At 41.7% G+C, this 104,884-nt stretch overlaps 2 protein-coding genes and 1 long non-coding RNA gene across 11 annotated transcripts; 1 reads left to right on the top strand and 2 right to left on the bottom strand.

Moving 5' to 3' along the window:
• Window positions 1-41,015: 41,015 nt before the first annotated feature.
• Window positions 41,016-43,871, bottom strand: LOC116440669. Its single transcript, XR_004238726.1, has 3 exons — window positions 43,782-43,871; window positions 43,611-43,673; window positions 41,016-41,630 (listed from the first exon to the last, which is right to left on the bottom strand). It is a non-coding gene; the product is annotated as an uncharacterized LOC116440669 (long non-coding RNA).
• Window positions 43,817-88,831, top strand: ECHDC1 (ethylmalonyl-CoA decarboxylase 1). 7 transcript variants are annotated; one of them, XM_032101620.1, is made up of 6 exons: window positions 43,817-43,895; window positions 52,550-52,771; window positions 57,586-57,728; window positions 62,509-62,561; window positions 64,508-64,588; window positions 84,647-88,831. In XM_032101620.1, exons 2-6 carry the CDS (start codon window positions 52,552-52,554, stop codon window positions 85,050-85,052), a joined length of 903 nt encoding a protein of 300 aa, XP_031957511.1. In that variant the 5' UTR covers window positions 43,817-43,895; window positions 52,550-52,551; the 3' UTR covers window positions 85,053-88,831. The 7 variants fall into 7 exon arrangements, with proteins under 7 accessions (XP_031957511.1, XP_031957512.1, XP_031957514.1 ...); XM_032101621.1 differs by lacking the exon at window positions 43,817-43,895 and adding an exon at window positions 44,542-44,690; XM_032101623.1 differs by lacking the exon at window positions 43,817-43,895 and adding an exon at window positions 44,998-45,097.
• Window positions 88,832-89,922: 1,091 nt separating this feature from the next.
• RNF146 (ring finger protein 146) lies at window positions 89,923-101,205 on the bottom strand. 3 transcript variants are annotated; one of them, XM_032101628.1, is made up of 3 exons: window positions 101,110-101,205; window positions 95,219-95,375; window positions 89,923-91,701 (listed from the first exon to the last, which is right to left on the bottom strand). In XM_032101628.1, exon 3 carries the CDS (start codon window positions 91,698-91,700, stop codon window positions 90,642-90,644), a length of 1,059 nt encoding a protein of 352 aa, XP_031957519.1. In that variant the 5' UTR covers window position 91,701; window positions 95,219-95,375; window positions 101,110-101,205; the 3' UTR covers window positions 89,923-90,641. The 3 variants fall into 3 exon arrangements, with proteins under 3 accessions (XP_031957519.1, XP_031957520.1, XP_031957521.1); XM_032101629.1 differs by lacking the exon at window positions 101,110-101,205 and adding an exon at window positions 100,489-100,866; XM_032101630.1 differs by lacking the exon at window positions 95,219-95,375 and having other exon boundaries at window positions 101,110-101,140.
• Between the last annotated feature and the right edge of the window lie 3,679 nt (window positions 101,206-104,884).

Here is a 104,884-nt window from a genome sequence, read left to right as displayed (position 1 = left end):
GCAGCCCTCCAGACCTGCAAAACACATGATGTTTCTACAGATCAGATGTGAGGAAACAGAGAAAGATGCCTTTTGTCATCTTTCTGCAACAGGAACTGCATCAGCCACTTTGGGGCTGAATAATTTTGTGGGTCTTTTTTCCTACTGTAGTGTGGAAAAAGCTTTTTCCTTTTCTGCGCAGGAGTCTGTATTCCTTTTAACCACCTCTTGGATGGATTCTGCAATTTTAATTCATTTTACAGCAAAATTTCACAGCAGTTGGGACAGAAAGTGAAGAATTCCTCATTTACTATTGGAAGTTGGCCAAAAGCTGAACTAGATGTACAGAGGGCCAAGACAAATTTAAAACTGTTTAAAAATCTCCTGCCAAAGTGATCTGCAGTCAGCCCACCAAGGTTTTTAGAAGTGAACTGTCACCTTAAGCTTGGCTCCAACTTCTTTCTCCTGTAGTGAGTGGAAAGTGGATGATGAAAGTAATTTGCAACATTCAGAAATGAAGATAGCAGTGGTCTGGTGATTTAAGTAGCATTACGCTGCTTGCACAGCCTCCTATGAGTTATGAGTTAGATCCTCTGTTTTTCCTAGAATGCCATTTAGTGCCAGCCTGCATGTATTTTGGTGTAGACTGCTGTCTCATAGGATGTATACATTTAGATATGTCTAGGAGAACCAGGCTCATGTAATGCTGGAATCATCATCTCTGTCATCATGCATGAAACATTAGAGAAAATCAAAGCTCACTAACTGAGAGTGCCTGCTTTCCTTTTATGTCTCTATACACACAGATATGTACACATCACATGGATATATGCACTGATCAATTTTTTTTTTTATGCTTCCTTTTTGTTTTTGCTCTGTATGGAAACAAGATCAGGCCTATACATGGTTACAGTCAGTCTTATCTAAAATGGAACAAGCAGGGTTGTTATGCTGGGCTTGGGATCCCAACCAAAATCCGAATGAAAGGAGGTGTTGAGACATTTTAGGGTAGGAACTTGAACCAAGTAATTTATCATTCCTTTCAGCTAAAGCAGTCCTAATCCTTTCTCATGCTATTTTGGTCAAACATTGTAGGTTTGCATCTGTCTTTACAGGATCAGTGTGAGTATATTCAAATTTTTCCCTACCTACATTGTCCTGTGATTTGGAGAGAGGCTGTAGAAAAAAGGACTTTGATTAACAGTGAAGATTCCCCCCAGTTCAGGAAGACTGGATTCAGTTCATTCACTTGACACACAGGGGTCAAATATAAACTGTGTCTGACAGGAATATGTTGAAAGTCAGAGAGGAACTGAGTCTTTAAATTCAGACTTTTGGTTTAGTTTAGTTGCTATTTGGACCTCTCTAAAATCCAAAATCAAATCTCAGATTAATCTGCCAGTCCCAATGCCTCCCCCAGAGTATGACATTGAAATGCCTGAAAAGAGGAACTTCAAATTTTACATGCATGTATAAGTATTATCAGTGTACAGAGACTGTAATGATTCTCACAGCACTTCATGCAACTCAAAATTTCCTGCTAATATTTCACACTGGTGATCATTAGCCTGTAAGACCAACTGTGTAAAAGCTATGAACCCACAGGGGAAACTACAACAAAAACACAAAAAACAAAACCCACAGAAAAAAGTCCAAGCTCCAGCCACATGTGGGAGACCTCTACTAAAACAAGGAATCAGATACCAGCTTTGCTGCATAGGCTTCAACGCTGATGACTTATTGCCCTAGATGGATATAAAAAAGGAGTGGTCTCTTCTTCCCGTACAGATGAACTTCTCTGTGTTCATAGCTGGATTCCCAGGTTTGCACTGACTTTCCTGTAAGAGCAACAAGTGTCAGAGTTGAATTGAAATAAGCTCTTGTGCCATAAGTGGATACTGATGTCATTAGCTATCATCTTTGCTCCAGAACTGCTTGCTGCTGCTACTAACCAAGAAAGGTAGGAGGAAGAAAGGACTTCTTGGCACCCACAGCAAGTTTAGGGTCGTTGAAGGGGGAAGTTCACAACGTTTCTTGTCCTAAACACTGTGAAAAGCCCAACAGCCACACTTCTCTTTCTGAAATCCTTTGTGTACACACCCACTCACTGCTGACTAAAACTGTTTTTTATGACAATGATATTACCCACCACTGACTTTCCATATTACAGGAAAGGCCAGCTGCCGCAGGCCTGGAGTAAGGAAATGCCACTCTTGATTTTCTTATTTCTTTGGCAGAGACACAGACAATTTGGTTTTCATTACACACACAGCTTTTATTTTTGAGTTGGATCTAGAGGAGGGGCTATTCACCATCTCCATCACTTCAGACAGGCTTTGATGTGCAGCATTCTTCAATGCTATCACATTAGTACTGATCACTACACTTTGTTGGGAGGTAGAATAAGCAGTTGTGATCCAGCTCAGTAATAAATCTGGGGGCTGGGAAGACCACTCTTCTCTCCACAAGCAGCTTACGGCGTGAGAGCATGCTAGGTAGGAGGTGTTTAAGCATTGCACTGGTACTTGTTTACCTTCTAGTGTTTTCTGCAGTCCTGTGGAGCAAGCATTAACAATCCCGGTTTTGAAGTGCAGGAAAATGAAGCAGAAAAAGAAATAGCAGGGAACTCTTGACTTTCTGGGGGTAAGTGGGAGGAAGGAAGTGAAGCACAAGATTGGAGCAGACACAGCTGTAGCAATGTAAGATGTGCCATGCTCTTTTCTACTGCCCTTTGAAGAAGGAAAGGGTGAAACTTGCACTAACCTTACAAGCCAAACAATCAGACTGATGTCAACCCACCACAGTGCTCCAGTCCAAAGATGTTACTGTGCCATTAATGTGCCCTTGTTGTGGTGTAGAAGACTTTCTGTCGCCATTGCCCAAGCAAAGTTGGTCAAAACTGATAATGCATCAGTCTGGCCTGACACAGCATATGCGGTGTTCCTGGGTGCCCACTGCAACAGGTTGGTTTGTAACAGCCAAGTGAGGTCAGAAACCAGTCCCCAGTGATCTGTACCAGGCTACCGAAGGGCCAGTGGCAGGTCTTTGGCTCAGGTGCTGAGAAGACGAGACCTGAGCTTTGCATCCTGCTTCTCCATGTGGGACCTCAGATTCTTAGGCCTCTCTCTTCTCCCTCCCCAACATGAAATGTTAGGACTACATTGTATTAACCACAGATGTCATTGAAGACTGAGGAGGTACCTTTTGTTCTGCCTAGGCTCATTTCACAGGGAGTAACTTATTGGTTGGGAACAGTCGGTATTTGCTTTCATAGGTTAGCGAGGAAAGAATTTTTTTGAGATTTGGTCATTATCTCAAGTACTTTGATAACTCTGTCAAGCTTATTCTACATTTCAAACTGTGTAGCAATTGGGCAAATAGTTCTATAAATCTGTATTTTCAATCTTAAGAGGTTTTTTTCAAAATGGATGTATTCCCTCCTGAGGTACATCCTTGTACATATATGTCTGGTCTAACCACTGCATGTTACAGTAAGTTTTCTGGCTTAATCCAGAGAACAGAAACAGTACCAAGATGGATCATGGGACTGTGACTCTGGGGACCTGTGGTCAGTTTCTTGATCTACCAGGACCTGCCTTAGCTGATCTTCCTCAAACCACTGGGTGAGATTCTCAAATAGGGACCTAGTCCTTGCTTATTTCTGCTGGAGTGAGTGAGGCGCTTGCATGGTTCTGCAGCCCTCAGCTTGTGTTCTTCTTGTGCAAAATAATGGTTATAAGAATGCCTTCTTTGGCTGACTGTTCTTTTTAGGTTATGTTAGTCACTCTGCAGACACAGCAGAGAGACAACAGCAACTTCTTTTCGTCCCAGAAGGAATAGTAACAAACCCAAAATCCACTGAGATCATTAGAAGCCTTTTCTCTCTTGGATCATGCCCTGTGTGTTTAAGATCAATTTTTTAGCTAGCATCACTAAATTTGTGAGAGTTGAGCCATGAAAGAAGGACCTGAACAAATGCAAAGAGAATTCTTTTCTTTGATTAACAAATATCACCCAATTACATTTTGGCAAAATTTCCTGAGTGTTAGTCCTAGTTCTGGGAAAAAGGAGAGTGTCCCAAAGGCCGGCTGTAACAGCACATGAAAAGAACTGCACTTGCACTGTCATGAAAGGAACTTACTATCAAGCTAGTGCATAGTTATTAAAATATTGCTGAATTTACCATATAAGGCCTATTGGATTCCAAGCTGGACCAGTCTGTGACTGTCAGTATGATTTAACAGATTCCATGCATCAGGTTCCAAATCTGCAATACTTTATTCTCCTGCCCCTGATTAAGGTCTTGGATCCATACAACTCTCACATTTAATTGCACTGTTCTTGGTTAAGAACACATCTTTAATCAAGTGCTGGGCAGCCCCTGTTAGCACAATCAGATGTTCTAATGAAAGAAAGGAATTGTAGGTGTTGCCAGCAGAGCTCACACAGAGAACAGTTAGAAAGGCAGGCAAGCAGAGGGCTGGAAAATTTTCTGTCTCTTCTCTTTAATCAACCCCCCCTCTCCTGCTGACATTTTCTGACTCAGTAGAAGCTGCCAAATTGCAGATGGTTGTGGGGCCTGCATGAATCAGAATAAAACAAGGAAGCTAGTATTTGTAGAAGAGATTGGAACAGTAACAAATAAGACTGACCTGATTATTCGAGCATGGTCGGACATAGTGCCAAACTGCATCTTCTGATATTTGTTGTGTGATTTATATATCAGTACATACTGCAGGACACAGTCAAAAAGTGCTGCATCCCTTTTGTGTCTCCTCTGTTGTGAATCTAGTAGTTTTTTGTGCTCTGAACCTCCTGACTTCTGAATTTTTCTGTACTGGTTATATCAAACACTATTTAGAGTGGGCAGCAATACCAGATCAGATAATGTTTGCTTCTATAGCCATAAGTATAGATATTTTGTTGCTAATGTTTTTAATTGCTAGGCAACCAATATTGCATTTTGATAAAGTTGTGCTATTGCACACTGAGACTTGTCATTTCAGCACTGTATCAGTGTATGGAAGTAAGAGAATCACACATTGTTGACAATAGTTGGTTCTTATATTCACTCTGAGGTCACTTTTGCTACTCTGTCTGATGCTTTGCCAGTGAAGGCCCGTGTTGGAGAAAAAGAACAGGTTCGATTACTGAAGTTTAAAGAATACAGGCAAAAGAGAAGAAAGCTGAGCTGCAGGCAAAAGTCATCAAGCACTGCTTCTGCCCTCCTGACACTCTGGCATCTGACTAAACTCCTCTAGGAGTAGGGCTGCAGCTGCAGTACAAGCCCAGCTAGACCTTGGCAGCACTCAGCAGCTTCATGTACTTTGTGGGAGGGAGGGGAAAAAACCAAAGGAAAACAACACAACTAAGTAACAAAAATAACCCCTGGAAGTAGGAACATGAGATAATTCATTCTGGAGATAACATTTCCCTGATTCTCAGTCACACGAGTATGTATCTGTGCACATTGATGGGTTGTCTCTTTCACGTGCTCTGTTTGGAGTGCAGTGACACTGTTCCCACTTTGTAGCTGGAGAGCAGAGGCACAGAGAGACCGACGTTTTAAAGGCATTGAACTGTGTAATTCCAGAGAATTTGTGTGGGATTCTGGTCTCCAAACCAAGTTTCAGCATCTGAAACTATGCCCAGCTATTGTCTTTCATCCCTCCCTGGCCAAACTCAGATTACATGGTAGAGAAGGAAATTGAACCTACACCTCTCACACCCTCCATTATAGCTACATCCCCAAGACTGGGGTTTGAGCCCTGCATACTTGTTCTGTTACAACTCTGGACAGGACTCTGCTTTAAGCTGTAAATACATTTAACTTGCCTTTCTGCATTAAGGGGATTCTGCTTTAATGGCAAAATAGGTTAGCCGTGTATGTGGTGAAAATATACATTTTTTTAACCTGCTTTTCTTTCATTTGGGAAAAAAAAACAGGTTAAAAACTTCCTTTCAGGAAGCTGCCTTCATTGTCTTCCTGATTGACTTCTGTCTGCATAATTTTATATGTTTTTAGTCTTGTTTCTTTTTATTCAAAATTTTTTATTCCCAAACATTTTATATCCCAGACTTTTCAAGTATCCATTAAGGGGAATTTTGCTTTGCCTCTAACTATGCTTTGGATTTGTCTCCAATTCTGTTCTCTCAAAATCTGATTAAAAATGTGTTTTGCATAAGAAATTCTCCCTGAATTATCAAAATGACACAGAGCATATTTCATACTGTTCTCCATCACCTTCTTTTTGTAATCTGACATAAATCAGCTGTTGTCATCACTGCTGCAGATTGGGCAGAGGGTTTTTTTGTGGTACCCTATGCCAACACCAAGTTAATTCCTAACATGGATTACAGATGCCCTGGGGCACATCCACACAACCAAGTGGAACTGGGGCACTCGCTGACCTGAGAGATGGTAAGACATCCAATGTCACTTTGCAGTTGTCTTTGCGTCACTTTGACACAGCTTAGTCATGGAATTAACACCTGGGTCTCAGTGAGCCCTGCAGGTTAACGCGGTCCCTCTGAAAGATGATTTTCAAGAAGCTCCAGACATTCATTTGTAGGCAGTGAAATTACCATGTTTGCTTGTTACTTATGTGGTTAGAAAACACACATGCAAAAGAATAAACTTTCCTTTTAGAAACTTGTTATTTTGTTTTGCATAGCAGTGGCCAGCACATGCTAATATGAGACCAAACCACAGACTAAATGACATGTTTCTTTCTGCAGACAAATTTAACTTGCATTGAAGTCTATGGGAGTTTTGCCAATGACTAGTGGAAATACTAGCAGTTCCTTAGGGTCAAACAAAGAGCACAACACTATCAGGAAAAAAATAGCGGAAAGCTGCACTTGAAACATATATGTAAAAGTCCTGCTTGTAAGAACTTCACTGGCTGGACTTGCAGAGCTGCTCAGGAGCAGTCTCCAAACTGTGAGGAAATTAGTATGATACAGTTCCATCAAGGTTTCCAGCTTTTCTAGTAAAATATGACCCTCTCTCCCTTTAAAGACAATGATAATTAAAGAATGCAAATGCAGTACATGGAATCTGATTGCTTAGACCTTTATCCTGTTTAGTGCTCCTGCTCCCTGGATTTATTTAAGAAGTGTTTAAGTGGATAAAATTGTTTCGGGAAGTGAACTGTTCTCTTAGATTACCAGAGTGTATTTCATATTCTGCCAAGGTAGGGTTCCAAAAAAGATGCCCTCTAAAATAGGGTAGATGAAATAAAGTAGGAGTATAATCATATGCTGGGTAATTGTTAAAAAACATCAAAATATTAAGAGACATGCATTTTAATGTGAGAAATAAATGTAGTTGAGTACTTTTTGGAGGCATCAGGGGAGATTTGGACTGCATTGTGTCAGACACATATAAACATACATTAATCAGAACTTGTGGTCATGAAAAGTATGCAGCATTAAAGCAATGAGATAGAGCCTATCCATAAGAATGGGTGAGAAAGGGTTTATCCCTGTGCTGAAAGTTTCTATTGCAGTCCGAGTCAGATAGAGACTATCATTGGGATTGTTATAATCAAAATAAGTGTAACTACTGAAGATTCAAATGCTCTAGTGCAATTTATCACACCAAGAGGCATCCTACACCTTACATTTCTTGTGACTGTGCAAATATTAAGAAACTTTTTACTGCTACCTGTGAGCTCATAGGTTCACCAAGTTCAAGGTCAGCAATGACTCATTTCTGCATGCCTAGGTCATAGCAGAGGTACTAAGTATGGTCTGGTATTGGAAGTATCAGGTCTGACCACCTCCTAACATTGCATGTTTACATATTTACCCTGGTGATTCTATTTCCACAGCAGCGCTCATTCTGTCTCTGTGGGTCTCAGTATGGCCTGTGAAACTGGATAGCTTTGTCAGAAATGGAGGAGGAAGATGTGACCAACTGAGCATGAGAATCAAGTACACCTGATGCTATGTAAAATGTTACATCTGCAAAGCTTTGGGCAAGCAGTGATTTGGTAATGTGAATTCACATTTTGTGTCAGAATAACCACTGGGCAATCCACACACAAGTGTAACTTGGTACCTCATGCTTGCTTGGACTACTTGAGTAATACAAAGCCATTACAAAAGGGAAAAAACCCCAACTTTTGGCAAAATGTACATCCCCATAATGCACAGTTTCCGTGGAAATCAGATTTCAGACATTAGCAACTTCCCAGGACACAGTCAGAGTCCATAATCTCAACAGCCAAGAGGCACAGACAAGAGCAAGCCAAACTCACCTTTCTCAAAGGCAAAGCTATTTTGGGATCCACCCTGACTGGGTCAGGCTGATGGGTATTTCCAGATCCTGGTTTCTGATGTCTGTAACTCACTAAGTGCAGTGTGTTTTCTCCCACCAAAGAATAACTGTGTCCAAGAGATAAATGGGGCTACCTTATATTTTGCTATTGACTGCTACCTCTTTCTCTCACTGAATCTCAGTCTATCTCTTGTCATGTTTCTCTGGCAGTTTTTTAAAAAAAAGCAAGCAAGCACAAGCAAGTTTCTTAAAATTTTTGCTTTTGTGAGACAAAAGGAACTTGATACTATTAGTTGCTGTAGGCAACCTCCATATAGATGTGAATGCTCTCCTGGAGCTCCAAAGGTGTTCTGCCTCCTGGCTTTTCACCTTTCAAGAAGTTATCCTCACTGGCTGTCAGAAAGCATTAAGTGCTCTGGAGAAACCAGGGATGTAAATGCACTATGAAAAATAGATGCATCAAATTATAATAATTACCATTGTACTTACCATATTGCAGCACAAAATTGAATATTTTTGGTTTGGTTTGGTTTTTTGTAAAGCTTTCGTTATGTTTTTTATATCTATTAGGAAACAGAGATAAAGCATCTTTTCTCAGTGTTTCTCATTCCTGAAGAGGAAAAATGGCTGAAAGTTGAAAATATGTGCTTCTCCCAGGTCCAGTTCTCATTAAGTACACGGTATTTGGATTTTATTTCTTCATGTTCTGAGTATCTGAAGTCTGCTGATTGATTTGTGAAGGTTTTCCTCAAGCTCACATGGACATGAGATCTCTGCCACACTACTGAATTGCTGGTTAATTCCCATGTGTCACACATGACCTGGGTGTCTCTAGTAATTCTCTATGTACCAGTTGCTAGTATCCTATAGACACAAAGTAATGCAAAACAGCTCAGACCATGGAGAAAACAAAAAATGAAATCCAAGGCCTACAGCCAGACCTAACAATACAGGGCTTAGGGATTTTGGGTTGTTCTCCCCTCTCTACCATTCATCTGCTCTGCAACTTTGGACAAGTCACTTTGTCATCTTTCTTTCTTTCTTCACTTTTATTCTCTCTCTCATTTACTTAGGTTAAAAGAACTTGAAGGATCATATGTACTTGGGATCTTTACACTTTCTCCATACAAAGAATTCATAAGCTTGTTGGGGTTTGCATCCAGCTAGGATATGAACCTTTTTGTTCCTACCGCCTTAGAGAGCACTCTTGTGAAGGACACTTACAGGTAAGTGGTGCAAGTTCAGTGAAGGGATTAAATATTAACTGAAGCAAGAGCAGTCAATGGTGCAGTGCCTGAGGGCAGAAAACAATAGCCATTAGCCTCAAATATTTCTAAGTGAATCTGACTCCTAACAAAACCACTACTGTGACTCACAGCTGTTATGCCATGTAAATACTTTTCTCAGAGACAATAAAATATAATTGGAGTCAGCTTGTTGTTATTGATTAGAACATAATGCGTTAGAGAGCATCCCTTTGCTTGCACTCTATTTATAGGCCCTGCATCATGGAACAGTCGTTACAGCTTTTCCATCCTCACTGCATAATCGTGAACAAAGCATTAAACATGCATTCCAGTTAGCCCCCTGACTTGAGCCTGTCAAAAGTGACAGGGGGTAAAGTCAGCCAGACAATATAATATTTAGCATTCCTGTAAGAATCTACACAGATAGAGTGAAATCCGGGGGGAAATGGGTGTGATTTAGCAAAGGAGGTTAGCTTTCTCTCTATGGGGTGTGCTACACGTTGAAGACGTGGTATGTATGTTTACACTGCCAAAAACTTTACAGGGCAGATGGCACTATGTCAGTATTTTATCCCTGCAAAAGTGGCTCTGTGCCCAGCTCTGCAGCTTTTCTTCCACTCCCTCCAGGAATCTGCAGTCCCAGGAGAGCCTTTCTTAAGGAGGCTTGCAGTGGAAAACAAGGCTTGTGCTCTGCCAGACCCAATTCACTTTAAATTGTAGCCAACTGAATGAGGTGCAAGCTAACAGGCACATAAGCAGGAAAGTACCTTTAGGCTAACGCAATGCAGCTGCACGCACAGCTAGAGAGAAACTACTGTGCTAGCAAAATACTCTTCCTACCCCTTGCTTTGAGTGCCATGGAGGGTTCAACTTTGAGACTGCTGCCTTCAGAGCTGTTTCTGCGTGGTGGTAATAGTGCAGGACCACAGGAAGCCTCTGATTTAAAGTCTGCTTTCTGCAGGGGTGCAGAAAGTGGCCATCTGAAGAATGAGGTTTATACAGGCCAAGACTGATACTGTGGCAGCATGATGCATTCCCTGGAAAAATAGCAATTGTAGTACTCTTGAACAAGTCCCTTTGGTCTAAAGTTTGGCGTAACTTCCCACAGCCCCAAGGGTGAGGTTACTGTCATACAAAGCCCTCCTTCCTGACAGGAAGCAGGTAGTTAACAACCAAGGTCCCACCTGGGCAAAGCACATGAGCATATGATTAACTGCGTGAAGTTAAATTCCTGCCCAACTAGTTCACTGAACTGGAGCCAAAGGATGGAAAAGGTGATAGCAAAGGCAACGTTCCACAGAAAATGCGGAAAACAAAAAAAAGAAGCAAGTTACTGGAAACACGACAATCCTTAGGAATTCCTATACTCCAATAGAGTCCTTCTTTTGTCCCTGGTTGCAGCCTAGCACATCCATAGTGTGTTGGAGCAATTCACCCTGGAGGGGTCTCTATTTCAGTGGAAATTATTTTAGGAGTGTCACTTATTCTGATTGCTAGTAGTGATTGCTGGTAGTAATTGTGTAGTTTTCTGGCAGAGAAAGTGAGTAGTACTTAAAAGTGGGTAGCAAACAGCAGTGGAAGACCTACAATAAATGGTGCTGTTTACTAGCTATGAACAAATACAGTTTGCTCCAGACTGTGCATCCTTCAGCTAGAGCAGACCCCAGACCTCTGGGCACCACAAAGCAATGAGGACCTGCTATGAATAGACACTGAAGGCTGTTTTGAGAGTCTTCTGAAGGTACTAAATGTTTTTTTCAAGACTAGATCTTTCATTTGTCCTTCACGGTATGACACAACAGGAAATTCTATTGCTATGATATATTAACTTGGATATTTTAGTCCTGGCTGTCATTTTGAGCAAAACAGACAGTAAAAGCACCAATCAAGTTGAAACAAAATTTATGTCTACTTCAAGGTGTTTCACATTTGCTGCTGTGGGTAAAAGGTGCCAAAGGCAGATGCATTTCTCAGTGACATGTTTGTCTGCCTGAGTCCCCTGCAGCCTCAATGGTGTCTGGGAGCAGACCATGGAGCAGTGCAGCAGTGCTCCTGCCTCTTCCCTGCAAAACTTTCATCCCACACTTTCAGTGGCAGTGGTCCCCCATGAGCTTCTAGTTGTTGTCTCAAGTATCTCCAGAGTGTAAGTAAGCAAATTAAATATCTAGAGGAAAGAATGCATATTGTTCCCAATGTACAGGGTAAAGTGCAGGAGGGGGTGAAGGAATGGGCAAAGAATGATGGATTATCTCATATCAGATTCCTGTGGGCCTCAGGAGAATATGTGGATCCCACTCCTCACCACTACATGTGGTCCTTGAAGTTAAGTTGAGCAGCCAGAAGACCCATCTGAAAGATTAGCATAATCTGTGTCTGCAGGGAATGGTTTGATGCTAGAAGTATCTTGTGAAAATGTAGGCACTGTCCTTTGGACCATGTGGTGTGCGATATGAGTTTGATCTTAAACACTATATTGTATCCATAGGGGGTCTATAGCAGCACAAGGTCGTGATGGATAGCATACCCAAATTGCTGTACAGCAAGGGCAGGATCTGTGCAAACCCACAAGCTTTGACAGGGCCACTGGCCAAAGGATATACATTATCTCCAAGGCATGATGAGAGATGCCATTGAGTTTTTATGGGCCAGGGCTGGGTTGTCTTCATGGCTGTTACCTCAGACCAACCAAAGCTGTCAAACCCAGTAGAATCTGCTGCCCCAGTGCTTGACAGAGGACATTGTCCAACAAAAGCTGAATTGTTCATAAGATGCTCCCCAAGAACCTCCTTGTTGTGCCTGAATTCATGTGGAAAGGGAGAACAAAAATCCCTGAGGGATTTCTGTCCTGCTGCTGCTTCCCTGGCACAAGACAGGCTGATGGGCATCAGAGCACGCAGGCATTGAACGAAAGAGGAGATCACCACAAAAGGAAGCCAAAAGATCAGGCGCTGCTCCAGGCATGGCTGCTGATATATAAAATATAATCCAGCTGGCATGCAAAACCTGGTAGCTGCCAAACCTATCCCATGAAGAGCTCAGGGTGGTCTCCAGGGCTGGACCATTGAAAGGAAAAAAATGCACTAAAGGCAGCAAGATGGGGGAATGTTGCCAAGTCAGGACAAAAGTCACGTGTGTGCCAGTTTCCATGCTTGTGAAGACAGCTCTGCTGTGCCTGCGAGAAAGGACCTACCCATGGGCATGGGCACACATACACAGGCACATGCTCAGCTCAGGCACACGCATCCCAAGGTGCCTCGGACTCACATTGCCCTGCGATACCACCAGTATCAGATGGTGCTGCTGACTCAGAGTGCAGCCTGTGCTGCTGCCAAAGGGGACTTTACTCCCAGCCGTGCATTCCTAGGGCTAGTGCTTGTGTTCCCTCCTGGCAAGCAGGATCCAGGAAAAGGTGCAGCTGAAAACTGACCCAGAGGAAAAAAAATGACTCATGTTCAGCCTGACTCAGTTTGCCATGGTCTCTACTTCTGCTGGTGACAGTGCAAGGGACGCTTTGGACAAGTGCAGCAGGGCCAGTCTTGTCCCTTTTGGTGACAGTGTGAAATCAGATCTGTGCACATGAAATCCCAGACTGGTTCATACAGGTCAGACTTAGACCAGCATTCAAAGGTTTGTTTCAAGGAGACTGTTTTTCTGGACTGTTCTTTTAGACTGAAATAGAAAGAAGCATTAGTCTTGTGGCCTGCCACGCCAGCGAGCTCTTTGCCCAGTTTCTGTGCCTCCCAGGAAGACCCATGATCCTTTCTCTTTTGTTTTTGCTATCAATATACATTTGTCTTTAGCTCATATGCTCATCCAAAGCTTGTGACTCAGCAGACTTCAGCACCACAGCATGCTGTGCAGCCTTCACTGGTTGCTCCTCTTGTTTTCATGAGGTTTTGCTAATGGCAGCTGGTGTCTGCTCCCATTGAGTCAGGAGAAGTGCCCACCACATCTCTGTTTTGCAGTCGTGTCTCTCAAGCAGTCTTGTAGAGACAGTCAAAACTGTCAGGACTTGTGCACTCTTGAAGATAGATCTTCCAGAGGCTGATTTCCTGATGTTTAACCCCTGCATCAGAACCTTGTGGTGGGAGGGGGAGCAGACCTCTCTCCCTCTCATCTAAAAGGCCGCAATTCATTCCGACACAACAAGCACGTTCATGATCTACACGAGGCTCAGTCCTGCAAGTCTGCTCTGGGAATCCCTGTGGTTAATACTTGTATTTGTATTTGTGTATTTTTCTGCTCTTCAAGTTTTTATATTCTGGTTTTCTTTTTCATTTGTACATGCCTGGTCAAATAATTTTCTCTTTATGCTATGCTTTCTTTCTTTCCATTCTGCTTTTGTCTACCAGGGATGTGTCATTTCATGTTGCTCCCCTCACTATTTACATGTGCAGCCCTGCATACCCCTCTCCCTGCATGCCCATTCATTTGCTACTGCCTTGGGCCTGACCGGTTGCCCAGTCTCTTGGAGCTGTTTTGAACTGGAGCAAAACTGTGTGCACACTTGGAATGTCAGTACGTGCACAGACTTGAGATTGCCAGTCATGGTCAGTCAGAGGCCAGAGAACTTCCCAGAAATTCAAACCAGCTAGAGCCAATAGTTTTTGATAATAAACTATGTCAATAAAGAAAATAATATCGGAAATTTAGAAGCATGTATGTTTACTCTTCCAATATTTTCAATTTTTCCTACTCTCTTCTAGAAAGACATAAATGTATGAATTAATGATCAGCTCTGGCCCTCCAAATACTAGAAATTAACTTCATGGAGTGCATTATCTGAGCAGAGCACTCTGACAGTGTGTGTACACGTGGCTACTCATGTGACAGCCATGTGACAGTGTGGTTTCACCAAAGGTGATAGATACAAGCCTTGCATTTTATCAGATCAGATTTCCCCTAAAAAATGGTTGAGTTCTTGAACACAGAAATATCCTAAATGCAGACATTTGCATTTTCAGGATTTTTCAGTCTTCATGCATCCAAAAATAATAATTAAAAAAGTAATCCCCAAATCACTGAACCAAAAATACTGCTACAAAAAATGCATTTTTATTTTCTGTGTTTTCCAGTGCCTGCCCAGTGTTCCCCTCTCCTACACTATCAAGCCTCACGCCAACGTGCTAGACTATCTTTCTTGTAAAAAAGTGATATGGGAATGAAGGTGGTGAGTGGCACTGGAAATACATACTATGCCTGATTGGAATCCTTGTGTGTGACAGAATAATGAAAGCATACATCTGTCCTCAGTGTTCTGATAACTCATCAGTTATTTGCATTGCACTCCAAAATTCTGTGGTAGCAGGCAGGGCTCTGTGGTTACCCCTAGCAGTAGTAGCAGGAGTGGTTTTAGCCATGCAAGAGCGACTGCTTTGGTGGCTGAATGCAACACCGTGCCCACTGCCATTGGGCCAAAACCTCAAAAGTTCAAAGGTATTTTGTGGGTCATGTTACTTTGGCCACTTCTCCCCATATAATATCGAAATCTTGTGTGTTTTTTGGAAGAGGCAGCTTCCCTTGATCCATCAGGATTATTTCCATTACAAACAAACCTCTCATGGTAGATCTGGAGCCTGTGCTGCCTTGTGCCTGTTGGCTCTGACAGCAAATTCCCCATGTCAGGGTGGGGGTGGAAAGTGAGTGTCAACACTCCAGCACAGCGACAGCCCCCCTGGAAGCCACTCAGATCTCACAGATCTCACATCCTGTGCCACATTGGTGCCAGCCCCATCAAAGCCTGAGCTAATGCAGGGGGAGAGTGATGGAGCACTGCTGGGTGGTGACCCCAGCTCTGGCAGCAACCAAAGAAGGGACAAGAGAGGGCTGAAGGTGGTGGATGGAGGCAATGGGGAGTGAGAGGGGGAGCTCCACAAGGAAAGGACCCAGGAAGATAAAAGGCCATAGAGTGGGATGTTGGAGGGCAGCTGAGCAGAGGGATGGAGAGCTGGGGGACACGGTAAGGAAGAGGGTAGGAAGGGGAAAAGATGGTTACATGGGAAACCATGGAAAGGGGGACAGAAGAGGGGAAATAAAGAAAGGGGACTATTTCAGACACCCAGAAGGGAAATCAGGTGCTGGGAAAGGTAAGGAATTGTCCGAGGTGACAGAGGTACCTGGGGAGAAGACCAGCACGAGGGACAGCATGAGGACTGGCAGGAAAGTTGTGGGCAAAAGAGAAAAGGTAATGGGGAGAAGGTGGAGGGAGGCTGGACTTTGCGCAAGAACAATCAGAAGAAGAAAAAGGGAAAGGATACATGCAGGACATTAGAGTAATAGGATAAATAAAGAAGGAAAGTGAAGAAGCAAGGAACTGCCCAGGACTTCTAGAAACTTCGGTTTATGTAGAGCTGTTCCAGCCCAGCTTTTGAGGGTGACTCTCAGGACAGACTCAGGAACCTGTGTTAAACAAACTCTGATTTTTGGAAACTTCCTTCCAATAGTAATGAAGCAGAATGCTTGAAAACTGGCACATTTCCTATTTCACAGAGATGGAAGGAAAGAAAAAGAATAGTCTTGTCCATAAAGGCAGTAATTACAACCACATGCTCTTAAAGCAGAACTATTTTTAAAAGATCATTCTAATATTTTTTGTTTATTAACTGTCTCTGGGGAGGATAAGTGTAGTAAGTGTAATATGGAATTAAGCAAGCTGCGTTTGTAGTACTGCCTGCTGATGGATGGAGTAGTGCTTGGATGCTGTACATACATGCCTGTGCTGTGCATCACTGGGTAGCAGGTAGGGAGCCAAGATGCAGTTTCTCCAGTGGATTTAGCCAGCCTGGTATTGCAGTGCTGCTGGATGGGCTGCACTCCCAGAGTGAGAGCTAAGGGGAGGAGGAGACTCTCCTGGAACGGGAGCAATGTCTCCCCACCCTGCCTGGGTGACCAGAGGCCCCTGCCAGGCACGGGCCAGCTGGAAAGGAGCTGGTTTCCAGCCACTTCCAACTGGCTTGGCTTCTCCTGCCTCACAGGCTGAACCAAGGCAAGGGAATTCAGCCCCTAAAGCATCCAATTCTGCGTCCACCAATACTGCCAAATTCACGGAGCAGAGGCTTTATTGCATGCAAGCAGTGCTGTGACAGCAAGGCTGAGACCGGGGCGGGGGGAAGTTTTTCCATCAGCTGTGTCGCTGTCATGTGTTACCTGACAGTGTGATGCTGCTTTTAATCTTTCATATGCTCCTTAAACTGAGTGTTTGAATTCTATCTATTCAGTTCACAGCTTGCCCCATTCCTCACACAGGGAAGGAAAGGCTGCACACAAAAAGAGATGCACGTGGCAATGCTGGTGGGTTTTTTTGGCTCATTCCTGCAGCTGCTGTCCCTGCAGGCTCTCAGCTGAAGCCCAGAGGGGAGAAGGAGGGTGGCAGGAGGGTGCAGCCATGGTTGCAGCGCAGAGGCAAGTCAGCCTGATGGACTGTAGGAGCTCTGCCACTGGCATCAGTCCGTGCCACGTGTGCTTCCACCCCATACCCTGCAACCCGCCCTCTCCGTGCCCCCACCTCAGCGCTGGGGTGTACCAAGGACAGACAGTGAGTGCGGCTGATCACAGGCTGGACAAACCCTTCCCTGTCTGGTCCTGCCGCCTGCGTGGAAAGCCACGCGCCAGCTGTGCCAGTGCCTTTCTGCAACTGCCCATGGGGATGTACATCCCTAACAAAAGCTGCTGTGTTTTAGCACCCCAGAGCAGAGGCTGCTGCTGAACGAGTTCAGCAGATGGCACAGGCTGACACCAGGCGCTGGAGCTCTCCTCCTAAGGAATTTCTCTGTGCTCAAGTGTGTTTAAAGCTTTAAAAATCATTAGCAAACACAGCGGCTAAGTACACTCTCCCTGCATTTTAAATATCTTGTTTACTGCATGCGGCATTGAAAAGCCACATTTTGATGTCATGTTCAAAGAGATGTGTATGTCGGTGCGCAGCGAGGGTGCGGCCGCCCTGCAGACATCCTAGAGGGCTGGTGAAAACCTGCCTGTGGTGCTGCATGAGGAGGCATTTGCCCACAGCAGCGACTCCTTTAAAGACAGCAGGAAAGTAAAATTCTGTAAAAATCAGATGACCCAAGCAGCAAGCTCCTTTGGATATCCAGTGGGAAGAAATGGCATTTGTTCCATGAAAATGTCATGAAAATCACTGAACAATGTTTAAACAGAGCATGGATCTAATGAGCTCTATGGAACAAGAGAAAAATTAGTATGAATACCAAGAATAAAAATTCTCAGCATATTTAGCTCTTGAAAATCTCTGCTTACAGATGTGAAAACAGCTTTGTTCATAACTTTCAAGGTTATAATGTCATAAAACAAACTTCCTGAGATATTAATCTGGTTTTATAGGTCTTTCCTTACTGATATAAGTGTTCTTGGAAAATGGTCTGGGCTCTGGCATCTCATTAGAAATGGAGATATAGTGACTGAAACAGACTGTAAACAACCCTGTGTACGACCAGGCTGTGTCTTTGCCACGGCCCAAGTTGTGATACTCTGTTCATGCACGTGCTTGTTAGGACCCTGTTTTTCAGAGATGCTGATAACAAGCAATTCCTGCTCATGTCAGGAATGTTTCTGGATGCAGAAAGATTTTAAGAATTAAAAATCAGGTTAAATGCAGTTTTCTGTTTTGCTGTTTCCATTTCAGTATCTCAAGAACACCACGTTGGTGTAATGTGGACCAGCATGAACCTGCTCCCTGCTTCCCTGCTCTGTGCTAACATGTTGCTACTCGTTACTATAGTTATATTGATTATTTTTAATAGACTAGGGAATTGCTGTGGAAACTGCCAGTCCATTTCTTCTCCTTCTGCATCCCGGTATCTCCAATTAGCTCATAAATGTAGTCTGAACTAGGTGTCTCTCATGGCAGCATCTGGGGTCAGCTGTGTGCATCATTCTTGAGGGGTTCACAGAAGGAAAAGCAAGCTAAGGAAAGTGAGAAAAAAAGGTCTTCTACCAGTGGGAAATGCCTGGTGCTCTGAACACAAAGTAAGTTGGAAAGCACTGGGCTAGCTCTGCTTCTCTTCAGCAAGGAGTGCCTGTGATTTTACATGCTTCAGCTTTGCCAGAGTGTGCTATAGAGCTGTCATTGTTTCTCTTATTAGCTTGATAGCTTGTATGAGCTATATGGCCATATATAGCTGACATGGACCTTAGCTGTACTTTCTGTGGACTTTTGCTTGTTGGTTAATGCATGACTACCTGCCAAGCCAGGAACTCCCTGGAAAGTACAGGCATAAGCAAATGACAACAGAACTATTTGCACATGGAACAGCCTGGGAAATTCCCAGATACTCCGAGGTTTAATAAAAGTAAAATACTATTTGTATGGCACAAGGCCTGAAGCAGAGGACAGCTTCACTCTTCAGGCTAGTTTAATACCAGGAAAAGCTATCTGCATTCCGCAATAGATCATAAAATGATAGGAAACAGAGATGGAAGCAGCTTCAGGAAGAATCTCAAATATCAAGGCAAGATCAGCCAGACTTGAACTGCCTCAGAGAGCTCCCTTCCCGTGCTTCCTTATCACTGATATTGGGAGACTTTTCTCCAAAAGCTAAACAGGACATCTGACATCATATTTGTTTTAAAACACTCCCTTCTTGTCTTACCTATTATTTCCCTGGAGAATTGTTTTTTCCTTTCTCCCCACAGCTTTTGCTTTCATGTCTCCCTGGCCTTTGCACCAAAGATCCCACTCCAGGGCAGTCCTGTCCATATTGGTTATGCAGAAAATGATGGTCAGAAGGGTCCCTGCTGTAGAAAGGTCCTGCACGAACTTCAGACAAGACCTTTGTTCAGACTTATTTACTGCATTTACGCCATCAATGCTGTCAGAGCCAGAAGGACATAAAAAACTGCCTGCTCAGGATATTCTCTGTGCAAGCACACACACCCCCACACACTGCAGAGCCTCTACCAAGACAACCCATATTTTTGCTGGCTTTTGGATTCTTTGCATAAAAATTGCAAACTTTCAAGGTCAGGGAAATGGGGAGAGAGCATACAGGACCGGGTAAAGTGGTGGCTTGTTCTCTTGGATTATCATAGAAGGGTGATCTGCAGTATTTTCACTGTGGTAAGTGTATCAGAACATTCAAAACACATGGGAATAGCTAAAAAATTAATTCGATCTCAGCCAGACCAGCTTGCAACACAAATATTTTTTCCTACTGTCAAAATGTGATTGGATGCTTTATTTTATTTGTGAGAAAGGACTGAGTGGGCATCTTGAATGGATTAATTTCCCTTCTTACATAAACTTAAAAAATTGCCCACAGAGATAATCTATATGAAAATTTTCATGTGGTAACAACTTTTTCCCTTAAATTTTATCTTTTTTTTTTTTTAATTCTAAAAATCCATCTTTACAATAAATTAGAGCTGTGGGGTTGTGTAATTTTGGTTTTCCTTCTAATTACAAAAGCAGTGTCCCAGGGTTGGCAAAGACTTTTATGCACTCACCTCCATGAACTAGTACAGCGCCTGCTTTGACCAGTGCCATTGTATTCAATGTCCTGATCTTCTTTATTTATTTCTTATAGAGGGCACAACAGCTAAATAAAATTTCAGATGTTGCATTGTCAGTGAAAGCCTTTCCATCTCTCTCTGCCCTGCACTGCTTTTCTTCATCACCCATTCTCACCCCCACACTGGCATTGCCAGGCAGGGATGTGGGAAAGGGTGCAGCCCACCAGTGGAGAGAGGCAAGAAGAGAAGGAAGGAGCTGGTGTGTTTTCATGGATAAGGCTGCAAAAAACGTGTAAGACTAGGAAAGTCTGGGATTCTAGTACTGGGTCAAAAGCTTTCCAGCTTCCTGAAACCAATCTGACAGTAATAAACTCTCCATTTCACATTTATTCAAAGGACATTGACAGGTTCAGCTTTTATCAGTGTTTTAACTTCACAACACATCAGGTACTTCCTGTTCTCCCTCATATGAAGCTCATGTGAAAGCTTCAGGCTGCCAGAAACCACTGCAATGGGCTTGGGCTAATTTGGCAGGAAGGTGATTGTTTGATCTCATTTGTCCCCTTTGGACAGGTTGTCCTCAGGTCTGGTACTAACTATCATGAAACCACAGTCTTGAGAGAAGGCACATGCTGTGACTGGAGAGTTAGAGCACAAGATCAGTGAAAGGGAGAATGAAGGAATAGAAAAAAAGGAGAAGAACAGAAGAGGTAAAGATGCTCAACATTCCCAGGGAATAAGTAAAGCAGTGGACCACTAAATTCTAGATAAAATTCTTTGGGGATAAGTACCCAAAACAGGCATGGGGAGGGGAAAGAATAAGGCCTGATATTTGGATGAACCCTTAAGCTGAAGAACTTCCTACACAAAGATGACTTCAAAAGAGGCAGCATATGAGGTGGGTAAACACTCCTTATCCCATTTTATGGGTGAGGAGGTGAAGATTGGCATAGGTGGGTGGTGGGGTTGTCCAGCACCTTGCAGGAAACCCTGGAAAATTCTAGGCAGCTCTCTCAAGCCCTTGCAGGTGTCCCCTTTCCAGATGGAAGATGAGGAGCCGTGGTGACCAGTTTCTGCTTCCTGCAAGAAAATGTCCAGCTTGCTGGCATGGCCAGAGGTGGCACAGCTGAGGGCAAAGGGCTGAGGAACCAAAGAATCCACATTTCCATCTCCCTCATGAGCACGACTCCTGGCAAGTCTTCCCAGCTTTCAATATATGCTAGCAAAGACAAAAACTGTGTCAAAGGGTAAACAGCTTCATGGTTAAACAAGCCATGAACTTTCCAAGATATGATAACCTCATCCAAAATGTGTTCTGACAGGTGGTCTTTTGTCTTTCTTCACATACTTCTGCTCCTGAGGACCTCCTATGGCAGAATCAGAAACAGAAGTGAAAACAAGCTCTTCAATCTCCAAGTACATCACATTGTTCCTTAAAAGAGTTTGTCCCATAGCAACACTTGGCTTAAATTCACATGAAACTACTTTTCAATTTAGCACATCTCTGCCTCAGTGTTTTCTGTCTGAGTTTTGTAGGGAGGACTCAGAAGCTGAGATCCCAGCGTGGTATGGGCTAAGGGGAAAAAGAACAGCTGAGCACACCAATACATTAAAAATAGACATGTTAGCTATGCCTGAAAGGGACAGGGCTCTGCAACCATGCTGTCTGGCTCAGCATTCCCCTCAGATCAAAAAACCAGAAGCAGAAGGGAGGAACTCACTCTTTCTACATGGTTTCACTCATATCCTGCTGGGGACAGATCCCATTTCTTTAACAATGCGGATCTGGCTAAAGAGGAGCCAGAACAGTAAATATTGATGGGTACAGAGATCATAAAGCACTGCTCATTTTTGTTTTCTTGAAGTATTATATAGAAGCAATAGTAAGTGGGTCTCTTGTCTCTTTTAAATGTCTCCAGGGAAATGTGAGGGTTCCCTGATTTTTTGTTTTAATTGGGTGAAGATGAAGAATGGAAGATGGAATTATTAGTCTGGAGCTCAGCATGCTCGAAAAAGAGCATTTCTGGGCTGGGATGTTCTTGAGAGAGTACTTATGGATACCTAGGAGATTTTCATGGCATTCATCTGGAATTTGCCTTTCCTCCCTTTATCTTATCCCCTTTGGGGAGATTTTCACAGAACTGCATGAGCAATTCTTATAGGAGAGCTAAAGTAATTTCTTCCTGCTTCTTTTATGTAACTGGCAGAACATTTAACTGTTTGATTGCTATTGATATCCTTGACTTCGGAATTAGACACCTAAGTATTTTTGGGATTTGAGCCAAACCTTTGTGAAGAGATCTCCTTTTTGCATTTATAAAGTTTGTGGTCAGTCTCTGTACAGCTAGGTGCCAAAATCTGCCTTGAATCTGAGTGTTCTCAGTCATACACCCCATATTCCTTTGCCAAGCTTGCAAGGACAAAACCTACCCCTCACTGTTAAAGCTGTAGGCTGTACATCCTGATCCTCCTCTGCTCCCATCCAGGTCATAGGGTGAGAGCCACTCCATGTCCTGGCAGCTCAGGCAGGATGTGAAATGGGGATATGTGGGGATGTTCATCAGAGGAAGAAATTTGCTCAGATGTAAGTTAGGCCAAACAGAAGCCTAAGAAATGCAATCCCCAAAGCAAACAAAATGCAGCTGGATGCAATTACTGGAGTAAGCTCTGTCCATTCTCTGGCTGCCTTGGGTTCTTGCACCACCAGTAGTCACTAATGGAGCTTTTTGACATCAGAAAAAGAAACCAGTCACTTCAGCCCTACTTTGGCTGGCTTTAAAGCATGTGCTTTCTTGCATTGTTTCTACAGAATGGATCTTGAAAGATGTTTTGGCTTTGACAGCCCTTTTTGAAAAGCTCAGCTGACCTTTCCTGAGCGCTAAGACAGAAGTGAGCTGCCTGCATCATTTCCCCCTCACTCCTTGACAGCTCCATAAAAATAATAATACTTACAACTGGCATCTGACATTTACATTGCCTGAATAAAATGACCTCAAAGGAGAGAAGCTTTCTGACATACAAAGTTTGTAAAATGACAGTGAACTTGCGTATTCTGCAAAATAAAATATAAAAATAAGTGGGACACAGTGAAGGGGGAATAGCTCAAGTGAAGTTTGACAGTTTTACTCTGTACCTGTGCTGCATCACAACCCAAATTACTCTTTTCTGCCTTGAATGTCTGGATCAGTTTCCTCACTAGCATTTCTATTATAGCCAGCAGTCAGGATAACAGGGGCAGGTTTAAACAGGCTCTGAACTTGCCCCATCTCCTGGCTGCTGGGTTTTACTATCTGCCTGTGAAATCCAGCTTCAGACCCTGGGCTTTCATTAACTTCCTACCCTGTGAAAGTCTTCTTTAAAAAAATGATATCATACTCTGGGTACTCCCATCAAACCAGAGCCAAACCCCTCTAGCACTGCCAAACTTAAAGCAGTGCTGAGACAATAATTGAAGACACAAGCAGGTATCAGAGTGCATGGTAGCCTGTGTTTCTAGAGAATGCCAGCTGCTGCACTGACAATCATGTTGCCTACATGAAGAAAGACTCTGGTCTCCTTCTGCACCTGTGATTTCCTAGTACTTACATTTCAGCCTTTTTGGGTCCATCATCTCTGTCAGCCCTTTAGTATATATAACGAAGATTTATATTCTTAAGGATTACTATTGCTATTGCAAGATATTAAGGTAATACGGAGAAAGAACCCTGACAAGATTGTTTAGTAACACACTGAGGATAATGCAGTTTATAGGCTATCTCCCTTATTTTTTTATCTTTTGCCTTTCTCCACATGTCTCTTCTCCTTGGTCGTTTAAATGGAAAACCTGTTTAGATTCAACAAATTGCATTTGTGATTTTCACATGGAACATTTTTTTATTGAATCAATATGTGCAAATAAAATCTATAAAAACCTAACTGTTGTGCAGCCTTCTGCCATGCAGAAATCCCTGACTCACTCAGTCCACAGTGCCTATCTAAGCTATTTCATCAGCCACAGGGAAAAAGACACACCAACAAAAAAAGAATGGTAGATCCATGAGCTAGTCTGTCACAGGGCACAGAGGAACTGAGGGTCTCTAAACATGTGACCACAATGTCCGATATCATGGTGTTTCCAGAGAATAATTTTGGGGCATTGTTGGAAAACACAAGCATTTATGCTGACTGAATATTGAGATTGGGATGGGCTTTTTGAATAATGGTTACTGATACTCCTGCTTACAGGGCTTATTTGTTACTTCGGTGATTCAAAGGAACAATTAGATCTTCAAATCTGCCTTCCTGTAAAACAATAGGCCATTATGCCTCATCCACTATTCCTGTCCTGAGTGCAATCATTCACTTCTGATGCAAAAGTAATGTGTTTACATCAGGCTTATGGAAGAAAGTAAAGAACACATAGATGGAGAATTTGTCTTATCATTCAGCGTGTTCTTGATTGTTGGGTTTATATAAGTGTAGGCACATACACACATGCACATAAATGAAGGCAGGTTATGGGAATATATCTGATTTCTCACATTAATTAGTTTGGCTTCATTTTCCAGCCACTGTTACTGTAGCACTATATCTACATGATTAGAGATAATTCAAACCTTATGTATTTTCTCATGAAGTGTCACCATGAAACCATGCCAACTTTTTTGTCATAATTGAACTCCTCAGGTAATTTTGTTTGCTTGCTTTTTTGTTTGTTTGTTACCTAGCATAGTACCTAGCTTGTATCTCTTCTTCCTTAGTGAGGAACTTTGCCGGTTTGTGTTGAAGCTATTTTCAGTGAATAGTTCCAGTTTACCAAGAGGTCAAGATCATTATGGTCACCAGTCTCAGCCTGTGTTGTAAAGTATTTGAACCTTGATAGTGTGCCCCAGCCAAACCATTTTTAGTTATTTTTACCAAACCCCTCAGACTTGGACCAGGCTGGAATTACCCTCACCAGCTTCACCTGGCCTTTCCACCTTCAGCTACAGCACATCAGCCCCAAGAGGGTTTTTAAGCTCCAGGCTGAAGGTTTGAGGGGGGAGAAGGGGTGGGATAGGCTTATATCTGCTCTCTGTCCTTTGCTGTCTTGTTGTTTGGATTTCCTGGACTAACTTGGCTGCTGATCACTGGATGGGTTTTGTTGCTGTCATCATCTCGATGCTGCTTGCTTGGATCAGGAGCCCCACCTGTTAGAGCCCTCAGGAGTTCATCAAGGACTGAAAGGTAAACTGTGCTGAATTGGGAAAGAAGAAGCTGAAAACCTAAATACCAAGACAGCAAGGAATAGATGGAAAAGGACTGTGCTGCACTAGATTAAAACCAATCATATTATCAGAAAAGTGTGTGTGGAGCTCATGGACAAAATAGAGAGACCAATCAAGCAATGTGTGATCTCCTGCACAGCAGTTGCAAAATGTATATGTACTGTATTATGGATAAGTTGTAAAATGTATTGGTAGAGTAGTATGTACAAGTAAGTAAAATGTATAAGTACTGTGTTATGTAGAAGTTGTAAAAAGTGTAAGTAAGAAAATTTATAAGTAGAGTGATATGTATATGTATAAGTAGTATAAGATAAGCAAGTGAAATGTGCAAGTAGGTAGAATGTATAAGTAAGCAAAGTGTATAAGTAAGGTATTATGTCAAAGTTGTGAGATGTGTGAACACAGGGGTATTTTAAACAATAAGATGCTTCTGCATAATCATATTGATTCGTAGATCAGAAGGCATGAGTTCCTGCAAGTCTGATCTTCTGTATTTCTTTCATCTTGTCTCATCAAAAGCAGTGTGGCCAGCAGGTTGAGGGAGGTGATTCTCTCCCTCTGCTCTACCCTTGTGAGACTCCACCTGGAGTTCTGGGGCCTCCAACATAAGAAGGAGGCAGACCTGTTGGAATAAGCCCAGAAGAGGGCCACAAAGATAACCAGAGGGCTGGAGCAGTTTGGGTTATTCAGCTTGGAGAAGAGAAGGCTCTGGGGCGACCTTATAGCAGCCTTTCAGTACCTAAAGGGGGCCTACAAGAGAGGTGGAGAGAGACTATTTACAAGGATTATCCCCTGGTGATAGGACAAGAGGGGATGGCTTCAAACTGAGACTAGAGTTATATTAGATATTAGGAAGAAATTCTTTACTTGGAGGGTAGTGAGGCACTGGCACAGGTTGCCCAGAGAAGTTGTGGATGCCTGATCCTTGGAGGTGTTCAATGCCAGGTTGGATGGAGCTTGGAGCAACCTTGTCTAGCAGGTGGCATCCCTGCTCATGGCAGGGGGATTGGAACTAGATGGTCTTTAAGGTCCCTTCCAAACCAAACCATTCCATCATTCTATGTGACACTGAGGGACATAGTTTTGTGGTGGACTAGGCAGTGCTGGGTTAACAGCTGGACTTGATAAACTTAAAGGCTGTTTCTGACCTAATGAGTCCATGGTTCTAAGATTTTGTACGTGCAAGCTACTTTTAGTAACTAAACACTTCAGTGGGTGAAATCAGGGCTGTCTTACAGTAAATATTTTTCATGACTTGGCACCACATGATCTTGACATCAGCCACACATACCACATTGAATACGATATCAGGGTAGATGGCCTATGGTTATTTGCATCTTCTTCTGTGTTCTGTCTAAGAACTTCTGGGCTCGAGATTTTCTCAAGTATACCAGGACTTATCAGAGATACTGACAGAAGGCCATTGGTCTTTTGTGGCTTATTTTTTTCTATGACTCCTGGAGGAAAGCCATCAAGATCCAGGCTGTAATACATATTTGGATGTTTTAAAATCCTACTTGAACCTTTTTAAGAAAAATACATTATGCAGAAAATGATTCAGAAAATAATAAAAATATGTTGATTGCAAAATTGTTGTGCTTTGTTTACAGAGCACTGGTTGCAGTATAAAAATAGTCCTTTTAATTAGTTTCCTAAATTGAATTCAGTTATAGTAACATATTCCAAAGCAGGATTACAAAATCCAAATCCATGACATCAGAAAAATGTATTTGTGGGCAAATGCTGCTTATTACTGCAACTTGTGACAAGGATTAGCTTTACAAGAAAGCTGCAGCCTAAGGAAACTGTGGGGAAAAGACCCTCTCCCATTTTTAATAGCTTTGCCATGCACATCAATGCACTTAAGTTACACTTACCCTTTAATACAGATAATGCAGTACCTAAATTCAGCACTGTAGGTGAAAACATGTAATCCTTTGGTTGCACCGCCATTAGAAGATAAGACTTGTGAAACATTGCATTCTAATTTGTTACAAGGCTTGCACTGCTGGGAAGTCATGGCTCAAATTTGCAGTTGTGGGTTCTTTGAATAAATGCTAGATAGAGGGAAATCTCAGGAATATTTCAGCAATATTCCTTAAGAAATTATTCTGGTTTTATATTTCTTAAAAGAAGAATGTGAAAATGAGATTTAACTGTAACTTCCCTTGTCTTCTTTCTTCTTGACACAATTATTTACTCACAATGTGTGAATAACAGCTAGTGACCAAACTGCTCTGCAAAGTTGATTTTTATTTGCTGCAGTACAGGTGAGTTTCTATGACTGTGTTTATTTGCTAAATTCACCCTTGTGCTGGCATTATTAGAGCTAGGTACAGAAGCCATTCTGCCTCACACTTCTTGCTGTGCTTGCTCTCAGGAATGACATGATTGTTTCTGATGGCTGGCTGGCTCCAACTTCATCCTAAAAATCCCACTAGAATTTTGATTTTTTTTTTTTCTTGGGAGACATTGACATAAATAGGAATGAAGAACTCCAGAAACTATGAAATCTTTTTATTTTCACTTAAGCAGGCTGTATGTGGGACATTTTTCCAACAGTAAATAGAGCTCTGTCAGATTGATTGGGTGTACAGTTTGTATTTAATTTCCTGTCTTCACCATCACACAGATTTATTGCAATGTCCATATGGAATAAAGAGCAGAACTGGAGATCCAGATCCCTAACGTGCCTTCTACTGGTAAGGCAACTTCTCCTGTTCAAAGGGGACTCAAGGCATCTTTAATGCCTGTGTGGAGGCAAGACACTTAACCAGAAGACTTTCTTGAATGATAAAGAGGAAGGAGATCCAGACTGGAAGATGGAGAAGCCAAATTCTGTAATGTTCCATCTGTTCTGGTTAGTGAGATACTTTCTTGGTTAGATAAGTAAAAATTTTACTTGAAAGACACCCTAACGGTAGTCTGGTTCACGCCAGAGGTTGGTTTGTCTTCTGCATATTTCAGTATGATGCATTGAAGAGAAAGTGCTCCTTGGCAAACCAGAAGACAGCTTCTGAAAAAAAAGGCTAAACCTCTGTTGAAAAGGAGAGGAAAGTCTCATCTGCTAATTTTCTAATTGCAAAAATTAGGCTAAATTGTCAGTTAGCAATTTATTTTAAGGGCTCATCAGAAAGCCTGTCTACTAGCTTGGAAAGTTATGCTCCACCAATTTGACTTTCCACAACTGCCACTGAGGGTGAAGTCTGTTTTCTGGAATGTTCCTGTAAGAAAAAATATTTCTTCCTTGAAAAATGAAGCTTCCAGGACCAGGGGAACAGCTGGAGTTCGTTGATTTTTAACTTATGACAAACACCCCTCGTTATGTTTTGCAGTATGAAGTCAGCTTTCGTTACTTCCTGAGGAGAGAAAATGTTATGTTTGCCTTCCTGATTGGGCTGCAACAGTTTATTCATTTCCTAGGAATGCTAGTTCAGTGCTTCCCTTTTTTTCAAACCACTCAGGCAGAAGTTTGGGAACATCCCAGGTTATTTTAAAGCAATTTGCACTCTGTATTTCATTATGCTGTCTCCCTGAGCTGCTCAGATATCCAAGAGCATCCAAATGACACTGTCACAGAAGCATATCTTCATTCTGGCAGCCCATAAGCACAACAGTGCTCACATACCCACACATACATTACTCGCACTTATGGCTTTGTGGGTGTAAAGCCAATGTGCTAATCTGAAGCAGGTTAGCCTCTGCTTCTTTTCTGTAAAAACCTAGCACCACATTGTGATATGGATGTACTCTGGAGCACGGTGTTAGCACAAGGCACAGCTCTGCTGGCAAAGCAAGTGCTGCTGCCTTGAAGTGAACCTGTTAAGGGTGACTGGCACTTCCATTTTCCACCAAGGTGCTTAGATGCCATTAGAGTGATGAGGAAAAAAACTTTTTAAACAAGAATTAAACCCAGTGAACCTGAAGGCACTTCAGCTAGCTGTGCTGCCATGGCACAATCTCACTGTGGTTGGTTTCAGTGATTTATTATTAAAGCCGCAGGAAGTACTGTCAGGTGTAGAGCTGGGCAGTCTGTTAAACCTATTGCTGAACAGATTAGTGGAAAGCTTAGAGAAAAAGAGTTTGCTTAAGAGCCCTTTTGAAAGGGATTGATTTGCCATGGGCCAGATTTTTTTTTTTTTTTTTTTAACCAATACAGCGCAAAACTTCAGTATGCCCCATCTAGATACAAAACTAGAGTTGCTTGACTGAGTTTGCCTCGGATTTTAGGGATTACTTTCACCCTATCCTTTCTCCTCTTTCTTTCCCTGCCTCTCCCAACAAAGGATTTGAAGAGCAATCTCAGTCTTAATTGGACTGAACAAACCAAATGTTTTAAGTAAATGCTGCCCTGTAAATAACCCAATTCTTCCCCCTTGTGGTATTTCTAGCAAGAATCACAATTTGAGTTGTTTATGGTAAACGTTTCACAAAGCTGACAGGTGCAAGTCCTTGTGCTACGTTTGTAGCTACAGGCAGGGAGAGAGAGGAGAACAGCAGAGGAATGAAGCAGAATTTGAAGATGGCTTGTGTCACTTTTGACATGAGCTCAGGGCACAGCGGTGCCGCACCTCCAGGTACGGTGGTGCCTGGTGTGTGCCAGCTGCCCTGCAGGGCACGGCCTGGTGGACAGTGTCTGGCTCTGCTGAGAGGCTATTCTGTTTCCAAGGGACTCGTGCTCTGCCAGAGACACCATTTAACTCCATGCTACCCCAGGGATCCCTGAGTCAGCTGAGGGAGCATGTCCCTGCAGAGAAGAGTCACTCCCCAGCAGTGCCTGATAAACAACCTGCTCTTCTTACCCTTGTCCCTCGACATTCATTTAAACAGAACCCACTGAGGACTTCTGGCATTTGATGTGCTGTCAATGCAATGAAGATTTTTTTCCTCACAGGAGATCATTCATTCCTGTGATTTGGGGCAGCAACGGCAGAGGATGATGCTTTCGATGTGCCATTACAGAGCAGAGAGCAAGTTTCAGAGAAACTGCAAGTGAATTTCAGGATATAATACCATTCATTCATTTTATGAAGTTATCAAAATATAACTTAGGGAAGGGTTTTGCTTGCCACTGCTTTTCCTGTAGGGACTTGGAGCAATAAATCTGTATAGCAAATAGCTCTGCTTCTCCACATTTATCCTCATTGTTTAATGCCAGATCCCTGCCTCAATATACATTTAAGCTTTTTTAGGTTTGTAATGAAAAAGAAACCAGACTTCCTGGAAAGGAGGGAATGCTCTTGGTTCATGTCACAGAAATTCCTGTTTGAAGCTCTCGTTCTTCAGCCCCAGAACATCTTTGAGCCTTGAGAACTGCTGTAAGCTTCTCTTGGAGACTTCATTGTATCAGTGTGTAGCTGTCAGAGTACCTACCAGGTGTTACAAGTGGGGCATCGAGTAGTTTAACAGCAGAAAAGTACTCCTGTCATTAAACTGTCTTTAACTAAGGCAGAGCTCGGTAGCATCTGCACATTTTTTTCTTTTACTACATACTGCAGACAAGGTAGGGGGGCACACATTTCCACTACAATTTTTCCTCCTCGGAAAATCAGAGCCTAAGTCTACTTTTGACATGAAAAATAAAAAAAAAACCAAAAAACAAACCACACTTTTCAGTCTGTTTCAAAAGCCTGGCCTGGAAAGACCCTACAAATTTGTGCTGCAGTAAACCAGCACTTTTATTTTTCATTCTGAGTCTTGAAATAGCAACAACCTCCTATTTAATTTCCCTGGTAACTGTATGGAAGAGAGTAGAGTATTCACTGGCATAGATCTGCAGAGCAATCACTGAATTTCATGATGAACAATTTCAAAATATCCTGTGTCTAGGCCCCTGCAGGATATTTTTTTTCTTAATTCTCCCAGAAAACCTGCCCATAATCAACTCTTTTTACACTACCCTATTTGTTCCCACACAGGTTCCCATGTACTTGATTACCACATTGGTCAGATCCATCAGTCTGCTGTTCTGCAGCATCACAGATACACAGTGTCCATAACCCTGAAATGCATTTTGTAGCTGCTGTGAGTTGGTGGAAGTCTCAGGTCATCAACTGAATACAGCTGAGGACACAAAGGAACTGGGAACTAGCCCCAGCATTGCATCTTAAAATGGCAGATACATGTGTTCTGCACAAAAATGTTAGAAAATTGGTTTTCTCTGGTTGAATCACTTAGACAAAATGAGGAGGTAGGTCACTAAGGGGAGAGCCGAGGCTGGGCTGAGGTAGTGCAGTTCAGGGTGGTGGAAGCAGCTGCTCAAACCATGGTCATTTTGGAGATCCTTCATAAAAGTCAACTTTGTCAGGTTTATACACCACCAGTTTCCCTGTGCTATTGATTAAAGTCGGTCACCTTGTCTACATCTTACCTTGCAAAAGCAGTTCATGGACAGCAGACAGCTGATTTCTTCCCACAACTAGACTGGGAAACAGTCTCCTGTGAGACAGCTGAAAACACACTTTCTGGAACATGTGTTGGAATATCTCCAGTAAGATGGACACATACCTGCTTTTGTCTGATGACTGTATCCAGGCCTTTTCACAATTATGGTGATATAGCTTCTGTTGCCTGTCTGTGATGGTGTGAGCGGAGGCAGGCCAGTCGTAGGGGTGATACTGGATTATTGGATTACAGAGATACAGCTGTCAAGTCCTGTTCTGGCAGCTACACATCTACATAGGCTTTGTAGGGCAGTCACAGCTTGCAGTTTGGGACAGCATTAACTGAAGTTTAGGATATAAAATCACACATCCCTTGCCCACAGTGATAAGCTTTAAAATGCTTGGTTTTATCCTTCTCTAACAGAGCATACTAAAGAAGGTACTTGGTATTGGATACTGATTTATAAACTCTGAGCTCAGGATAGAGGGAACTACCTCATCTGATCACCTGAAAAAACAGGGCATTGTATTTCACTCACTTATCCCTACACTGTGTAGTTATTTGAGAACTTGATTGGAAGATGTTTGAGTTGAATGTACGTGAAGAGATAAAAGCCCCACTGGTTCTCTCGGCATTTATTCCCATGGTTTATTCCCCACTCCACCCCTGTGCTTAAAAAACAGGTGTCTATATTCTCACCTAAAAACATGAAGGATTTCTCACACGGTATTAACTGGTTCATATTAGCTCACATCATGACTTTTTCTCTGCTGGTACAAAGGGCCATGTAGAAGCTGGTACCTCCTCCTGGTGCAGGCAGGAGGATGACGGAACTGAGCCAAGGCATAGGTGATGCACAAGCCTCAGCCTGGCTTCTGTGTGACTCCCCTGGTGCAGACAACTGCTACTGGCATGGGCTGCCTGCCTCACCTGCTCAGCATCACCTCTCTCTCGGGACCTGCCTGTCAGTGCAACTGCTCCGGCACCTCTGTTGCAGAAAGGATAGCTGCCCCTCACGGAGAGGTGAAGGTAGCAGTAAATGAGGAGCTGAGGTCTCTTCCTATCAAGAAGCTGCAACTCCAGAATTTCCACTCTGAGGCAAACCTCGGGTACAAGGCTTCATGTTATTTGCTTCTTGAAGTAAAGCCTGTCCTGGGAATACCAAGCCAAACTAAAATCTATATTGATTGATGTGTTGTCTTCCCTGAAGCTGTACCACAAACATCAACACAGTGGCAGCTATGATGTTCTATTGTTGTAAAGTATTTGAACCTTGATAGTGTGCCCCAGCCAAACCATTTTTAGTTATTTTTACCAGACCCCTCAGACTTGGACCAGGCTGGAATTACCCTCACCAGCTTCACCTGGCCTTTCCACCTTCAGCTACAGCACATCAGCCCCAAGAGGGTTTTTAAGCTCCAGGCTGAAGGTTTGAGGGGGGAGAAGGGGTGGGATAGGCTTATATTTGTTCTCTGGCCTTTGCTGTCTTGTTGTTTGGATTTCCTGGACTAACTTGGCTGCTGATCACTGGATGGGTTTTGTTGCTGTCATCATCTCGATGCTGCTTGCTTGGATCAGGAGCCCCACCTGTTAGAGCCCTCAGGAGTTCATCAAGGACTGAAAGGTAAACTGTGCTGAATTGGGAAAGAAGAAGCTGAAAACCTAAATACCAAGACAGCAAGGAATAGATGGAAAAGGACTGTGCTGCACTGGATTAAAATCAATCATATTATCAGAAAAGTGTGTGTGGAGCTCATGGACAAAATAGAGAGACCAATCAAGCAATGTGTGATCTCCTGCACAGCAGTTGCAAAATGTATATGTACTGTATTATGGATAAGTTGTAAAATGTATTGGTAGAGTAACATGTGTAAGTAAGATGTATAAGTAGTGTGGTACGTGGAAGTTGTAAGTTATAAAATGTATGAGTAAGTGAACTGTGTAAGTTGTGTATGAGTAGAGTATGTCAAAGTTGTGAGATGTGTGAGTGGAGTGTATTTTAAACAATAAGAAGCCTCTGTGTAATCATATTGATTTGCTGATCAGAAGGCATGAGTTCCTGCATCCTCTGTTCCTCTGCCCTACTGCAAAAATTTGCTTTCCCCATTCATCTGACTCTACAGGGAATTTGAATTGGCTTATTATTAGTAGAAACACTGTTTTTACACTTTGTTTTTCTGATGTATTTATTGCTCAGTTACCTTGCGACTGTATAGAACTACTACTAATGACTAATAACTTTATTTAATCTGAAAGAAATGCTGAGATGACCAGAAGCTCCTCCATTATTTCTTTGAAAGCAAAAAATTGTCCCAGACCCATGTCATGGTAGTCCTAGATAACAGCAGGAGCACCAGAGCTTGCAGCTTCTGTTTCTGGCCCTCATGAGCTGTGGGTAGTCAGGCTGGAAGCTCACACCCCGTCTGCCATGGTTGCAGTGGCTCCTGCTGGGAAAGAAATGGGGCAAATGTAGGATGAGGTACATGTGCTGGGGCAAATAAATGTGCTGGGGCAAATGTAGGATGAGCTACATGGTACACGTTCCTGCCAATCACACTGTTTCTATGACTTTCAAATTTCCGGGACTAAGAACAGCCCCTCATTGCATTTCTTGTAGAAAATCAGTGCAGCACCTGAATGTGAGGCTAAAGGATGTGCCCGAACAGTAATTCTGTGTCTACGCTCAGCACCCACCCTCAACTCAAGAGAGTCTCAAGCTAAGGTGGTCCTGCTGCTAAAGATATCATTCTTGTTTTATGCTGAGGCAAGGCTATGTAGAGTAGATACCTCAAGGTTATGAAATATGCCAACATTTCAAACTATGGTGAGGTCAAACTGGGCCAATATAATTTGTTGGCACACACATTCTCTCTCTCTCTCTCTATCTATTTATCTATCTATGTTTCTTCTCCAGCTGGGTCACCATGAAGTGTTACATGCTAGAGAAATTAATCTTGGTTTTCTCACCCAAGCCTCAGTAAATGGATTACGACCTCTGTCATACAGCTGTCACAGACAGAATGACACTTGGGCATTGATATATGACACAGACAGTGTTTACCTATCAGCACAAGTCCTGTAGCTGAGAGCACAAAAAGCATGGCTGCAGCAAGGGATCCTTCTGTTTTGTGCCAAAAGTGTTGACCAGACAATATCATCTTTGCAAATAGATGTGATTATCTCCAGTCTTGGTGAGACCAAGGGAGCAATCTATGCACAACACCTCACCCATCCTCTTCCCCTCATCTTTTTTTTTTTTTTGTTTCTCTCCTGACACTTCCCTTCTGCCTTTACTGTATAAACTTGCCATTGTTATTAATGCCTTGCTCCTCGTTCCTTCCTGCTTTGACTTAATAAGGCAAGAAGAGAGGAGCAGCCCCCATGAAAGAAATAAATATTATTACTACAAGGGGATGAAAACTACACGGTTCCTGGGTTGTAGGCTACCACATTGTGTTTCTGGGAGAGCCAGAAAAGGCAGGTAAAGTCCTTAAACTACCCATATCACATAAGCTGTAATATCCTGGAAAGTGTGCCAAGGAGTCCTGAATATCTTGGTCAGATGAACCTGTTTCAGCATAAATTTCTTTTGTGAGCTCATCCTGCTTGCAAGGTGACAGGGATGCATGCAGTCCTTTGATGCAGCACAGGCCTTATGTGTGTAAGTATGGTGTCAGAGGACAGCTATATTTATCACAAATGCTGCCTGTGTAGGAAAAAGTGGAGGCTTTCCCTGATGTGAACTGCTGTGAGCTACAAGTCTCCATGTATCAGACTGAGTGCACCTGGAAAGGGATCTCAGAGCACACAGTGCAAATAAAATGTCAAAAAGACTTTGATACACTGGAGAACAGTGAAAGCAGGAAATTTTTTTATATACCAGAAACTTAGTCAGTTTAAATTTCCAAACATGAGTCAAATAATTGTATGAGATTATCCATTTTTAATTTTAAAGTTCAGTTTACTTCTTCAGCACTCTTAAAAATGTGATCCAAATTCTTTGGATTTGAAGAATCCAAATAAAGAAGTACAACGTATGTGTGAACATCCCATTTTTTACTATGATTTTTATCCTGAAAATTATGCTGTCTGCATGTCAGTCACTTCCCTGACAGTTTCTGAAACTTTTGTTTTATGTCAGCCAAGTCTGACAGGGGTCTCCAGGTCTCAAAGGTATTCAGATTCCTGATAGTTTCAGATAAATCAGCTGAGTCGACTCAAATGAATGCCCCTTCCAGGGAAATTTAAGCAAAATAACTACTGCTCTCTCTTTCCAGAAACGGTCACCCACTGCACCAGGAGCCAGCCAGCATGTATGTTGGGGTTTGCTGCCTCTGCCTTGGGGTGCCCTATGGGGAATGTTGTGTTGTTACAAAGGAGTTAGATGAGCCACCAGGCAGGCACAAATCCAGAGGAAATTACTTCTCCTTGCTTTTCTTGCTCACAGGAAAAAATGTCTAGTTAGTCCCAGCAGCGAGTCTCCTGGGCTTGGAGGGGGTAATGAATGTTGGTCTTGCTCTAGTCCATCATCCTCTCCCTCCATACAGCTCTAAATATACACTATGATTTAGTAAATAATGGAATTTTTTGTGCTCTTTGAACTAGTATTGATTCCACTCCAAATGCAATATGAGGCATGGTAGTATGTCAGGGACCTGAAAAGTCCAAGGTTGTTATGTATTGGCAGGGCACAGTAGGAAGAGGAATAAGCTCACATGGCAGCTAATACAGAAAAAATTTTGGAGAATCACTTCTAGTGTTTTCTACTTCTTATTTTTCATGTTTGACAAAAGAAGAGTCCTGAAAAAAGTCTCTTGAAATAAATGTTCTGAGGCTATTCTATTTTCTAGTGTGGAGGAGCTTATTCACATTACCTTGTATTGACAAAGGCTTTACGAGTTACAACAGGACAGATTTTTAGTCACAGCATGGAAAAAGCCTTTATCTCTTCTGAGAAACCTTTGTGAGAAGCAGTGGCTCAGCCAGAAGTTAGTCCTGGTTCTGACTGAGTCAGGGCAGTAGCTGGAGCCAGGGGCTACTGCAGGGACCCACGAGTCAGCTGCACTGGAGTCCACCAAGAGATGAGATCAGCCAGCCACCCCTGCATTTTTGGTGGAATTTTTTTTTCCACCTTCCTCTCCAAGACCTGTACCACATGCATTTCCGTGGTATTTCAGCCTCTCTTCTACTTGGTAAGGATTTGTTGTTGTAGCTGTTTGACAAACAGCTGAGGTGCACCAAGAGAGCAATAAAGAAAGAGAGTGGAGTGGCATAAATACATGAGTGCTAATGCTACTTATGGGGTACTCTGACCTTGCTGTGATCCAGCAGGTGACAGACAGAGCGTGTCTTGTGCACTGTGTTCAGACAAATCTCTTGGTTCACGTTGCAGTTGAGACGGACGCAACACTCACGAATCACACACACCAACTCCGTTCAGAAGGCAGAAAACTTATCTTTAACACCACACAGTGTCTTTTATAGTTTCTTAGCTGTTTACACAGTTTTAAAGCACAACAAGCTTAATTCAACCAAACACCACTGGGTGAACGCACGATAATCACGCAGCATGTTTTTCTACCTCTAATTCAGCTACGCCTCTTTCCCATGGTCCTTCTCTAGCAGAAGTAACAGGCCTGAGCCATGATTTTACAAAGGCAACAGGGCCTTCATTTTATAAAGTTCTACCTGTATGCAACAGGTTCACCTTTTCTCTAGTTGCCTAATCCTTCCTTAATGACACTTGCAGCATGGTAACTGTTCTGAGACTCCCAAACAGTTGCAGACAGATTGGGTGCCAGGGCCCCAGGCAGGATTTTAACCACCTAGGGCTTGAAGTGAGGCTAATACACCATGCAACACCTTTGTGTCAAGTCTGTAGAAAGATTAATTTCTTCTATTTTTGCTTGCAGTGCTTTTTTTTGTTTGTTTTGGGTTTTGTTTGTTTGTTTGTTGGTTTGTTGCTGTTCTTTTCCAACATTTGATCATGCTGCTACCGATCTCTTCCTGCTTGGATGAGAAACAGCAAATGGAATACTACACAGCACACCATATGGCCACAAATGTCTGATGACTTTTGACGAACAATAATACCAGTACCTACTGTTAGAAAACACACTATAGAGAATGTCTGTCTAGTCATCCATCCCTCATTCTGCAAAGGGGAAGGGCAGGTAAAGGGAAAGGCAGGAGACTCCCCTTTAACACACACACACACACACACGGGCCAGCTGCCCTCTGAGCTGATTGGTGCATCCTGGCTAACAAGTGTAAAGAGAAGACCAACAGAAATCCTAAGCACCTCTGGAAATGATGACATGGTACCTCATCACCAGCTTTATAGGAATAGAAAAATAAATTTGTGTGCATTAAATAAATTATTAACTGTGATTCATTCACTTGATTCAGCAGTTAAAAGCTTGTACCCGTTGTTTTCTTGTGTATTGCTGGGAAGTACATGTTGAAGCACCAGAAAGCAGAAAGGAATTCTGCAGGAATTCTGTAGAGATTCGGGCTTTTTTAATATTCCAAATTCTATTTTATTCACATGTATCTGAGAGGTGGTAAGAGATATGATAAAACTGGCAAAGTGTTCATTTCTTTATGCTCCTCCTTGTCAGGGTAGGCTGGCCATATTTTCAGATGTGCTCCGCATCAGTCCTGAAATAAAGCTGTCTGACTGTACAACCAGATTATGCACAGCCAATGCAAGCAGGAGCAGCCCTGCTTCAGGGACACAGATCCTATAAATTTACACTTACGCTGACTCCAGACTGCCGTCCCCTGGTTACCTTTGATAGTCCAGGGATTTTGCACCCCTGTTTCTTCAGGCCAGCTGGCAACATACACCTATCTAGATCAAGTTAAATAAAATAAGATTTGACTGCACTGCTAATGAAAACATAGCGTGACCAATAAGGTAACTCAGAGACATCAATAGTCCAGTGTTATTTATGTTAGGTGTTACTTCAGGCTGGATTTATTTATTTTAAAAAACCCCAAACACTTAACTGAGGGGTTTTGTATGCTGTTTGTCCTGTTGCCTTCTGTTGACAGAGGTAAATGGGGCAGGACAGGAAGCATCAGTACATAACAAAAATCCCTAGAGGTTTATTTTGCTTCCAAACTTCTCTGCATTTGCTTTTAGCTTTGAACTAAACCACAAAAGCAGTAAATTTTGAAACTGTTAAAAAGAGAAGTGAGTTAGAACATTACATCTGTACAGGATTATGTTTTCAATGAGGAGAAGTGCAGGGCCTCATTAATGTTTAAAGGTCTTAAGAATAGTAGATTTTTTTTTTCTGTAAAAACAAAGAAATATACAAACCCAGCTTTTTGCAATAGTTAAAAAACACTAACATTTAGCTATAAATTAATTTAGTCTAAATTAACTATTTCAGAGACATTATCAGAGCCATCAAACCTTCTTTAATATTATTAAAATATCCAGATTTAATACCACGAAATCTCCAGTGACAGTCAGAAGCTTCTCTTTTTAATTACCCCTTTTACCATTACAGTATTTTCACATGCTTTATGCTTCTATTTAATGTTGGCTACTACATGATAAGCTCTAAGCTGGTCAACTTTCCCATATAAAGTCCAGTAGCTGTGGTGAACCTGGAGTCACAGGATTCAGCAGGCAGCTCTCCCCGACCCAGCTGACAACCTCATTATCCGTCTTCTGAAATATTTCAGCTGTGCAAGTGATACACTTATGTAACATGTACTTGAGAAAAATAAAACCATCTCTGCTTTTAAAAAGGAATGATCTGCACCTCCTTCCACCACTTAATTCTCACAATTTCTTCTTTCTCTATAAAGTGTGAACTAGAAAAATATCATGAGTGAAAAGTAGTGATGACCAGGAAAGATCAAATAGGAACAAAATGGCAGATGAGAGCAGGGGATAGTTCTACCTTAAAAAGGAGGTACCTGAAAATATTCCAGTTCTTCTCATTTAGCAACAATCATCACAGCACAGCATTTTCCATTTTACCTGGAACCACTCTCTTCACGTGAAAAGGGGAACTAGAACAATGTGTTAAACAAAAACAACGTCAATTTAGTGTTTCTGTGACCAGCAACCATAGGAACTGGAGCTGGGAATCTGGTGGTCAGTGTGTCACTCACCCACGTCCCAGTGCCCAAAATGGCTGCAGGACTTGTGCCCCCACCGCCTCATGGTCTCCATGTACAACAGTCACTTCTCTGGCATGGCAGATACAGGGGTTTCTTTGCAATGGCCAGACTTCAAGAGGTCACTCCTGTATCAAGGGTTTGTCTCCTGACTGGCTGTCCCCTCAAAACAGGAGGACCCAGTCATGCACCTCTCAGCTTTGCCCTGGGCCGTGTATTTCTAACCCACTTCCTCTCCCCAAATTGGCAAAGCCCTGAGTGTCATTGGGAGAGTCAGAACTAATAATACAACTGAGCCCATTTGATAACTCAGTGCTGCTAAAACAGGATGGTCTTCCTCCTCTAGTTTCTTCCATCTTCTTTCCCCTGCTTTGTGTCCCTCAGGCTCCACCAGCCACTCTGCTATAGCTGCAGAGATGTAGCTGCTGTGATGATGAAGATCTTTCAATGGATGGTGTCTGCAGCAGTGTGCTCAACCACATGTTTTGTGGAAGTGTGGCAGTGCTGCCACGAAAGACTAAAATCTTCAGCCAGATCTCTGCACAGTTTCTCATACATGGACCTCCTGCAGAGGTATCTAGGCACAGAAATGCCAGTGTAGACCATGATTTCATGTTACAGCTACTGATAATAACTGGAACTGCTCTTCCAAAATCTCTAATACACTGGGAGGCAAGAAGGAATGCGCTTTGGCAGGCAGAATGGGCCTGATTTAACCAACTGCTTATGTGTCACAGAAATCAATGGTGCTATTTAGGGGCTTAATTGCTTTGCTGAATCCAGGCCAAAGTGACAAAAAGCAAGATGGTTAAGCTGTAAGGCTTGGATATATATCTTAACTCTTGAACACTTAGATCCTTTATCAATACTATGATTCTCCTCAATAATTCCCAGTTGTTCAGAAAAGTTTCAAAGGAAACACATGCCGTACTTTTTGGCCCTGAGTTAGCAAACATTTTGGTGTACCATTATTCATGCAGATGGTGCCATTTTCTTAAGAACAGAAAGACACAAGTGAAGTGCCACAACAGGCTGTTTTTGCAGGTCAGAGCTGTATTTAATATCTACAGCATTTAAGCATTCCTACCAAGGTTATACAACTGCTAGAGACATCTGGACCTAATACTGAAATGTTCCTATTGCAATGTGTGTATGCATGAATATTCTTGTGCCAAAATATTTATGTAAAACTGTCTTTAAAAGAAAGAACAATAAGTTCAAGGAGTTATAATTTTTTTCACTTGTTTTTCTTTCAATAACAAACACACCTCAGACAAATAAAAATTAACAATTTCAATACCGATGTTGAAATAATGCTTTTACTCACAGATTAGTTAGAATCCATAAAGAATGGCTGCATTTGCCCTAATTAATGACCCATTTTCAGGAAAGGCTTTAATTAACATCTGACATTTAAGCAGCACTACAATGTGGTGCGCAATTATCACCTGGCCTACTTTGGTGTGATTCAAATGCTCTTGGAGAAAAGGATGCATTTTTTTCCTGAAAGTTTTATGGAACAGAGTAGCAAAAGAGGCCTAAGGAAGTGAAGGAAAGAAAGGCAGATCTTCAAAGAGATTTAGGGTGGAGTTTTCCAGTACAATTAGCCTGTCCCAGTGGCTGGCTGTCCCCTCAAAACAGGGGGACCCAGTCATGCACCTCTCAGCTTTGCCCCGGGCCATGTATTTCTAACCCACTTCCTCCCCTCAAATCGGCAAAGCCCTGAGAGCCATTGGGAGAGTCAGAACTAATAATACAACTGAGCCCATTTGATAACTCAGTGCTGCTAAAACAGGATAGTCTTCCTCCTTTAGTTTCCTCCATCTTCTTTCCCCTGCTTTGTGTCCCTCAGGCTCCACCAGCAGCAAGCCAAGCTGGTCCTTAGCCCTGGAATCAAAAGAGAAACTAAAAGTCTCCTGCCAGTTTGTGAGCTCCGCTGGCTCACCCTTGGTTCTCACACCCAGGAAGGAGAAGGAAGAAGTGTGGGACCACCACCTCTCAGTGGAAGTGGGCTGGTATTTTGTCTTGTGAAACCAGATCTTATCCTGTGTAGGATGGTACACCACACACAAGCATATTTTTGTACTGTATATATTTTCTATCAGAAAATTAGTATCTAATCAAATTACAGTGTTGGTGAAGTGAAAGGTGAGAGCACGTGGCAGGGGCCTGATGGCCCTTTTTGGTTGCACCGAGCCCACTCTTCCCATGGTGAGCTGCAACCAGACAGGACTTTGCAGAGCAAGAACACACTTCATCCTACCTGTTCAAGTTGCCCTATATGGCACGGAAACATGGAACAGTTTAGGTTGGAAAAGACCTTCGAGACCATAGAGTCATATGCTAACTTAAGTAGCTATTAATGTTTAAATACCTCAGTATTTGCTGAGTCACTGAGAGTGTGAGCAAGCACCAAGCTGTGGCCATGCTGAACCTCTCTCCTGCTCTCTGGCCTGATGAATATTTCATTATGCTTTATCAAGAGAAACAGCTTTTGGCACAGGGGCCAGGGCTCCTTTCCCTCAGCTTCCCAAGAATACACCACAGCCTCCTGATCAGAGCACCTCCCCCAGAGAAATGAGCTGGTTTGCTTTGGCAGAAGAGGGCATGGGTGACACTTCCCATGCTGTGCTACAGAGGCAGGTGTTTCTTTTACCTCATCTTCCAGACATACCTTGCTGGAGCTCGGATTCAGCTCTGCAGGAGGAGATTCTTAAATAACATGGACAGAGAACATAAAATCACACATGGCGATAGGATGGGTATGGAGCTACCTGGGAAGAGCTGAGCCCTTTGCAGACACATCCAGTGATCGAATATCGTGTGAGAAATAACCCCAGTCTCGCACACTGGCTTTGGTGCATGAAGTGGAGGACGAGCTGACATACAAGTACTGATAAGGCTGCAGTTCTGAGATACTCACGGTGACTGCCCTGTCTCCAGCCAGCCCCTGCCTAACAAATTCAAACCAAATGTAACGTGGCATGCGGGGCTGCATTTAGAAAGCTGCGGCAGCTCTGGGGTATTTCAGATATCTGCAGTGAGGACAGGAGAGACAGCTGGGGTGGTGGTCTTGTTAGCTAACCTGATATAAATTGTCTCTTCCCATGAATCACAGCTGTCAGGCACCCATGGGATTTGGGAGCCTCTAGGGTTAGGTTGTAAGGAGAAACTGAATACCACTGATTTTGGATCCAGAAATCTAAATTTTAGAAAGATTTCAGAAATTTAGGAATAGAATGCATGTGTCTGCATTTTTCTGTGGGTCTAGTCTTTGGAGTATATGTTACACCATCCTTTAGCCTGCCACATTTCCATACAGAGTTGATGATATTTGCCTCCTAAAAATTACAGTCAAGCGACCCTTTATGAACTGACTGTGGGGTTATGTGTTGGTTAGTATCCAATAATTCCTGAGACCTAAGCCCAGATCTGTCATCTATTTGTTCCATTGCTCTGAAAGGAATTTGTAAAAATAGCACCCAGAAGCTCTGTATCTATTGGAATTCAATATTTCAGTCTGGCAGCCTTGAATTTGAAAGTGAAGCATTGCTCTTTTAGCCAATACATTGTTGCCAGCTTCTGGGTCAGCGACAGGGAAGGGGCACATTCTCTATAATTCAGGTGGTGACCTGACTCTCCTAGGTCAGTACTGCTTCAGCAATGCAAGGAGAAAGTGTTGTTGAAATCAGTGGAATTATTTGCAAGAATAAGAATAAGCAACTTTTCAGGATTGTACATTTTTTCTCTCTTCTTTCTTTTTCTCTCTTATTGTTTAGTCAAATATGCAGGGACAAGTCACCGTCCTGCTGAAAGTTACAGCCTGTCTGGTCTTTAGTGTCTGTTTTTGATGATGATCCCACTCACCTGTTCATTTTCCTACAGTCCTCATTCTTCACTCTGAGTGCATCCTAGTCTTATCATCATGTCCTATATGGCACAAGGCAATGAAACCAAAAATGAGGCAAACTGGTTTACGGATCTGCCGGTCCGGTTTGTGCTACTTCCACCAAGCGCTGCTAGGTGGCAATATGTTACCTGGAAAACCACGAGCTTCCAGCCGCCGTCGCCCTCCTCTGCTTCTGACCGAACTGGGACGTGCCTGGGCATCGCTCCGCTCCGAAAGAGGACAAGGCCTTGCAGCAGGACCTGGTGAGAGCTGCTTCACTCGTTACTGAGGTTTTCCGGACACAAATGCAGGGCTGAATCCTACTGGAAAAATTCTTTGTGAACCCAAGAGGAAAATAAGAGGCAAGCCTGCCTGCTGCAATATTTCTGCTTACACTGGAAGTGCTGTAATAAGGAAATGTATCCTTCTATTGTATAAAGATAGCACTGCCTGGGACCTGAATATTTCATATTCTCGATTTTCTGAACAACACAAAGTTGAAAGTATCTGTTCAGCTTGCAAAAATTTCGTTTTTCCAAATATATGGTTAATTGAAATCCTCTACATATTCAATCATAATTTTTAATCAACTAAGCCAACTTTTGAACATCTGTATTGATAGGTGGGTTGAAAAACAGCTTTAATAGAGGTGGAGAAGATGTATTTCCAGATGCATTTTTCAGCCATGGTACAAATACTTAAAACAGACTCATCTTATGTATGTGTACTAACAAGGACACAGAGAGAAAGACTGGCTCATAGCATATCGCTTTGAATATGCAAAGCACTGAGCGATCTTCATTGAAACTATTTATTTCCCTTGATCTGGATGCTGGCATTTGTTTTTCCAAGGAAGGAAACCGAGGGCAGGGCTGTGTGTGACAATGCCACGTTATGCCAGCCTCAAGTTTACACAATTACAGTTTGATGCAAGGGTAGTTCGCTCAGCACTTTGGCCCAGCTGCCAGAGCTGGGTACAGGTGAGCGGCACCTGGAGCCGGGGAGGCACAACGGCCAGGAGCAGGACAGCGGGAAAGAGTTCCCACTTAGGCTGACAGGTAAAATAGATGGATGTGAAAATGGGGAGCCCAAGTCTCTACTTGTGGGGACGTGGACAGGGAGCTAACATCTCTTCTGCCTGCTGCGCAACACCAGCCAGAGCAAGTGGGGGCCCCGCCGCTGCAGGCTGGATCCCCCCGGCAGCGATTCGGATCCCGGCTGAGCGACCTGAGGCGAGACCGTGTCCTGAGACACCCGAGAAACAAGGATCTTTAATTACACTGACTTGGATAGAAACACAGGGCTTGGTTTTCAGAGATGGAGGCGATCGGTGCAGGAAACAACAATAATGACGACCTGCTTACGTAGTGTTTAGCAACCTAGGAGATAACAATCATCGTCTGCGGCAAACGACGCAAATTTAGGCAGAGCTCTCGGTGCTTGGGGTCACCCCTCTATGGATGTGGTATGGAGACCTTTTCTGCCAGCCCCAAGTCAGCTCCCAGGGCTCAATAAGCTTTAAATTCCCTTAGCTCGGCCCGGGACTGCCCCGATACCACTGAGCCCAGGGCGCGGGCAGGCGGCTGCGGGCCCGGCCCGGAGGCCGCAGCAGCGGTTCCCGGCGGGGCCCTTTCCCCGCCGCACCGCCCGCCTCCGCTGCTCCGCCGGCGCCGGGGCCCGGTCAGTGCCGGGGCCAGGTCAGCGCCCGGGCCCGGTCAGTGCCGGGGCCAGGTCAGTGCCCGGGCCAGGTCAGCGCCCGGGCCAGGTCAGCGCCCGGCCGCCCGCGGCTCTCTGGGGAAAAGGGGGCCTCTGCGGGGGAACGGGGCTGACGAGGGGTCCGGCGGCGGGGCGCCCTGGTCCCCGCCAGGCCTCGGGGTGCCCGGGGCAGAGGCGAGGTGGTTTCGTCCAGATGGTGCTGGAGAGGTCGCCGGTGCTTTTGCTTAGCCCTGACACCTCGGGTCTCGCTTTGGGAACAGCCGGTCACTGCCCACTTCTGCCCTGCTCGGCGCTGAGCCATGCCTCGACGGTTGAGCTAACATAAGTCATTTTGTTTAATTAAAAAAAAAAAAGTGTTAGAAAAGCTTCCTTAGGTCAGACCAGGTGCAACAGCGCACTGGTCGGGATTTTGGCATCGCACAAGGTCAGCAGCAAGAAGTGGATGCTGGGGATGGGGAAGTAGCTTCCACCCCTCGGTCCCTTGAGTCTTCACATTTTTCCCAGGGTGATACCGTGCAGGGAGGTTGCCACTGCTTTCCGAAATTCAGTGTGTGGAGCCAAGGAAGCAGGTGACAGGCAGTCCTGGTGTAGTGCTGCTAGTTCCCAGTCCTGCTAGTTCCCAGTGCTGTTACAGGGGGACAGGAGAATCGTGGACAATTCAGGATATGGTTTTGCTGATGTCGGCAGGAGCGTTTGTGGGTGATGGTGGTGGTGGTGGTAAGGAGAGCAATAGCAAAGAACAGTGTATTAAGTTGAATTCAGAACACTTCTTGATTACAAAACTTACCCTTTTCAAGGCAATCATTGGGAAAGCATCAGTATTTGTGGTTACAGCTAGAATTGAATTCATGCTTTTATGATTTAGGATTTGGTGACCAAAAGGCAAATGGTGGGTTGGTTGTGGTTGTTTCCGTTCCTGTGAAGTTGTGCATCTGCTCATCTTATAGGTCTCTAAAACATACCTAGTGGGCAATGTACTTAAAAGAGTTTTCTGTCACTGCTGCAAAAGGTCCTTTGATGACAGGTGTGAAGAGAACCTCTTCAGATCAAAGCATTGAAAAATAAAGGGCCTGAGTGCGTTTTGCAGAAGATAATGTATTCTTGCCCTCTGCTGTGAAACTCAAGATCTTTTACTCACCGTGGGACCAAAATCAAATGTTTCTAGGTAGTGTCATCTGTATTTATGGAAAAGCTTCCTTTGTCAGCTGTTTTGCATCCTTAAATGCCATTATTTTTCTGTGAACTTCAGTACGTTTCTTTACGATTTGTTTACTGTTCTTCAAAATAATTAAAATGTGATTAAAAGAGAATGTAATTGTTTAGGGACAGAGAGACAATTCACATCTAAACTCTAGCCTGCAGGGATCATTAAAAAATACAAAACTAAACAAAGAACAAGTAATTTGGAAAACCATAGCTTGCTATCCCCAGAATTTGGCTGCTCAGAAACAATGAAAATAACAAGAAAAAAAAGAGTGATAAAAGCAGAAATGAGGTGTAAATGGTCAGCCAGCTTAAAACTGAAACCACAGACAAGAGGGGCTTTTACTTACAGTGTTAAAAGATTTTTCTTTCTCTTCGTTTATTTCTATTTCACAGATACATTATTTGATCCATCTCAGTTAGTTAATTTGGACATGTTCTCACTTCTTGTTCTCTCTGCTTCTGGATGAATAAACATTGTTTCTAGTGCTAACATCTAGAAACTAGGAGGCCCAAATAATTTGCTCTCTCAACAGTAATACAGATACTAAAAACTTCTCTTTTATAATACCAGCTACTTTTAAAGCCTGTTTTTAAAGGAGTCAGAGGGCTTTTAAAGTAAATTCTTGCTGAACTGGAGGGACTGTTGATCCCATCTAATTTGTCTACAGTGCAAGTACCAGTGACAATATACTAACAATTTGAACAGGGCTCAGCAAGTTTGAGAGCCACGACATTTTGAGAAAGGCATAAGGGATCAGTCCCCTAGTTGGGGAGGCAGAATTTCCTCACCTTCTCAGCTTTGTTTAGTTTCTGTATTTGTAAATCATGTTTTGTCAGTAGGTTTTCTGCTGCTGATCCCTTAGCATGCTTAAGATCTGCTCACTGTTTGCTTTCAGCAGTGGGAAAGCCAGCTAGAGAGGTGATTGCCCTCAGCTTGCTTCATCTGGTAATTATGAGTGGGAGAACCTGTTGGACAAGGTGTTTAAGTTAACCTAACCCACGCATCGTGGAAGGAAAGTAGAGAGAGATAGATAAGTGGGTGAGGTAGATGGAGGGCTCTGTAACCTTCAGGTGAGGGGTGGTGACAAGCAACAGAGTAATCCTGTGTGTGAGTCCTCCCTACTACACGTTTCTTGTGTCTGAAGACAGGGTCTAGTGACTACTCTTCACTGTGAGACCAAGCTGGCCTCTTTTTGTTTTTGAATCTCTTCTCTTTGTCCAACACTAGAATTTTTTTCCCCCCCCCATAATCACCACCAGCCCACTGTCCCCAGTTACAGTCAGTTGCTGTTATTTTCATTTATTTTCAACCTACTTTTTTTTTGTTGTTTTTTATACAGATGGACTATTTTTGTGCTTTGTTTCTCCATCACTGTGCTTTTTCATCTGCTTTCATGCTATAGGGTCAGTTGTGCCAGCCCTCAGTAGCAGGGCACCACTTGCTTTCCATTCATTGGCCGCTGCAGGAACATCTGCTAGTCATGGTCACTGCTCCCTAGTACACGTGAATGCCTTCTAAAGTGACTGGTAAGACACCCACACAGGGTTGTCTTGTGAATCATATCATTATCATCAGTTCACATCTTCTAACCCTGCTTCCCTGTCTTTGCACTTCGGTGCTTGTCGCTGAAATTGCAGCTGCCAAAGGTCTTCATCAAGTCAGGTTTTCTTGTTCTTCCAAGACCAAGTGACCTTGATGCCTTTGGCAGTGTCACAAAAGTGCCTTTCTAATAGTTTTTTTAATGCCATTTAAATATTTTCTCATCCCTGAGATTTCTTTTGTGGATTTTGTCTGTTGAATGCCTTTATTTCTGTTATGCTTAATCTCAGTATACCTTCATCCAAACCCAGAAATTCAGCTGATGGGGTTTTTTTCCAGTATCTATATCTGCACATCACACCTGTCACATCCTGCCCCAGATGAAAGGGCATGCTTATTTCCCTGATGTATTGAAAACACATCTCTGCATCTTTTTTCCCCATTTTCTTTTTCCCTGACTTGTGTCAATAATTCAGACACCATTTTTGAACTGGAATTTTCCCTGTTCATGTATTTTAACTTGCTGTTTTAACTTGCTGTGTTGTACAGTGCTTCTTGTTTGAACGTACAGCTCCCAAGATTCAGTTCTCTGGTTTGTCTCAGTTCTTCTACCCGTCTAGAAAGTTGCTATCTACAGCCCTTACCCTTTGCTTTGGCAAGATATCTTTATGTTCTGTGACAATTGCAACTGGAAGCATTGCTGGAGGTTGCTGTTTGATGCATCATGTGTTACGAGAAAAATTTGGGTTGCAACAGAGTGGTGGTAAATGGCCAGGGCAAATACCCTTGTTCAAGATTCAGCAATTTCCCAATGAATCTGCTCAGTTAGGGAGTACTGATGTTGGTATTATCCCTATTATTACTATGTTTTATTAACATTGTGAGGTGTGAATTTTAACTAGGCAGTTACCAGAGGCTGTCGGAAGGCCTCTGATACATCTGCATGCATAAAAATACATATATTGTGAGTGTCTGCATGTAGATACATGTACTGGTCTTGCATAAGGTGTGTCATTAAATCCTTTGTACTGAAATGCTGGCATTAGATGTGTTCATATTAACCCAGTCGGCTACCCCACAGGCAAGGGTGTTACAAAACCACTTGAGTGCCAAATGGGATTTAAACTGTTGTTTGATATAAGAGGTGCAATAACTGTGGAATGAACAACTATTGATGTCCACACTGTTGGCTTCTCTCTTAGGTGACACCAGTGATATGTAAAGCTATAGCACTTAAAACATTTAAAAGATGCTAATTGACCACTTATTCCTGTACTGTCAGGTTTTTCTTTTTTTTCATTGTAGGAACTGTGCATAAACTATATTTGCTCAGATGTTAATGGGTATAGCATGTTGCCTTTTTAAAATTAGACTAAGACTCCATTTCTGTAAGTATGTATAAATAGATGTGATTATATTAAACTGAAAATCTGAAAATTTTAGTGTTAATAAATACCTCTTGGCTGGTCCTACAACATTGTAAGTATTACTGCAACATCTCTTTCTGACTGCTTTCATGCAAAATGCAAAAATAATCAATCTCAGTCATGCAATGGATTGTGGGTGTTCTGTACGGATTGAAATTTCGGATGTTGTTTGTCAGATGTCAGCAGAAATCCCTTTAGACTGAGAGAACTCTAGCTTAAATATGCTTTTCCTCAGTGGTTAGCTCAGTCAGACTGAGCTGTTAAAATAATCTTATTTTTATTTAAAAAAAGTACTGGGCACTGACTGGTACTGTAGGAGATGGTTATAAAGAAAATAATTCAAAGATTATACCTTGCATGAGTCATTAATCATGAGTCATGATCAGCAGGCAGTGGTGTCCAATTTGTTTTCTAATCCCTCACTTGCTGCTGTTCTTTATTACCATAGTGATAATATTAAAGAGCTGTTAATGCATATAACCACGCAGTTGAAAATGACAGACTCCTTTTTCATTGGAATAAAATTTCCATATCTTAAGTTTGTTTTGCTCAGTATATTTCTTGTTGTGAGAAATTCAGTAGTTATAAAAGTCATGAAAAAAGTTTAAGTCAGCAAGGGGTTAAGTTAGCAGAGCAGCCTTTTTTTCCCCCTCCTCTTTGCTTTCAAGCCAGTTGTCAGGGCTTCCTAGAGAATTCCAGCTTGTCTGTTTTCTTATGAGAATTGGGGACACTTTGTATTAATTAAAAATTGGGAGCTGATTGTTCAAGGTGCACTTTGCAAGGAAAGCCTGCACTGTCCATGTATTTAATGTTTGTTCTCTTCTGAGTGAAAACTAGTAGTTGGATGGAAAGTTTTATTGCATTAATATATGCTGAGGAATGACTACTGATGTTTCAGAGAAAAGGGAAGGCTGTCTCTCTTTTGAGAACCTGAATATAAAAAGAATCAATTAGTGGAGAAATGAGCTTTAGAAACCCATTTTCACTGTTTAAATAAAACTTTAAAGCTCTGAAAGGTGGTGGCTGAAGTGTTGCAGAATATTAGAATGTGCATAGATGGAGTGTTTGGGTGCAGCAGCAGTTGGGGAATGTTTTTTATGTAGTAATGAATCTTGTGTTCAATGAGATTTTAAACTTGATTAAATTTTGTAATTAGTTTTATTAGTTTTGCACTTCGGAAAAGTTCATCGTGACAGATCAAAGCCTTGTATGTCAATAGGATATTAAAAAATCATCTCTCTATGTTTTCCAGTGTAGATGACCTTATAATGCATAGATTTGTGTAGGCCTTACTAGTTTCTTTGTGTTGAGCTTGTGATGAGATCCTGTTGTATTGGTGGGTGCAATTTGGCAGGAGGGGTATGAATCTACTGGCATAGATGGCTCTTCACAGTTGCCTGGTATTGCTGCATATTCCTTCACATCCCATAGTGTGGTTGCTCTGCAAACTCCTCCTCCCTTTGAATGAAGACTATACCTGCACCAACAGAGGCATTTTCAAGTTTAGTGTAGGATGGTACAGCCAGTGACAAAATAAGTGTTCACCTGACAGGGCTGCTCACTTTTTTCATTAGGAGCTAATGGTGTGTGGTTTTTAATATGCATTTACTTGATCATGTGTATATAATAAATGTTTTCAAAAATGTTGAGTCTGTAAACTGTAAGATGCCCTGAACAGAGCATACAATATAGCTGTCACCAAATTCTGTCTCAGTGAATGTGTTTGTGTTCTGAGTTCACCTTGGAAAAACTTTCCAACAGCTGCTTGCCAATTTTGAAGGTATCTTGTTTCTGCCAAATATGATTCAGAAACAAAGAAGGTCTTTTCCCAGTTACCAAAAAAATGATCATATACCTTGTCTTCTGAATGGCCAAGCCCATTAAAAAGGAGGTTGGGGTAAAGGTAGGACTACTGTATCAAATTGCAAAATAACAAGCCTTTTTCCATGTCTTGTGGGGGTTCTTTTGATTCCCACTCTGATTGGTTTCTAAGATGACTTTATTTCCGGATCAGCTGTTTCCAGTTCAGGCTTTACCCAGTTTCTTTTAAGTCACTTGTAAACCACTTTCTCCTGCAGACCCTTTTCCAAAGTCAATAAATTAAGGCAGAGATGCAGATGAAGAGTAATATATGATAAGTACTTTCTTGTTATTTCCTGATCTACAGTCATAACACTGCAGAGTGGAAATAGCAGAGGAATAAGCCATGGGTATACTGGTACACAGAAATAATTTACAAGTATTATTACCTGTATAAAAGGCAAGTATGGTGCTTAATGCATAATACTGTTTCAGACTTCTCATTCTTTGGAGTACTACACAGATTCTGTGCCCAAAACAGATCAACTCAAAGTGCTACTGGGATGACTGGGAAAAGCAGATAGCAGAAAGCAGGGGCTAGGCAGACTAGTTTTAAGATGGAGTGTGACAACTGTGTTAATGGAATTAGGTGATGGGGAACAGACTTCAATGTAAGAATGATCTTCAGTTCCTAATTTTTATGTTTCTTAAGTATTTCTCGTGGGAAGGTCTTGCTCTAATACCTGCTTACAGAAAAGCAGGATATCTGGATACTGAAGGCTGTGGGATTTGATAGGATTTTTTCTCTGTTACAGGTGTGGTGTTTGGGGGTCTTGGTATTTTTTTAGAGGGAAGGGAAAAGGAGGGTTTGGAAGGTTAATACAGAGTAAATTGGTCTAGTGGAATACGTAAGTGTCTTCCTATAGTTCTTGAGCCTTCTGTGTTCTGCACACAAATACTTCTTTGGTAAATTTTATAAGGAAATATTTTAAAAGGTGCTCATATCTGGCTTATCTACTAAAATCACTTCATAAAACTCCTGTTAACTTTGTGGGGGTAGATTGAAACTGAGATTTTTTGCAAATATAGTTTGGAGTGATTTTTGTCAACAGTTATGATTGTATCACCTTTATATTAGTTTCTGCTGTCATACTTCCCTCTTTCTCAGAGGACTGGATTACAAAGGAAATTTCCTGATTTTTTTTCCCCTCACCCCCTGTATTTCCAGAAATGGCCCTTCCTCTGTGGAAGAACTTACTTCAGACTACAAAGAAAAGGATACTACAACAGAGATGGTTGTCACTGTATAATGGTGCTCATGGCTATGAGGAAGAATTGGTAAAGAAGAAACTTCAACAGTTTTCTGGTGGATCCGTCAACCTTTCCAAAGAAGACAATGGCATTGGAATACTTACTTTGAATAACCCAAAGCTAATGAATGCCTTTACAGGTATTAATTAGTCGATGGGATTGCTGGTTGGTTTTGTTTTTTCTCTTGTTCAGTTACCCATTTTGACATTTTGCCTAAAGAAAGTGAAACACTCTGCCTTTCCATGCCTTAGTTAAAAGAATAAATGTGTAAGTTTTATTCAGATATGCAGCAAATGTCCACTGTTCTGTGTAGTAACTTTGCTATAAATGTTGTAAGAATCCATGAAATTCTCAATGACTCAGGGACTGTCTTGCAGAATGTGCTTCTCCCTGTGTTGTTTAAGTGTTAGCACAATTCTGTCACTGTGCTCTTTCTTGCATCTCCTCTCATTTTGTCGTCTGGAAACATGGATGGCATTTTTGTGGGGATGAGAAGATGCCACCTCTCTTTCATAGGTGATGTAGAAAGAAAGACTGAGTTTACTTCTTGGTTCTTTAGATAAAGCCTTCCCTGTGCCTTAAACTTCTGTAGTTTGGTCTTTTCCACTCACTCAAACTGTGGCGTCCATTTCTTCTTCATTTGCCTTATGTCTTAAATATCAGTGATTGGTTAACTAAAGATCAGATGAGCTGGGTATTCTCAGCCGTTGCAGGTCAGTGATCTATTTAATGTGCTTTTACACTGGAGAATACTTAGCTATCAAAACCAAGTGCCCTATTTCATTAATCTTGTATTATGAGAGGTTTTTGTTCTTATTTGCTGTCTTTTAATTTTCTAGATTATTTCAATTTATGTCATTCTCTTCAGTTGTGAGTGGCACAGGCACAGGTTCAGGGTGTGAATCTGCCTGAGCTGGAGCTGTGCATAAGCCTTTACTGTAAGAATGTCTTTATCTGTTAACATTTTGAAATGGATACATTTGTGTCATCTTGCTAAATTCTTTGTTGCTGTTCTGTCTTCCTGCCCAGTTCTCACTGTTCCTTTGCTGTGAGCAAACATTTTGCAACACACTAGCAAAGTGTGCCCTTTGCATGAAGAATGTCAATCTACTCTTCCCACTAGTGATTGTTAGCTGAAAGGAACCTAAGAGAGCAGCAGAACTGGTGATAATGCACCTAGATGTGTCTGCATTCTCTTGTTTCCCTTAAAAAATTCAGGTATAAAATCATTACCTAACTTAGGAAGTTGTAGCTAAAAGATGTTAGGATAGAGATTGTCCTTCTGCATGCCTCCCTGTCAGTGTACTTGCTGTTATACAATCATAATTGCATTGTTGTTTCTCCTTTTTCTACAGGTTCGTTTCTGTTTTTGGCTCAAAACAGAGCTGTGCAATGTACACCTTGTAGACTGCATACTCTTGGCTTATTTGTTGTGAAAGTTGAAAGGGGCATGAGAAAGGGGATGTAACAGCAAAAGGAGAGAGCAGACTGGGGTTTTCTGCTCTATGGAGATCAGGAGTAATAAAAGTCAAATTGGTTAAATCAAACTTTCATAGAAACTTGCAAGTATGTTTTCTGTTTTCTATGTGCTTGGCAGGAGGGGCTCAGAAGTGATTGGTGGCAGTGCTGAGCAGGTGCAGCTGCCATTTAGGCAACTGATAGCTGTTCTTTGCCTATACAATGTTCTATATAATGTTAATGTGCTGCAATCATATCACACATCTCGAGTTGAGCACCCAAAATTAGCAGGCATTTTCTCTCTGGCTCAGTTAGTTGTCTGTAAAATAATCTCTTCTTGCCTTACAGGACTGCTATGAAAATAACTTATTAGTGTATGTGAATTAGATGCTCTAGTAGAAAAGAGGGGCTACAAAAACCACAGAGGAAGTTAATAGCTCTTTGTTGCAGATCTTCATTAGCATATAACAAATGAGCCATGGGATCAGACAGTTCTGTTTTTACAGCAGTGTATAGAGCCCTGTAGAGAGCTGTACTCCATTTTGCTAGGCAATAGCCACAAAAAATTGCTCTGGAAAATCCTACCCTGTCAGTTCAAGAGATACTGCTTCTTTGTGCTGTACACCTCTGCCAGAGACTTTTGTTTTTTTGGGAGGGAGAGTAGAAGCAAAGTCAGGCTGGCCCCTTTGCCACTGCAGTGAATGTTATGGCATCTTAATTTATACTGATCTTAATTTAATTTTTAGCATTACTTCTGTAAAATGCAGTTGCTGAGAAACTACCAGGAACTTAATCCCTTGCCTTCAGTTGTGTATTAAATAATGCTCTTCAAGGGGCAGGATGGGATGCTTTACCCCTGAATTGCCTCAGCAGAACCTGGTTAATTTCATCAGCCAGAGCCTATAGATACAGCCACCTCCCCATCAAATTCTGTTGATTCTGTGTCTCAGAGCTTCTGAACAGTGGCAGATGTGAATTTATATATCCATGCATGCTCCGTCTAGAAAGCTGCAAAAAATCATTAAACTGTTGAGGGGAATTCTATTTTCCAGGCATTTACTTTACATAGCAGTTTTTTATCTCAAAGGAATTGTGTTTGTTCTAAGCTTGAGCAACTCATGAAACCAAAAACAGAACAAAATTGTTGGCAATTGCTAAGGGGATATATGGAGATCGTTATGCCTTTTCTTCTGCTCTTAATTGGAATCTGATAGCCACCTGTTTGAAATGGTCTCTTTGGACACAAATGCTAATAATGTCAGTTTAAGCCTGGTAGAACCAATTTCAGCAGCCCAGCCTTTCACTGAACTAAACTTAAATGTAATTTGAAAGAAAAGAAAGCCAGCCTGTAGGAATTAGAAAATCTTGATAATAATTTTTATTTTCTAGAATTTACTTGAAAGCATTTATTCTCAGATTATAATTAAGATGCAAACAAATTATTATTCCAAGCAGATTTAATTTGGTAAAGAGCATGAGCTCAGTGGTACCAAATACTGAAAGACCAAGACTGGCAGAATGAAGATTTGCTTTAGTGTTGTGCCCTCATCATTGTATCAAACATTAGGAGCTATATCTGTTGGTAAAATAATAGTTCAGTGCTGTCAGGAATGGAAAAGATCCTCTTGCAGGAGGATAGGACAGGCTCTGGCCAGTGTCTCTTGTCCCCTGCTATTGCATGTAACAGGCTCATATGGATCCTGCATTTTTTCAGTTTGCTGGATTTTTGGCTTGGAATACTCTGTGGAAAGACTCTTCAATACCTCAGTGCTTTGCTTATTGAAAGAACCACAAACAGTGGTTGTGCCACATTTGACTCTAGCATAGCTTGGATGCCAGCCCAAATACCTTTCTGTTAAGAAGACTTAAGAAGGCAAATACGCAATAAGTGAAATCCACAGGGTTAATGCACACCTGTTTGAACAGCAGCACTTGCAGAAAAGTTGTTGAGTGTGCCATCAGGCTGGAAAAGCATTTCAAGTGAAGACCCACAAAAATCTCATGCAGGCCTAGTTCTGCTCAGTATTCTCATTCCTAGCTTGGATGATGAAATAGAAGGTGAACTGCTGAAATTGTCAGATGACCCCGTATTAGGAGAGCTTGCAAGATTGTTTTTTGGAGTAGAGGAGAGGCATTCAAGGTGATCTTGATTAGCTGCTACAAAGAGCTCAAGATCAACAGGGTGAAATTCAGTGAAAGCAAATGTAATGTGCCGCATACAAAAAGCATAACCAAATTATAAATATGGAAGGGAAAGCAACTGGCAAAACTGCTGGGATTTTTGAGAGGATCACAGTATGGACTTGACAGTGGGTAAAAAAAACCCCAACCCAATGTTATTCTGGTATATAATATGTAATGTCCACTTAATAATTGGCCTCCTCAGAAATGTTGTCAAAATGTGCTATTTCAGTGACTGAGACCAGGCCTAAGGGGGACTTAGTGTTCACTCTTGATGTGCTACTAGGAAGCTTACTTTATAACGAACTGTAAGAAGAAAAAAAAGGAAGAAAACATAAATCTCCCATGGACTGGCAGCTAATGGGAAATTTCAGAAGAGGATGAGTCCTGTGCATGGAGGCGTAGAGTTAGAAAAGCAACACTGTTGGCAGAGGAGAGCCCTTGAGAGTATTAACCTAAAGCACATTTCTATCTGCAGAATGTAGGCCTGTCCATCTAAATTCTTGTCAAAGGGTAAAGCTGAGAGTGTCATCAAACTGTATATGCTTTCTGAAATTAGTTTCTGTAATTGTTTTCTCTTAAGTATATAATTGGAGAGAGTCATAGGTATTCAGAGAGGAAGAGCTTTAAATTAATGCACGAGGTACACTCCATTGCTGTGGAAGATGCTGCTGTCTAGGATGAGCCCTAGAAACAAGAGTTTGTATTCCATGTCAGGAAGGATACGTAAGCAAATATGATGTTCTGTTCATTATGTTTTATAATGAATATGATATTTAAACAAGAAATAAAAAGCTAGTACTGTATGACGATATACGTAAAGAGAGTCTTTTTAGCAAGGAACCTTTGTTAAAGTTGACTGGTTGTGCCTTGAGCCTGCCTTGGACGTGATTCTTTTCTGTTCTCTGCCAGTTGTTTGGGTAGGGAGAAATCTCAGTAACTTCAAAATGACTAGTTGGACAGATGTGGATGGGTACGTATAAATTCATGTGTCCTGAATGTATGCAGTTGCAAGCAGAAATAAATTGGTTAGATTTTTTTGTGTTTGTTTCTTTGTTTTATTTTGGGAGTTTTTTGAGTGTAACACAAATATCCTTCATACAGAGTATCCTTCAGAATTTTGGGAAGTGCACCCTTGAAGAACAATTGTATGTCAGTGATTATGTGCAGGATTTAAGATGATACTTTCCCTTGTGATTTTAAGCCCATCACTTATTAACTCTAACTTGGTTTTGCTGGTGGAAAATGTAACAAAAACCATGATGTTGATAATAATTTCCTGTTAAAAATTTTGTTTCCACCCTCTTGTGGCAGGTACTATGATCGTAGAACTCCAGGAGAGGGTAACTGAACTGGAAAACTGGAAGGATGGCAAAGGCCTTATTATCCATGGTGCAGGAAACACCTTTTGCTCAGGATCTGATTTGAATGCTGTCAAAGAAATGTCCAACTCCCAGGCAAGTGTTAATACACATGAAGGTTTTGGAGAAAAATTAGTTTTCTGAGATTCTTTCTGAAGGAGGTGTTGCACCACACTTCTGCTGCACTTTCACATTCAAGTCACAGAATGGAGCTTTAATGGTCAAAAAAAAAAATGCTGTCAGCCCCTTTAAGCCATGATTTAAGTGTTATTGTAAGTGATTCATAACTCTAAATTCCTACACTACATGTTCTTTTTAGCCTTTTCTTTTAAAAATGTCATTTCAGTTTCTTACAGCGGTATATGGCGAATTTGCACATCAAATAAGCTGTGCTTCTATAGTTTGACCTTTAGAAGCAGATACAAGTAATAATTTCTCATATTCTAAAAAAAAAAGAAATTTAAGTAACATGGCTGCTACTACAGAAGGGTTTCTGTTTTATCAAAACTGTGCTTGGACCTGCAAAAATGGAAGAACAGATGCAATTCTTGTGCTGTACTTGAGTCAGGTGAGTCTTGTGTGTAACTACGAAGTTGAAGAGGTTGGCGTTTGATGGCAATTTTTTGCTCGTGCTACCCATTTGGACAACTTTCACATGTGCTACAGTTCTTTCTGTGGATTAATATGTGGACTTGGCAATGTCTGAAATAGGACTTAGCTGCCAGGGAAGAGGGTCTTCCTGTGCTGCTCTTACACCTGGTTTGCAGTTGCGGTGAGTGACATCCTGGTGCTTTTTTGTGGCCACTGCAAATTTCAGGGTTTAACCACACAAGCGAACCATTTAATTGGCCCTTCCAGTATGAACATCAACACAAAAACTGGTTGATCTGATATTTGTCTGTAGTGATGATTTTTTTTTCTGTTGATGATACTAAATATCATAAACCCCACAAAGGTTTTATTTCTGGCCTGATAAAGTAAATAGAACAGTCCAGTTTTCAAAGGGTATAGGACGCTTTGTTTCCATTCTGGAACACCATGAGAGAGATGCTTTTCTTAATAGAGAAATGTCATGCTTTATAGATATAAATGGATTTGGAGGAAGCTTTCATTTGGATATTTTATAAGCACTGGTAATTTTAAAAATACAGATGCATATGTGATTTTTTCTAAATTGATTTCTAAAAAAATTTAATCTGCAATTCTCAACTTCTTTGAGCATTATACCAACAAAAAAGGAGCTGAAACCAAGAAAGGCCAGTTCTTTTCTTATCTGCAGTCTAGGCTTTCCTCCAGAGTTCTGCATTCAGTAAATCTCAGTGATTCTGCTTCCATACATTTAGTATTCTCTCTCTATGCTTATACAAATTACTTGGAGCCACTGCAGTGGCAGAGAGGGCTCTTGCAAGGATTAGGTTCGATATACTGGGCAAAATGAAATGTATATGTGTTAGTTATACCTTTTTGAGAATTCTCTGCACAGAATCTAGTTCTCATGCTAGTATTGAAATGAAAGCCTAGGAGTCACCAGTAGTGCTCCAAGCATAGTTCAACATAGTTGCTTTTCTATTTCCTTTGGGGAGTTCAAGCTATTTATCTTTTACTGAGAGTTTCTTTGTAATAGCTCCTAAACCATCTGTTTGGTGGGATTTAATAGTCCTTATTAAATAAAGCTTTAATAGAATGTGGAATAGTATTTGCTGTTCTTTAGTCTTACAGAACTCTTCTCTCTAACTTGATGCAGATAGGAGAGTTTTGTCTGGTTTCAGGTTAAGTTTTCTGTCCACAGGCATCTCTAAGGCAAAAAAAAAAAAAAAAAAAAAGAATATGCCTGACCTGGTATGTCTTTCACAGTATCAGAGAATATTCTGAGTTGGAAGGGACCCACAGGGATGATCGAGTCCAACTTTTAAGTGAATAGATTGAACCCATAACCTTGTCATCATTAGCACCATGCTCAAACAACTGAGCTTTCCTTTATATTATTTTTTTAAGGCTGATTTAGCCCATAGCTTTTAGTAATTGCAGGAAACACTTTTATTTTATCCAACCAGTTGGTCGAGGGAAGACTGTATTTTTCATAATTTTCAGTACAGTTTGCTTTTCCCTGTGGTGCAGAATAGGCAGAATAATGGCCAAGAATGCTGAAGGATTTTCGTGCCCCCTAGTGGCTCTTTGTCCTCCTCTTCCACTTCATTCTTTTCTTCTTTCTTTGTCTTCCTTCTCCCATGTTCAGTTGTTCCTAACTCTGAAGGAAACCTAGGTCCCCTGCCCGTTTTTCTTTTCTGAGTGCTAACATTACATACCCAAATCACAGAAGGCAAATGAATGGTGCAGTTTAAGTAAAAAAAAAAATTGTTTTCTTTCTATCTTTGTAAGCCTGGTTCCCAGAGCAAGAACTTCATTCTGGAGTAAGACTTGAAAAGCTGGCTAGCTTAAAAGCAAGAATGGCTCTTGAAACAACAGCTTAGAGGAAGAAGCATAAAGGAGAATTTTGCTTCCCTTGGTCCCTGTCTAGCTAGGACAGAGGTTCCCAAGCATAAACTTTGAAGGGAGGACTTTGGAGCAGTTGGAGATGATCTGGAAATATTGTTCTATCTGTAGTGAAAATGGATTTGAAACTCTTGCAGCAATAAGAGCCAGTGTTACAGTTTTCTACTTTATGAAGGTGACTTTCTTCTTCCCTGCCTCTCCTAGGCCCACTGCAAGCTATTAATCCTTTTTTTCCATATGTAGTGCTTTCAACTGCATTTTACCTCCCTTTCTGCTTTTGAGATGTCTTCTTACGTCAAGAACAGTATTAGAGCTGAAAATACAATTATTCCACTAGACTGCAGTGAACACCTCTTAGTCAGAGTATTTTATCTGAATAGTAGCCATATTTTTCTTACCAGGAGGTTTTGAAGGGTTTATTTGCCAGAACCCAAGCAATTGTGATTTTGTTTGTTTTCTGTGCAGGCATTTTTTCCCTGGGATACACAGTAATCTCTCTACCACCTGAGAGAAGGAAGACTTTTATTTTTGTCTGCTCAGACATAAATGTATTTTTCCAATTGGTCTGTTCTGGAATGAATCTTTAATTACCATTTTGGATTTTGTCATGCATTGAGAAGGCCAGTTTGAATGCAAGGATTCTGCTGTGAGGAAGTGAAAAGTTATGTTCTTTGAAGAACTTTTGTGCAGCTTCATCCTGAAAGTTGTAATATGGGAATTGTGCAAGTCTGTGTCTGAGAACTGGTACCTTGTATGTTTGTGTGGGTTTTGAACTTAGCTACTAAGGCAGCTATCATGAAGGATTTGAATGGTCTTTAATTTGGAATGGAAATATTGCTACTGTTCTTAGGGGATGTAGGAGATGGCTACAGTGATAACTCAAAGCCTCTTTATAAATCAACATGTGCTAAAATTTTCAAGCAGGCCTTTAGTGTAGTAAAACCAAATACACTGGTTCTAGTGTAGCAATTGTCATGGCATTTGCTTCTGCCAGAGATCTGTGCCTAAACATCATAATGCTGCTTGGCTTTGGGCAGAGTAGCTCTTAGGAATACATGACTAAATGGACAATAAGTCACCTGAAATTGGTCTACTATTATGTCAAGGTCCTATTCCAAAGATGTACTGTAGACTTAATACATATCTTTTCTTTCCCTGAGGTATGAGTCAGAGGCTTTTAATTCAGGCAGATTCTCTAACTTGCCAAGCTCTGTAAAGTTGTGCTTTAGAAATTAGTAAATTCCAGTAAAGAGATGTTGGGTTTGGTCTGCTTGGATTTTTTTTTCTTAATTTATTATTTGAAAGATGTGTTGAAATTGTTACCTACTGGTTTTTTATTTCTACAGTGTCCAAACATAATTTTTTTATTTAATCTGGGATAAATAGTATGTGTGGTTCAGTTCAGTATGCATATGAACGTGGTGATTCTGGATCATTTAGACCAGTTGTTTGACAAGTTCCTGATTAATGCTAGATGTCTGAGAAAGAGTATAATAACAGGGAAGGCAGATAGATAATGATTTTGCCTCAAAATATTTTCTTAGCCCCCAGCAACTTGTGACTAAGACTTCTAGAGCTAGAGGTGTTGCCTTCTATGTAATAACTTTTTGTTGCTGTTCCTGTTGTGATTTTATGTAGTTGTTCTTGGATTTGTGTAGAGGGTGTAATGTCCTGCTGCCAAGTGTTCCACATTTTAACTACATGCTGTAGGAAGAAATATTTGTTTTGAACATATTTTATTTGGAACCCTTTAGTTCTTGTACTGGATTAGAAGGAAATGATTGTGTCTTTTTCACTATTGATTGCAAAGAGATGTAAAACAGGATGAGAGAGATAAGAAGGATCTTATTTCCGGTTTGGTTTTTTATTTATTTTGGTGTTTTGTGGTTTGGTTTGTTGATTTTTTTAGCTGAAATGCTTTTGGCCCAAACAATAAAAGATTAAAGTGGTAAATTGTATCTTGTCTAAAACTTTATGGATTTGGAACAGTAAAAAGTATGCAGCACACTATGACTTTGTACAGAGTTTAAAAACTCAGATTTATGGGTGTTCAACTTGAAGTGAGAAGAGGAAATTAAGAAGAAAGGCTAAAATTTCACAACATAGAAATTCAGTATTGCAATTACTTTAGCAGTGGCTTAATTATAACTGAAATTTATATAAATCAATTGAGTTCTGCTTTTATTTATTTTAACCCGATTTGTGCTAGATTTTCTATTAGTGCATAGTAGGGTTGGGCTAGAATTTAGGCAACATGAACCAAATAGAAAAAAAACCAGCTGAAGTAAATATAAAATATATTTATTCCTGTCTACTCCATCTATGTGTTTAATTGCTTCACATCAGGATCACTTAACGTTTTTTAATTTCCTATTCTTTGTAGGATGGGATGAATATGTGCATGTTTATGCAAAACACCTTAACCAGACTTATGAGGTAATATATTTTATTTACCCTTTTTTATGAAGTAATTATAAGTATCAGAATGTATTTTGGCTAACTTTTTAATGAGATGTTTAAAGTTAAATACATAGTTTTAAGTATGTAATTTTGAATCCCGGACTTTGTATTCACACATGTTAATCAGGTAGGTATTTATGGATTTAAATGAGACCTGAACATTTTGCAACTCTTAGACTTTCCAGAGATTGGAACAGGAAAAAAAACCCTAGGCTTGTATGTGTAGAGCTAGGAGATACCCAGAGTTAAGGAAATCTTGGCCTTCAAATTGTCTGAAACTTGACCTCTCTAACTCAGTGGAAATCGGTAGCTCTTAAATAACAATCAGCAACAGGTTATGCAGCCTACGTAGGTAACATTTATTTGAGATATTTATTTAATCTTCCCACTTCACAAGAGGAGTGTAGTCAGTTCTACCATCTGGTACTTCTGAAAAAGACACCCTTTCCTTTAGACTTTGCTTCCCTTAAGAAATCACATTTCTATTAAATCCATTTGTGGTAGAGTCTGTCTTTTTCTGCTCAGAGCTCTTTGAAGATGAATACTCTTTGTTTTCAAATATTCTTTGTTTTCAAATAATCTATATGAGAAAGTGTATGAATTAACATTTTTTCTGTAAAATTACCCAGGAGATTGAAAACATAGTAGTAGTACTGTAAGGAATCCTCAGGATTGGAAGCCATTTGCATAAGCTGGCCTCCATATAATCATATGATAAAAATTGATGGGGTAAAGCTAAGAGGAGGAAGATGTGTGAAGATTAAGTCCCCAACTTCAGGTGTGTTGACTTAGTGTGTCTTTAAGCCGTGGTTCAGGGGGAGCACTGAACTGCTGTCTGGGGACATCTGCTGTAGATGGGATTAGTCTCCCTTAGAGCTGAGGCTGACTGTGCTCCTGAAAGAGGTACCTCAAATGGATTAGAGTGTGGATGTAGCCATCTTGGACCCCTATCTTCTGGTTTCTCATAAACAACAGGAAAAATGAGATTGCCCTCTTCCAGTGGGTTCACTTGTGCTAAGTATTGTATGAACTGTGCTGCAGCTTGTAAGTGAACCTGGGCCATAAGAAAGTGTTGGTGCTTCTGTTAAAATAGAACTAAAACCAGACGTGTGGTTATGATTAGGAAGCTGATTTCTGAATGAGGTTTGTAAACTGCTCAAAAAGCTAAATGTCTCTTCATTGTAAAAGATGGAACAGCTGTATTAGTGTGCAAATTCTGTGACTAACCAGCTGTCTTCATCTCTTAGGGAACTTGCCTTATCCTAAGTCACTGTTCGTTAGTATTCATTTCACATCAGCAGTGGGGAAACATACTCTTCCTTCCCTCTGTCCTTTGAATTACCTTGAACATGATTAAATACCTTGAACATGATTAAATACAACACCAACAAAGGTAACAGATTGCTGCTTTCCTCAAAAGGTTTTGTCTGCAAAAAAAAGTTTTGTTGATGACTGAGATAGTAGCACTCTGTTTGAAGAAGCTGCTGAAGCTGTCATGGTAAATCTCATTAATTTTAGATAAGCCGGCCCTTCAGTTCTTTGTGTCTCTTTCTGGGGTGTGCTGGCTTAGAGTAGAATCTTGTGTTGCTATCCTGTCACTCCTTGCAGGTAGTCTTTTTAGGCATAATCTATAGCAGGTATTTTTCATAGCATGTGTTTTTCAGTACATGATATTTATTTTGATTTTATTTGATATATCTGTCTTGCTGTTTCATTTGGGATTCTGTATCAATTATGCAATAGTAATTTTGAAATAAGTGGAATTGGTATTGTGCTGCTTGCCCACAAAGATGTAGTTATTTGAATAAATTGGAACAGTACATTTTTCTCAACTTTTACTGTAGAGATGGTTTGGTTGAATTGTTTTGTAATTTCTGAAAGGCTAAAAGCATGAATTTTGCTTACTAAAGTCTCTTGTGTAGGTTGCCTTTGATCAGTGTTGCACTAGTTCAAGGAAAAGCTTTTGGAGGAGGAGCAGAACTTACCACAGCCTGTGATTTCAGGTAAGGCTAACAAGTTGTGTAGCTGTTATGTTGAGTCAGCGATTTAATGATTGTCCAAGTGAAATGTGAGAAGCTTGAGGTACCACTTCTACCAGGAGTCATGTTCCTGGGTTCCAAGGAACTAGATTGCAACTAGATTTTGTCATCAGACTTCACAGGAAAAAAAAAAGTTGTGGTTTCTGCCAGGTTGTGTGGTTTGGATCACCGTGTGAACCAAGAGCAGTAAGGAACTTTAGCAATTGACTGTGTTACACACCAAGCGGGTTCAACTCACCCGAGTGAGAGGTAGGAGGGCTGTAAAATTGTATATCTCCCTGTGTCTCTATGTGAATGTCACAAGTAAAAATAAATAAATAAATATCTTCATTACTCTGGTATTTCTTGTTCTGAGTTTCTTATTTGTAACATCATTTTGTGCTGCACAGTTGTTGAAACAAGAGTTTGAGGTGCAGAGGAAAACAAATGAGGTTTTGTCCCTGTTTTTTTTTTTTTTCCATTCAGGTGCATGGATTTGCTAGCATGAAACAACTGGCAAAAAAAAAAGGGCTTTAATTAAACTGGCAGAACAGGAATGGGAAGAAACGAAAGTAATAAAATGTCACTTTATATAAACAACTACTAATGTGCAAACAGCCTACAGATGTAACAGGATAAGCACAGTGGGCAGCATCTCTGAAAAGGAGGAGCTTTTAGTGAAGTTTTTATCTAAGAAAAGGAAATGTGCTCTTGAAGAGGCCTTAATGCCTGAAGTGGGAAAGGAATTGCCCCGCCCAAGCTGAAGGAAGGTACACTCAAAAGTAAAAAAACTAGAATATTACAGTGCTGTTCCAGGTATCAGGAACAGGCTTTGGCTAGAGGAGATGGTATCTGCATTGTCTAAGCCACTTGGAAGCAATCTTTCTTTGCTTTGAAGGTAGATGTGGTTGGATCTTTCTTTATATCTGCTCAGCACACAGTGAGCTGAAACCCCAGCTGTGATGTGAGTCCAGGCTGTGTTACAAATGCCTCGGAAACAGCAGAGAGGCTCAGTGTTTGACAGCTGCAGTGCTGGCAGGAGAATGCACCTGGGAGACTCAGCAGACCTTTCTCTATCTGTGAGCCTGTCGGCAGAAAGTGTTTCTTGTTATCTCTAAATAGGAGTTTAGGGAATGGGAATGTAATGAAATGGAAATCTTTTGGCTTTCTAAAATATGTAGTCTCTACTTACACTCCAGCTATGCTGTTTTGACATGCTGTGTAATTATAGGCATTGTCAAGTAACTCTTATTTGCATGAATTGAGCAGCTGCAGTTCCTCTTATGCATTGCCATAATTTTCATAATAACAACAGCTGTTGATCCATCTTCCATTACTTTCTACACACCCATCCAGTGCAACTAAATAACAGCAATTCAGGAGCAGCAAATGGGACTTAATTAATAACAGCAACAAGACAGAGAAACATACTCTGTGCTGTTATTGCTCTTGAATTTGAGAATGTTAGTACTGTTGGACAAAATCCTGGGGGTTTTTTGAGAACTATAAATAGGTATTAGTGGAACAGGTATTTTGTCCTCAGTCACTAGATGACAAAAGATGAGCTTGAGACAGAAATCAGAGATTTGTTTTCTTCCTCGAATAAACTGTTTGGGCATTTTATTTTTTAAAACAAAATGAGTTTGTTGTGGCTGCTTTTAATTCTAGATTTTCAAATAGAGTTCTGTTTTTCACAGTCTCTGTTTAAACTACCAAACTGCTTGGTTTTGGCCTGTCCTGGGGTGACTGTATGACTATCATCTGCCCTATGCCAAACATGAATCCTGTGCCTTCCTGCATCTTTAAGCTGTTTCTCAGGAGAGGGGGGAGAAAAGCCAGGCGAATTTTTCAGAGCAGTTTGTGCTCAAGGACACACACACCCCCCTGCATTGCTGCTGCTGCAGAGCCAAGGAAAGCACCTTCCTGCTTTTTCCCAGCTCTCGGCTCCTTTTCTCAGGAGAGACAGAGAGTTAAAACTCTTTGCTTTTTAGCTAGCCTGCTAGCTGAGGCAAGAACTTTTCTTGGGACTGTTCTGCTCCGGTCCAGAACAACATCACCAGGAGGCCCCACACCATGGCCCGGAGGTGCCCATGCTGAACCCCAGCTCTGGAGAGGGCAGAGCCACACCCACAGAAAGGACTCTGAAATCTCCCCAGGTTTCTTCTCCAAAGCAAGAGGTTTTATTATTTAACATTATTCATTCCCTTTTCTGTGCCTGCGTGCACTCCGCTTGTTAAATAAATAGGGGTTTTTTTACTTTCCTCCGAGGAATTTCTTTCTGAACCTGCTGGGGGCGAAGCTGCTGAAATCTGCCTTCTAACAGAGGGACGTTCATTTCAGACATTTTCCTCCAAATTTGTCTCAAACCAAGACATGGCCTGAAATATTTTCATATTTTTATCTCTGCCACTGTGTACTACATTAACTATACTGATATTGTTGAAGCAACTCACTTGAACCAAAATGACCCAGGTACCTCCTCTGAAATGTGCTCTGGCAGCATGATGCACATCTCTGCTAAAGTAGAGGTGTGGACAAATCCAATTTTAAAATAGCTGAGGTGGTTTAAGATATTACTGATACATTCTTCCTGTAGCAGTTCTTGTGGCTAATTGTCTCACTCTGTTTTAAGCTGGCTCATTTTAAATTGGATTAGGGAGGGCTTTTGTGAACTTTTACACACTTATTGCTGACATAAGGACAGTGATGAAAAGTGAAAGCATCTTAGGTCAGTCCACCTTTAATCTGGAGGAAGAGGTCTTCTCAAAACACCTTCTTCAATCTTAGCTGATTTATGTCTTGTTGGAGTATGACTCTCCAGAAGAGCAGCATCCTTATAAAGATCATAAACATGTTACTAGGGGGGAAAAAAAAATCAGTCCAGACAAGAGCAAGGTAATTAATTTCCTTTCAGACTTTTTCTGATTTGAAAATTGGAAAGATAAAGCTTCTGACACTATAATTATTTACTCAATTATTACTGCAAAACTGAGTAATGTAGAAGTGTGCAAGTATGAAACTTGTTTAGACAGCTGAGCACTTTAGTACCATTTTCAAGAAATGCTGACTTTTTTCAGTGTGCCACAGGTGAGCCTGTGAAGGTGGCTTGTGGTGTCTGCTGCCAAATGTTAATGTATTTTACAGCTCTGCATGACACTGCAGCCATTTCAGTGAGGTGCAGAAGTGAATGTGATGTTGGATTTAGTGATGCAGTTTTACAAATAATTGAACTACCTGCATTGGGTTCCTATATGCAGAAACTTGAAGTGTGTCTTGTGCTTACACAATGTGCGAAGGTAAGGAGAACAGATTTGGCAGGATTGGTTGAGGAATTTGGACAGGAAAACAGTAATGGTAGTGGATTGTTGGGCAATAAGCTGACAGATATGGGGAAAAGACAGTTGGTAATGAATCCATTTGTGCAATTAGCATGTCACAATAATCTCTGAATGCAGTCACTGCAGTGCACTACCAACAAATAGCCAGAATAACTAACTTTGAATTCTGAGCTGTTTTGTCTTCTATTTCGTGTTGATGCCTTTGAGAAATCTCTCTGGGGCAATGTCTGCGTAGATCTTTTACATGCATCTACAACTTTGAAAATTTGGTCCTACATCGCTTGGCAAAATTACTTCCATTGTATTTGAGTGCTTCTGAGACACAGAGTCTCTTTCCTGCTACCCTGTTTTTCCTCTCTAATGCTTCTGCAGTCCAAGTAGAGGTGTGTCCCTGCTGTGTCAATCAAATTTAAAAGGTAGTGTTTTGAGGCAGAGGACAAGAGTGCTGAGATATAAAACTGCCTATTTCTCATACCATTAATCTCTGAATGGGCTCGTAGGTAGAGACAGCAGTAATTTCCTTTTCTTCTTTAGAAAATAAATTAATGAACTATAATTTCTTCAGCTGTAGTTGATGTTGCACAGTTAAATTGCAAAGGACCAGTTTCATTACTGTTGTAAGTGCTGAGCTAACTATTAGCTTATGCTAATAATACTGCATTTATCAAATTGGCCTTCCTTCATTTTAGCAGTGTGTTTTCTATATTTTTGTGAAATGTGTAGGCATGCTTAGTATTACATTTTAAGGTGTTAAACGTGTTCCACAAAACACTTAATAAGAGATACAATGAAATGAAATGCTATTTAATAACTTCGGGTGTTTGTGTTCCTATGATAATTTATGTTTATTTCCTTTTACAAGATGTATTTAGCAGTTTATAGGAAATCAAAGGAGCAGAAGATAATCTAACCACTGCATAGATGTAGGTCCACTATGACCAACTTTTCAGTTGTTTCACCTTTCAAAAAGGAGAAGTGGAGGAAGCCATAAAGACTTTAGTATTCTACAGTAAACTTTTTCGAAAATAGATTTCAGAACATCAGCACATGAGCTTCTTTGGAAATATTTCACTCTAAACAAGGATTTGGGCTTTTAATTTTATCAGGAGGAGCATTTAGGTGCACAAGATACAACTGTTTGAAATAAGGGTGCCTCAGTACATAGTAGCATTTTTCATTGGACAGAGCCTGATGTGAATGTAGCAGGATGGGGTTCACATTCTCATGAGTTCTTGCAGAGTCCAGGCTCAGAAAGCACTTTTCATTCATGTGACTGTAAAACTGTTACACATCATCGCAGAAGAATCAGTAGCCAAATCTGAGAGTGGCTTCTCTGTAGAAGCCTAAAAGATAAAGGACTAAAATGTGTATGTTTCAAACACTGATAGCTGGATAGCCATGGAGCCAGCCAAGGATTGTTGGTAATAACACTCTGTGAGAAAGAACAGGATGTGCGTGGAGAAGAGGGCCATATGGAGGTGGAGCAGCACTTTTCTGGGACAAATGTCCTTGTTCTGCTGCCTGGAGATAAGCACAACACAGTACAGGGCAAGTGCAGGAATGAATTTGAGAAGCGGGCATGCACTTTAGGGGGGAATTAAGACCATCAAAGACCTCTGAAGCCTCCAACCCACTTCCAGAAAGGTCTAGAAGAAAGGACTGTGCATGATAACTAATTTTCATAGAAAGTGAGAAGCTTACCTCCAGGACAGGATAAACATATGTATAAAAAAGTATCCCCACAAAGGCTGGGCGTGCGTGCACCCCAGGACCCTGGATACTCCAGCTGGATCAATGCTTCAGCCAGGACTGATCTCCCTTCTATTCTCTTTCTTCCTTTCTTTGTCTCTCTTTAATTCATCTCTCTCTCTCTCTCTTCCCTTTCACCCTACCGCTTATCCAAAACCCACTGCTGTGTGCTTATACTGGGGGGTCAGGGACTAGAATAACAATGTCCATGCCAAGTGTGTAAATTAGTAATAAAACTCTATAAGCTTTTGTGGATCCTCTGACTTTTGCCATTCCTTTTGACCACGAGCATCTACGAGTCTTGGGTTCTCCCTTCTCCTTAAGGGTGGGACACCACGTTCTCACAGCTTCAAGTGCTTGCTATGTGGCGTAGATCACTTTTTAAAGCTATATAGAATTTTAATCTCTTATATATATGTGTGTGTGTATGTGTGTGTATTTAAAATCTGCAAATCAGTTGGCAGTTTTAGAATTCCAATGCAATCCTACATCACTTGGCATTTTTAGAGCCCTGGGGGGTTTGTTACTACAGGTTTCTGGTTATGATTTTAAAAATCTCACATTGCCTGCCTTTAAAAAGGCTGTTCTTATTTTTGATGTGGTACATTTGACATCTGGTTAAGTAAGCACTGCTAGAAATGGGCTCAAGAGCTTCTGTTATTTGCCTTCTATTTATGGACTGGTGTTGAGGGTTTTTTACCAGTTTTCATTTGGGATTGAATTTTGTGTGTTTACAGTCTTTCAGGCAGAGCATTTTTAGATGTAGTCTACAATTCAAATTACCACTGTTTGATTGTAGTAGAAATTTAAATAATATCAACAAAGCATTAATTTGAGTAGATGTTTTCTTTCCGAAGTTGTCTTCTTGCAGGGATTTACTTCATTCTAGGTTGTTTAGTTTGTTTTGGTTTTCTTTTTTTCCCTTTGGGAGGCCAAACCATCTTATCCTGGGTAAATGAAATTTTTCTTATCAGCATGTGTCTACATTTTAGACCACTTGTACCATGCAATTGTACATCCTTTCTGTTGAACAATCCTGTCTGCAGCTGATAAAATGTGCTGCATGATAATAATAAACAGAGATAGTCCAGATAATAGAAAACTTAGATAAGGCAGATTTTAGAGGATGCAGGTCTGGGCCCATTCTGATACTTGCTGATACACTGAGCTGTTGGTCCAGTGTAGAGAAGCATTTAAGATTCAAAGAGAATATGAGAAAAGAGTACAAATGCACTGGAATTGTCCACTATGCTGGCATCTGTGAAGTGACTAATTGCAAGTTTACATAAACTGATATTTGAGGTATTTGAGTTTGATGCATCATTGCTGATCTTCACTACTAATTTTTTTTAATATATGTATGTATTTATTATCAGATAGCTCCACAAATTGGTTAATATGAAGTGTGAGAAACACTTATATATTCCAGTCTGCTGATTTTGAGGTGAGGTTACACTGAGCTGTGGCTTTGTGAGGACAGACTGCCTGAATAGCTTCCTTGGCTATGGGAGGAGGGTGTCCCTGTTGCATAATCCCAGCTCACTTCTTACCTCTGATTTGCCAAGCAGCAATGAAAATGCCTGTATGAGTCAATTATCTCACTAAAAACAACAGAAAACCTGGGTTTTTCCTGTTTTTACAGTTAACTAGAGTGGATTGTAAGGGAATATAATATTGTCTATAGCCAGTGTAAAGGAGGAGCTAAGTCTCTAGGAGATGGCGAAGAACTGTAAGGGGTGAGAATACAATCTACTCCTTTTGGCTCTAGGGAGATGTTACATACCCTTGGTTTCCCCTGAAGCCACAGCTTTCAACTGCTTTACTTTTCACTGGATCAGCTTCCAGAGAATGTCTTCCTGAGTCCCTGTTAGCTGTTTCATTTTTCAGCCCTGTCGTGTGCTATTGAAGGACTATGAAAAGAGCTCTTCCTCTCTTTATCACTCCAAGTAGCAATATAGTTAACATTGTAGGTGTCTGAAGGGTAATCGTCCGTATCAGGGTTACTGTTCGTTGAAATGACCAGATGTTCCCAAAATGACTCAATTTCCCTGGCTGTAAGCAAGCATTGTGTGGATCTCAGCCTACTTCCACTGTAAGCATTGCCTTCAAAATTGCAACTTCCAGTCTTCCTCTTCAGCCCCCAGTTTTATTTTTGTCTTTGATCCAAAGCAGTCCAAGGTCTTAGTGAAGATTTGGAGCCCAGCAGGCTGAACCTCTGTGTTCCTCTTCCTTACAGATTTATGCAAAATTGTGTGAAACAAGATAGCAAACTGTTTAATCTTGTTAACCTTGGTGGCTTCAGCTTCCTACTTCCTGGATTCTGTAGTCAGTAAGAAATTAATTACTATGCTGTGACTCAGCAGTCTCAGCAAGAATAAATCAAATTGTAAATTCTTATGTTAGATTCCTATTGTGCTTAAACTGTTTTGTGTATAAGGACTTCTGCTGTATCCATGGTCTGTTACTAGGTGTTATCTTCCAGTCCTATTTTGTGTGCTGATGATTCATATTCGTAAACAAAAAGCAAATATATAGACTGAGAAAAACCCTATAATTTAAATTAGCATGGATTTGTGTGTGTGTGAAAGAGACAAAGATTGTAAATAAAAAGATAGCAGGGGAAATTATACTTTTGGTGATAATTGGTCACACTCCTAGGGATATTTATGGGGCATCTGTTACAGTTGGCTGAAAATGTGCCTGCTTCTTGTCCAGGTAGACTGAACATGACATCAGTGATCTGAAGTTGGTTTGAAATTCCCATCAGTATATAATATTCTATATTAAAAGGTAAAGAGGAGAAGCAGCAGGTTACTGCTTCAATGTAGAGTTTTAATGTTAAATTATCTATCCCATTTACACCTTTTTGAGTTATATCATTGTGCTCTTCCCCTCCCCCCCAAAAAAAATCTCTGAAGTCGTATATCATATCTGGAAAACTTAGGTCACAGCCACCGTGATGATTTTAAAAAAGCCAAACCACGACTGTCAGTATTTTTTGTTTGAAATTAACATGGTATCCTGACAAAGTGGCAACATTCCATTATAATTGAATCACCAGTGATTTCAACTAAGTATATTATCTCTCTTTGCTTTAGTCAGAAACTGTGTAGGATGTGCAAATGCAGCATTGGTAGCTCCATGTGCAGAGACAGCTGAATTTCAAAGCGTGTCTTGTTACCCTGTGTCTTGTGAAGGGTTGTTAGTGTGACGTTATGTTGTATTTTAAGTTCTTTAGTGCAGTGAGTTGCAGAAACCTGATACATCAAATCCATCATAAAGTATTAGAACAGCTTGAACCTTGCATCTCTCAGGGCTGATGTCAAGAAATGCTGTTCCTTTCCAGTCAGCTGAGTTCAGGCGAGTGAGGTGATCTTTGTGGTTTTGACATTTTAGATGCCAAGCTCTGAGCCACTGTTGGGAAGCCCCTCCTCCCCTTTGTGTATCATCAGTAGAGACGAGCAGAAAATGTGATTGAAATGTTCCTGCCTTAAGAGACTCTTGAATTTGATCTGGGAGAATTTTGTTCTGTTTTCTATGGTTTTGATAAACATACATAATGAAAATAAAGATGTGGGAAGCCAAAGTTATAGACATGGTTTGCATATGCTGCATGAAAGTGTGCACATAATTTAAAAGATACAATATTTCCTCTTTGAAAACAAGCTCCACTGTACTTTTTTTTTTATTTCTAGATGAATACTGTCATTTAAATTTGACAAAAAAATTTAATTATCAAGCACCTTTACCTCCAGGTGGTCTTTTCCATCAAAGAATCTAGTAAAATATCACTGGATCTTTCCTAATGGACTTTTTTACTTTAATCTAAAAGGCATATCTGTTGTTGAAAATGTTTGCTTGAACAGAATCCAAATAGCTCTAGTTTCTTTTTTGGGAAGGAAAGACTCATGTAACATTTCAGATTTCCAGCATGAGTAATTTTTTTGTGAGCATTATTTTGGCATTCACTCACTTGTGTATTGAGGCTTTGGCAGCCTGTAAAGAATAGCTAAAACCTGTTTCATGGGTAAGACCCAAGTGATATGGCAAGATGAGAACTGCTCTGAAAATAATTGTATGGTAACCGAGGTGCCTGGGACCCACTGACACCAGAGTAATACAAATATGGTCATAACTGTGAATTACAAGAAGAGAGTGTTAGTAAGATATTGGTCATTAGCTGGGGAGGAGAAATAGGGTGGTAGCCCATGGATTGCTGTTGTACATCTGCAGGTAGTAAGGAGGATCCAGGCACTGCATCTTGAATGATGGGGCATCAGTCCAGCTTTATGGCTCTGGGTGATTCATGCCATTTTCAGAGTTTGTATTACACACTTCAGGGGAATTAGAGCTCCCCAGTGTAACTATCTGCTTTATTCTCTTGGTTCTATGTGTTCTTAAATTGTGATCTGAGCCCTGGGTGTGTTCAATAACCCTTTGTAAAACCATGCTGCTCCTCACCAGTGTGTGCACAGTAGGTGTTAAACAGGTCCAAGGCAGCACCCTTGGACAGGGCAGTCTTTATTGCTGTCTGTGTAGTTGTAAAAAGTTTTTCTCTCCTACATAGGAAAGACCTTTTAATTTACTTTTTCTGCTGTTTTCTGAAACTACTCAGCTCACTTGGATGCTTAGGCACAAGATGGAATGAGGGAGCAGTGTATGGCTGACACAGCTTGTGTGTCACATCGCAGCTTGTGAAGGGGCCACCTGATGTGTGTGTGAGCACATATGACCTGGCGTGGCAGTGGTGAAGGGCTTCATGAGCCCTCTGGCCAGCCCTGTCCCCATCTCCACCAAGGCCTCCTGCATGGTGCTGCCCACCCCCAGCACCATGGTGGGGATGGAACCTTGGGCCTTAGAAACCCCCCGTGGGCATTGCATGTGAGCCTAAAGAAGTATCATCCTGGAAAATGGGGCAGATTCACTTTGTGATTTGGCCAAATTATTTTCTTTCCTGTCAGTTTATTGAAAAATGACTGGGAAGGGGAAAGCAAAATAAAAAGGCTCATCTTACTTCTTTTAATACTGCTTGTGGAGTTTTAATCAGTCATACTTTTTTTGGGCCCTTATTTCTTACCTTGTGATCTGCCATCTAATTCAATTTTTCATTCCTGCTGCAGAAAATGTCTTTCTGCAATTTCCAATATCCAGCTTCATTTATCCCTTTTAGAAGAAATGTAGCTTTTTATAGCATGCTTTTTTCTCTCCAGCTTCTGTGAAGCCATGAGTGAGAAAGTGTCAAGCCTGAGGTAAAAAATTAGATTTAAACCCCCTAATCAAGGTCTGCTGTGTGAACCTCCATCTATACCTGAATTCTGGGAGATTCTGGTCCAGAATGAGATTGAAAGTCTGTGCGGATGGCAGCCAGTATGACAGCAGACATCACCTGCAGGAGACTTTGGGGGGGCCTTACCTACCTTGTCTTCATTGAGACTGCACTACTCCCCTTGCAGGGTATTGCTACCAGCTTCTTTCCCCATGTTTCTTTCCTTTTATTATCCCTCTCTCAAACTAACAATCTCTGGCCCTCTTTTAGCTCATTTTCTTTGGTCATGGAAGTGTTTAAGAAATAAATCCTTTTTCACTTCTCTGGTTGTTCTTACGCAGTCATGTCTAGACCAGTTTTAATCTGGGTCTTGCCAGAAGACTCTCCCAGACGGTCTTCTCTGCTGCCTTACTGAGCTCCTTCGTGCTACTGATAGAACTTTTCTTGATTTTTTTCAGTGCAGACTTTGCTAGTGATGAGATGCTCTTTTTTGGGGGGAGATGCAGTTCTCTGTGTCTGTCTATTATAATTTAATTCCTGTTATCCAAGGGATCTTTGTCCAGTAACAATATTATTTTTGTGCTTCTTCCCTGGAATGGCTTCCTTTGGACTTGATAATCTTGCAGCCTCTTTGAGCTGACTTTGTTGATTTTGGAGGCTCCTCTTCCATTGAATATCCCAATATTTGGGCAATAGGTGTTGGTTATCCACATTTTAATTTCCTGTTTATTCCTGGAGACCACATTCCTCCGAAAATGGCTCATGTCTGTTTAGCAATTTCTGCACTGGTGTCCAGTGTTCCAACTCTTCCTCTAATCCTTGTCATTGCTATATATTCCATTTTTTAGATTCAGGGCTCCACTTTTCAGAATTTTAGCATCAACCAAATGTTTTGTACTTCTAGATGAAAGTATGACTTTGTCATTCTTTCTTCTGCATTTTATTTCACTCTGGGTGATGTGAGAAAGTGTGATAGAGTCACATTATAAATTACTATTTTAAGGCCTCCTTTGAAGAATGCAATTCTCATTGTTTAGGTCCCTTTGCTCCCCTCTAGAAAGTGCCCTCAGGTTTCCCAGCCAACTCAGAAGAATGTTAACTCTTATTAAGAAAATACTTCTGTAATTAGGAGTCTATTTACTTGATCTGATTTTTACCCTGACCATAAAATGCATTGGAGAATCTGACTGGAGGACAGCAAAGGTAGGGGGTAAAGGCGATATGTGCTAGGGAGACATGAGAGATTTTTCTGGGCTACTTTATGTAAAGTTTGGTTTTTAGCTTTTGTGATGAGTGGGGAGAAAATGGATGCACTAAGAATGTTTCAAAATAATTTAGTAACTATAAATAAAAATCCACATAGTCTCTGTAAAGTGATTTGAGAAGAGCTGTGAGAAAAGCAAGCTTTTGTGCTGGTGAAATTTCCTAGGATGGTATCACGCCTACTCCTTTGACACTGTGATTTAGAGTGTGCCTAGAACACTCTGTGCTTGGGAGGCTTGGTAGGATTATTTTTATTTTGCTTCTTGGGTATCATTTTAATTTATTTAAACCTCAAATAAAGAAGGTTTATTGTTTTGTGATTTTAATTGGTGGAGTGTTTTTAAATCACTGAAAGGATTTGAGAGAGGTAACTTTCTGATGGGCTTGTTAAAATAAAAAAACCTACTTCTTTCCATTGCTTTCTTGTAGAAAAGGTTATGGATTAAAGCTAAAAAACAGGAAAGATTATTAATGTGCACAGTCTTCTTTTAGCCTATTGAAATTTGGGATTGCAGAGCATCTTTTAGCAACTGTATCTAAGATAAGCACACGGCATGCAGTTTCCCCAGACTATCTTTAAACTATTTTGTCTTCATTTTTATGTACTTTAGTAGTTAGCATTTATGTAGTTGCCATTTATTCATCTGTCAAGTGAATATCTGGATTTAAGGATTTTCAGAAAGAGCAAACATTTAGGGGGTTTGCTTTTATGATGCCATGGTGGTCTGCACAGGCCATCACCACAGACATGTAGCACAAATCCTTACTTTTATCAGTTTTACAGTAGTTTTGCTTTGTAAGTCTCACTAGTGCTGTCGCAGGTCTGAAGTAGTAATTGCTGCAATATCTAATTGCCTTATTATTTCTCTGCCTAGGGCAGAAACATGAGAAGCTCTCAGTGAGAAAGAAGATATGAGAGAGATGCAGAGGGAATTAATACTAGCAAGCTGTGTTGGGAGAGCATGTAACAGTCATGGCTTGCCAATATTCACTGCATTGCTCCAGTTCAAAAACCTGCTAAATAGAATTAGCAAGGAGTTATTGATTAAATGTTTAATCTGGGTCTTTTTGGTCCTTTAAAGCCTATCCAATTAATCAAGTGAGATTGAAAAATAATTGAAATTATGATTAATTCTTCTCAGGATAATTCCACTTGTTAACATTCTCAGAGAACTAGGGTGGGGTTTTTTGGGGATAGAGGGTATAGTAAGCTGACTGTCAAAAAAATCTTTAGCCATTTTGTCTAGATAGTCCCCTTACAGAGTATGTAGGTAATTATTTGATGGTGTAGTGATAAATAGACTGCCGAGACACTGCACTAGATAGGCAGAGAGGGATTCATTAGTCCCAGCTTGCTTTTTGGAGGAAACTGTCTTATTCTTAAGGGTCTAATTCTAAAAACATCTGTCATGAAAATTGAAGTAAGGACTGGAAGCTGCTAATCAGCAACTTTGCTGACTGGCTAAATTATTTTAGTATAGTACTGCATATTTCTTCTGCAGAATATTCTTCCCACAGTACCTTGCTGCTTCAAAATTCATTTTTATCGCAAAAATGACTGGTTAATACATTTGTTGTTTTAAGATGAGTTTCTGTAGTAACTATGGAAGGCTTGTGTATTGGAATATTGAACAAGGCTTACACAAGACAAGTTGTCACTACTGGAACACAATGTTGTCATGTAATTAACTTATTAGTGTTTAGGTTTCCAGGTCAGGTCTCTGCAGGCACAAACCGCAGCCTTACCTTTAGTCTTTTCAGGCTTTCTGTGGCTTTGTGAAAATATCAAGGCAGTAGTTCATATTCAGGTTGTGTTTTCAAGGTTGTACTCAGGAATTACTTTTGTTGTTAGACATTCTGGAGAAGGTAGAGATTAGCTTTGCAGCAATTGCCAAGGAGCATTCATATATAGTGCCTGAAGAATTTGTGTCTTATTGCTAAGGAAGTTCTGTATTTTCTTACACATGCTCTAATATCTGTCTTTCCATGGTGGGGAGAATAGATGTAAGATATATTAAATGGGAAGATGCATGATATCTGGTGTATCTTTTCGACTCTGAGATTTGGAATGCAGATACCAGAGGTGGATTGAGTGATAGGTACAAGTTAAACCTTACAGATCAGAATGCCATGCTAAAGAAAATGGGGAGAAGGCAGTGAGCTTGGAGGATTCCAAACCCCTTGGTATGTGCTACATGAACTGTTCAAAATAGTGTGAAGTTCCGCAGTGCTTGACTGCTTAAGTGATGATCCTTGCCCAAACCTCAGGCTAACAGCATTTGCAGTTCCAGTTAATTGCTCCTTATGGTCCAGCTTTCAGAGCTACCACTTGCCTGTGGGATGATCCCTTAGTATCCCTGTCTGAGCCAAGGAACTGAAGCTGCAGAATTATCTGGGTGCATTTGCAGCAAAGGTGACACTTTTCTCTTATGGAATTGCTTTCACCTCCAACTACCCTCTTCTGCCTTATCTGAACAGTTATTGCATTTCAGCCATTCATTTTAAAGCTGCTTTTTTTTTTTCCTATTTAAGAAGCTTAGAATGCAGCCTAGGAAAGATTACTTGATTTATGTGGTGCACTGAACCAACCTGAAATAAAGGACTTCTTTTTAATCCAAAATCAAGGCTTTTGCTGTACAAATAAAGGAACAGGTAGTTTGTTTCTTGCTATGATGCTACAAATTCAGCAATCACAACTCTCTCTTGCTTTGTTTTAACGTATTGTAACAGTTTAGTTGACTAAAAACATCCCATCACTTCATGTGTTCATCAGCACTTTGTGTAAGAGCAGCACTTTATTTTTGTTGGGTTTTGTGTGCCTCAGCAAGAGAAGTGAGATTAGATTACAGATGGTACCTGTGTAACTCTGCTGCCTGAGTCCCTGTCACTCGCTTCAGGAACCTACCATCAATACTGGGATCCGCTGTGTCCTCTGGGATGCTGAGGACAATGGAGTGAGATTGAGGTGCAATTTTCTTGGAAGTGATGGGACAGGGATTGTATTTCTGGTGTTGAGAAGGTGCAGCTGGAAAACAGGGAAGAAATGGACAATGGACTGGCTTTCTTGCTCACTTAAGGTCCAGCATGCACGCGAGAGCTGCTGTTGTTGTGAATTGTCCTGGTAGCACTCACCAAACAAACTTACAAAATCCTAAACTAGTTACACATGAGCTTTTGTCCACTTGCCAGCAAGATCATTAAATTTTTGTGTCCACCTGGCAAAGAAGTTCATTTACATGATAAACACCATCTGCAGATAATGTCATACCTGACCTCTTAACAAATTTATGAACTTGCACTCCCCAGCAGTGTGTATTTTAAAAAGCTCTTTTGGCCATGTGTCAGCATAACACTGCTGTTATTTAATTTTAAAAGAGTTAATTAAGCTGATGCCGTATTGATGAGTTTGTTAGAAAGGCATACATGTTGGGCAAACTGTATGGCAGCATTGTACATCAACTTTGTTCTTCTGTTCTTTGAACAAGTGTTTGGCTCTTGATAACCTTCCTTCTGTTACCATTTTCCAGGTGGTTTCCTTTTTCCTTTAATATCTTTCTTTTCCTGTACCTGCAATAGTTCCGTGTGTGGTTTGGATGGTGTTTTGGGTTTGTATGGCCAGGTTTTGGTAGCAGAGGGGCTACAGAGGTAGCAGTAGGTACAGCTTCTGTGAGAAGTTGCCAGAAGCTTCCCCTGTGTCAGGTAGAACCAGTGCCAGCTGGCTCCAAGGTGGATGCACTGCTGGCCCAGGTTGAGCCAATCAGGAATGATAGTAATACCTCTGTGATAACATATTTTAAAAGGAGAAGAAAGTTACTGCACAGTTGTAATGGTGGCCAGAGAAGAGCAGGGTGAGAATATGTGAGAGGAACAACTCTGCAGACACCAGGGTCAGTGGAGAAGGAGGGGTTGGAGGGAAGGAGGTACCTGAGGTGCCAGAGCTGAGATTCCCCTGCGGACCATGGTGAGGCAGCTGTGCCCCTGCAGCCCAGGGAGGACCACAGGGATGCAAAGATCCACCTACAGCCCCTGGAGAAGACCCACACCAGAGGAGATGAATGCCCAAGAGTGGGCTGGGAGGCCTGTGCTGGAGCAGGGTCTTGTAGGGACCTGTGGAGAGAGGAGCCCATGCTGGAGCAGGTTTCCTGGTAGGACTTGTGAACCCATGCTGGAGCAGGCTGTTCTTGAAGGATGGCACCCTTTGGAAGAGTGAATCACACCGGAAAAGTTTGCAGAGAACTGTCTCCATGTGAGGGGCCCCACACCGGAGCAGAGGAAGGACTCCTCTCCCTGAGCAGTGGCAGAAACAACATGTGATGAACTGACCATAACCCCCACTCCCCATCTCCCTGCACCAAAGTGGGTGTGTGGCTGACCATAGACATTGCTTTTCATCTGTCTGGGTGTCCTGCATCTATGTTTTGCAAAATATGTAGTTCTACTTGAAGATTTATTATTATTTCTGTAGCTCTTGCTCTACAGCATGCTAAAAACATGGATGTCTTTTAAACGTACCCCAAGGCCTTTGACTCTCGTTTATGGAGAATTTTCTGCTTTGTGTTGGTTCAATCACCTTGCAGATAAGGTATTACTGAAATTTACAGAAGAAGGTAGCAGATTCGGTGAGGGAACTTACTGTGACCCAAAGACGTAAGCTCTGTTTATTATTTATATTAATATTGATGGTTTGAGAGCAGGATGCCAAAGTATTTGTGGGGGAGGTAAAAGTCATCTCCTGCAGTTCTGGCTGCCCTCTCTTGGTACAGCCATAGCTGGGAACCAGGTGCTGCAGCACTGCATGATGCTGGCTGCCTCCCTCCATGGTGTGCCAGTCTCACGCCAACTAAAAGGGGAAGATCAGAAGTCAGGAGCTGTGTCCTTATGTGACACTGGGAACGGGAACAAAATCCAGGTTGCTGACAACACATGTATTGTTTTAGGTGTCTTTTTTTCCTATAATGGGTTTCAAAAGCATAGTTGTAGGATCTTTTAAAATGCATAAAATAGAGGGTGGTATCTGTCCCTCCCTAGTAAACTTGATTAGTATCTTTGCCTTGTCAGAATGCTGACTATAACTCAAACCTTGAAGTCCAGGAAATGATTAGGTAAGGGCCAGCACAGATCTTAATATAATCTTAGTTCTATCAAGGAACTGATTACATCCGTTGGAGCAGCTCAGTAACATTAGTATTTATAATAAGCAGGTATGAAAAATTGAGAAAGTATATTTTTATTTGCATTTTCAGCTTTTATTGTATATGCTCTGGCTTCAAGTAGCTGGGAAATACTTTAGCAAAGGAAAGCATAGCTGTTAGCTCACAGAAAGTGCTGCCTTTGGGGAGCAAGTGTACCTTTACAAGGCTGGGATTTGCTAGGCTGCAATGTTAGTAACAAGGTTTCTTCTCACGTGCATTGCCAGTGATGTGATGAGATGCAATGTGACAGTCAGTTGTTTGTGGGTACAATGAGATGTGACAGAATGAAGGAATCCTCAGATCAAAGGGGGAGGATTTGTAACATTTAGTGCAGCTGAGAACATTTTAAAATGTACAGCAGGAACATTTGCTGTAGCTCGTTTGCTTTAGATGACTAACACAAAATTGGATGTGGCCCATGGTGGCTGTGCTTTCTTCGTGGGGGGGCTGTAGTGTTTGTAACATGGAAATAAAATGGTTTCAAAGAAGGTTTCAGATGCACGTTGAGGCTTATATTACCTTAACCTCTTATTTCCAATTTAAATTTTGAGGATTTTGCTACCCTTCACATTTCTGAGGGATGTTCCCCTGCTTACTATAAGGTCTTCTGTCACTTTGTACATTAATTACATTGAATAATTTTTTTTTTTTCGGTATTGTCATGCAACAGATTTTCTTTATTAGGGCAGGGAAGGCATATATGTAGGAGTCTAGTATATGACCTTCCCCTGGGATACAGGGGACCCAGATTTTAATTCCTTTGACGTGAAAGACAAGACCGGCAGGGTTAATTTTGTATTCATCTACTACTCTCTCTCAGGCAGGGCCAGTACTAGGTGAATAAGGTATAAACAGTTTAGGAATAGTACTTTGGTCTTTCCAGCTTTTTGATGTCTGCCTCTTTATGTTAAGTAATGCTTGATGTGCTTTTCTTACAAAAATTCTTTTAATGGGAGATCAGATCTGTCATGTCTCAGAAGGTGGACTCAATTCCTTTCATACAATAAAAAGGGAAATATGTATGCAAGGCTGCAGCTGGGAGCATTCAGAGGCTGATCCCAGGCTGGCTTGCCAGCTGCTTCTGCCTCTTCAGACATGAGCTCAGGTCTCCATTGCTTCCTGGGCACAGGGACTGCAAGTGAGTGATGAATCTAAAAGAGAGTATGATGGGTGGTTTCTGTAAGAAATGGTGTGACTTCATAGTTGAAAAGTCTGAAAAACCATAGATACCTTTCTTAAGCCTGAAAGCAGTCCAATACTGCAGTTACACCTTCCACTGACTGCCACTTAGCTCAGTATTTTCTGTGAGGCTTGTTCAAAGGAGCATTGTGGGAAGAGGTGAATCCCAGTGAGGTTCTGGAAGCTGCAGCCTCACAGTCTCTCTGTGAGTTAAGCGGTCAGTGGTTTATTTTCCTTTAATTGTATTTGGTTCCATTTTCTCTGAGGGAGGTAAAGACATTGCAGGGAAACAGAGCCCTTCCCACATACTAAACATTGTCTGAAACAATCTCAGATTCAATATACAAGGGCAACATGGCCTCCCTGACCTGTGGTGGCTGTCCTGTGAGACTGCCTACGGGTTGTCTAGCATCAGATGCACAGCTGCCTATAACCCTTTCTTTTCTAGTGCCTCACATCACTCAGTACAGCTAGAATTAAACCCGTAATAATGTTTTCATTATTGCTTTTCCAGTGGGACACTGGGTGTGAGCAAATTGCAGAGTAAACTGAGCCAGTAAAGGAGTTTTGGAATACTTGCAGAGTCATTCTTTTGAGAGAAGAGACCTGAACTCCCTGGGATTTGCTGGGTCTGGGAAGCACTTGATAATATTAGCTTAAAGCCTTTCCTCCCCTGCAATACTCTGCTTTCTTCCTTTTGTCACACAACCTTCCTCTGCTATCTCTACAGAAAGGCTTTCATGCAATCTGGTCCGTCAGCTGTTGCTTTTGTGCATTGTGCTGGATCTGGGATAAAGCGTAAGCTCTTCAATTCTGATGCTGTACAGTGTGGCATGAATGCTGATGGTGCTCTGGTTAAGAATAAAGCAACCAAGCAAACTTACAATTAACAATAACTAAGCAGATGTGAGAACAGTGAGTTCTTAGAAGTAGTTGCATTTTTAAAGATTTTTCCTTTCCCCTTTCAAAGCTGTTCACCTTGGTATTTTCACTATGGAAAACTGCATTGTTAGGAAACAGACTTGTGTGTAGACCTCAGTATCCCAAGATTTGTCTTCAAAAAGCCAATTAGTGCTTGAAGTAGAAGTTAATCTACTTCACAAGTGTATTTTCCATCCTTTGCCTTACAATCAGCAGCAAGCAACCACACTGCAGAATATCACCTTGAGAAAGAGCAAGTACTGGTCTGTTTCTGTACATTTTTTCTATGTGTTTCTATTTCTAGTGGTTTTTTCCACTAACCTAACGTGTGTCAGTGTGACCACTGTGTGAAGACAGAATAATCTGCTGCAGCAGCAGAGCTCCTCCAAGGAGATAGCTTAATGAGCCCTAGGGTGAGTTCTTAAGTAAAGGGGGTGAGAAGCTGTAGAAAAGAAGCATAGAAAAGAAAGATGTGAAATCTTTGGAAAGAGGAATGTTACTTATCTTGTAGAGGGGAGCAATTCTATTACACACTGCAAGCATAAATAAAAAGCAATTCTATTGTGCATTGTGAGCCATAAGTTGAGCATCCATCCCGATTTCCCTCGCTGTAATGAGCAGTTAGAAATCAAACTCACATGGATCTCTAAAATATGGAATGAAAAAGCACCACCTGTGCTGTAATCACCACCGTGCTGACAGAACCTCCCCACTTCACATCAGTACTAAGACCACAATCCATCCTCTTGAGAAATGTTTTGCACATTAGTTTGTTTGGGTTTTACCCAACACCCTTTGCAAGGCAGTGTCTCACTGGGAATAAATGTAACATGTCCTCTGTCTGCAGTTCTGTTTTCAACACTTTTAGAACTGACTAAAAGTATCAGTATGGGCACTGAGCATCTTTACTTGTAGCTGCCTATGTATCTAATTTTGAGAAGGGCCAAAAGCTGCAGTTATGGCACCATGTGATGTAAAAATTAAGATACTCCAGCTCTGGCTGTAATGAGCATGCTGTCAAGTTGTATCAGCCTTTGGAAGCAGAAGGGAGGAGAAAATAGAAAATCGAGGACCGTTGAGCTGAAAACGAAAGTCGATACATGGATTGACCTCTGTGTTTGTTCTTCATTGACAGGTTGATGACACCTGGAAGTGAAATTCGGTTTGTCCACAAGCACATGGGCCTGGTGCCCGGCTGGGGAGGAGCTGCCCGGCTGGTGCGGATCGTGGGCAGCGGGGCAGCCCTGCAGCTGCTGGGCGGGGCTGCCCGGGTGGACCCCGAGAGAGCTCTGCGCCTGGGGCTCTCCGAGGAGACGCTGCCGTCCTCAGACGAAACCACGGCGTTGGGAGAAGCCCGGGCCTGGCTGAATCAGTACACAGAGGGTCCGACCACTGTGATTCGGGCTGTGAAAAAGGTGGTGACAGCAGGAAGAGAGCTCCCACTGGAAGCTGCCCTAAGAACAGAGAAGGACATTTTTGGAACTGTGTGGGGTGGGCCTGCCAATTTGCAGGCATTGGATAGAAGACCAAAACAAAAATGATGGTTTATGCATGAGGAATGGGCTTGACCTTTTTGCAAACAAAGCTTTCAGTAAAGCAGCCATTAAACGGAATCATTTAAGGACTTGTCCATTTAAAATGGCCTTAACATTCCTGCCATTTAGGTCAGGCAGGCGTATTTGGTGTGCAACCACAGAGAAATCCCGGGCAGATTCTCTACTGTCTTAATCACCCACTGAATGGAGATTAGTGAAATTAGTATGTAAAGGTAAATACTATGCTGAAAATAGAACTATAATTCATTTGAAACGAGGCTGAAGATTATTTTATTTGGTGTTAATTTTGGTTTTTTAACTGGTATGGATATTAATTACTTGAAAGTTATGAGGTTTATTCATTTGCAGAACAGGTGCATCTAAAGCTGCAAAATATGAGCTTCCCAACCAGTGTCTTTAAGCAGCTTGGAAAAGATGATAACTAGTGAGAGGATAGCTTTTATTTTTTCATTTCTAGTTCTTCATATAATTGCTGAGAAAATATCCTTGGATACTTCAATTTTAATGGTGCTTTTACAGGAGAAGCCTTAAGTTAGTGAGAAGCTTCTAGCACTCATTCACTGACACTGATTCAGGTTTTTAAATGTATTTTGGTGTCTTCTCACTGCTCAAGGAATCAACTACCTACACATGCATCTGCACATTCCCATATCCTGTACCTGTGCAAAGCTGCTGGCCTGGTTCTTCACACAGAATCTAGCTGAAATCTTGGAAGGCCATGATGTATCATGCCCCAAAAGGGCTTGTCCTTAAGTGACTGGGTGATGTGAGTACTTCAGCATTCTGGTAAGATGTGTGTGGATATGTCTATGTCTTTCTTCAATGCATTTTTGCTGGTAGGGTGTGTTTGGGCTGACTAGAAGATTTGGAACTCAGTCTCCACTTCATGCCAGTGACTATGCAAGTAATTGGATAACTCAGTGGGGAAAGTTTTCCCTTTAGATATTAGAAACTGACACAGAGCGCCTGCTTTAAAAATAAGCATCTGTGAGAGCAAAACCATACAGATATATCTGTGACTGAGAGTTTCCTGTACTGTTGGTTAGGATGCACTTGTCTCTAAATCCAGCAGGAACTGAGATCTGAGCCAAGGACCTAAGTACCCTGTGGGGGCATGTAAAGAAGGAAGCTCTGGGCTGTGTGCCACTGTCGTGCATTCTTGCTCTGACGAGGCATAAGTAGTTCTAGATCATGGAACAAGCTCCCTTAAGAAAAGAAGGCAGTATCTTGGATGGAAATCCATGTTATGATTTCTACAAGTGTGGCAGGACTCCTGAGTTTTAGACAGCGAGGTAACTACATGTGTTTGAGGACTTGGGGACAAATCGATGTTGGGAATTAGGCTTGGATTGCCTGTTAAGATTCTGTAGGTTTCGAGCAGATTCTGTGATCTGCTAGGGATGTTTTACTGTATGGTTTTCACAGCAATGAATATAGCCTGGAGCAACCAAAAGAAATCCTGAAGAAAGGGATGTTTTGAGTTGGCATTTCAGAGAAGGAACTTGCCTCCACCCTGTTGATCCTGCACCTTTGCCTTTATATCTGAAGCACTAATGGAGGAAGATTTCAAATCTCTCTTCCCCAAAAAATAAAGTTCAATTTTTACTTTCAGGTTAGAGAAGAGACAGGAATGAGAACATGAGGAAGAGAGTAGTGTTTTGGTTTGTGCCTTTCCTCCCCCTGCTCCTTTTAATCCAGTAGCTCAGTTGTCACTCCCATGTAGCTAGATTATTTCCCATGCCCTAAAGAACTTCAAACCCGTTACTTCACAAGTGCCTATGTTTTAGTATAGTCAGCCAGCACTTGACTGTTTAGTAGTGAAGCTGTTCTGCTTTTCATGAAGTTTCTCAAGACTCATGAGGGATTCCAGACTGCAGCATCACTGAACCTTCAAGGTACACTCCAGTCCATACTCACGCAGCTTTTTGAAGCAATAGCACATCATGTTGTTACGAGTGAAAAAAATGTGTTTTAAAGGACAGCTGGTTATGTCTTTGCTTTTAGCAAGAATTAATGTGCTATTACTAATACTGTTACTGTTTTTAAAATTGGTGTGAAAATTGCTTAGAACCTGAGCAAGACCCTTGAATCTTTTTTCTTTAGTGTATTAGGCTTGTAAGTGTATTCTGTGTACTGGGTAATAGAAATTTGAAAGGGAGGATATTGTAGGACAAAGGCAGAATCTGGTTTCTTTCACATTTTGAACCAGATTTGTGCTGGCAGTAAGTGAATGGTAACTACACCTATGGGGCATCTCTTCCCATTTTGATTTCTAGACAACGAGCTTCTCATTTCAGCAAATGTATTTCCCCAGCCACCCTCTCTGATTTGTATCAAAGGCCAGTGTCTGCTTCTAAGAAAACAGGACAAGTAATTAACTAGTACAGACCAAGACACATTCAGAACAGTTTTACAAACAGTTACGGAAACCCATTTTGTTGGTATCATAAATATACCAAACACAGGTACAGGACATTCTGAAGATCACTACAGGTTAGCAGTCTAATACCATATTCTCTGGTTTATTTTCTTCTAAAAGGAAGATGAGTCCTTCATACAGAAACCAGCCCAACTAAATTACCATGAATGCTAGGATGAGAGTTCCAGACTGAGATGAAATGGAATCCCATTTTACCCAGTTGAAAACTAAATGCTTTATTTCACAAAATACTTTCTTATCATCTGAAAGTGACAAATACCTTTAACCAGCAGTTGGTAAGTGTTTGTATTTCCTTTACAATTATTAAAGATGCCAAGCTTCATCTCAGGGGTTTTTTTTCCCTTCTGAAATGGCTTAAAGACAAACAAGCACTAAATGAGCAAAATAAATTAGAAACATCCAAAGTGATAGTCCCAGTCTCCTAATTAAATAGCATGCCAGCATTTTTACTTCCTAGGGGCTAGTTTGCCAGCTTCCTCCTCAGCAAACTAAGTTTCCTATTGCATTGTGAAATGTCTGTCTTGTTTTTCCTGTGTACTGGGACAACCCAAGGGTTTAATAGGGGTGTGGATTCTGTACCAAGCTTGTAAAGGTTGGATACTGGAGATCACTTTTAGCAATACAGATGCTTCTATCTTACTTGCTGCTGATAGAAATATATTTACCAAATGATCAATCTAGATAAGCAAGGTGTTCTTGCAGAATGCTTGGTTCACTATCTGATTTATATCTTTTGTAGCCATGAAATAGGATTCCTGTATCTGTGGTTATCTGTTCTGGAAATCATGAGATGCTGTAGATTTTATAGTTTTTAAATTTCCTTTTTCATTTTCCCTTCTGCTCCACTGTGCATTTCTCTGGCTATGCTGTACAAGTCAAAAATCACATAGTGCATGTAATTACAGCCAACCACATAATGCAGTGTGGCTGTGGCTTTGCTAAAATAGGCAGAGAACACATTTCCTACTGAAAGTAATGGTTTAAATATAAGATGGGAATTATCGGTTACTACTTTTCCCTAGCTTGATCTGGGGAGTGCATTTGCCACTCTGACGACTGGCTATTAAGCTCTCACCAGCCTCACTTTAACTAATTTTAGTGTTTCACAGCTGCAGTCACCCAGCAGAAGCCAAAAGCAGCATCACAGGTGTGGGGCTGAACTCTCTACTTGGGTCAAAAATCCCAAAGATAACCACTGATAGAATTATTTGTGGGTTGTTTGGGCTGCAAATCCTTAAATTAAGTATATAGTGAGTCATGTTCCTCTATTTTGTTTCTTGCTTTTTTTCAACCCATACTCTCACTTAAAGTAAAGTGTGTGCACGTAGCTGAAGTGTTCTTTCTTTGTGCTGCAAAAGCCTTCAATAAGTCAGACTTTGGTTAGAGCCACTGGATACTAACTCAAATCAGAGAAATAAGACAGCTAGCAACTAACAGAAAAAAGCATTCCATCCAGTTTCCTTCTGAAGTCCATGTAATTGGCTTATTTCCTTATGGGACTGGAAGATGATAGTGAAAACCTGTGATCAAGAGCATCTCTTCCTAGCTGAGAATGAAGGAAATCTTCCTTATTTCATCCTAATCTTGTCTGCACTTTCCTGACCCACTGATCTCACCTGCGGGCAGAGGAGGGGGCACAGCTTTGTCCAAGATCAGGCATGTCATCCATCATTACAGTCAGAACATTATAAAAGTTTAAATCTACCCTTTTTAAAAATCAGCCCTTTAATTCCCTTCAAATGGTTGTTTGCCTAAAGCAACTTCTGTCTTAAGATCAGTAGTACCTATGTATCAGCTACTGTCCCTTTCTATTCTGGGATATATATACTAAGCATTGGAGTTTAATTAGCTTTAGTTTGAAGACTGAGTCTAGAATCAACTAATGCCATTTCTCAAGCTGAAAAAATGTCAAACACCTGCCAGGGACAGAAAAGACAAGCTGTGTTTCTTAAGATCTGGCTTCTAAGATTCAGAAGTCTGTAGAAATGCAGCTCCTACATTGCTAATACAACAGTACCCTTTCTGTGCTGCCACCAGTTTTGCTATGAACAGATAAACAGCACTATAGTCCTTAATGTTCATGTCCTTTGTTATAGGGTCAACTTTGATAACTTACACTCTTTTATTTCAACATTTCTGCTGTTAAAATAAGGCTGATACTTCTGCCTGCCATCAACAGTGAAGTGAGTTAATCAGCTCTTCAGATGTCTGTGTACTAAAGCTTGCAACTCATGATTTTTCAGTAAAAGATGATAATCCTACTGTGTTGTATTTGAGAGACAGCCAGTCAGCGATGCAAGAACTTCAGGATGCCACTCAGAACTAGTCCTCCCTTTTGGTAAACACCGTAAGCTGTTTTATGAGAATTTTCTTTGAAATTCCTTCAGTGAAGTTCAATTAAACTGGAAACATATCTGAGATTGTTACTGATAAAATGTAGTTTTATTAAATTATAAATTCTGTAACAAAAACGAGACAGATCAAGAAAGATCTCCAAAAACAAAACTACAAGGACTAGATGGCAAAGCCAGTGAAAAAGCCATGGAGAGTGTAAAGGTAAGGATTTGCAACACAAGTTAACAGCATTTTTACATTACCATTGAAAAAAGGTAAATGATTGCTCTTGTCTAATAAAAACACATTTTAACTCCAAACTCACATCTATTTTCTCACATTAAATTAAGCATCCTGCTCACACCCAACACCTTGCCTGATTCCACATTGCTTTAGTGTTCTTTTCATACATCAATCCATGCAGAAAGTAGTAAGACACTTAATGCAACAGTCAAGAGAATGAAGACAATTCAAGTTGTACAGCAGATATACATTGGCCAAAAAAGGATAGAGTATCTTCAAGGGGAAAATGCTACAAAATAAACACAAGACATTTTCAAGAAAACTGGGCATTGCTAAACAGCTTTCAAACCATTAACAGGACAACCCAGTTTCCTAGAGTTAAACAGTCTTCCAGCTGAGACATGTTAAGAGACTTAAGTTAAAACAGGCCAAATCTGTTTCCCCCCTTCACCCCACCCTCCCACCAAACACGCTGCTAGGTTTGAGTGCAATGCCAATGTGGACAGAAAATTTACACAAAATTACAACTGAGTATTTTTTTTCACATGGCTCTAGATTTAAACTTCAGTGACTGTGCACTGTCCATCTGGCCTTCTAGATCTTACACTTGTGTTTGCCACCCCACCCCCTGCCCCTGGTCTGTCTGCTCCTGGCTGGCTTGCACTGGCATTCAAGTGTCTCTGCTGACCAGAGGATGGGCGTTGCTGAAGGTGGGCAGACACATCCTCACTGTCACTGCTGGCATCCGATTCGGTCTCCTCAACAGAGGTGTCGGGGGCTGGCACCCTACCAGAAGATGATGATTCATGGTCTTCTTCTCCCTCTACCCTGTGACTCCTTTCAGCCATACTGTCTCCATTTATTTGCAAGTGGGCAAAAGAGTTCTCTAAAGAGTTGCTTGCATCGGGTGATGGCGTTGAAGGACTCACAAGCTGACCATCTAGTGCTGGCAGGGGCCTCACGGAAATGGATGCTAGAGGCTGCACAGCTGCAGCCCCTGGAGTCAGTGTGCTGTCCGCACCGTCAGCGGAGCTCTCTCGTGCCAGGTTGACACTGTTGCTGTCACAGTCCAGCCTCAGCCCAGCCACTCCCTTCTTTGGTATATCTATTATGTCCCGTTTGATTTTTCTGCGACGTCCATGCTCATTTCTCCTATACTGAACCATATTTTCAAGGTCTGCTACGTATAAAAAACCAGCAATTAGCATTTCAGTGCTCTTTTTACCCTTGGAAAAGGCATCTTCCAGCTCTCTGCTGGTACGTTCATCATACTGCCACCAGCCATTTCTACCTTCATAGTACCAAGCATATTCTCCATTGCCTCTGCTTGCTGCTTTGAGTTCTTCGGGTGACAATAAGGTTGGCTTGTCAAGAAAATCCTCGGGAATCTCTTGCCGGCAGAGCGCACATCGTTTCCCAAGCCAAGAAGCTCCCTTCACACACAGATAGCAGAAAACATGTTTACAGGGCAGACTTACGGGATGGACACATGTTTGCAGACAGATAGCACATTCAGGGACTTGCAGGGAAGGTGCTGCATTGGTACATGACTCATTTGTCTTCCTATTTGTGGGAAGCATGTTGATTGAATGATCTATTTCACCACAGCCAGCCATCCTGCAGAGGATCAAAGAAATTTAAATCAGTTTATTGTGTCAACTTAAACTAGCACCTCGCATTACATTTCACCTCAACATCCATGGAATGAGATGTTTACCTCAAATTAAGGTAAGTTACTGTTTCCTGAGGTGACAGACTAAATCAACTGGGAAAATTTCTTTTGCTAATCACCAATATTTTACCTGTTTAATTTTCAGCATGTTAACATCCCAAGTTAGAAAATAAATTTTGTTATTTCCTCTGTTCATTCTCTGAAGTAGTGTTGATTAATGAACCTTCAGCCAACCAGTTATTTTGGTGCCTCCTCAGGAAATTGAAAGAAACGATGGTTCTTTCCACAACAGGTGACGTGGCTGTGAATTGAACTTAAACAATCCCTCTTCAGACTACAGGTGATTGTCTGCTTGATTAAGGGACTGCCTGAACAGCATCTCAGACTAGGTTTACACAGTAGAAAATATGCCTGACAGCAGCACCCAGCTGAAGAATTCCCCCACTCTGTTCCTTAGTTCCCATGCACTAAGGGATGTACACTATCCCTCAAACTGAGCTCAGAACAACCACAGGGCTGCAGAAATAACCAGATCTGAAAATGGAGGTGGCCTTTTCAAAAGATACCTTGGATTCCTTTTTCTTAAACATTAAGTGAACCCCCTGATATATGCAAGTGCCTCTCGAAAGGAATCACTGCAGACCAGCAGAAGCAGCAGTGTATTGCAGAAGACACACAACTCTGACTTGACTGGCTTGTGAAGTCATTGCCTTTACTTTCTCTGGCCATATCTTATTTCTGTTATTAAAGATGATTTTGTAACTGTGAGGGAATGGGGAATGCAAAACTGCATCACTTTGGCATTGTGTAAGATTTAAGTATTTGAAAAATTCTAGCCTAAATATGCAAATGCCTTCTCAACTACATTTTTGCCACGGCAATCTTTCACGGCCTCTTTCATGGTAATTTTCCTTTTATTTATTAACAATCAAACCCAAACACCAGATACCAAATGAGGGAGAAGAATGGCTTTGGGGAATGGGACCTGAAAAGGTGCCTTTTTCCAATTAAAATCCCCAAGGAAGTTCAAGACTGATATTCAACAAAACAGCCTTTCAGTGAAAGTAGTCTTTGTTGTACAGACAGCTAGGAATACTTCCTGCAAAACTACCACAAGCACGTGGGTCAAAAGGGACCTTTAAAGGTCACCTAGTCCAGTTTCCTGCTCCACATGGCACCAACAATAATACTAGATTAGATCAGCTGTGGCTGATCACTGTCTAGGTGCGTTTTTCTGAAACCTGCAAGGATGGAGATACCACAGGCTGCCTGGACAGCCTGTTCTAGTGTTATACACATTTCTAACAAAATTTTCAAGAGAAAATGCCTAGTGTTACTGTAAAAGCCTCCACTGCTTTAAAAATCTTATAAATATCTGCTGGGGGGGGGGAAGGTTCAGTATCTGTATTTATCTTTACAAAAAAAGATCATGTGCTGTTTACTTAAAATATTTTTCTCTATGCTGTCTGTTCCCTTCTATCACTATAATTTCCTCTTGAAAGACCAATTCCCCTTTAATCCTTTTTTTAATCAAGTAATTCTTTTAAAAGCTCTACAGCTCAAATGCTTTTTCCTGAAGTAATATGTAATTGTATCCACCTATGTTTCAGTTTTGTATCTGAGTTTCTTTTTCCTGAGATTAATGACAAATCTGCTAACAGTTCTTAAATCAGCATGCCAGATACAGACACAGCATTACCTACCAGCTGGTAACTGTGTTTTTACTGCACAGCACACATCTGTGAGATCCATTCTAACAATGTTGTGAACAAGTTGCTTTTTGGAAGCCTCATACTTCTGAGGCTGTATTTTGCAACAGATTTTTACAGCAAATGTCACAGTTTACACCAAGAAACTTACTAGAAAAAGGAGAGAATATTTCAGAATACCCACAAACACAACCCAGCCATCACTTCACAACAGAAGAGCTAAAAGAGAAATCCATTTATTGATTAATTTGTGCTAACCATGGCTGAGGTAAAAGATCTTAATTTTCAAGTGCCCCCACATTGAGATACTACAGTGCAAAAAGGCACAGCAGCAGAGATTTCTACTTCCGTGCTACAGTTTTAAAAAAGGATGCTTTTCCCTGAATATCCTTTATAAAGTTATCCTTTCCAGAGTCAAATACAAGATTAGAACAACCTGTAGGTAAGTAACTTTTACACAAGTCACGTATCATAATTAAGATTTTGGAGGTGATTAAAATGCAATGCAGGGATGAAAAAGGCAATGCACTTTGACAAACTAAATTCTGATACTGTAAGCTAAACTAAAGAGAGTTTACCCTGAGGCAAACTAAAAGAAGAATTAAAAGGTGTTACATGTTTTCTGGAAGCAAAAAAATGCTAACATTTGAACTGTGCTCAGTAGGTCGCCCATTTATTTGAGGGATCTGTAATTTCTTACTAGATCAAGATAATAATGCAGGATATGAAAAGGAGTAAATGCCTTTTCTTGAAATTCTTTTTTGAGTTTTAATGACTCTAAGGAAAATGTTATGTATAAAATGAATAGAGCTGGAAGAGCAAACCCTTATCACTAGAAGTGCTACCCAGGAACATAAAACTCTTCTAAGATAAGCACAACTGCAGTTGCATGTGCTCAGAATGCAGGACAATTATGCACTTGAAGATTTCTATCAACTACACTGACACTGTCTCACTTCTTGTTTTTAAAGCATGATGCTAATTAACCTTTTTAATACCAAATCTAGGTCAGAGTTTGTTTATAAGCTGGTAGGAGGATGTACACGTACGTAGGTTTTTACTGAAGAGGTAATCCTTCAGAACTGAGGACAAACATCTTGGGCTGCTGTTCTGCTACGTTATGGCTGTGGAAGCACTTGTACTGCAACTTCATGCTATTAAGAATTAAAAAAAACTGACCACACAGTATTTTTCCTGAAATTAAGGTTCAGTCAAAACAGGCTTTATATCAGAACTGTTATCAAACAGGAAAGCTCTATTTTTTGGAGGATTGGGTTCCCTTTAAGACACTCCTAGCATCATGGAAAATCATATTCTTGACTACTGACTACAAATTAATTAAACTCAAGGAAAAATTCTAAAAATAATTTTATTTGAAGTATTTAGATCCTTAATTCAGGTGTAAATAAGGGAGCAATAAGAACCTGAACTCTGCATTTTAGCATAAACACAGCCTAAAACTCAGAAGGAATTAGTCCAAAATCTTGCCAGATCCCACTTCTTGTGGTTTTCGTTTTTAATATTAAATAATAAGTTTAATTTCTAAGCTATGGGGCCTTCATCAATACATGAAGTATGGAAGAGGTGATGTGTAACAACTACATGGAAAGACCCCAGGCCTTCTTGGAATTTAATGGAAGAAAAAGTAAATCCACACAAAATCACTTCAAATTCCAGGTGAAATTCTAACTGCAACTAAGCAGTCCATCAAGGAGCTGACATGTTTAAGTTCATTAACAAAACAACAGCTTACTTTTTCTGAATAATTTCTACTGAAGCATGCCACAAGACTGAAATGTCCTCTCTTCAGATGTCTCCAGCTAGGATGGCAGGTCCTCCTTCCCAAGGCTGGCTCATTCCTGACTTGTCCTGCTCAGTGGTACACTACAGCGTTTCAGCTTCTCTGCAAACTAACAGAAAGCAAATAATACCACCATTACAATGTTATCCAGAGGTACGAGCAAGCAAAGTACAGTGCCACGGTTCTGTTACAGAAAGGAAAATACTATGCTTTTATTTACTCAATGCAGGCTATTTTCAATAAAACTACCATTGGATTTCTGCTTCATTTTTTGCAACCATCAATTTTGACCCACAGTTTTTATTTTGATGTCTGGCTTAAACAAATCATCTTTTTTTAAGCATTATAAAAGGCAATTATTTTTGACGATAGTAAGTTAATTGCTCATTTCCATACAGTAACCTCACAAAAGGAGTAACACAAAAGGAGAAACAAGACCAAAGTTGCGAGCATGTTATGTTTATACAATTTTAACCTCTAATAAATGATCCCTTATATTTAGAAATTTTAAAAAGTCACAATGGCTTCCTAAAGCTGTTTATAAAACTATCTGTATTACACCATTCCAAAGGACCGTCCAGCCATATGTCTTGTCCTGACACGGACTAGTATCAGACACTTGAGGAAAAAACAGCGCACGTGAATAGCCAATTTCCCCCAGGTCTTCTCCATATTTCAAGTAGAAATCTGCCTCTTTATATTTCGAGGCTCAGAGCCTTGAATCCTTGTCCTCTTTTACAGAGATCATTGCATTCATTAAATGAATGAACCTCAGAACCATTCAGCACTTTCTTCTTTATAAATCCACATATGTACATCCTCATACCAGCTTATAAAGAAACTCTATGACCTACATTTGATACTTAACAAGGTAAACAAACAACAACAAAAATTAATTAGGACCTTCCTCTATTTCTTTAAAATGCTCTGATGGGCTCCAAGGTTCAACAATGGAAAGAGTGCATATGACCTCTAAAAAAGAGGACAAGGATGCAACTCAGCCTCCACACTGCAGAGGCAGTGTTACCAAGCTAGCAGATAATGTCAGTCACAATACATTTGGTGAATGCCACCAACCAGAATCTGAGCCAAGTCATTTCACAAATACATAATAATCACTAAGTGCTTAACAAATACATAAAAAGTTCCTACAGTAGGGAAGTAGGAATCTGCAAACTCAGAAAGGGAAGGGAGACCATCACTCTTGCACTCTCACACCCTAAACAGGAAGGTCTTGACCTAAGAGAACCACCTTCAGTGAATCCTCTGTAAAAAGACTGATGAGCCACAGAGTCACATCCTCCTTCTGGTCTGCAGCTTTCTGGACGATTCTTAAACATTTTGAACTACAGTTTCCAGTTGCTGCAAAACATTATACATAGGAATGATTTGAAGCAGATCTGAGAACGTCACCTCTTTGATTTCAATATGTTCAAGGAAAGAATCATTTCAGCATAAACACAGTGCAGAGCAGACATGTAAGAGCTGAGTGAAGTCAAGGAGTGATAAGTCCCTGAAAGAATATGCAGCATTACAGTATTCTGTGCTATAGTCCTTCATCAAATGAGCAAACATTTATCATTAATAATATCAGAGTGTTCAGTTGACTTTAGTGCATGAAGCATTATTCAAGTATGTTATTTTCTTTATAGCTAAGCTCCATGTAACATTCCCTGCAGCTATTTTTAGAATGAACTCCAAAAGAAAAATGCAAAAATTAACAAGCCTATCCACACCTTTTCTCCCCTCATAGTTCTAGCAGCTTTCCTTTCTTCACACATCAATCTGAAACCACCAGCTGCAATCGCATTAGAATTGTGGCTCTACTAATCCAGAGACACGATACTATGTTTTCTATGATCAAAGAGACAGCTGCAACAAGCTTGATGCTCTGGGTGTGGTGTTCAGTCCTTTATCTTCATAGCTGCTTTCTGTTACTTCAATAGGTATCACCTGAAGTCTTTTATCTACTACCTCTCACAATCCACTACTAGAAGTAGCACATCATAAAACCAAATGCTATGTGGAGATGGCAGAAAAAGGCTGGGTCAGTTCTGGGAGATTACTTAAGAAATAAAAATGCATGCACATATTCAAGGTATGTAATTATACCTAGAAGAATCCAAGGAAGGCATAATTACAGGATTGTGGTAATGCAAATTTCCAATTTCTCCAAAGCTCTTGAAAAGAACTAGTTCACACACTGACTTCAGGTAACCTCTACATTTCATGGCATTGTTATTTATTTAATAAGCCAGTCTTGAAAATTCTACTGAACAGACTAACAGACACTTGTGGTTACACAAGCACCCCTTTTTGGATGATGACTCCTCCTTTGAAGTCACCTGGGTAAAAGCTGTTCTATACTTAGCAATTAATTTTCTCTTCTTCCTGTAGTATGAGGAGTTACCCTATCTGCAGCAACCTGCAGGTATCCATCCCTTCCTAAACCCCTGCATCACACATTGATTTTGAAACTTTAAAGGTGGAACAGACAGAAGGACAGTGTCGCTGATCAGGAACAAGAATTCAAACTGGGCAACATCCAAACTGAGACTCAGCCAGCATAGAACAGTTCTCTTTGTCCCCAAAAGTCTCTCAGGATGCTTACTGGGAGAAGTCATGTCCACTTCTTTCATAATTTAGGATTTTGAAGTCATGGACTTCTTACCAGACCTATCTCCCAAAATGACTTCAGGTTCTCCTTAAGAAAAATGTTAAGCTTTTACTAGGCCAAGATTTCTTGTCAGCTCAGTCAACTGTGCTCATTAAACCATGAGACCCAGTAAATTATCACATCCAGCACAATTCTTCCACCCTTACTTCTTTGGGGAAACAACAATTACAAAAAAAAACCCAACAAACAAACAAAAAACGCACCCAAACCAAAACCAGAAGCAAACATATTTAGAAAGCCAGCTCCTGTACATTGACGAAGAGTTACCTACAGTTTTAAGCTTCCTCCATAAGTAAAATCTTAGCTTTTTAAAAACAAACAAGTGCAAAACATTGGCGAATTCAACTCACACCAGCCAAAGACTATTATCTGAATCCTACTTCAAATGATAAAATCTCATGAATTCTACAACTCCATACATATTATTCTAAAATAGCTATTACAAATTCATCATTTATCCCCTTGAAAACTCAGCAGTTACAGTATTAATTCACAAGAATAAATGCTCTTCTGTAATTAAATATTTGGGTTTTTTTTCCATCAAGCTCCCTTATTTGTAACTCAGCTGGGGGGGGGGGGGGGGGGGGGGGGGGGGGGGGGGGGGGGGGGGGGGGGGGGGGGGGGGGGGGGGGGGGGGGGGGGGGGGGGGGGGGGGGGGGGGGGGGGGGGGGGGGGGGGGGGGGGGGGGGGGGGGGTGGGGGGGGGGGGGGGGAGAGAGGAGGAGGAAAAGATCCCCCAAATTCTGCCCTTCCCCACAAGTCGCCATGAGCCAGACAGTGGGGGAAGAAAGAAGGTGGCTGTTTTATTTAACAGGAAAAATCACTCTCCTGTCTGATGGTCTGCTGTTGTCAATACACTACCAGCTCAAGGTACTGAGTCTTATCAGGTATGTTTAAAACTGTCCCTGGCACTGGATAGCACAACAGATAAATAACCTGTTTCCTGTGCTTGCCTACTTTTTTGTATCTGTTTCTTAAACTTAGAATATTCTCAGGAATTGCTGATTGTGATGAGACTTCAAGTTGCCTGTCATTCCTTATCGTTGGCTATTTCACACTAATAAACACCCAACATTTATGTGTACATTTGGAACTGAATCATAGAAGAGTCAAGATCAGAACAGTCAGCCATTTCAGTATTAAAATGTTACATCTATTGAAAATGAGGTTGTTCCCTATGCTACAATTGGAGTACTAATCTTGAATTTTGAGCATATATCCTATTTCAATCTATTTAACAAAGAAAAATGTTAATTTCTCTCTCAAATCAAAAGTGTGCAAAGAATGAAGTTCGGTTCATCTTAAGTTACCAGTGCTTCAGAAACTGCAATAAGTACAGGGACATCTTCGTGTGTGTATATATATATATATATATCTTCGTGTGTGTATATATATATATATATATATACACACACACACTTGATTAACATGCACAGAAGAGAGGAAAAAAAAATCAATTTCAATATGAAGGCTTTTCCAGGGGCCCACTATTCAATAGACTATGAAAATACTGCAGTTCCAGCTCTTTAAATAAATGACAACTCAGTTACATCTACATTGATACAATGTATTTTGAAGGAAACAAGAACAAACTTTTTCTTTCACTCACTACAGATTTTGCATTATAGCAATTTAAACAATTGGCACTTCAATACTCTTGGACAGAAACTACAGTATTAACCACACAAGACTATATAGCAAGTTCTTGCAAGAAACATTCAATATTTAAGACTTATTCAAAATTACCAAACGAAGATTCAGATTTCACCATGTCTTCAATACTATTACACACTGTAATTTTTGGTACCGCATTTTTAGAGATGCTTCAGAATCTATTTTTAAGTAGCCCACCGTCCAGAGGCAGCAGCTAACAAAAAGAGGATTGGATTTTTAGTATTACAAACCTGACAGAAGCGAAACATTTTAAAGCTCTGCTCCCTACTCCTCCTTGTAATTGTTAATATGTAGCTGCATATTACACACCAGTAACAAAACCTACAGCATTTCTCAGGCATATCACTGAAAAGCTGTACTAAGATTAAACCTCCCACAATTTCAGTTTAACTATTTTACCATTCCAATCGTCTTGTTCGTACAAAAACCTCATATTTAGTTAATATTTTACAACAATTTTTCAGTGGAGGCAACATGCACCGCACCAACAGCGGGACCCGTTTTCACATTTCACGTCCCCTTTTAACATTCAGAAAGGATGCAGTGCAAACACTTGAGCCGAGGCCGTCAAGCACAGAGAAACAAAAGCACTTCCACTGGGAACACTTAGTTGCTTCTGCCTGGGTGCTCCGCGCTGCGCTCCCGTGACCGCCCGTGCGGCTCCGCTCAGGTCGCCGGCGGCAGTGCCCGAGGCCGGCTGGGCACAGCGCTGACATCCGCAGGGGCGAAGCCACACATTGAAGCGCTGCACATCGCCCTGGGAATTAGAGCGCTGCGCCGGCTCGGCCAGGGGATTCCGCCACGCGCGACGCCGCCACGGCTAATGCTCCTGACCTATTTTACTGCCCAGCACAACGAAACCCCCGACTCACAGAATCGACCAGATTGGGAAAGACCTTCGGGATCATCGAGTCCAGCCTAAGTCCGGGTCCGGGTCCGGTCCGGCACTCTGCGCGCACCTTGCTCCGCACCGGCGCGGGGCGCCGCCTCCTGCAGGGACACGGCTCCGCGGTGCCCGGCAGCGGGGCCCGGCAGGAAGGGCCGGGAAGCTTTGCCAGCCGTCCCGTCTCTCCCTCTCCGTGGGGGGCCTGGGGAAGGGCTCCCGGGCAGGGCTCCACCGCCGCGGCCCCGACACTCAGCACGTGACCCCGCGGGCGGGGCGGCGGCGGGCGACACCCTCCACCCTCCCCTCCGCTAAAACAATACCGGGCAGGGCTCTGGCCGCCCGGCGGCCGCCCCTCGTTCGGTTCAGCCCAGCTCGGCCGGCCTTTTGTTCAGAGCTCTCACCCGCGCGGGGAGACCACGGCGCCCGCTCCAGCTCCCTCCGCGGCCCGCCGGCAGCGGAGGGGCGAGGGGAGGCAGCGCCGCCCCGGCCCCGGGCGGCCGCGTAGGGGGCGCTGTCGGAGAGGCCTTTGGTGGCCGAGGCCACCGCTGCCACCGCCTCTCCCCGACCGCTCCGGCTCGTGCCCACCCGCGGCGGCGCGGGGACTCACCCGCCGGGCCGCTCCGCTCGGCTCAGCTCCGCTCGGCCCCGCTCCGCCCGCCGCCACCTGCCGCTCCCTCCGGCCCCGCCGCCGGGACCGCGGGACGCGCCGACGTCACGCGCGGGCCGGGACGGCCGAACGCGCCACTGTGACGCCACCGCGGCGGGGCCGGGGCGGGCCCAGCTCGCCGCGGGGGCGGGGCCGCGCGCGTGATGCCGGCGGGCGGCCCCGCCCCGGTCCCGCGGCGCTGTCGCGGCGCTGTCGCGGCGGCCCCGCGCGGCTCGGGCGGCCCCGGGGGAAAGGGGCAGTGCACGGCGGGTGCCCTGCGGGGGAACCTGCCAGGCGCTCGGGAGGGCCCCGCCTCTCGGCTGAGGCCCCCTGCCCGCCCCCTCGGAGCCCCTGCCCAAGTCGTGCCTCCTTGTGGCGGGCTGACCCTGGCTAGACTCCAGGTGCCCTCTAAAGGCGCCCTGGCACTGCCCTCCGCAGCTTGGCAGGGAAGGGGGAGTATAACGAAAGGCTCGTGGGTCGACATCAGGACAGGACGAGATCACTCACCGATTGCCGTCAAGGGCAAAAGAATCTTGACGTGGGGAAATTAATTTAGTACCAATCAAATCAGAGTAGGATCATGACAAATAAACCCAAATATTAAAAACACCATCCTTGCCTTCCCTTTTTTCCGGGCTGATTCCTGGCTTTCCACTTCTGAGTTTTGGGCCGCAGTCCTTCAGGAACACCCTGCGGGTGTCCCCCACGGGGTCACAAGTCCTGCCAGCAAACCTGCTCTGGTGTGGGCTCCTCTCTCCACAGATCCACAGATCCTGCCAGGAGCCCGTTCCAGCGCAGGCTGACAGAGGGGCAGGGCCTCCTATGGGCACCCACCTGCTCTGCCGTGGGGTCCTCCAGGGGCTGCTGGTGGATCTCTGCTCCCCCATGGACCTCCATGGGCTGCAGGGGCACAGCTGCCGCACCATGGTCTGCACCAGGGCCTGCAGGGGAATCTCTGCTCTGGTGCATGGAGCACCTCCTCCTCCTTCTTTGCTGACCTTGGTGTCTGCAGAGTTGCTCTCACTTACTCACATTCCACTCTTCAGCTGAAGTTGTTGTTGTGCAGACATTTCCCCCTTCTTAAATCTTTATCCCAGAGGCACTACCACTGTCACCGACAGGCTGAGCCTTGGCCAGCAGTGGGTCCATCTTGGAGCTGTCTGGCATTGGCTATGTCAGACACAGGGCAGCCTTCTGGGAGCTTCTCACTGTAGCCCCCTCCCGAAGCCCCCGCCACTACGAAAACCTTGCAATACAAGCCAAATGTACCAGGAATGAAAGGTCTGGAAGTGGTGGGAGCCTCAGTGTATGTATTCCGTGGAGCTTTCTGACCAGAAAAAGTAGACAGGCATGCTTCCTTGGGATTCATTCTTCAAGTGCCTGATGGCAGTGCTGGGGGAGATGAATTATCACAGCTCTGTCATGCTTGATAAATGTGAAGGCAGGTTGCAGTTGCCCCTGTTCCCCGCAGTGAGACCAGACAGTGGATTCAGCAGGAGGCACGAACAGTTGTTGGCCTTTCCAGGAGCATATTCTGCAGCTCAGGGAAACTGCAGCTCATTTTTTGCCTGAAAATTTAGGTGGCTTGACAGTCAGGCCTGTGCCTCATGCTGCTGGGCATTGCCCGGCTGTGTTTGTGTGGCTGAGGAGGTTTGGCTGCTTTGGTGGTCACCCACAGGCAGAGATGGACCTCGGCAAGACCCAGATGTAACTGCAGGGGGTCAGACTGTCCCAAAGCTGAGCTGCTCCCGTAGATGAGGTGCAGGGAGGAGACCTTTGCCAACTGCTGTTGTCAATTGAGAAGCCTGCTGTATTTATTTTTTAATAAACTAGGATGGGAAACAATAATCCACACATCATTTAGGCTGGAATGGTATTCATTTAGATGGGAAGAGAGGGGCTGTGTGTCCAGGTACTCATTGCACCTAAATGGAAAACTGAATATTTCAACATGACTAAAGTGCAAAATGTCTAGCCAAGGACTTGTTAGAACTACAGCTACTGTCTGGCTGCTCTTTTTGATTTTTAAACCCCTGGAAATCACAAGCTTCAGAAAACATAAGAGATGAAAGCTCTAAAAATACTAAATTCGAAGTGTAATCAGGAATACTAAAAGAAATGCATTTGGTTAAATCGCTTATTATTTTCTAAAAGTCTAGAAAAGCCAACCCAAAATTAGCACTGGTTTTAATAAATGTGTCATGTTTGCATCCAAAGACAAGCATTTACATGGTAATCTATGTTCTATTTAGATAATTCTGTGTGAGGCTGAGTCAAAGAATAGAGGTTAGGGTAAAGGAAAGGTCTGTTACCGGCAGTGTGTACTCAGCAACAATAGCCTTAATCCTTTTCTGAACCAGACCTTGATCCTGTGGAAGCTATTGAGGCCAAGTTCCTGTCGGTTTCTGTTAGAATCTGACCTAAAAAAAGAAAGCAGGCTTGTGCTCTTAAGGGATCTAAAGAGTTCAAGCAAAGCTACTCTGACTTCATGCAGCTCTGTAAGAAAGGCAACACCTTGGAAGACTGTACTTAGTAAAAAAGAAGTCTGTGGCGGTGTATGGATAGGCTTGTAAGTTTCGCTGCAGCTGCAGATGGACTGAGAAAATGTGCTTGTGAATGAGAGATTTTATTTTACACTCCATGAGTTATGGAGCAAGCATGGCAATCAAAGGAATATCAGACAGTGCCAAAGATAGTAACAAAGAATTAAATGCATTGCACCTTACTAGACTAAGGGAATAAGGATCATGTAGGTATCTAGTTGAATGGATTGCAATAAGGGGACCAGTTCTAATAATATACCTTCTGAAATGTTCCCTACATGGTTATCAATCCTTATTACCAGCTCTTATTTCAGTCAGAACGGATATTGTTTTAACATCTTTTTTTGTGTTTCTGTTTTTGGCATGGACACAACCTATCCATTCCACTGATGGCTTTCTTTAGGGCTGTTACTTTGTACCTGTCTGTTATAACTGAAGCCACCTCAATTGTTTCTTTTCTACATCTATTTGCTTTACATTTCTGTTGTCTGCTATGTTTCTCCTTGTGTATTTTTATTGTTGTCTACAGTGTCATCACTGTGAAATTTGTCTTTTGATCACAACCAAATTATTAATTAATATAGTGGTTTGAAAAGTAAAGATTTGTCAGACTAAGTCTTAAAAGACACCACTTCCTCTGCTAAGAGTCTATAGTCCCACCATTAATATTTTGCTGATGCTGTGATGGTGGAGAACTATTAATCCATATGTCAGTGTTTCTATTTATAAAGCATTTTTTTCTGCTTCTTCAAATCTGTGTGATACTATGCAAACCTTTGCAGATGTGCCAATGTCTTATATTCATCAAGAGCTCAATCCCTGCTGCACTTGGTGCAGCTGAGGTCAGAGGGGAGAAAAGCAGTTTCCTTCTGCTGTGGTTTTGAGTCAGTTTATATTGAAGCAATTTGAGAAGTTGGTGTGGAGAACCTCAGAGCTGCTGCAAGGTAAACTATCAGCAAAGGAGTGGATGATGTGTGGTATCATGCCCATTCCACATGTAAAGACCAGAGATGGTGTAAAGTTGGCAGTGCACTGCACTTGTCTCTTCCATGCAGGGAGCCAGAGAGGGGCTGAGAATTGAGTTACAATGTGTAAATGTACTAAAAACAAATCTTGATTTCGCTTGAGTGGCACATTCTTTTCATGAATCCCCTGTTGCTTATCAAGCCCTGAATTCCTTTTCCTCTAAGCTG

This window comes from Corvus moneduloides, chromosome 3 (genome assembly GCF_009650955.1).
Source record: "Corvus moneduloides isolate bCorMon1 chromosome 3, bCorMon1.pri, whole genome shotgun sequence".
NCBI lineage: Eukaryota > Metazoa > Chordata > Aves > Passeriformes > Corvidae > Corvus > Corvus moneduloides.
This window is presented reverse-complemented; position numbering and strand designations above follow the sequence as displayed.

What these genes read in the sequence shown, in the direction of transcription:
- ECHDC1 (XM_032101620.1), top strand. Translation starts at nt 52,552, where the DNA reads ATGGCCCTTCCTCTGTGGAAGAACTTACTTCAGACTACAAAGAAAAGG. An exon ending in AAGAAATGTCCAACTCCCAG is followed by an intron (nt 57,729 to 62,508) that starts GCAAGTGTTAAT and finishes TATTCTTTGTAG; the next exon opens with GATGGGATGAATATGTGCAT. An exon ending in ACCTTAACCAGACTTATGAG is followed by an intron (nt 62,562 to 64,507) that starts GTAATATATTTT and finishes TCTCTTGTGTAG; the next exon opens with GTTGCCTTTGATCAGTGTTG.
- RNF146 (XM_032101628.1), bottom strand. Translation starts at nt 91,700, where the DNA reads ATGGCTGGCTGTGGTGAAATAGATCATTCAATCAACATGCTTCCCACA.